General features: G+C 49.9%; 2 protein-coding genes and 2 pseudogenes across 14 annotated transcripts; 2 read left to right on the top strand and 2 right to left on the bottom strand.

The window, feature by feature from the left end:
• Positions 1–24,686: 24,686 nt before the first annotated feature.
• On the bottom strand, positions 24,687–25,973 carry LOC121171246 (annotated as a pseudogene).
• A 21,916-nt stretch (positions 25,974–47,889) lies between these two features.
• Positions 47,890–74,285, top strand: TFRC (transferrin receptor). Of its 2 annotated transcripts, XM_041003120.1 has the most exons (19): positions 47,891–47,925; positions 53,220–53,278; positions 53,677–53,878; positions 54,313–54,517; positions 55,295–55,444; positions 55,653–55,755; positions 58,416–58,529; positions 59,204–59,302; positions 59,613–59,752; positions 62,035–62,192; positions 63,302–63,421; positions 64,862–64,947; positions 65,198–65,261; positions 66,466–66,533; positions 67,337–67,395; positions 67,604–67,685; positions 69,006–69,227; positions 70,091–70,231; positions 71,479–74,285. In XM_041003120.1, exons 2-19 carry the CDS (start codon positions 53,243–53,245, stop codon positions 71,719–71,721), a joined length of 2,292 nt encoding a protein of 763 aa, XP_040859054.1. In that variant the 5' UTR covers positions 47,891–47,925; positions 53,220–53,242; the 3' UTR covers positions 71,722–74,285. The 2 variants fall into 2 exon arrangements, with proteins under 2 accessions (XP_040859055.1, XP_040859054.1); XM_041003121.1 differs by lacking the exon at positions 58,416–58,529 and having other exon boundaries at positions 47,890–47,925.
• Positions 74,286–79,578: 5,293 nt separating this feature from the next.
• TNK2 (tyrosine kinase non receptor 2) lies at positions 79,579–117,259 on the top strand. 12 transcript variants are annotated; one of them, XM_041002631.1, is made up of 16 exons: positions 79,579–80,149; positions 99,690–99,870; positions 100,412–100,482; positions 101,949–102,170; positions 102,900–103,052; positions 104,446–104,723; positions 105,945–106,071; positions 106,329–106,475; positions 106,553–106,647; positions 110,736–110,930; positions 112,841–112,932; positions 113,623–113,667; positions 114,231–115,606; positions 115,689–115,784; positions 115,917–116,044; positions 116,426–117,259. In XM_041002631.1, the coding sequence occupies exons 2-16, from the start codon at positions 99,708–99,710 to the stop codon at positions 116,430–116,432; spliced, it is 3,195 nt and encodes a 1,064-aa protein (XP_040858565.1). In that variant the 5' UTR covers positions 79,579–80,149; positions 99,690–99,707; the 3' UTR covers positions 116,433–117,259. The 12 variants fall into 12 exon arrangements, with proteins under 12 accessions (XP_040858565.1, XP_040858567.1, XP_040858563.1 ...); XM_041002633.1 differs by lacking the exon at positions 116,426–117,259 and adding an exon at positions 90,758–90,766 and having other exon boundaries at positions 80,102–80,115; positions 115,917–116,048; XM_041002629.1 differs by lacking the exons at positions 113,623–113,667; positions 116,426–117,259 and adding exons at positions 90,758–90,766; positions 101,423–101,563 and having other exon boundaries at positions 80,102–80,115; positions 115,917–116,048.
• A 7,511-nt stretch (positions 117,260–124,770) lies between these two features.
• Positions 124,771–126,145, bottom strand: LOC121171084 (annotated as a pseudogene).
• Positions 126,146–140,881: the final 14,736 nt, after the last annotated feature.

The raw sequence follows: 140,881 nt of genomic DNA, 5'->3' as shown, positions 1-140,881 counted from the left end.
ACTTCCTTGGGACCAGCCCTGGGATATAACCATTTAAGCTGCTGCCTGTGGTGCTGGATCTTATATGGGCATGAGTTCTAGTCCTGGCTGCTTCACTTCCCATCCAAACCCCTGCTAATGAATTTGGGAGTCCAGTTAGGATGCCCCAAGTCCTTGAGCCTCCGGTTGAAGTCAATGGTTCCCAGCTTTGTCCTGGCCCAGCTCTTGCTGTTGCAGCCACTTGGGGAGTGACCCAGTGGATGAAAGATCTCCTCTCTCTGTACATGTCTCTCTGTAACTCTGCCTTTCAGATAAATAAGACATATCTAATAAAAAGTACCTGCCTGCAGTTGGTTTTGAGACAGGTTAGTAAGCTCTATGCTAACTGGCAACATATACTGATTACAATTTTTAAAAAGATTTATTTTATTTTGTTTTTTATTGGAAAGTCAAATATACAGAGAGGAGGAAAGACAGAGAGGAAGATCTTCCATCTGATGATTCACTCCCCAAGTGGCGACAATGGCCGGAGCTGAGCTGATCCAAAGCCAGGAGTCAGGAGCTTCTTCTGGGTCTCCCATATGGGTGCAGGGTCCCAAGGCTTTGGACCATTCTCAACTGCTTTCTCAGGCCACAGGCAGGGAGCTGGATGGGAAGCAGGGCTGCCAAGATTAGAACTGGCGCCCATATGGGATCCTGGTGTGTGCAAGACAAGGATATTAGCTGCTAGGCTACTGTGCCAGGCCCTGATTACAATATGTGGTGCTTTTATAACTTAAATTTAAATTATTTATTTATTTATTTATTTATTTATTTATTTATTTACAGAGGAAAACTAAGAAACCGACAGCAGCTGTGTGGCTCACAGAGCCAGGGTTTGACTACCCCCACCCCAGGGAGCCAGGCAACAGTGAAGTTTCATCAGAAGTTGTCTCTCGGGCTGGGCACAATGGCTTGATAGCTAAATCCTCACCTTGTAAGTTCCGGCATTCCATATGGTTGCTGGTTCATGTCCCAGCTGCTCTAGTTGCTATCCAACAACCTGCTTGTGGCCTGGGAAAGCAAAGCCTTGGGACCCTGAATCCACGTGGGAGACCCAGAAGAAGCTCTTGGCTCCTGCCTTCAGATTGGCTTAGCTCTGGCCATTGTGACCATTTGGGGAGTGAACCAGTGGGTGGAAGATCTTTCTCTCTGTCTCTCCTGCTTTCTGTAAGCCTGATCTGCTTTTCTAATATAAATGAATACATCTTAAAAAAATAGAAGAAGAAAAAGAAGGAAGTGGAAGAAGAAGAGGAGGAGAGGGAGTTGTCTCTCAAGCCCACAGGCTGGAAACAGGTAGATGCAGCTTAGGAAATATGTGGCTTTGAGCGACCTGCAAATATGGCTGGAACCAGTCCTGGCTCAAGGGAGCACATGCAACTGTCTGAAGTTCAGCCAGAAATGAGCCCCACCCCAGGAGCAGCCTGAGCTTTATTCCGATTTAGTGTGATGTACATTTGAGTATGTTTCTTTTTGTGTGTAGGCAAAAGATGACCACCAGCCTCTGCCCCAGAAACCAGGACCCTGGATAGAAATTCTAGCAACTCCTATTTGCTGCCCATAAATAACTTTGTGTGACAGCTACTTGTGCTGCGCACCAAAGCTGACTCAAGCCTTGACTGGGTAACAATTCCCCAACTGTCCACAAAGGCTCAGGCTGGGCCAGGCTGAAGCTGGGAGCCAGGAACTCCACCCGTGTCTCCCATGTGCACAGGCAACAGGAATTTGCCTATGGGAACCACCACCTGCTTTCTCCTCTGGACCCAGGCATGAGGAGGAAGCTACTGGAGTCAAGAGTGCAGCCAGGACTTGAACCCAGGCAATCTCATCCAACTCAGGCATCCCAACCAGAATCTTTACCAAGATCCAAATGCCGCATCCCTGCTTCTATAACATTTTCAAACAATAACTTTGAACAACAAAGAGATAAGACAGGCTGGAGAATAAGCTGACAGCAGCAGCCTCAACAAAGGATAAGCAGTTAACCAAGGATGATTATGAGCCAAAATAGAAATTTCATCCAATTTTACTCAAGAAACTTTGAAAAGATGTATCTACTTATTTGCAAGACAGAGAAGCAGAGAGAAAGAGAGAGAGAGAAAGAGAGAGAGAGAGAGAGAGATTTCCATCTGCTGGTTCACTCACAACTCAAGGTAGGCCAGGCCAAAGGCAGGAGCCAGCAACCAGGAGCCAAGTCTTTGGGCCATCTTCCACCACCTTCCCACACACATTAGCAGGGGACTGGATTGGAAGCAGATCAGCTGGCACCCAAACTGGTGTTGCCATATTGGGTGTCAAACTGTAAGCAGCAGTTTAACATGCTGAGCCACAACACCAACCCCAGGAACATTCCAGTACTGATGAACGCCAGACTAGTCTGATAAAGCCAAGACGCTGTCACATTATCAACAAGGTTGAAACTTTGCAGACTTGCTGGGAAATGTGCTCGTGTGTGCCTGTAAAGGGGTGATCTTTCCACTCTGGGGAGGACCATCATCCAAGTGAAATGCCAGTGTCATAGGTGGGACGCCAAGAAAGAAAAAGAAATGCATGTTTCTTTTTCACAGAAAAAAAAAAGAGCGAGAGAAAGAAACAAAGTAATGGATAATGAATAAACTATACAATCGCAGGTGACGGCTGATCAGGATGCTTATAAAAATACTGTTTACAGAAACTTCAGGATTATGGATGGGCATGTATGATAAACACACTGTGCGACATGTAGAACGTTCCATGGGTTCCTCTGACTCGACTACATCAAGTAGGCACGCGTCTGAACAAACAGGCAGGCCTGAACAGAGGGCAGCCTCGCTGGGCTGGAATGCTGGGATCACAGGTGATTTATTTTTCTTTTAAACATTCCTCTCAAGCCCATTTTGTGTTTATAAAAGTTCTTTGCAGGGAGAAGTCAGGACGTGGATAAGCCCTGGGAGCTGCCTCCCTCTCGCCAAGCCCTCCCTGCCTACACCCTGGGGGAGTGGGAGGAGCCGGTGAGGTCAAAGTTATGCAGGGCTGGCCATGCCAGTCTCCACTACTTTGTCCAGACCTCAGCTTCCTGGCATGCTGGCTTTATCTCCCCAGTGAATTCACAACAGCTCAGGGGGGTGGAGAGTGGGGGTGGCCGCCATTATCGGCAATTTCCAGATCTGAGAGTTGCCTAACTCGCCCAAGACCGCACCCGTGGGTGCATAGAGAGCAGAAGCAAACGCAAGCCTCTGCCCTTAACCCTGGGGCCCCCCGCTGCCAGCGGTGGGTGGCTGCATCACCGGGGGAGTGAACCAGTAGATGGAAGATCTCTCTGTCCCTCCCTCTCTCTATTGCTCCTTCAAATAAATAAATAAATGAACACTACTGTCAAGAGCAAGAACTTCTTCCAGGCCTCCCACATGAGTGCAGGGGCCCAAGCATTGGCGCTATCTCCCACTGCTTTCCCAGATACGTTAGCAGGGAGCTGGATCAGAAGTGGAGCAGCCAGGACTCAAACTGGCACCCATACAGGATACCAGCATCAGAGGTGGCATCTTTACCTGCTATGCCACAACACCAGACCCCTTGAATGTTTTCTGCCACGCTTTTCCTTCTAGACTTCACCTTAGCTACACTCACACATTAATGACAGGGACTTACTGTGGAAGATGTGCAGGCCTTTTGAGCACTATGTGACGTTAGGATGCGCTCACTTAAACCTATGCTGTTACACTACCCCTCACCTAGGCTACGTGAGACCTGGGATAGCCTGTAGCTCCTGGCTATAGACCTGTTTGCATGTCCCTGTATTGAATACTGCAGGCAACTGTAACACAGTTCTAAGTCTTTGCTCATCTAAACACAGTACAGACGGGTGTGACAGTGCCAAGCCCTGTGGTACTGTGAGTTAAGCCTCCTCTGGTGCTGTTTATATCTTGTATTGAGTGCCTGAGATTAGTCCCACCTTTGCCTCCCATCCAGCCTCCTGCCAATGCTGGCAGGCAGCGCCTGATGATGCCGCTACTGAATCTCTACGTGGGCACCACATGCAGCTCTTGGCACTGATCTTGCCCAGCCCGGGGGTTGTAGCCATCGGGGCAGTGAACCAACAGGGACGATATATCTTGCCCTCTCATTGTGTTTTTCAAATTTAAAAAAAAATGAAAAAATTTAAAAAGACTAAACATTACAATAAAGCGTTGATATTTTAAAGATTAAAAATGGGAGCTGGCATTATGGCACAGTGAGTTAAGATGAAGCCTGCAAAGCCAGCATCCCTTTATGAGTGCTGCTTTGAGTCCCAGCTGCTCCAGTTCTCTTCTAGCTCCCTGCTAATTCACCCAGAAAGGCAGCAAAGGATGGCTCGAAATGTTGGAGCCCCTGCAAATCGTCTTAGAAGCCAGAAGAAGATCCTGGCTCCTGGCTTCGTCCTGGACCAGCCAGCACCAGCCATTGTGGCCATTTGGGGTATGAACCAGTAGATCAAAGACCCCCACTCCTCTCTGCAGTTCTGCTTTTCAAATAAATAAATAAATAATCTTAAAAAAAAAAAGGCATTTCCCATGAAGGGAGCTTGGAGGACTGGAAGTTACCGTGGTGTCAGTGAGCGACTCACCTGAAGGCCTGGGACAGTCTGCACACCACGGGACAACATCGTGCAGCTAGCTTAAAACAACAACTCCCACCGCTGTGCAAATGGCTTTTGTTGTTGCTATGTGTGTATATAATTTAGCATGTATGTATGTAATGTACACATATCTATATAAGAGACATACATTTATCAGGCAGAGAAAAAGAAAGATAAAGAGAGACGGAGGACAGGCGTATCACTCCTTCAAGCAGCTGCTCCTGTTTCCTTTCCTTATATCCATATTCTTCAGTTTTTTTCTTCCTCAGTTGAAAAGCTTTAGGCACCACGCAAAAGTGCCCATGCTATATTTCCTTTTTTTAAAAAGATTTATTTATTTTTAGTGGAAAGGCAGATATACAGAGGAGGAGAACAGAGAGCAAGATCTTTTGTCCGATGATTCACCCCCAAGTGGCCGCAATGGCTGGAGCTGAGCCGATCTGAAGCCAGGAACCAGGAACTTCTTCCGGGTCTCCCACACGGGTGCAGGATCCCAAAGCATCGGGCCGTCCTCGATTGCTTTCCCAGGCCACAAGCAGGGAGCTGGATGGGAAGCGGGGCTGCCAAGATTAGAACCAGTGCCCATATGGGACCCTAGCACATCCAAGCAAGGACTTTAACCACTATGTTATTGCACTGGGCCCACCTGTGCTATATTTCTATCTGACTGGCAGTACGGTAGGTTTCTTTGTGCCACCAGTACCTCCTCAAACACAGGAATGCTGGCTTGCTCTCGGATGTTGAGCATCACATGGCAAGATAGTCTCTGCTCCAGCCAGCATAGCTTTATGAGACCATTGTCATGCACGTGGTGCATGGGGGACTGGATTGCCATCACAAAGACAACATGATGGGCACCATTCACTTACTCCCTTTGGAATTCTGGTCAAGAAGTCTCCAGTAACCAGCCTCATCTCTTCCCCAGATCTGGTTCCTTGCTCCCAGACAGGGCTTGCCCCCCACATTCCTAGACTCCTGAATGGGGCAGCTGCCCAATCGGGGCGCAGGGACCCATACCCACAGCGTGCCCTGTGCTGAAGACCATCCAGGAAGAAGAGATTCTCTGCAGAGCACAACTCTTATGGGGAAGAACATTGGGGCTAATGCTCTGGACTCCCGTTCTCTGCTCATGAACACACTCAAGGCACCTGTTTGCACCGAGGGAGGCAACAGCAATGGCACTGGGCCATTTCCATGCCCTGGAGTTACTCACACAGACATACACATAGACACATAGACACACACACCCCAGCATCTCCCTCACTTGATATTCCCAAGGGACAATAGTGCAGCTTCGCTCTTGATAGTAACTCAAGTCCTGCCTCCAGGTCCTCTGCTGGAGAACCTTCCCGACTCTCTGCTCCCAGAGTGTGACATGTTGTTCATTCTCCAGTGAGTTCCTGGGCCTTCCAGCTGCTGGCTTGGATGCTGGAATGCTTATGGGACTGAGACCTTGGGGAGTCTCTATCCTGTCTTCTTGAAATGCAGCTGGACAGGCCTCTCCAGCCCAGGTCCCCTGCACAGGCCTGGCAGCCGTGCTCTTATCCCACTGAGCTGACCTGAGGTCAGGGACCATGTTCCTCAGCTTCCCACACGTCTCCCCGGGCCACACTGCCTACAAGCCCTGCTCTGGTGCAGCTGTTTGCCTTGTCTCTGGTTTAGCATCACAGACACTGGAGCCTGCACTTTCTACCCACTCTGTGCAGCAATGTTCAGGGGGAAACCCACAGCCTATTCTGATGGCTTCCTGTTGCCTGCAAGGTGTGTGTCTCAAGGCCCCTTTGTGGCTCAGGTCCTCTGCTTGCCCCTCGGCTCCGCCCACAGTGCTCTTTGCTTGGGGATCAGCTTGACTCTGCCTCTCATTTCTGCAAGTCTTGGTTTAACCTCAGCTTCCTGCTGACCCCTGCATGGGCCCCATGCTCAGCACTGCCGACTGCATTCTCTCCCTGTTTCTCACCTCCCTGCTGTTCACAACCTACACAGAGTTAGCTTGGTCTCTTCTCTGCTCGCTGCTCTCTATCCCCTGTAAAGAATAGAGGCTCAGGGCCTTGCATAGCAGGTGGTCTGGATTGGGCATGACAGCCCCACTTCCCTAGTCAAGGATTGCAGTTGGTGGATGGGTGAGTCCTTGACCAAGTGCTGCCCACAAGTAAATTCCTGTAGGAGTTTTTGGGAAGGAGTTTCTGAGTACAAGGCCCTTGTCTTCCACCTCTTTAGACCCAGAAGAAGCTCCTGGCTTTAGCCTGGCCCAGCTCCTGCTCTTGTGGCCATTTAGGGAGTGAACCAGCCGATGGAAGCTCCCTCTGTCTCTCCTCTCTCTGTAACTTTGCCTTTCAAACATAAATAAATAAATAGATATTTAAAGAGGAGAAGAGACAGAGAGAAAGATCTTCTGTCTGATGATTCACTCCCCAGGTAGCCGCAATGGCAGACTCTGCACCAATCCGAAGCCAGGAGTCAGGGTCTCTTCTTCCGGGTCTCCCATACTGGTGCAGGGTTCCAGGACTTTGGGCTGTCTTCGACTGCTTTCCCGGGGAGTTGGAAGGGAAGTGGAGTAGACAGGACACGAACCAGTGCCCATATGGGATCCCAGTGTGTGCAAGGTGAGGTCTTTAGCCACTAGGCTACTGCGTTGGGCCCTGAATAAATATTTCAAAATATATTTTTGAAAATTAATTTTAAATGATTCGAATGGCAGAGAGATAAAACAGGTGCAGGGAGCCAAGCACTTGGGCCAGAAGTAGAGCAGCTGGGATTTGAACTGGTAGCCATATAGGATGCTGGGGCAGGTGGTAGCTTTACCTACTATATCACAATGCTACATCACATGCCCTTAATGTGATTTTAGGATGCTAAATTTGTGTTGTTACAAGAATAACTAAAGAAAATGTTCTCTATGAGCCTTGGGTTTGCAGCTCCAAGAGTCTATGATGACTGGCAGGCTTGCTATAGCCACTCAGTGAAACATTCCAAACTGCTCCCTTCAGCGGCAGACTATTCTAGAGTACAGTGGTTGGCTCTGCAGTGCTCACAGGCCTCTACTGGCTGGGGTTGGGGGTGGGGTAGCTGAGAAAACTCAGCCAAGCTGCAGCTTGAGCCAGGGTCCCTTAAGCGTAGTAGGGGCTGCCTTGATGCCTGGAGCTTCAGACCGTGACCCAGAGCTTGGGGCAAAGGGCAGAGACCGGCCTCACCAGGGTCCTGGAGAGCCACGCTGCCCACCCCCCCCACCCCCCTGGGGCCTGTGAAGGTAGGGAGGTAGAATCTGCTCTCAAAGCTCTTCACTTCTTTTTTTTTTTTTAATTTATTTTATTTTTATTGGAAAGGCAGATACACAGAGAGGAGGAGAGACAGAGAGGAAGATCTTCCGTCCAATGATTCACTCCTCAAGTGAGCCCAACAGTCGATGCTATGCCAATCCGAAGCTAGGAGCCTGTTCTGGATCTCCCACGAGTGTGCAGGGTCCCAAAGCTTTGGGCCGTCCTCGACTGCTTTCCCAGGCCACAGGCAGGGAGCTGGATGGGAAGCTGGGCTGCCGGGATTAGAACCAGTGCCCATATAGGATCCCGGGCGTGCAAGGTGAGGACCTTAATCACTGCGCCATTGCGCCGGGCCCAGCTCTTCACTTCTTACTTCACTCACCAGCCTGGCACTGCGGGCCAAGGCTCTAACGCAAAAGGGAGAGATCCTGGACCTCCCCGCGGCACGACTGCTGCCCTCTCTTGCCTTAAGAGCCCCTGAAGGTCCCTGGCACCGCATCCGTTCTCTCCTTTGCTATCCTGCTCTGTCCTGGCTGAGGCTGTACCCAGGTGGACAGCACCAAGTTCAGTGGGTTGGGGAGCGTGTGGCTGAGTACCCCTGCCCCAGAAGAGAGTAGTCTCAAGGTGGAGAGGCCCACTGGAGGGACAGCAGTGAATCCTCATCCCAGCTCCTGTGGCAAGGCCAAGGCCATTGTGGTTAAAGGGAAACTGGTCAGGGCCCGGCGCGGTAGCCTAGCGGCTTAAGTTCTCGCCTTGCATATGCCAGGATCCCATATGGGTGCTGGTTCTAATCCCAGCAGCCCAGCTTCCCACCCAGCTCCCTGCTTGTGGCATGGGAAAGCAGTTGAGAATGGCCCAAAGCCTTGGGACCCTGTACTCGCGTGGGAGATCCAGAAGAGGTTCCTGGCTCCTGGCTTCGAATCAGCCCAGTACTGGCCGTTGCAGCCACTTGGGGAGTGAATCATCAGACAGACAATCTTCCTCTCTGTCTCTTCTCCTCTTTATATATCTACCTTTCAATAACAACAAATAAATCTCATTTAAAAAAAGAAGGAAAGTAGTCAGTGGCAGTAGGTGCCAGGTCCCTGTGGCCCCTGACTGAAGCACTTTCTGTTTACCCCCCTCCCCGACACTGGCACATCCACCAAGGGCCTTTGAGGCCATAAACCCGAAATGGGGCTGTACTCCTGGAGGCTGCTTCCAAACTCACCAAACAAGCAGTGTGGAAAAGCAAGCAAGATCATATCCCCACCCCCTATCTCACCAAGGCCCATCTTCTTGATGGAACTGCAGGCTTTCGTGCACTGGACAGGGGCCAGGCCATCCTGTTGATTTCCGGTCCATGGACCCTTATCACACAGGGTACCACATTGTTCCGGAGTTAAACAAAAGAGAGCACACTTCCAGAAATTCACTCACCTGCTTATTGTTGACACCACGCCTATTTCCAAAAGTGTCTCTCATGAAAGCCACCTGCACAGCAGAACTCTTCAAAGCCAAGTCAAAACCTACCCTCCTTCTAAACCGAGGTGGGAGGAATTCTGGTTTTTTTAAGAACCAAAGGCGCCTTGATCTGAGCCACTTGAGAAGGTCAGATCTTGAGTGTGGCTGTTTCATGGGGCTGGGAAAACCAAGTAGTTAAAACTGGAGTGCTTGAGTGCAGGCAGGAAGACCAAAAGCAGGAAAAGAGGTCAAGAGTTAGGACAGGAGTCCAGTCCGGGAAACGGTCACTGTGTGTGTATTACTGCTTCCTGCCACTACAACAAGACCCCAGGGGCTGGCGTGGAGGTGCAGCAGGTTAAGTCTTCATCTGTGATGCCCACAAGAGCATCAGTTCAAATCCCAGCTACTCCATTTCTAATCCAGCTCCCTGTTGAATCACCTAGGAAAGCACTGACAATGGTCCAAGCTTGAGCCCTCCAACTCCCACACCTGCACCTACATGAGCACCTAGATAGGAGTTCCAAGGCTCCAGCATCCACCAGGCCCAGCCCTGGCTGGTCCATCCATGGACCTCACTTTGACTCACAATTAACGAAGCTCAAGGGCAGTACAGATGGGACACTTGCCACTCGCGCCCCTTCTTGTTTCCCTACAATAGAGCTCCATACCTAGCATAGCAGGTGGCCAGGATTGGGCATGACAGCCCCATTTCCCTAGTCAAGGATTGCAGTTGGTGAATGAGTGTGTCCTTGACCAAGTGCTGCCCAGTGAGACTCTAATGAAATCCTGTTCTGGGAAGGAGATCCTGAGTGCAAAGTCCCTGTCCTCCATCTCTTTTCCTCTTTCTGGATGCCGAGGTATGAAGATGTGATGCTTGGAGCTATAACCACTGTCTTGTGGCCATGAAGCAAAGCACAGCCAATACACACCGAAGCTGACAGATCAAAAGGGGCCTGCGTACTTGAAGACGTAGCTGTACTTGGCACATCAGGCACTTCCCAGCACACACACACACACGGAAACTGAGAGCCAACTAAGGCTTGTTACCTAATCAGGTTCCACAGCCACCTGGAGACAGAGTGGGACCCCCTTCCTCAAGCACTCAGCCCCACCACCCCTAGATTGCATAGAAAAAAAAAAAAAAAAAACTTGGGCTAACACTGCTCTGTCCCAGCCCAAGCCAAGAGTGGCCAGATCAACAGCTTTCAGAGCTTAAGGATGCAGCCTGTCCCCAGGGTGAGGAAGTTAGAGATAAAATTCCTGAAGCCCTTACTGATGATTACTTTTAATATCCTTTACAATCCCTCAGAAACAAAACTTTGAAAAACAAATAAATACAGATGAGCTTTGAAGTCGTTTGAAGATGAAAGGTGTTTCAGGGGCTGAGCTGGCAAGGGGAGGGGGTCTTGGCAGGTGTCTGCAAACAATGGTTTGAAAGGACCCTCACAGTGGTCAGTCACCACCTTGCTGAGATGCTGTCCCAGCTGGGGTCTCCACAGATGTTACCCACCACATGGTCCCAGCAGCATACAGGACCCTCGGCTCCAGAGCCTGAATGCCATACTGGGGGTAGACATTTGTTGCTTGGGACACTTGCATTTTATCTCAGAGGGCCTGGGTTCCAGTCCCATCTTCATTCTCCATTTCAGCTTCTTGTGAATGTGCATCCTGGCAGGCCGCAGGTGGTCGCTCCCAATGTGGAGATGTGGATTGTGTCAGGCTCCTGGCTTCAGCCTGGCTCCGCTCCAACTGCTGTGGCCAGTTGGAGAATGACCCAGTAGGTAGATGCTCTCTCCCAATCTTTCTTTCTTTTTTTCTTTTTTTTCTTCTTTGCTTCTTTCTTTCTTTTTTCTTTCTTTCTTTCTTTCTTTCTTTCTTTCTCTCTCTCTCTTTCTTTCGTTCTCTCTCTTAAAGATTTATTTTATATTTTATTTCATTTTTAACATTTATTTTTATTGCAAATTCAGATATACAGAAACAAGAACAGACAGAGAGGAAAATTTTCCATCCATTGGGCCCAGTGCGGTGGCCTAGTGGCTAAAACTCCTCACCTTGAATGCACTGGGATCCCATATGGGCTCCGGTTCTAATCCTGGCAGCTCCACTTTCCATCCAGCTCCCTGCTTGTGGCCTGGAAAAGCAGTCGAGGACGGCTCAAGGCCTTGGGACTCTGCACCTATGTGGGAGACCTGGAAAGAAGTTCCTGGCTCTTGGCTTTGGATTGGCATAGCACCGGCCATTGCGGTCACTTGGGGAGTGAATCATCAGATGGAAGATCTTTCTCTCTGTCTCTCCTCCTCTCTGTATATCTGACTTTCCAATAAAAATAAATAAATCTTAAAAAAAAAAAAAAAGATTTCCCATCCATTGATTCACCCCTCCAGCAGCCACAACAGCTGGAGCTGAGCCAATCTGAAGGCAGGAGCCTGGAGCCTTTTCTGGGTCTCCCACGCGGGTGCAGGGTCCAAGGATCTGGGCCGTCCTCCACTGCTTTCCCAGGCCACAAGCAGGGAGCTGGATGGGAAGTGGAGCGGCCGGGACACAAACACTCATATGGGATCCTGGTACATACAAGGCAAGGACTTCAAATCCCAGGCTAGTTACATAGCAGCTGAATCAAGCTCCTCAATCTTGCAATCCTCATCTGGAATTAGCATCGTAAGTCATCTGCTCAGGAGCTGTAGTGCAGATAGAATGAGTTAGTATAAAAAGGCTGGAGGAGTTGTGCACGAGCATGTCATGTGAGCACCGGTCCATGTCCCAGCGGCTGCACTCCCAATCCAGTTCTCTGTTAATGTGCCTGGGAAAGCACTGGAAGATAGGTCCAGGGCTTGGGCCCCTGCACCCATGTGGGAGACCTGGAAAAAGAGTCCTGACTCCTGGCATTGGCCTGGCCCAACCCTGGCTATTGCGGTCATTTGGAAGTGAACCAGCAAATAGAAAAGCTCTTTCTTTCTCTCTTCCTCTCTCTATAACTTTCAAATAAATAAATAAACATTATTAAAATAAATTTAAAAAGGTGTTGCCTTTCAAATAAATAAATCTTTAAAAGTAGGGGAAGGGGCAGGTCTGGAGCCATGGCCATCTTTGCTGCAGTGATCTTGATTAGCTCTGTCAATTTGGGCGAGGAAAAGCATTCCAGGTATGTCCATCTTACTGACCTCTGCAGTCACTGGCCACTGCCCTGCAATGGATGGCGTGGGCCCTGGCTACCAAACATGACCCCGCGACCTGCGGTACTCGTCACCTGCCAGACAGGAAGTGCAGGTCTGAGACTGCACTTTCACGCTACGGAAGCTCACTGTGAAGAGCTCCGCAGGCATTCAAGTCAATAATCGGGGATTGAGGTGCTCAGGAAAAAGCCACAGAAATAGGACCCACAAGCATCTCTGAGGGAGTGGCATTGGTCCCCCTGCAGCCAGTGTCCCTTTGGCCACAGGGACTGCCCATCCTGACCTGGGGTTTCTGTGGGACCCAGGACTGGGTGTCACTTCCCCTTCCAAATCAGTGGTCTGGCGCTGATGGATGGGGGCACGTGGGGAACTCTGATCTTACGCTAAGTCAGTTGGGAATAGCGAGTTGCTGCTGTGTCTGTGGAACCTCGAGCTTATCTCCACCCCCTCTGCCCTGGAGCCATGCAGAACGAGAGTCAACTTTCCCAATAGTCATCTGAAGGCCAGCTGCAGAGTCACGGGGCTGGCCTAGGCGATGACTTATCTTCAGCACAAGATTCTGGGAAGTTGGGGTCATCAAGAAGCCCTAAGCAGACAGAGGAGGATTAATTAATTCTCTTATTAATTAATTCCCTTATTAATTCTCTCCAATAATAATTTGCTGGAACTGGGATGGGGAGGAACCGGCACTATGTCACAATGGGTTAAGACACTGCCTGTGGAACCAGCATCCCATATGGGTACCGGCTCCACTTCTGATCCAGCTCCCTGCTAATGCACTTGTGGAAGCACCAAAGGATGGTCCAAGTGCTTGGATCCCTGCAGTCATGTGGGAGATCCGAATGCAGATCCTGGCTCCTGGCTTTGGATCAGCCCAGCTCTGACTGTTGTGGCAGTGAAGATGGAAGATCTCTCCTTCTCTCTAAATGTAACTCTTTCAAATAAATAAATCTTTTTTAAAAATTGCTGATAGGTGACAGCACTTAACTGGATCAAAATGTTCTGCCTGTTTAGATGTCAGGGAAGCTTTGGTGCTGCCACTATATGTGTGATCTCAAGCTAATCACTTGCTCTCTGATCAGGAGCAAGGATCAATATGCCTGAATCAGTAAATGGAGGTCAAGTTGAAGATAAGCTGGCACTCTAAACCTGTTCTCACCTCCGGCCCCATGAGCACTTCAAATGTGATTGCTCTGAGAGTTGAGCTGTGCTGCTAATTGCAAAATACATGCCAAGTTCTAAAGACTGCATTTGATTAAAAAGAATGCAAAAAAACATGTGACCATTATGTTGATGGGTGGGCATTTGGCATAGCAATTCAGACAATGTCTTGGGACACCTGTATCCCATAGCCGTGTGCCTAGAAACAAGGGCTGGCTCTACTTAGGAGCCCAGCTCCTTGCTAATATGTACCTCAGATGACACCAGCTGCTGACTCATGTTCTTGGGTCCCTGTCACCCAACATGGGAGCCCTCAGTTGAGCTCCTGGCTCCTGGTTTTGAGTGACTGTCGCAGGCACTTGAGGAGAGAGCCAGAGGTTGGGAGATCTGCCTGCGTCCCTCTACCTTTCAAATAAATAATATGTAGGTTGCCTACTGAAGTGATATGCTGGGTGCAGTAACATCCTTTACTCTGATTCATTTCTCCTGTTTGCTCTTGCTGCTTTAGTTTAAATGTAGCTTCTAGAAGAATTACAAGCACACACAAGGCTTAGATTAGGCACTTGTTGAACAGCACAGTTCTAGAGCTGCTTAACTGGTTTGTTCTGTGAAACCCACTCTCAGACTTAACCATCAAGGAAAGAATCCTCTGGGGGGCAGGGGTGAGGAAGAGAGAGAGAGAGAGGAAATTCTATAGATACTGTTCTTTCAAGAATTTGAGACAGAGAGCCCCCATCTACTGATTCACTGTTCAAATGCTTGCAGCTGGTTGGGGTGGGAGTAGGGCTGGGCCAGAACACAAAATTCAGTGTGCATCTCCTGTGTGGGTGGCAGAGACCCATATACTTGTGCCATTATGGTCACCTTCCAGAATCTTCACTGACAGAACTGTAGTCTGGAGCCAGAACTGGAAATTGAACTGAGGCTCACAGGTATCTTATCAGCCAAGACCAAAGGCCCACCCCCATTCCACAGATACCATAATGAAGTTTCCTGATTCGGTCCATGCTAGCCCTTTTGAAGTGTCAGCCTTTTGTGGTGTAACCCACTTCTCTGTGCCACTACTGACTCGGTGATTGCTTTGTGCCTCGCTGGCTGGTTGGCTGGCTGAGAACCAGGCGCGGGTGGGTGGTTCTTCAGGTCCTTCTTTAGCCACCTGACAGGAAGATAAACAAAGCTCTAAAGTAAACGGACATGTTAATCCTGAGAATGATGTTGCAACACAGAACTCCTGATGCAGCGAATTCTTCCCCTGGCACTGAAGGGAAAGTTTGTGTGGTTTAGATAAAGACTGGGCAAGGGAGGACACTGGTAGGGGCTCACGGCATTACAGGCACCTGTACACACTTCTATTGATCCACTTCCTGCATGAAATTCCACCACGAAAGTCCTGCAGTCCCTGGCCATGTAAATATGGAGTAACTGGGGCAATCTCTCCTTGCTGTGCAGGCTTGGCTCCCTGTCGGGTGCCATTCTGGGAGACCCGGCCTGGGGAGGCCCTTGTCTTGTGGCCAGGTCAGATCTTTGCTTTGGCTCAGTGCCTGCCTGGGCTAGTAGCAAAGGTGGTGGTTTAAATGCAAAGAGGGGCTATTGGCTGGGACTTGGCCTCTGGGCTCCTGTGGCGTTCAGCTGCAGCCCTTCACCAGCTGACAGCCCTTGCAGGCCCTGAGGAGCCCCACTCCCAGGTTCTACTGAGTCCTGCTCAGCCCTCTGAGCCCTTCGCTGTAAGAGGGCCACTGGTCTCACCTGCGGAGGTCCATGCTGGGTGACCTACGAGTCACAAGGGTCCCCTACAATAAGCTTACACTTTGGAGTGAAACCAAACTCCTCTATCTTTAGCTTGCAGGACACAGTCAGATCATTAGAGTCCTAGAATAAAAGGACATGAAGACTTTATTTGGGGACACACACACACACAAAGATGGAGGTCAGTGTTGTGACACAGCACCTTAATCTCCTGGCTATGATGCTGGCATCCCATTTGGGCTCCAGTTGGAATCCTGGTTGCTCCATTTGCAATCCAGCTCTCTGTTAATGTGCCTGGGAAAGTTGCAGATAATGGCTTAAATCCTTGGGTCCCTGCACTTCTGTGAGAGACCCAGAAGAAGCTTCTGGCTTCTGCCTTCAGGCTGGCTCAGCTCTGGCCACGGTGGCCATTTTTGGGGGGTGAATCAACAAATGGAAGATCCTTTCTTTCTCTCCCTGTCTTACTCTCTCTGTAATTCTGCCTTTCAAATAAATAAATTAAGTAACTCTTTAAAACAAATGAAGACACAGGATGAGATGAGAACTAAGCTGCTTTATCCTATGAGCAGGGCTCTCCCCTTCCCGTGGGTGGTCCAGTGTCCACATGTCTCATCCTACCTCCACTCCAGCCACCAAACACTGACCCTCATGGAAGACCCCTGGTGTCACCGTCCAGTAGGGTGGAGATGTCCGATTCAGTCCGAGGTGATGGGGCCCCAGGGCGCTAGACCTTCTTCTATGACCTGGGCCTGTGTATCTTGGATGTCAGGAATGAATTCAGCCTCCTTTTCATCATCATTCGCCTTCTTCTTCTTCTTTTTTTTTTTCCTAAAAAGTTTTACTTGTTTTTATTGGAAAGACAGATTCACAGAGAGAAACGAAGATTGAGACAAAGAACTGAGCTGAAGCCAGGAGTGAGGAATCTCTTTCGGGTCTCCTATGTGGGTGCAGGGTCCCAAGGAGAGGTCTTGCTTTCCCAGGCAAAAGGCAGGGAGCTGGATGAGAAGTGGAATAGCTGGGATTAGAACTGGTGCTCATATGGGGTGCTGGCTCTTGCAGGTGGAGGATTAATTAGCTGAGTCATCGTGACCTCCTCCAACCCCAAATATTTCTTTACTTTTACTCCAGTCTATCCCTTGCTTTTACCTTGATATTTGTGTCCTAATTAACATCGTTAGTGTGCTCACCAGAGTCACCTGGGGGAAATCTCGCAGTGCAGAGCCTGTCTGGGAAGAGCTTCCAGTGGCAGTGCAGCTGCGTTCCAGACCCTTCGTTGGCCTCTCCCTGTGGCCTGTCCTCCTGTTCAAGTAGGGAAGTTGGCCATCCACCGCTAAGGAGTATTTCTGCATCCAAGAGAGGAACTTGTCTGAGCTGAGCTGGTTTCTCCACCCGCAGTGGCCACCCTGCAATCCCACCAGCTGAGAACCACCACCCCACCCCACCCCACCCCCATCCTCACCGCACGGACTGGCTGGGGGAGGGGTTTGAGTCAACAGCTGCTGTCCCAGAGCCAGTGTGGGAAGAAGGCTTGGGAACTGGGGAAGGGGCTCCAGCCCCATGCTGCCTGCTCTCCTCCTCGCTCCATAGCCAGGGCACTGCACCCCAGCCACGAAATATTGGGACAGTCCAGAGAGGTCAGTGAGGGTGCTAGGAACTGCATCAGGTCTGCAGCCTGCTCTGTCATTGTGACTCCTCAACAGCCACCCACAGAGCCTCTTTGCAGCGCTGTCTCTCACTGCTGAACTTGCAACCAGGGGCCTCTGGGCCAGGTGCACAACAGCCCCAAATCCACACTTTGTCATGTTTTGCTTCACTATAAAGCATACTTTCAAAACAATATGGAGGACATATGCAAATTGTTAATTATTTTCTATATACGCATCATCTGTATGTTTATGTGTTAGAAACGTGTTTATAGTGTCCAGTGCGGTGGCCTAGCGGCTGATGTCCTTGCCTTGAATGCACTGGGATCCCATATGAGCGCCGGTTCTAATCCTGACAGCTTCACTTCCCATCCAGCTCCCTGCTTGTGGCCTGGGAAAACAGTGGAGGACGGCTCAAATCCTTGGGACTCTGCACCCGCCTGGGGAGACTTGGAAGAAGTTCCTGGATCCTGGCTTTGGATTTTCACAGAGCCAGGCATTGCAGTCACTTGGGGACTGAATCATCAGATGGAAGATCTTCCTCTCTTCCTCTCCTCCTCTCTGTATATCTGACTTTCCAATAAAAATAAATAAATCTTAAAAAAAAAAAAAGAAGGAAAGAAAGAAAGAGAGAAAGAGAGAAAGGAAGGAAGGAAGGAAGGAAGGAAGGAAGGAAGGAAGGAAGGAAGGAAGAAAGAAAGAAAGAAAGAAAGAAAGAAAGAAAGAAAGAAAGAAAGAAAGAAAGAAAGAAAGAAAGAAAGAAAGAAAGAAAGAAACGTGTTTATAGAGCAGGCATTGTGGCATAGCCAGTTAAGCTGCCAGTTGGGACACTCCGATCTCATGTTAGAATACAGGTTGGAATCCCGGATGCTGCACTTCAGATCCAGTTCCCTGCTAATGTGACTAGAAAGACAGTGGAAGATGGCCCAAGGGTAGGAGACCTGGATGGTCTGTCTGGCCCCTGGCTTCAGTCTGGCTCAGTCCGAGCTGTTGTGGTCTTGGGAGAGTGAATCAGCAGATGGAAGATCTCTCTCATTCCTCTCCATAAGTCACTCTGCCTTTTAAAATAATATGCTTGATATTAGCCAAAAAGCCAAGAAACAATGTCTTCCAACTAGCTGAAGCTTTTTTTGAAAAGAGATTTTTTTATTTTATTGGAAAGTCACATGTACAGAAAAGGAGAGACAGAGAGGAAGATATTCTGTCCGCTTATTCAATCTCCAAACGGCTGCAAAGGCCGGAGCTGAGCTGATCCAAAGCCAGGAGCTTCTTCCAGGTCTCCCACTCAGGTGCAGGGTTCCAAGGTTTTCGGCCATCCTTGACTGCTTTCCCAGGCTGAGGAAGGGAGCTGGATGGGAAGCAGGGCTGCTGGGATATGGACCAGCACCCATATGAGATCCTGGTGCTTTCAAGGTGAAGACTTTAGCCACTAGGCTACCATGTTGGGCCCAAACTAACTAAAGCTTTTTTTAAAAGAAATATATTTGTAGTGGGTCCATATGGCCACCGGTTCTAATCTCGGCCACATCGCTTCCCATCTAGCACTCTGCTTGTGGCCTGGGAAAGCAGTAGAGGACAGCCCAAAGCCTGGGGACCCTGTACTTATGTGGGAGACCTGGAAGAGGCTTCTGGCTCCTGGGTTCAAATTGGTTTGGTCTAGCTGTGGCAGCCCCTTGGGGAGTGAATCAGCGGACAGAAGATCTTGCTCTCTGTCTCTCCTCCTCTCTGTATATCTGACTTTCCAATAAAATTAAAAAAAAAAACTTTATTAAAAAAAAAGAAGATTGGTGGAAAAGACACATTCACATTGTAAGCAGATATAGCTATCAGCTGTTGTCAAGGCCCTTGGGGAATGTCTTTGAAAGTAAAAATAGTCTGCAGTCCTCTGAGGTGTAATGCTACCCAGCCCCTCTGCTGCACTGAACCACTACAAGTCTTCTTCCTATTCTGTAGAGCTGAGTCGATGGCCTCAGGGTCACTAAGGAAAATAAGTCTTAGTTCAGGCAACATTTTCTGCTTCATTTACCAGCTGGAATGTGCCACCTGTGTGTGGTCCTGGTGCTCAGACCCCCACAGGTATCGCTGCACAAGACAGCTCATTGTTCCCAACTCTGAAAATCTTGATGAGTCTCGAAGATTCTTGCAGCTTGTTACCCCACAGCAAACGTTGGGGTGCTGGAGTTCCGCTCCTTGCTTAACTGAAGACTTCAGGGGAAAGTGAAAAGCCCAGTTTTAACTGAAGTTTCTTTCATAATGAAACAAGTTCAATGCCAAGGACTTCTGAGAAATGTGATTTGGTTTGTTCCTCTTTAGTGGCTCATGGGATTATTTTTGCATCCCCCCCCCCCATTTCAGCAAGAGTGTAGTAGAACGGAAGGGTGGAAACCAAGGTAGGAAATCTTAGGAATCTGTGTATTCCCTCGCTAGGATGTCTGTATTTTCCCCCAGTCTCTCCAACTTTGATAGTTTCTGTTAATTACCAGGGGTGGATGCATTTTCTAGCGCCCTGTCAGGGGGACATGCCCACTGCAGCAATAACTACATCAGAATGTCAGGCGTGGGAACTGTGACATAATCCGACCTGACAGCTGTCACAGGTAGGGTGTCTGAGAAACAGACTGGGAGGGCAAGTTGCATACGGGACATGTATTAAAGATGCCCTTGGGATACGCATTTGCAGAGGAGGGAGGACAGCATTGTGTAAAGGGGTGGTCTGGGGTACAGCCTGCAGGTGCAGGGGAGCCTTCAAAGGAGAGGGGACTCTGGATGGATAGCTCTGGTGTGGACAGTTTCCTGGGTGTTGGCTCACCGCTGTGAGGACCTGACCTCGGGTGAGGCGGCTCCCTCCAGCCTCAGGTAACCCGAGAGGGACCTCATCCTACGATGCTCCTTCCTCATGACTTTAAATATACACGCACACATATGTACACATACATTAGTGATATATATGTATACACACACAATATTTACAGCTTTTATGAAGAGGGTATAGCTATTTTGCCAAAATGCACTCATCAGCATACAACCTTATTTCTCACCTAAAGTCCATGAGAATATATGAATATATTTGATACTAAATTGGACATTGAGGCAATCTGCCAAAAGTAAAGCACAACCCTAACGTTCTAATTTCACACTCTATATATATATATATAAAAAGCCAGTAAATTTCTCCAAATCATGAGAACATGCTGAACTAACCACACAAGAAAAATAAAGCTATGAAGTAATTTCCTTCTTTCTTGATGTCACATACCGAACACAGATGTACTTATAACTTCAGCCTACAGACAGCTGTGCACCTGCCCCTACCCTGTGTGTTGTTCCCTGACTGTTCGTGCAGGGCTGGTTCATTCCAATTCCTCTTTCATGGGATTTTTTTTAGGATTAACTGCTTGAGTTGCCACATAAATCCAAAACGTTGGATTTAAACTGTATGCATGGCCCGCCATGACAGCTTAGCGACTAACTCCCCCCTTTGCATTCAACAGGATCCCATATGGGTGCCAGTTCTTGTCCTGGCTACTCTATTTCCCAACCAGCTTCCTGTGCCTAGCCTGGAAAAGTAGAGGATGATGGCCCAAAGCCTTGGGATTCTGTACCCATGTGGGAGATCCGGAAGAAGCTCCTGGATTCTAGCTTTGAATTGCTTCAGCTCTGGCTATGATGGCCATTTGGGAAGTGATGTAAAATCTTTCTCTTGGGTCCAGCATGGTAGCCTAGTGGCTAAAGTCTTCACCTCACATGCACTGGGATCCCAGTGCCCCGCTTACCATCCAGCTCCCTGCTTGTGGCCTGAGAAAGCAATCAAGGATGACCCAAGGCTTTGGGACCCTGTGCCTAAGTGGGAGATACAGAGGAGACTCCATGCCCCTGGCTTCAGATCGGCTCAGCACTGGCTGTTGCAGTTACTTGGGGAATGAATCAATGGATGAAGTGTCTTCTTCTCTGTCTCTTCTCATCTTTGTATATCTGACTTTCCAATAAGAATAAATAAATCTTTTAAAAATATTTCTCTCTGTCCTTGCTGTAAATCTGCCTTTATGATTAAAAATAATAATAATAAAACAAAAAATAAAATGCAAACCTTGAAGTCCTGTTGAAATGGGTTGATGTCTGCACACAACATATATGTATTTTCTGGAGGAGCTCAAGCTAGTTGCATGGTTGGAAACCCTGGGTTCACCTGAGCTGCCTAAGCTTAAGTGGCCCCTTGGGACAGCCCCCCCATCCTGTCTCATCTCGCAGGCTGTGCCAGCAGCTCTGGGAGCACCACTCACAAACATGAATAGAGAGCATGACAGTGCCCTGGGCAGACATAACCTCATCTGCCCTAACTCTTCTGGCATGAAGGGGACTTACAGCTGAGGAGAGAAGGGAAAACTTCCTAGCCACTTTGAGGCCACAAGTGGTTGGGCCCTGGGGGAACCCGGAGTGCTGAGGGAGCCACGGCTGAGGCCCTGGGGGGCTGTTAACCCCCTTGGGCTGTCAGAATCAGGAATGAATCTGGGACTCAAACCCAGGCACTCAACTGAGATGTGGCTGTCCCAAGAGTGATTTCATTGCTGCGCCAAGTACCTGTCCACTGCAAGAATAATACAGAAAGCACTCAGATACCCACATCCAGCCTCCCCTGTCATTGTCTTAACATTGTTAGGTTAAATTTATCTCAATACAGGTGCCAATATTATGATGAGATAATCTTAAATAAAGTCCATACTTAAAGTGGATGAATTTAGTTTTTACCTAATGATCCACTTCTGTTCTGAATTTTCTTATTTTCATCTTCTTTTTAAAAACATTTATTTTTTATTTATTTGAAAGGAAGAATTATGCAGAGAGGAGGAGAGGCAGAAATATCCATCTGCTGCTTCACTCCCCAAATGACTGCCATGGCCAGGGCTGGGGCAGGCGGGAGCCAGGAGTCTGAAACTTCTTCCAGGTCTCCCCACATGGGTGTAGGGCCCAAGCACTTGGCTCACCCTCTGCTGCTTTCCCAGGTGCAGTAGGGAGCTGGATCAAAACTGAAGTAGCTGGGGCTTAAACTGGTGCTCACATGGGATGCCAGCATTGCAGGATTTTAAGATACCACATTCCGTTTAATTGCCACGCCTTTTTTTTTTTTTTTTTTTTTTTTTTGCCATGCCTTCTTAGGCTCTTCTAGAATGCAAGAGTCTCCAGATTTTTTGTGTGTATGAATTTGGCAGTTTTAAGGAATATTGGTTTAGCGTCTTATAGAATATCATCGAGTTAGGACTTATTATTATTATGCTGGGGTTTGGTGTTTTAGGGAATATCCACATTCCCCAAATAAATCAACCTGATTGATCACCGTTAATGCAGATTTTTAGCATTCAAGTGAGGTCCTACCTATTTGCAAAATTTGTAAAGTTACTTTTTCTGTTTTCCCTTATTCATGCACACTCTTCTTTTTTAAGGTTTATTTATTTTTATTGAAAAGCCAGATATACAGAGAGAAGGAGCGACAGAGAGGAAAATCTTCATCTGCTGATTCACTCCTTAAATCAGTGAGGAGCTAAAGCTGTGCCAATCTGAAGCCAGGAGCCAGGAAACTCTTTTAGGTCTCTCACTTGGGTGCAAGGTTCCCAGGCTTTGGGCTGTCCTTGACTGCTTTCCCAGGTCACAAGCAGGGAGCTGGATGGGAAGCAGAGCTGCTGGGAGTAGAATTGGTACCCATGTGGGATCCCGGCATGCATGAAAGCAAAGACTTTCTAGGCAACTGCACCGGGCCCCATTTTTATACACACTCTAAAAAAAATTATTTTATTTTTTTGGAAAGGCAGATTCACAGAGAGGAGATAAAGAAAGATCTTTCATCTGCTGCTTCACTCCCCAAGTGGCCACAATGGTTGGAGCTGAGCCAAACCAATGCTGGGAGCCAGGAGCTTCTTCCTGGTCTCCCACTTGGGTGCAGGGTCCCAAGGCTTTGGGCCATCTTCTGTTTTCCCAAGCCACAGGGAGGGAGCTGGATGGGAATTGGAGGAGCCAGGAGTAGAACTGGCGCCTACATGGGATTCTGGCATATGCAAAGGGGGGATTTAGCCACTAGGCTATCATGTTGGGTCCCATACTACTCTCTTAAAAGGAAAAGTCACAGGGATATTGAGTTAAGCTGCCTCCACAATGCCAGCATCCGAATATCAGGGCATGGTTTCTGGTTCTGATTAATCTACTTCCCATCCAGTTCCCTGCTAATGACATATCTGGAAAAGCAATAGAAGACAGCTTAGGTCCCTGCCACTCACAGCGGAGACTTTTGTGGAGCTACATGTTCATGGTTTTGGCTTGGCCCAGCCCCAGCTGTTGTGGCTATTTGGGGAGTTAACCAGAAAGTAAAAGGAAGTCCCAGCACACAGTATCCACTTTCACGGTTTAAAGCTATGCTCCACCTCCTTAATGGGAAACTAACTACATGTATTATATATAGAAGGTTCTATATAGGACACGAGTCTATTGTTTATTGATGCTATCTAACATTTATTTGCATCAGTAAGGGCTCATGGATCTTCATCTTTGTGTGATAATCTGGTATCATGCCATTTATTTTGTACTCAAATCATTCCAGCATTGCTTATTGCTTCTTCAGGTGGCCGTATCCGTAGATCACTCCCAACACACACACCCTTGTCATTTTGTTCTTTGAGAACTTTCTTACCTTCTGGTTCCAAATGTAAGATTCATCCTATATATCCCCTGATCCTGGCTTAACATTAGCCATTTCTCAAAGCAGTCTGGTTACTTTTTAGTAGAAAATGGGTTTAGAAGCCAAGCTTTAGAGGTATTGAGTTAAGCTGCTGTTTGGCATGCCCACATTCCATGTCGAAGAGCCTGGATCAAGTTCCAGCTACTTTGCCTTATTATTTTTTTTTCTTCTTAAAAATGTATGCATCTAAAAGGAAGAGTGACAGAGAGAGAAGCAAAGAAGAAGAAGGAGACAGAGAGAGAAATCTTTCATCCATTGCTGTACTCCATAGATGGTTGTATTGACAGGCCTGGCCCAGGCTGAAGCCATGATAGGAGCTGCATCCAGAACTCCTGCACGAGTGGCGGGGCCTGAGCTTGCACTATCTTCCACGGTTTTGATAGGCACAGTAACAAGGAGCTGGATGGGAAGTGGAGCAGCAAGGACTCAGAGACTCCCCTGTGGGATATCGGAGTTGCAGTTGGCAGCTTTACCAGCTGGGTCGCAACACCAACCCCCCAGACTTTTAATCACCGTATGTATTCCATTCTAGGACCCCTTGTCCTAATTAATCTTTTATTTTTTTTTTAAAGATTTATTTTATTTTTATTGGAAAGGCAGATATACAGAGAGGAGAGACAGAGAGGAAGATCTTCCGTCCGATGATTCACTCCCCAAGTGAGCGCAACGGGCCGATACTATGCCGATCCGAAGCCAGGAGCCTCTTCAGGGTCTCCCACACGGGTGAAGGGTCCCAAAGCTTTGGGCCGTCCTCGAATGCTTTCCCAGGCCACAGGCAGGGAGCTGGAAGGGAAGCAGGGCTGCCGGGATTAGAACCGGTGCCCATATGGGATCCCGGGTGTGCAAGGTGAGGACCTTAACCACTGCGCCACCACGCCGGGCCCTAATTAATCTTTTAAATTTACAAACATCAAGGTTGACTTTTTTTTTTTGATGTTGCCCTAATTTTTATTAGATTAAGGGGAAAATATCTTTAATTTCAAGGGACTAAACTTAAATACCAGATACCAGCCCATTATCTATATATCCTTCATCTTGGCCATAAGTTCTTCCAAGCTTTCAGCAGAATCTTCCACTGTTACTGCAGGTGCAGAATCTTCTTGCTTTTTGGGAACCGTGTATACCACTGTGATTCCTTCAGGTAGGTCAGGAACTGGGCCTGAAGAATCCCTCAGTTCTTCTTTGGAAATCTCCAATACCAGCTCGATCCCCCATTCATTATCTTCATGGATGATTTCGTCCTCTTCCTGAGCCACTTCCTGTCTGGGGAGTACTGCTTCCTTTCTCTTGTATTCCTCCTGCTGCTTCCGGCCGTGTCTGTCATCGCACTGGGGGTTTGGCTTCATGGACATGGTCGGAAAGAAGTCCTGCCTGGCATTGTAGCCCAGGTAGAAGCTAACTTTACCGAAATTTAACAGGAATTTTAACACATTTTGTACCAAGATCCCAGCCCCTGCTCCCATCATGGTGGGAAGTCTGGCTGGGTCTGGCACAGACACCTTCTCGTTTCAGAGTCTTCTTGTCAATGTTGGCTGCCACTACAAGAGGTGGGGCACACGCAACACAAGCTGACTCTCCAAGAACAATGAGCTGTACGTGCCCCAAAACTGCATTCTCACTGACTCCGGACTCCATCCACGTTTGTCCAAGTTCATGGCAAGCTGTATTTATTGCCATTCGAGCTTCAAAATTGTACACACAGCTAAGAACTAGATCGACAGGTTTTCCTTATTCTAATCCGCCTTTACTTATTCTATCCATGAAATGTTGGAAGTTGTCCACTGTGGTTATATTATAGTTGTGTAGTTCAAACAGAACATCAGGATTAATGTTCCTCAGAGTATGTTCTGCTGCTTGGACTTTACTTAATCCTGTTTGGTGAGGCTGTTCATGTTGGCCAGTTCCACCTTGTCGTAGTCAAAGAGTAGCAACTTGCCAATGCCACACTGCGTGAGCATCTCCGTGGTCCCACTGCCAACTCCACCAACACCTACTATTGCTACTGCAAATGTCCGGATTTTCAGATAGTCGCTGACAATTCCCATCCATTTCAATGCCATCAAGCCGGCTGTAAGGGTTGGAGTCCACTACCTCCAGGCTCATCTTGTCGATGCAGGTGTGGCCGCTGCCCTGCAAGCTCCAGCTCCTCTCCTGGGCCAGCTCCGGCTCCAGCTCCTGTACCCGCTGCCGTGGCTGCTCCACCGATTCAGTCATGGCTGAGTGCCTCTCGCACCTGCCCACCGCCGGCTGCTGTCCAGCTCGCCCGGGCCTGCAGAAATGTCCCGTCCAGCAGGACAGTCAACGGAGGTTGCAACCAACTTAGGAGAGGATGACTGGACAAGAGACACGAAGAATGGACAGCAAGACAGAATGTCTGATCAAGCTGTCGGTTTATTGGTTTTAATTGAAGGTTTTTATATTCTTCACTAAGGCTCAGGGAGGAAAGGAGAAACTGGGACACAAGCCATGGTCTCAAGACCAATTGTTCTTGAGCAGTCACCATATCAACCATAGTAACCACCATATTAACAATAGCATAGGTAATCAGTAACAAGATGTCGGCAGGTACAGCATAAATCACATTCTGAAACAGTTGCTAGAAACAATTGAGGCTAAGCATGTGATTAGTTTCATAACCTCTTTCCCAAGCATCTAGCCAGCCGGGGGTTTTCCACTGGCCCATAGTTTTATATTCAAAATGGCTTCAGTGTGGCTACAGTACACGGCTCCTGGCACAGATTGGCACATCTGCGAGCTTCCAGGGTGGTGTGGGCCTCGGGCCCGGGCTCGGCTTCCCGCCTGGCTGGCTCCGCGGAGCCAAGCAGCCGCAAGGCCGGGTTGCCAGTGGACGGTGATGGGGCTCCTACCGAAGGTTGACTCTTTATGTTCCTAGAATCTATGGGTTTTGTTAAGTGTATTTCACACGTGATCCAGAATATTTTCACTGTCATGAAGTATCACACACAGCTCACCTGCTCAGGCCAAAGCCAGGAGCCAGGAGTTTCTTCCGGGTCTGCCATGTAGGTGCAGAGATTCAAGGACTTGGGACATCTTCCATGGCTTTCCCAGACTGTAGACAGAGAGCTGGATCAGTGCAGGAGGGCGGCCTGAACCGATTGGCCTGCTGGCTGCTTGAAGCAAGAGGGGGCTGGCTAGCTCTGAGCTCCGGGGTAGCAGAGTTGGGGCCCGGTGGTCTGGGCCCCTAGGCCAGCCATTGGCTCAGAGCTGGGTATGTTGGTTTGTCCCTTGGATGCAGCTCGGGTCTGGAGAGAGGCCTGGGCCCATCGGTCCACCATTTGCTCAGAGCCAGCGAAACTCAACAGTGAATTTCTGGGCCAATGGAGACTCAGAGGTGAGCTATAACAGCCAATGGACCTCAGGAAGAGTTCCTCGTCCTTGGAGCAGTGGTATCAATAGCATCTCAGAACTATCGGAAACACATGAACAAAACCCTCAGAAAATGCTCCACAACGGGGAGCCGAGGACATCAGGTTCCCATCCCCCAGGTAATAAGTGGTTGGGAAGCTGGGTGTGGCTTTTCCTCGCGCCCCCCTCTCCACATAAACAGGAAGAAGAAAATGTGTAAACAAAGGTTTCACCCTCTATCCCCTGATCCTCGACCCTGCTCGACTATTTAAACATAATCAATGATAAAATGAAATTTTTAAAAAATCATGAAAAAAAATGTAGAACAGCCGGGACTCAAGCCGGGACCATAAGGAACGCCAGTGTTGGGGGTGAAAGATTGGCTTGTTAAGCCACTGTGCCAACCCCAATGTTTTATATTCTTATCGGCAATAAGTGAAAGTCCTTGTATGCTATGAAAAAAAAGTTCTCAGATACAATGACCCAGAATCTGCATTTATGGCCCCCTGCTAATCTTGCTCCTTACTATTCTGCTGAATCTGAGGCCATGGAAAACTGTAGGAAAGTAAGGGTGTGTCTAGAATTGTGAAATGGAGCCTTTCGTTAATTTTATCAGTCTCCTAGTTCTTGGCTCACCTTGTTTACACCAGCATTGAATTGAAAGCCAAGGACATCCCATTCTAATAGAAGGCTGAAGTCATGTGAAGCAAGGAGTGTTTCCTCATTAAGCTCAGTCTCACTTCAAGTGCTCCCCAGTTCATATGTATTTTGCACTCCCTATGAAGAATCCAGGAGGTTACTATTCTACAGGACCTAAAAGCTATTATATTTCTTTTAAAAGTATGTATTTTAGCTATCTTTTTCAACTTTGTCATTTATAATAAGAAAAGTGTTTGGGTTGAAGTGACATAAAACATGCCAATTCCTTTCTGAATTTTTAAGTTAATATCTGTGGGTCCAGCATGGTAGCCTAGTGGCTAAAGTCATCGCCTTGCATGCTCCAGAATCCCATATGGGCACTGGTTCTAATCCCGGCAGCTCCACTTCTCAGCTCCCTGCTTGTGGCCTGGGAAAGCAGTTGAGAATGGCCCCATTCTATGAGGCCATCACTAATAGGCCTCACCTCTCCTGGAACCCCTGAAGAGTACACAAATCAGAAATAACACTGCTACATCCATTGTCCTATCTAAGCAGTACACAGGGACCATGCTCAGAGGATTACCTGTGCTGGGCCAGCCAAGAGTCGAGGTGCAAAAGCCATGGAAGCACACAACCAGAAAGAGAGCGAGCCCTGCCTCAGGGGCCTTTTAAAGGGGCTTGTGAGGGGAGTGGTTACAACAATGCAATACCGTCCTCTCTCAGTTGATAGGTGAGTCACGGGTGGGCAGGAGTGAATACCTGGTGGGGGAGGAGAGTGGCAGAGGATGGAATTAACATTCCATTGCTGTTAGGTCCCACCTTCAGGACAGAGGGTAGGGGACACAGCCACATTTCATTTGCCCACTGTCAGATAACACCTGTGATGGGACAAATAAAAACTTGTATTATCTTGAGGTGGTTGGCTATAAAGAGCTCTAAAAGGACTGTCAGGATGGGAAGATGTGGAGTAAGGTTTCAGGAAGTTGTGATCAGTGAAACCAAAAGAAGAACTCTGGAGACAAGAAGAGGAGCAGAAGGCTGGGATGGGAGATCCCATGGTGGAGATCCCCCTGGGCTCTGGGGGAGGGAGAGAGGAGATGGAAAACAGCAGAGGACTGCTTTGGAGGGGAACCAGTTTAGAGAAGCAGAAGCAGGCTAATGTGCCAGGGGGCTGAGAGGGAGATTGGGAAGGAGCACCACTGGCTTAGGAATCCTTCTGATAATCATTGCTTTCACCCTTGCTAGGTGTTAAGCACCTCACTACATATTTGACATGCAGTAGTTATTCCATGTTACAGAGGTAATCAACGACTTAGGGAGCAGTGTGTCTAAGATACTTGGAGAACTAGGGACTTGAATTGAGGCTTGCTTGGTTCCAAGGTTGCTCTGAATTACTGGAAGCTTCTATGCTCCAGTGAATGGAGCCAGGTGCTCTGGACCTGCCCTGGGCTTATACCTTCAGCACCACCCAGATCTGGTTTCTGGCAGTAGCCCCTGGAGCTCCAAGGTCACAATCTTTCCTCCCACCAGCCCTTATCTAATCACCCTCCAGCAAACTTATCTTGTGTTTCAGCTTTTGCATTTACTATACAACTCCCAAATAGTTAACAATTGGGTTTCTTGTTTTCTTTTCCTAATCCTGTTGTCCTTTTAAAGTAGACTTTACTCTGTAGAAAACTTTTGAAAAAGCAGTACAGTGTTCCGAGGCTCTCACGGCTGCATGGCTGCACCTTCCTTCTTGGTTGCCTTCTATGATTGACGCTGAGTTAGCGTACTTTCAGAAACAGTTGTGCTTGGTGTGCCTTAGCCTCCTGCTCAGAGTTTAACCTGGAGAGAAAAGCCATGGCTCAGCACAGGCCAAGGAATGAAGTCCTTAGATTCCTCCCATGCACCTCTCCCGCAGTGTTCTGCTCCATCAGCAACTAACTGCAAGGCAGCAGGTAGGGAGAAGTTATTTCATCACAGACGAATGGGTTTCAGCTGAGCTCAGACACTAATGATGCCTAATAAGCTCCATTCAGTAAGCACTTACAGAGCACCTACCAGGTGTCTGGCTATGGAGAAAGCCCCCTCAACTGTCAGGGCTGCCCCCCAGAAGCTGTAAACCATGGTGTTGTGGAGACTGGACACACAGGAACAGGTGCACCTGTTCTGGAAAGTGGGCACTGGGTTCTCTTCAAGATAAGTGGAATGTGAGTGAATCACCCAGATAGAATGTCCCCACCCAGCTCCCTGCTATGGCATAGAAAAGCAGCAGACAATGGCCCAAAGCCTTGGGACCCTGCACCCACGTGGGAGACCTGGCTCCTGGTTTCAAATAAGCTCAGTTCTGGCCATTGTGGCAACTTGGTGAGTTAATCAGTGGATGAAAGATCTTTGTCTCTTGTCCTCTACATAAATCTGATCTGCCTTTCCAATAAAAATGAATAAAATTTTTTTTAAAAATCTGGCATTTGATAGGAGAGAGAAAAAAATTGCTATTTGCCCAGTGTAAAGAAGAAAGAGTAACCTTGTGGAGATTCAAATGGGAGTGTGTGGTCCTGACCTGCAACTCACCATGGATTTTCCCTTGGATAACTCATGGTGTTTGCACATCCAACATCTAGTCTCTTAAAAACAAAATGAAACAAAACAAAACTCAGCAACAAATAATCATGGGGACATTTCATAATTCTGGCCTTGTGTCTGGACCCAAGGAGACTTGTCTTGATTCTCCATAGGCTTGTGACACTGCCCAGAGGACGTGGGTGTTTGTCCCATGGGGCGCCTGATGGGTGAATCATCAGGGAGTTTCCAAGCGGGGGGCCATTACTCAGACTCAACATGGTAGACATTTAGGGAATGTTCACCAAATAGATGCATGAGCAAGGTGGGAAGGATGGGACATGAGTCTGGAGGGGCTTACTGTGTACAGTATCAGTATACAAATGTGAGCTCAGCAAATGGCTCCAACCCAAGCCTGGGCTTTGAAACAGAAGGAGGCAATGGAGTCTCCCTGGCAGGTGCACCTGAGTCCATCATGCAGGCAAGCCCTGGACCTGGATGCAGGCATAGAGCTATGTATGACCAACTCCCAGGGAGAAATGGCTTATGAGCAAGGGCAGGTCTTCTATGAGCTGACTCTACAGGGATGCCTACCCAGGCTGGAACAGTGTCTACAGGCTCAGGCTCTAGGGAGGACTGGACACACCTTGAGTCTTGAGTCACCCATGAAAGGATCATCTTGGAAACTCATTCTCAGGCTGATGCCCCGTGCCAGCCCCAACCCTCCATGTCAAGATGTCCTTCCCTGCATAACTGGAAACCCATCTCCTGTTTCCAAACTCACAGAGCCAGAGAACAGAAAGCAGATCCCCAGCTGGGACCCATGCAAGCTGACTAGACCCTAGAATCAGGTTCCCAGAGGCACTCTGGGGTCTCTTGGTTTCCCTTCTGTGAAGTTGAGAGTGGGTGAGTCAAAAGAAGAGATAAATAGCAACTTAGCACTTGTTTGCCTGGTGAAGATCTCTGTATTTCTTCAAAGATGGAAGTGGGGTGGAATGGGATTGTTGGTGCTGTTTGACTGTGTTTGAAGAATCCCACCCTGACAGAACTCCATCGTTCTGGGCAGCCAAGGGCACGGGGTAACCTGCTACCTGAGGGCACTTGGCACTGATTCACAAGGGCTCACGATTCACTCGTATGGAGTGACTTGGCATTTCCCAAGGATTAGAATAAGTGCATTTTGGGGCAGTGGTGGAGTCCCAGTGATGGACTGCATGGTTGGTTTACAGAAGCCATGATATCCCTGGGAAGTGTCCTTGTCCACTGAAAAGCATGAGGGGATGAGAGGCTACTAAAGCCACATCAAAATAGCTGCCACGCAGAAACCACTCTGGAGCCAGCTGGCTATAAGTGTGTGTGTGTATGCCTTCTCTGTGGGGAGTGCTGGTGAAGCAGCTAAGAAAAATCTCCCTGCTCTCCAAAACCAACTCAAGAGTGTTCTGAAGATCTGCAACATTATCCAGCCTCGTGGATCCCCCACTCAACTTTCTGAATCTGAATCTGTATTTTAAAATCTATTTCTTTGAGATGAGAGAGCAAAAGTGAGCACACCAATCTATTTGGTTACTCCTCAAACATCTACAACAGCTGGGACTGGACAGAAGTCAAAGCTGGGAGCCAGCAAGTCAGCCCAGGTGGCCTGCGTGAGTGGCAGGGAGTGAAGTATTGGAGCCGTTGTCTGCTGCCTCTAGGGGTGCACATCAGCAGAAAGGTGGGGTGGGGAGCAGAGCCAGGACTAGAGCCCAGACACTTCAATATGAATTGCAGGCATCCCAACAAACACTAGCCAAATGCCTGACCCTAGTCATATTCATTTTACAAAGCCCTTCCCCACCCCAAGGACTTATGTGCATACTCAAATTTAAGCAACTCTGGGCTACAATCCAGGCTTCATGTGGCTCTCAAAACTAACTTCAGCTGGGTTCATCCCAACCACCTGCAGTAAAATTTTCTGCGTCTTAATACCATCCAGACTCGGTCCTTGATCTTGACCACATAGAGGGACAAGCTGCTGGAATGGAGGAGAGCACAGGCCGAGCAGAACTGACCACTCTTCCCAGGCTTTGCATGCCCTTTGAAGCTGTCTGTTACCACTACATACCCAGAAGTCAAGGGTATGATTTTGACATTGAAGTCAGCAGGTCTCTTTAAGTATTTCCCTTTCTCATGAGAATCCAGTTTTTAAAACAGTAATGTATATATTTTTAGATTTTAGACTTATTTATTTGAAAGACAAGTGACAGATCTTTCTGTCTCTCTGTCTCTCACTTGGGAGAGAAAGAAAGAGAGATATCTTCCCTCTGCTGGTTCATTTTCTAAATGGCCATGAAGGGTTTGGACCAGGATGAAGCCAGAAACTCCATCTGGGTCTCCCATGTGGGTCACAGGGATTCAAGAATTTCTGTTGATTTTCCAGGCACATCAGCAGGGTGCTGGATCAGAAGTGGAGCAGCCAGGACTTGAACCTATATTCCATTGTGGGATCCAGCATTGCAGTCCGTGACTTAACAATGCTGATGCTAAAAATAAATAGATAAGTAAAATAAAAATGCTGATGCTAGAAGCAGTAATCTTAAGCCAATCTGAAGATGGTTTATCACAATTACATTTTTGGTTGACTACTTTCTGATGACCCAGTTGGTGATTATAGATCAAACTGCAGTATGGTTCATGTTTAGGAATTCTAGCATGCGTTTCTGCCAGACACATTGACCTTGTGAACTTCTTTTATATTTGTATGCCTTTCCACCAAGGTCAATGTAAACTGGACTGAAACCTTCCTAAGATGGATGTAGTTAAGAGGTCCAGGCCAGAGCCCAGCAGTAAGACATTCTGCCTTGGGCACAGAACTTCAGCCAGCGGCCCACTAGAATAGCATTTCAACACCTGATATGCACTGAAAAGTGGTTTTAAGACAGAAGATCTCTAAGATCTGACATTAGACTCTGCTGCTTAAAAGCTATGTCATTTCTAACCATCTCATTTATAATCTTCTATAAAATGAGGATTTTTTTTAAGAAAAAGATTTATTTTTATTAGAAAGGCAGATTTACAGAGAGAAGGAGAGACAGAGGGAAAGAACTTCCATCTGCTGATTCACTCCCTGAGTAGCCACAACGGCTGGAGTTGAGCTGATCTGAAGCCAGGAGCTCTTCCTCCAGGTCTCCTTCGCAGGTGCAGGGTCCCAAGGCTTTGAGCTGTCCTCGACTGCTTTCCCAGGCCACAAGCAGGGAGTTGGATGGCAAGTGGAGCATCTGGGACACAAACCAATGCCCATATTGGAATCCAGCACATGCAATGCAAGGTGAGAATTTAGCCAGTAGGCTATCGCACTGGGCTCAAAATGAGGATTTTTTTTAAAGATTTATTTTTTACTTGAAAGGTAGACTTACAAGATAAGGAGATAAAGAGAGATCTTCTATATGCTGAGTTATTCACCAAATGACAATAATGACCAGAGTTGAGCTGATACTAAGCCAGAAGCCAGGGGAGCCTTTTCTAGGTCTCCCCATATGGGTGCAGGAGCCCAAGAACTTGAGCCATCCTTCCTTGCTTTCCAGGCCACAAGCAGGGAGCTGAATTGGAAGTGGAGCAGTCTGGACTAGAATCAGCATCTATATGAGATATCAGAATATGGAAAATGACCCTGTTGAGCCATTGTGCTAGGCCCTATAAAATAAGTAGAACACTTTTTTCCATATGCTGATTTAGTTATTGAGGGCCAGTGTGGAGAGCGGAGCTGCTGCCTCAAAGATGGCACTTGTTGATTATTGCTTCGTGGCACAAAGGTGGTAAACAGGTTTTGGGAAGTTACTGAGGATGGGGCCGAGCATGCAGGGAAGTTACGTGACCTAAGTCATGATTGGTGTGCTTACCGCATGATGTGAGGAGCTGTGTATGGATTGGTTTGTGTAATGTAAAAAGGTCTGGGTAAAAAATGGTTAAAAGGAGATTCTCCCAGGGCGCTGCTAGAGCTAAGGCTATCGCTTCAAGGCTATATTGTAGCTGCTATCACTAGTGCTAGGCTGTAGCTGCTTTCACTTTGCTGTAATAAATCTTACAACTGTTGTAACTGTCTTTTTCTTTGCTGCTACCCTTGAAGTCCGCAGAAATAAACTTTTCAAAGAATCTTTACCGTAGCGGGGTCTTGCTCGGGGGATGAGGGACCCCGATAGGCCAGTATTAGATGACACAAATTCTCAGCCCAGCTCCTCAACAACATAGGGGTTAGTAACTATCGACCCCTTTCGCCTGGGAACCCCAGCCCTGTTCTGGGACTTCTCCTGTCACTTAGGAGACAGCATGAGAAGAAGCAGGGGTGGGTGGCCCAGCCAGCTGGCAGATGTGTCCTTCATCCACTCGCCTCCCTGACCACATCTCCATGTACAAGAAAGAAAACTCTTGGCAGAGTCACTTTCCAAACCAGGGGAAAAAGAATCTGTCTACTGTGCAAATTAAGCCAAAGAAACCAAACATCTGACAATTTGGTATTTTTCTTGCACACCAAATTTGCTGACTTGGAATTTGCACCCCAAATTTGCTGACTTTTGATACATCTGTTCTTTTTGACCATTTACAGCAACAGTCACCCAGCACTTGGCAATAATCTTTTGAAAGCCAGTTCTTTAGTCTTATTTTTCTTTTAAAATTCTTTACTTGGGTGGTGTTTGGCCATATGGCATGTAGTTTGCCGAGAGTTTTAGTCTTTAAGATGCCATATATAAATCAGAGAGAAAAGGGAACAGGGACCCAGAAGCCAGTGTTACAAGCTCAGATGGCAAAAGAAGGAACAAGAAAATAATGAAATCCAAACCGACTCATTGACATTGTGGAAATAAAATTATGTAATTCCTTGAATAACTCCCTTATAAGCTGAGTATGCCTTTATTTCGAGGGGGAGGGATTTATTTATTTTTATTGGAAAGGCAGATATACAGATAGGAGGAGAGACAGAAAGAAAGATGTTCCATCCGTTGATGCACTCCCCAAGTGGCTGTAATGGCTGGAGATGCACTGATCTGAAGCCAGGTGCCCGGAGCCTCCTCCGGGTCACCCATATGGATGCAGAGTCCCAAGGCTCTGGGTTGTCCTCGACTGCTTTCCTAGGCTACAAGCAGGGAGCTGAATGGGAAGCGTGGCTGCAGGGATTAGAACAAGCACCCATATGGAAACCCAATGCGTGTAAGGCAAGGACTTTAGCCACTAAGCTATCGCGCCGGGCCCAGAGTCTTTCGAGAATTCAAAGAAATCAGCTGCTTCACAAGGACAGCTCGAGTACACGGCAGTCTTGTCAGATTCACACCTAGCTTTCTGGAGCATCAGTTCATCTCCCTGTCTTGTCTGTAGAATTTTCTGGAATCTCCTCTTAACATGAGTATGACCCTGAATTTTGAAATAAAATGAAATCTTAAGTGAAAAATGTGTGTCTCTTCCAGATGCGCAATCTTCTCAAATTGTCCCAACTGGATAGTTCCCGGATCCTGTTAGGAAATTGCACTCTGAGCAGTCTGCAAGGTCACATCCTTGTGCAAGTTAGTACATGTCACGATCGGATTCCTCAGGTGGCAGTAGCACACAGTGAAGTTGTTTAGGCCATGTTCAGAATCCAGATTGCTTGAGTTCTGGTTGTTGCTACTTACTCATGTGAACGGGGATAAATCACTTATCTCTTGTAGAATGTGACTTTCAATACTTATTAGAAGAAAATAATATTAATTTTTACTTTTAAGGATTGTTACAAAGATCTCATCAGCTAATATATTGAAAGGCCTAACACTGGCCCCTGGCACTTACTAGATGATGGGTAAATACTAGCTGTTGTGATTTATCCCTGACAGCAAGGATGCTCCCAGCCAGCTAGCTCAGGTTCTGTCTCGAGCTGAATGAGGCTGGTGGTACACTAAGACGGCCTCCACATAGTACCTCCTTGGAAAAGAGACACGTCTAGAACATTCAACTAGGTCATGACAAGTAACATGTCAAACCCAAAGGCCAAGTGGTTCCCATGAACTTAAACCCTGCTGAGAACTCCACAGGAGTTGGCAGTGCACCGTGGCTATTAAGGGACTGTGTGGCCACAGGTGGATGGCATTCACAGGGGCTGTAGCATCTGCTGCAGAGGAAAGGTGGCTCTGCTTCCCCTGGCTTGGTCAAAGCAGGCTTCCAAAAGTGACCAGGAAGTAAGGAGATCTGTGGTGGTCCTGCCAGGGAATTGGTGATATTTACAAATTACAGAGAATTGATAACAGGGAGAGGAATTCAGCTTGACACAGGTGAAAACTTTCTAGCAGTTCTAGGTGCCCAAGCTCTTGGTTTTGGGAGGTCACAGCTTTTTCTCAGTGGAGAGCTGACGGAGAAGCTCAACAGCCACCAGCTGGTAGGGTGAAGTAGCGGGTTTGGTGTTTTTATTGAGCACCAACCAGAGGCCAGGGAGAGCACCTGATCTTAAGCTCCTTCCATGCTTGAAACTCCGCTATGTGTGTCCAAGCGTGTCCAAATGGGATTTCACATCCTGCTTGAAAGCTCACTTTGTATCAGTATACTGGATGGCACACATTTTTTTTTTAAGATTTATGTTATTTTTATTGGAAAGTCAGATATACAGAGAGGAGGAGAGACAGAGAGGAAGATCTTCTGTCCATTGATTCACTCCCCAAGCAGCTGCAATAGCCAGAGCTGCACCGATCCGAAGACAGGAGTCTGGAGCCCGGAGCCTCCTCCAAGTCTCCATTACGGGTGCAGGCTCTCAAAGCTTTGGGCGTCCTTGACTGCTTTCCCAGGCCACAGGCAGGGAGCTGAATGGGAAGTGGGGCTGCAGGGATTAGAACTGGCACCCATATAGGATCTTGGCAAGGTAAGAACTTTAGCCACTAGGCTACTGTGCTGGGCTCCTAAACACATACTCTTAACGAAGACTAATTATTTTCCTTCCCTTTGCCCTGAGCAACCTTTGCCATTTACCATAAACGGGAGCAAACTCCTCCCTGGCAATCCAAATGTTGTTTCGGCTCTAGGTTCTTGAGTGAGCTTCTTTTAAACACTGGGAAAACAAAAATAATTTTGTCAGCAGGAGGAGGACAGGAAGCAGGTTTCCAAGTATATTTTAAGGAAAAATGCAAGATGAAGTGGAAACCTGTACCACTTTGCAGCCTGTAAATTGACAGCTCACCAGCCTTTCTCTGGAGTGCAACCTATCCCCCAAGTGGCAGAGTTCCATACTTTCTTTTATGACTGCCCTAGACTTAGGACTCCAAGGTAAACAAAGCATTTCATGCGCTAAATATGAGCTATGATCAGAGCTGACTGTAGAGCACAGAGGGACCTGTGCTGGGCGTTAGGAAGGTCTGCCATGTGGTGGGAAGGGATCTCCCATTGCTGACCAAAGTGTGTGTTGTTATTTCCATCGGATCCTTTATATTTTTCTGATTCCAGTTCCCATCTCAAAACCTTCATCAGTATTTGCTGAAGTATAGGGTGGCAAAAAGTTGAAACTGTGGCAAAGTAACAGGGAGAAAGCTTGAGAGGTGAAATTTAACTTAGAAACAGGTCATGTATTCTATTCACACAAGAAAGACTTGTGCTCCGAGAAATGTGGCCAGAGCTACCTCCATTTTCTATTTCTTTTAAACAATATTTAAAGAAATTTTTTTAAAGATTTATTTTTATTATTTTTTTATTGGAAAGGCGGATATACAGAGAGGAGAGACAGAGAGGAAGATCTTCCGTCCGATGATTCACTCCCCAAGTGAGCGCAACGGGCCGATGCTATGCCGATCCGAAGCCAGGAGCCTCTTCTGGGTCTCCCACACGGGCGCAGGGTCCCAAGGCTTTGGGCTGTCCTCGACTGCTTTCCCAGGCCACAGGCAGGGAGCTGGAAGGGAAGCGGGGCTGCCGGGATAGAACCGGCACCCATATGGGATCCCGGGGGTGCAAGGCGAGGACCTTTAACCACTTGCACCACCGCGCCGGGCCCAATATTTAAAAATTTTAAATATTTATTTGAGAGAGCATCTTCTATGTGCTGGTTCACTCCCCAAATGCCCACAATAGCAAGGCTGGGCCAGACCCAAACCAAAAGCCTGGAATTCGATCCAGGTCCTTCATGTGGTTGGTAAAGATCCACAGGCTAGAGGCATCACTTGCTGCTTCCCAGGGTGTGCGTAGCAGAAAGCTGGATTCAGAAGCAGACCTAGGACTCAGACCCAGGCACTCTCATATGGCTTGCACGCATCTGAACTGCTCTGCCAAATGCCCACCCCTCCTATGGTTTGTCATAGCCCATTGGTTAGTGAATTGAATGGGTTAAAATAGGCATTTTTACAACAAAATAGAACATTTCCAGAGTGCTTTGTATAAAGCAAGGGTGTTACTTCATGAAACTTTTATTTCTGTTTCATGTGAATGCACACATAGGATGTATGTGTGTAAGGTGGAAATTTTTCCACGGAGTGCAGAAAAAAATGATTGAGAAGAAACATTGATCTAGGACCCCAACTGCCATTTAGCTCACAGGTAGGATCTCAGGAAAAGCAAATGACCTGGGCCCGGTGCAGTGGCCTAGCAGCTAAAGTCCTTGCTTTGAATGCACCGGGATCCCATATGGGCGCTGGTTCTAATACTAGCATCCACGCTTCCCATCCAGTTCCTTGCTTGTGGCCTGGGAAAGCAGTAGGGGACGGCCCAAAGCCTTGGGACCCTACTCCTGCATAGAAGATCTGGGAAGAAGCTCCTGGCTCCTGGCTTTGAATTGGCTCAGCTCCTGCCACTGTGGCCACTTGGGGAGTGAATCAGCAGATGGAAGAGCTTTCTCTCTGTATCTCCTTTTCTTTGAATATCTGACTTTCCAATAAAAAAATTTAAAAATCTTTTTTTAAAAGATTTATTTGTTTTTATTACAAAGTAGGTTGCACATTAGCAGGAAGCTGGGATCAGAAATGGAGCTAGAACTGGAACCCAGGCAATCAAAAATGGGATGTGGATATCCCAAGCTATGCCTACAGGCTGCGTCAAACACCGCACCCCTCAATTATACTGTTACATTAAAAAACCCAAAAAAAACCAAAAACAGATGAGCATGAAGGGTTCATATAAATAGAAGAATAGAAAGAGAAATGTAGAGCATCACACACCTTGGTGAGCTCGCCAAAACCTTATCTCTCTCTGTTTTCAGACCTGAGCACTTGTCTGCCACAGACTTCTGACTTGCTTTTATTTTTGCTTGCATTTAACATGTACATTCTTATTATCCATACCTAAAAATTGCCTCCCCAGCTATATCGTTTGCATTTTCAGAAGTATAGAAATGTTATCTCTTTCCATGTCTTTGCCTAGCACACAATGATCCAACAAACAATGAATTACTTTTCATCTCAGCCATTACATATGCCCAAATCACTTTTTTTAAAGATTTTTTTCCTTTTTTTTGGAAAGGCAGATATACAGAGAGGAGAAGAGACAGAGAGGAAGATCTTCCGTCTGCTGATTCACTCTCCAAGTGGCTGTAAAGGCTGGAACTGAGCCCATACGAAGCCAGGAGCCCAGAGCTGCTTCTGGGTCTCCCACTCGGGTGCAGGGTCTCAAAGTCTTGGGCCACAAGCAGGGAGCTGGATGGGAAGCAGGGCCACCGGGACACGAACTGGTGCCCACATGGGATCCCGGTGCGTGTAAGGCAAGGACTTTAGCCACTACACTGCACTGGGCCTCCCAAATCACTTTCTCTGGACTAGGAGCCCTTGAAGACAACTTCTTTTTCCCCTTGTATTTATGAAGCAATACCTCACTGCTAGTTGCTCAGAACTTTTTGTTTCCAGACTTCTCCCCATCACCACCACATTGGCTCACTTAGATTGGGCAATGACCTCTACAAAAAGCAATGCTTAATATTTGTTTAATCCTGCAGCCTAGCCCCCAAGTATAAGGAGCTTTTCTTTTTTGTTTTGTAGATTTATTTATTTGAAAAGTAGAGGAACTGAGAGAACACACACACACACACACACACACACACACACACAAACTCACTCCGAAATAGAGACAGAGACAATCTTCCAAGTGTTGGTTCACTCCCCAAATGACTGAAATGGCCAGGGCTGGACCAGGCTGAGGCCAGAGCCAGGAGCTCCATTTGAGGCTCCCGTGTGGGTGGCCAGGGTCCAAACATCTGGGTAACTTGTATTGCTTTCCAAGGTGCATTAGCCGGGAGCTGGATCAGAGGTGGAGCAGCCAGGACTCCTACAGGTACCCACATAGGGTAACAGCATTAGTGGCAGTGGGTTAACCTGATATACTACAACACTGGTCCCTCTTTTCTGATTTTTAATTCACTCATGAATAGAATAGCGATTTTCTCTGCAAATGGCCAACAGGAAAACTGAGACAGGGAGCCACTAAATCCAAGGTTCTGCAGTACAGTAGGTGACACATCTGGGTTAGTTGGTAACTTCTAGACTGGGGCTCTTCCCACTAGGTAAGTCACCTCTCTGGTTTGCTTCACTGCTGTCACCAAACAGCAAGGTCCCTGATTTCATCTCACAGTGAAGAACACAGGAGGAAGGGGGAATTTTGTGGCAGCTGACCTCTGAACCCTTTCTCTCTCCCCTTCTTTCTCTCTCTTTTTAAAATATTTTATTTATTTTTATTAAAAAGTCAGATATACAGATGAGGGGAGACAGAGAGGAAGATCTTCCATCCAATGATTCACTCCTCAAGTGGCTGCAACAGCTGGAGTTGAGCCAATCTGAAGCCAGGAGCCAGGAACTTCTTCCAGGTTTCCCACGCAGGTGCAGGGTCCCAAGGCTTTGGGCCCACCTCCACTGCTTTCTCAGGCCTCAAGGAGGGAGCTGGATGGGAAGTGTGGCTGCCAGGATTAGAACCACCAGCACTCATATGGATCCTGGTGCGTGCAAGGCAAGAACTTTAGCCAGCAGGCTGCTGTACCGGGCCCAGACAGAAAGAGCTGCACACTGATTCACTCTGTAAGTAGCCACAACAACTGGAGCTGAGCTGAGCTCTTGAGCCAATCTGAAGCCGGGAGCTTCTTCCCGGATCTCTGATGCAGGTACACGGTCCCAAGGCTTTGGGTCATCCTCCACTACTTTCCCAGACTGCAAATAGGGAGCATGATGGGAAGTAGAGCAGCCGGGACATGAGCTGGCACCCATATGATATCCTGGCATGTGCAAGGCAAGGACTTTAGCCAGTAGGCTATAGCATCAGGCTCTCATAAGAGCTTCACTCATAGCCAGGGCCCCCCTGCTGGGCGTGAAACACAGCATCAGCCTGCTGGCGATATGAAAGGGATTAAGAGAGAAAGAGTCTTTAAGTTCAGGTAAAGTGTTTTATTCACCAGGGAAAAAATCTGACGGACTGCTTCCTGGTGGGAGACCACCTGAGACCACTTCCACAGGAATGGGGTGACCATGTGAGGGAAACGGGGTATACAGCACTGGGCTTTTGTATGTCTTAGGTGCGGGGTATGGGAGAAGGCAGTAGCTTCTCAGTTTGTGCATTCTTGTAACAGGTAGCGTGGGGTACTCACCAAGGCAGGTGTTGACCTTCTGTGCACAGCCAAGGTTAAGGTGATTCAGTCTTCCAAATATTCCTGAGTGGCAGTGTCTTCTTGACCTTGCTGGGGTTCCGGAGCCACTTCTGCTTGGACCAACCTAACATTCATTCTCCTTGCAAGCTTTCCAGAGAGCTGAGCCATTTTCTTCTGCTGAAATGCCTTGTTTCTTTGTTTCCCAAATCCCATCCATCTGCACTCCTCTGCCCCGCCTGACACCCTGCCTGTGTTGACCAGCCGTGGTTTCTTGGAGAAGCCCAGCCCAGACTCAGTGAAGCCACGAAAAACCTGCAAGTCAGGTGTTTCCAGTCTCATTTCAGAGCTCATATAGCACAGGCCCAAAAAGGCAAGGACTTCAGCGCCTCAACTCACCAGGTGTCCTGCTGCAGTCCCCGAACACTCCATGTTGTAGCTTTCCTGTGGCACGCCCTTCGCTGCTCACCACCTCCATGAGTTTACATGGCATACATGACTTTATGTCTATGTATCTTTGGGAAGAATTGCAAGAATGTTAGTGCCTGTGTAAGGTAAATTTTCTGTAACAGTTTGTGAAAGGCTGGAAATGGAACTGGAATCATACCCACTTCAGTTACTTGGAATTGTTTAAACAAAGGTTGCCCAAACCACATTTCATTGTGGGTATTTAAGTTGCCAGGTCTCCAGAAGTATAAGGTAACACTGTGCAAATAATAGCAATAGCAGGGGGCACAGCCCAATGGCTCAACAAGCTAACCTTCCACATACAAGTGCTGAGATCCCATATGGGTACCTCCACTTCTCTTCCAGCTCTCTCCCTGTGGCCTTGGAAAGCAGTAGAGGATTGCCCAAGACCTTGGGCCTCTGCACCCACTTGGGAGACCTGGAAGAAGCTCCAGGCTCCTGGTTTTGGGTCAGCTCAGCTCCAGCTGTTGTGGCCACCGAATGGAAGTGAACCAGTTAATGAAATATCTTTCTCTTTTTCCTTCTCTCTATAAATACGCCTTTCAAATAAAAAAATTTAAAAATTTAAAAACAGCAATAGCAGGGACTGGTGTGATGGAGTAGTAGATTAAACCTTCACCTCTGGCATTGGCATCTTGTCTGGGCACCAGTTTCCATCCTGGCTGTTCCACTTTGATCCAGTTTCCTGCTTGCGGCCTGCCAGAAGATGGCTCAAGTCCTTGGGCTCCTGTACCATGTGGGAGACCTGCAGAAAGCTCCTGGCTTTTGATTGGCTTAGCACCAGCTTTTGCAACCATTTGGAGAGTGAATCAGCAAGTGGAAGATCTCTCTTTCTCTGTCCCTCGTTCTCTCTGTAACTTTGTCTTTCAAGTAAAAATGAAATAAATCTTTTTTTTTTTTGAAAAAAAATTAGTAATAGCAGTGACAGCAATGAAAGTCTCATAACAGGGACCTGCATTTAGCATAGTGGTTAAGACACCTGTTAGGATTCTTCCATCTGATGTAGATGCTGGCAGGCAGCTCTCACGGGTTTTCTGAATTGAGTTCTGCATCCCCAGCTTTGGCTGGCCCCGAACCCAGGCCCTTTCCAGCTTTTGAAGAATCACCAGCAGTTGGCAGCATGCTTTTCCTCTCTTCCTTTTTCTCTCTATGTCTAACTGAAAAGATGTTTTCAGAAAAAAAGCTAGATAAAGATAAAATCTTCGAATGTTTGTATAAAATAGGAACCAAAGACAAATTGCCTCTCCAAGTTACACAGAGATGACCAGTAAATACATCATACACAGACTTTCACAAACCCAGCTGTTACATTCTCCTTGTAACTACTTAGTCACTGAAATCATTATTTTTTTCAAAGTTTTAGTTTTATTTGAAAGCTAGATTTATGGAGAGAAGGAGAAGACAGATTTTTTGTCCACTAGTTCACTCCCCAATGGCTGCAATGGCTAGAGCTGAGCTTGTCTGAAGCCAGGAGCCAGGAGCCTCTTCCAGGTTCCCATGCAGGTACATAATTCCAAGGTTTTGGGTCATCCTCTGCTAGCCATAAGCAGTTAAGTAGGCAGCTGGGAAGTAGAGCAGCCAGGACAAAACAGTGCCCCTATGTGCTGCTGGTGCTTGGAGATGGAGGATTATCCAGTTAGGCCATGGCGACAGCCCCTGAAATTTTTATTATTAGTATTAGTATATATATATATTTTTTTTGGTATATATAGTTTTTTCTTTTTCTTAAGAAACCAATTTAGTTTAAGTAATCTGTTTAGAAGGTTCTTGTAGATAAGTAAATCAAATAAATTAGAACATTGTAAAAACCCTGCAAAATAATTTAAAAGGTCTCTTTCTTCAAATGAAAGACAGAATTAGAGAAAGATGGAGAGAAGAGACGCCGAGCAATCGTCCATCTCTGGTGGTTCACTTCCCAGATAGTCGCAACAGCCAGACCTGGGCCTTCTGAAGCCATGCTCCCCCGTGGGCTCAGGGGCCAAAACACTTAGTAGGCCAACCTCCACTGCTTTCCCAGGCCATTTAGGAGAGAGCTGGAAAAGAAGCGGAGCCAACAGAATTGGAACCACCATCAGTAAGAGATGCTGGCACCTACTTGCTGTGTCACAGTGGCAGCTCCAACATTGCATATTTATTGGGTAACTTTCTTCTAATGCAGTCTGAGAAATGCTACTGAAGATTCAGAGCCATTTTTAAGGGCTCTGAGTTGCTGCTCTCCCTGGTGAAATTGGCTTTACTATTTTGACTTAACTCATCACAAGTGATGTGGAGGGAAACAAAAATTCTAGTGTTTCTTTTTTTAAAAAAATTGGTGTTGCTCATTTCAGAACACAAAATAATAATAATAATAAAAGATGAAACACTGGATGTGTTGGGTACACAGGACACAGATCATGAATAACTTGGTTCTGTGAAGTACCCATCTGTTTGTACTCTCTCTCTCTAACCTGGAAGCAACCAATCTCTTGTCTGAGTTTGGTTATAGGTTTTATGTTTCTCTTATACGACAGGTATTTGCACTGAATCAAATTTTTTAAAATAATTTTTTAAAAGATTTATTTATTTTTATTACAAAGTCGGATATACAGAGAGGAGGAGAGACAGACAGGAAGATCTTCCATCTGCTGGTTCACTCCCCAAGCAGCCACAAAGGCTGGAGCCGAGTCAATTCAGTCAGGAGCTTCTTCCAGGCCTCCCACCTGGATGCAGGGTCCCAAGGCTTTGGGCCCACCTCCACTGCTTTCTCAGGCCACAGGCAGGGAGCTGGATGGGAAGTGGAGCTGCCGGGATTAGAACCAGCACCCATATGGGATCCTGGCACTCTCAAGGTGAGGAGTTTTAGCCAATAGGCCATTGTGCTGGGCCCCAAATCAGACTTTTTTTTTTTTTAAGATTTATTTATTTTTATTGAAAAGGCAGATTTTTATAGACAGAAGGAAATATAGATCTTCCACTGGTTCACTTCCCCAAGTAGCTGCCACAGCCAGAACTGAACCAATGTGAATCTAGGAGTCAGGAGCTTCTTCTCTCATGTGGATGCAGGGTCCCAAGTTTTGGGCCATCCTCAACTGCTCTCCCAGGTCACAAGCAGGGAGCTGGATGGGAAGTGGAGCTGCCAGATATGAACCAGCGTCCAAATGGGATCCTGGCAATGCAAGATGAGGACTCCAGCCACGAGACTAACGTGCCATGAATTTTCTTTCTTTTTTCTGTTTAATATTTATGCATTTTATTGGAAAAGCAGATGTACGGAGAGGAGGAGAGACAGAGAGCAAGATCTTCCATCTGATGATTCACTCCCCAAGTGGCTGCAATGGCTGGTGCTGCGCCAATCTGAAGCCTGGAGCCAAGAACCTCTTCCAAATCTTGCATATGGGTGCAGTGTCCCAAAGCCCCAGGCCATCCTCGAATGCTTTCTCAGGCCACAAGCAGGGAGCTGGATGGGAAGTGAAGCTGCCTGGATAAAAACCAGCACCCATATGGGATACTGGTGCATTCAAGGTGAGGACCTTAACCATTAAGCTATCACACTGGGCCCAGTGCCATGAATTTTCATGAATGGTTAATCTCCCAAATTCCGTTTCCTCCTGGGCTATAAAAGCTTCACTTGGAAATGTAAAACACTGTTTGCTTCTTCTTCTCCTTTTTTTATTTTAAGATATCTGGGCCCAGAGCGGTGGCCTAGCAGCTAAAGTCCTTACCTTGCATGCACTGGGATCCCTTATGAACGCCAGTTCTAATCCTGGAAGCCCCACTTCCCACCTAGCTCCCTCCTTGTGCCCTGGGAAAGCCTTGGGACCCTGCACCCATGTGGGACCCTGTACCCATGTGGGACCCTGCACCCATGTGGGAGACCTGGAGGAAATTCCTGGCTCCTGGCTTTGGATTGGCTCAGCTCTGGCTGTTGCAGCCATTTGGGGAGTGAACCATCGGATGGAAGATCTTCCTCTCTGTCTCTGCTCCTCCTCGCTGTATATCTATCTGACTTTGTGATAAAAATAAATAAATCTTTGGGCCCGGCGCGGTGGCGCAGTGGCGCAGTGGTTAAGGTCCTTGCCTTGCACACCTGGGATCCCATATGGGCACCGGTTCTAATCCCGGTGGCCCTGCTTCCCATCCAGCTCCCTGCCTGTGGCCCGGGAAAGCAGCTGAGGACGGCCCAAAGCTTTGGGACCCTGCACCCGCGTGGGAGACTTGGAAAAGGCTCCTGGCTTCGGATTGGCTCAGTTCCAGGCTTTGAGGCTGCCTGGGGAGTGAATCATCAGACAGAAGATCTTCCTCTCTCTCTTCTCTGTATATCGGCCTTTCCAATAAAAATAAAATAAATCTTTAAAAAAAATAAAAATAAATAAATCTTTAAATAAAATCTTTTAGATCACCAGAAAGTGAAAGCAGAAGGGAACTTGGTCTTATTGTTTGAATTTAAGGTGTCGCCTCATTTGGCTCCTCAGGGAGGTCTGATTCTGTGCCTTCATCTTTCAAAGGGTGTATCTAGCACAGAGCATCATGCTCCTGCTTAATGACTTTTTTTTTTCAGGCCTAAATTGCTTTATTTTCCTTGTGCAGAAAACACAGCTGAGGCCTGGGTCCTTTGCACCAACATGTGGGTGTGAAATATTTCTCTTTGAGCAGAGAAAGATTTTAGGGAATGAGAAGCAAGCAAAGGAAGTGGGTAAATTCCAAGTCCTTGCCCTATTTGGGGAAGTAATTAGGAGAAAGTATAACCAGAGGCATGCAAACAGATTTGCATCTTAAAGCACCTCTCTTTAAACCTTCCTCTCTGATCCAGAAAATGCCTTATCTGCAACTACTTTTTGGTTGGGGCTTTCTCTCCTCTTATCTGCATCTCCACTCTCTGAATTACTGGCCAGAAGGGAAAGGTTAAAAAGTGACAGGAATCCGTTTTTAAGTTGTCCGTGCATTCCAGTAATCCTATAATGGCAACAATGGCAATGAATCTGAAAGCTAGTCTACAAGCCTGACAGCCTAATAAATATTACCATTTCAATATTACCTAATAAATATTTACCATTTCCCGTTGCTCAGGTTTTAGACAATGGGCTACGCATTGTGCCCGACCTGGTTTACAGGCAGTTAGTATTTCTAATGAACGGCTATTTGCATTTTGTTGTTAACTGCCTTTTTTCCCCTAAGGTATTTTTGGGGTTGTAGAAACATAGCATAGCATTCCAGTGGAACTGCTTCGGGGAGTCCACAGTAACACAGCTGACCTTGTCCTTGAGGGACTGTTAGGTCAGTCAAGGTTAGGCCCAGAACTCTCGGCGGCTGCGCCCGCGAAGAAGGACGCCGCGGCGGAAGCGGCCGCTCCAATCGGCCGCCTCCCTCCGTGCCACCTGCCGTTTTGGCGCCTTTTCTGGAGGCACTCGGTCCCCACCTCGCGCTCCCTCAGCGCAGGACACTCCGTCCGGGTGCGCACGCATCCCTCGCCCCCGGCGCTCTCCTTGCCGTAGGTAGAGATACGTGAGACGGAAGTGACGCAACTCCTGCCGAGAGGGCGGGTCCAGCGTATAAACCGCCCGTTTGGGTCGTGTGTACCTTCAGAGGGCGTCGGGATCGCCGGTGTTGGCCGCGCTGTCGGCGGACGGAGGAGGCGCCTGTGTGAGTGACGCGCCGCTTCCACAGCTCGGCGGGCTCGGAGCCGAGCCTTCCCCGGGGGTCGGCCCTCGCCCCGGTGCTGTCCAGCAGGCTTTGGGGAGCAGCGGGGAGGGAGGCCGGCGGGATGCAGCGGCGCCCCGCGTGCGGGAAGGCGGCTGGGGCGCCCGGGAGAGCGCGGGGCTGCAGGTGCAGTCGGGAAGCAGCGTCCCTCCCCGTTCGGGGATGAGGGGGAAGGCCAGTGGCTACTCCACGAGGTTCCGAGACCGAGATGATGTCCCTTAAGCGTCCTCGCGGCTCCCCGGAGCTCCATCTTGTCCTCACCCCCTCGCTCTCTCCCTTTGAACACCGCCAGACCTTCTGTCCGGGACGGGCCCCGCGTGGAGGGGTTCGCGAACGACCGCGGCCACGCAGGCCTGCTGCCCCGGGCGCACGTGGCTGCTCCAGGAAGTGGGCCCTGGGGTCCGTGGGTGACCTTGGACTCCTCACTAGACCCCGGTCTTGGCCTGCTGCCCTAGGGGACGGAGCTGTGCGGGATTGGGTTGCGAGTGTGTGTGTGTGTGTGTGTGTGTGTGTGTGTGCGCGCGCACACGTGTGGCGGTTGATCTCGGGGACAGCCTGCGCCCTGCGGTCCCGGGCGGCTGGAATTGCAGACTGAAGGCCGCAGGTGTTGTGGTTAGGGATCTGCTAGAGGCTGGAGGCGGCCTGGCCGCTGCGGCCTTGCGTATGTCCGCGCGCGCGTGTGTGTACGTGTTGGGAAGTGAAGGGGCGATGCAAGGGGCCTGCCCCGGGCCTATTGTGTGTGGCTGTGGCTGTTGGACAGCTCTCAAAGGTGGTGACGGGGAGGCTGGCTGAGGAAATAAGATTTGATGAAGATTGCTCTCCCTGGCCGCACTCCCCTTGCGGTGGGTCACCTTGAGTGCGTCTCCTATTCCGGGGACTTGCCAGCAGCTGCTGGGGGGTGTGTGTGTGTGTGTGTGTGTGTGTGTGTGTGTGTGTGTGTGTGTGTGTGTGTGTGTGTGTGTGTGTGTGTGTGTGTGTGTGTGTGTGTGTGTGTGTGTGTGTGTGTGTGTGTGTGTGTGTGTGTGTGTGTGTGTGTGTGTGTGTGTGTGTGTGTGTAGAGGATAGGAGCTGCTGGGGTGTGTGTGTGTGTGTGTGTGTGTGTGTGTGTGTAGAGGATTGAAGTAGGAAATAGTTGTCCTGTTACAGAAGTGTTTGGCTACTTGATACCCTTTATTCCAGACTAAGGTATGAGGCTGGAAATCCTAGCTGCTGATTCAGTCCTCCGGCTGGGGAGTTGAACCTCATCCACAGGGTGACATAGGAGCAAATTTCCAGAATTGACCCCCTCCTGAGAGAGCCTTGGGGCCCTGCTGGTTTTGTCTACAAAGTATGTCTCCCAAAGACAATTCCATTGTAAAAGAAGTTTCTTGGAGATCGATGTCACGCCCTTTATTGTTTCTTTGATGAGATGTCCTTGTCTGGCAAAGGTGGCAGTGCAGCTAAGGCTGGGTGGAGGAGCTGTGTGGGGAACACAGTCCTCTAGCCAGAGGCAGTTACTGACAGCGTGACTTTTTAAACCTTGAGCTGACCTCTATAAAATGAGTCTCTGAGCCTTCCACCTGGTCTCCAGTGGGGCGCTCAATACAGAGATTGCAGTGACTTGAAGTGATCCCCACCTTCCAACTGTGCAATACCTGTGTTCTGAAATTTCTTCCTCAGCCCTTTCCCTTTAGACACCTAAAGTTAGACTTGGGACTTGGCTGTCAGCAAGTTCTGGGTCAATACATGTTTGTGGGTATATTTTTTATATCACTTAGAATCTCCCATGTATCAAGGAATTCTCCAGTGTTGTTAATCTATTGTTCATTAATTGCCACATAGTTCAGTATTAACAGTAGAGGGAAATGGGAGAATGCTTCTTAGATAGATGGTTCTTGAGCTGCCCCTGGAAGACATGAGTAGGACTCAAAGAGCAGGAAGAATGTTAGTGGGTAAAAAAGGATTAAAGTCGTCTTGTTTAAAAAAAAAAAAAAGATAGTTACTGGGCTGAGAAGGCCTCCAAAACAGGTGGTGAGGGCATATTTGGTGCAGGCGTTAACACACCTGCACGTCGTCCGGAGGACAGGGTCCAGGCCCCTCCTTGCTCTGCTTCCAATCCCAGCTTTCTGCTAACGCACGTCCTGGGGGACCTGGCCGTTAAGGGCAGTTGGGCAGATGGAAGATCTCTGTTCTTTCTCTCCCTCTTTACTTTTCAAGTAAATAACACATCTAAAAGCAAACAGCAGCTTCATCTCATACGAGCTCTGTTTTCTAAACTGAAATAGGCTCCTCAGTAATAACAAGGAAATGGCTTGTTCTTAAGAAAAATGGGGCAGCATCTTAGGTGCATTATGCAAGTGCCTTGCTGAATAATCCCCCTTTGGCTATATGTATTATTTGCAGATCTCTGGTTTTGAGACACCCCAAAATAGTTAAAGATAATGCTGTATTGCCAGAAAGCATCAATGAGGTAGTTGAGGTTTTTTTTTTTTAAGATTTATTTATTTTTATTACAAAGTCAGATATACAGAGAAGAGGAGAGATAAAGAGAGGAAGATCTTCCATCTGATGATTCACTCCCCAAGAGAGCACAACGGCCCATGCTATGCCAACCCAAAGCCAGGAGCCAGGAACTTCTTCCAGGCCTCCCACACCGGTGCAGGGTCCCAAAGCCTTGGGCTGTCCTCAACTGCCTTCCCAGGCCACAAGCAGGGAGCTGGATGGGAAGTGGAGCTGCCAGGATTAGAACCCGGCGCCCATATGGGATCCCAGCGCGTTCAAGGCGAGGACTTTAACCACTATGCCATGCCGCCGGGCCTGAAGTAGTTGAGTTTTAAAGAAGCTGTTATTTTTGCTGTTAGTAGTGTTTCGGAATCTCCTCCTGTCTCATGAGGGGCTATGTATTGCTGGCTTAACCGTCACTATTAGTGTGACAAGTTGGGAATTTTGGATCACCAGAGATGGGTCACTAATGAGTGACTATCCCAGTGATGATAGCCCATCCAGAAGAATGTTTGGTCTTGTTGCATATGGTCTTTTAGCAATGCAATCTATTTAAATAGGAAGCTTTTTGACTGTCTGTTAAGGTCATTTTGGAAGAGTGACTTTGCTATAAAGGAGATTTGTGTAGGTCATAGTTTCTGCCTGCCTCCCCAATGATTTCTTTTATGCCATAATTTTTTAAAAAGGTTTATTTTTATGGACAGTCAGGCATGCAGAAAGGAGGAATGACAGAAAGATTTTCCATCTGCTGGTTCACTCCCAAGTGGCCACAACAGCCAGAGATTAGCCTATCTGAAGCCAGGAGCCAGGAGCTTCTTCCAGGTCTCCCATGCAGGTGCAGGGTCCCAAGGTTTTAGGCCGTCCTCTACTGTTTTCCCAGGCCACAAGCAGGGAGCTGGAAAGGAAGTAGAGCAGCCCGGATATAAACCGGCATCCATATAGGATTCCAGCGTATTCAAGGCCAGAACTTTAGCTACTAAGCTACTGTACCTGGCCCAGTTGTATGTTTTAATATCTATCAGTTTCTGCAGATCCTCAGTCTTGCTATAATTGATTACTTTTTTGCTAACTTATTTTAAAGGTAGAGAGGTCTTCCAGCTGCTAGTTCACACCCCAAATGCCTGTAACGGCCAGGACAAAGGGCTGGCCCAAACGAGGAACGAAAAGCCTATCACTCAGTTTAGGTCTGCCACACTGATGGCAGGGACCCACGTATTTGAGTCATTGCTTCATACCTCCCAGGAGGCACAGCAGCAAAGAGCTCAAGCAGAAAGGCCAGCACCAAATGCCTATTTATTTGAAACTAGAACACTTGAAAAAGGCTGGTTTAGATGAGGGCTAAACTGGCAAGCTGTTTTTTTCCCAGAAAAGGCTGATTAAAATTGCCTCAGGGTGGGGCCCTGTGGTTCTGGCCCTGCTGATTGGGTCTGTGCAGCGGTAATGATAAGCTTTTTCCACCAGCAGGGGCTAAAGATTGTGCCTGTGAGAATAGTTCTAATGCGTCTGGTGCTGGTCTTTAATGCTTGGTGATTTAAAAAAATTGGGGGGGGGTGGTTAATACAGGTTTTAGAAAGAATTTTTCAAATGCCAGCTTATATAGTATCTTACATTTCACAATTTTGATATCCCTTACAGCTTGCTTTGTGCTAAGTGGGAATTTAATGTGCTATTAGTTTTACTGATGTACTTGCAAATAGACACAATCTTTGTACAATGAATGTAATGAATGTTCAACTTGCAAATTTCATCATCATATCACCTTCAAGCATCTAGGTTTACACAAGCTAAATTAATTAGAGGGAGCAAGTATGTGGAGCATCCTCCACTGCTTTCCATGACAGATTGTTGAGCACCTGGGGTTTGAACTAGTGCTCGGATAAGGAATGCCAGCCCTGCAGGCAGCGGCTTAACCCACAAATCAGCCTGGTCACACACCTCCACCCATCCGCAGTGACAGAGTTTGTGTCAAGGTTTTAACAGCACCTTTTCTTGTTTGCAAGGTATATTTTGCTTTGATTAGTTTCCTTAGTTTCTAGAGATGAGAACATACTTTCTGTAATCCATTGAACATCAGCTAGGTAGTCAGTTCCTACTTTGACCAGTTATTTAACCTCTCATAATTGGCTGCTCCATCTGTAAAATTGCAGCATTCTGTGTGTGCTGTTTTTGTTCCAAAGATGTCAGATCTTCTAAGGCCTGTTCATTTAAGCGGAAGGATCTTACTGCTTTTCTTAGGCTCTGTTATCTTTGTAGCCATAAGCCATTTTAAATTCTGCGTGTGTGTGTGTGTGTGTGTGTGTGTGTGTGTGTGTGTGTGTGTGTGTGTTCAGGTCATTTACTGTCTTTTTTAATTTCTCCAGCCACTGAATTTGATTACTCAATTTTGCTTATTAAGGGAGGCATTCTAACCAGTTTTCTCTACATTTTGATTTTGAAATTTGAAACCTGCTAGAAAAATGAGAACAGTACATTGACTGTCATTTAGCTGGATTTACCAATAGCTGGTTGGCTGTTGTTGTTGCTTTGTCATATACTTTTTAAAAAGGAACCCTCTTAAAGTAAGCTGCAGGCATCATGGTCATTTATCTTTAAATACTTCAGCATCTTCCTCTCCTCCAGAACAATACCATTGCCGTGCTCCTAGACTCTATAGTAGCATTAAAAAGTGCCTTTAATAATTAATGTAACCTAGTAATGGAAGGCCCTAACCTGGTACATTGGTGTCTATCTCATTGACTTTCCTTTCCATTTACCAGGTTCCTCTGCGGGGCAGCTCAGCATGATGGATCAAGCCAGATCAGCATTTTCCAATTTGGTAAGCTTCTTTCTCTTTTATTTCTGCATCTACAAGAAAGTGAAGTACAGTAGCATGCATTTCACTTGGTCACCATGAAGTAGTACCTAAAGTGATCATCAAGTATTTCAACTGGTGATCTTGAGCATAACTGATGCCACAAAGAAGGGCTAGATTCGGTGCTGGAAGAGGTTAATTATGAGAAATTGAGCTTCAGGATGAAGGAGAATTCAGGGAGTTAGAAACGTGAGAGACAGATACGCAAGAGCTGAGCCCTGAGCTAGCCCCCTGACAGGACGAATGCTGGTTCAAAGGAAAACTTCTCTTACAAGAATAGTACATGACTAGACTTTATTGTAAATATAACTGTCCCTTTGTCTCCTTCATAATATGCTTCTTTTTCAAAAAAACCTTCCCAGTTCGGTGGAGAACCATTGTCATATACCCGGTTTAGTCTGGCCCGGCAAGTAGATGGCGATAACAGTCGTGTGGAGATGAAGTTGGCTATGGAAGAAGAGGAGAATCCTGACCCCAGCGTGAAAACCACCGTCACAAAACCGAAAAGGCGCACTGGGACACTGTGCTGTGCGGTCATCGCGCTACTCATTTTTTTCATAGTTGGTAAGAATGGCCATTCGAAACTTCAGTGTTCCTTAGAACAAGCTGAGGGTAGTCCATTATTATAGCTCTGCATCTGTGTATCTTGTGCCTTTTAAATGCCACTATTCTGGGCATTTAGTCTGGTGGGAAAGAGACAGATGATTCATTTCAATATAATGTGCACATGTACACATGAATATGGGATGTTTGTGACAGAGAAATTCAGCCTGAGGTTGGTTCAAAGGAAGCTTTTGGAATGAAAAGATACCTACCTACCTGTAGGGGATTAAATGGTTCCAATAGGCAAACCTAACAAGGATGATAACTTGCATACCACTTAGAATTTTATTAAAACTGGTATTTTTCAGGCTTAACAGAACTAGTACTGCCAACAGGGATAGATTATAAAATGATAATTGGCAGAGTTCGGCTCTGAAATGTCTTTTGATCCTTAGGGTTCATGATTGGCTACTTGGGCAATTGCAAACGCGCAGAACAGAAAGCTGAGTGTGGCAGCTCGACGGAAACAGAGGTGCTAGAGTCAGAAGATGCAGAGCCAGCCGAGGAGTTGCCAGTGATACCACCTCAGCTGTATTGGGAAGACCTTAAGACACTGTTGTCCAAGAAACTGGATAGCACGGAGTTCACCAACACCATCAGGTCAGCCTGAGCTGCGTCCCATTCTGCAGAACTGCCTCAGCAGACTCTGCGTGCTTCCTGGGAGCACTGGAACAAAACAAGGGTGATGGTCTGGGTGACGTTCAACGGCAAGCTGGTGGGTGTGTGAAGAATCGGAACTGTGCTAGTCTGGGCAAAAGTTAACAACTTCTGAGGACCTGGCAGGTCTTTGGTCCTTGCAGCTTGCTTGCTCTCATTTTTTTCATTTTCACCTCTTGTAAAGCCAGGACATCAGTAGCTTTCATCTAGACCATGTAGTAACTGCATATGTTTGCTTTTTTTTTTTTTTTTAAGATTTATAATTTTCCTTTAAAGTCAGAGTTGGAGCGCTTCTGTTCTATGGTTCATTCCTCAAATGGCCAAAAGGGCCAGAGCTGAGGCATCCGAAGCACAGTGCCAAGAGCTTCTGGGTCTCCCACACGGGTGCAGAGTCCCAAGGACTTGAGCCCTCTCTTGCTTTCTCAGTCCGTTAGCAGGGAGCTGGATCAGCAGTGGAACAGCCAAGCCGGTGTCCATATGAGACACCAGTGCCACAGTGGAAGATTAGCTTGCTCCTCTCCCCCCCCCCCCCCCCCCCGCTGCTACCTCCTTAAATTTTTAGTGTCTTCTTGAGACATACAGTTCACCGTTACCATTTTTGTTAGCTTACTGTAGCTTTCAAGACTCTCATACCTCTGCCTTGATGATTCTTGAATGAAAAACATTTTTTTTTCCCTTTTTAAAGTAAACTCTATTGGACACTTTTATTTTCCTTCCCAGGAAACTGAATGAAAATTCTTATATCCCTCGTGATGCTGGATCTCAGAATGATGAAAACCTTGCCTATTTTATTGAAAATCAGTTTCATGACTTTAAACTTAACAAAGTCTGGCGTGATGAACATTTTGTGAAGATTCAGGTCAAAGACAGGTATGTTGAAACATGGCATACTGACTCTAGTAGTAGCTGCTTTTAAGTTTGCTTTTTAAAAAAAGTGATACTTAAAAAGGCTAAGAATCATAGCTGTATTTCTTTAGACCAGGTAATGCAAGTCATGTGCTTAAATATATTAAAGCTACTAATTATTTTTCTTAGCAAGCCGTTAGCTTCATTTTAATTAAAAATCTTCTCTCAACAGTATGCAAAACTCAGTGACCCTCCAGAATAAGAACAATGAGGCACCCTACCTGGTGGAGAATCCTGTGGGTTATGTGGCATACAGTAAGGCTACCACAGTTACGGTAAGTAAGTGAGTCCCTTTGTCCTGCCTAATAATTCAAAGCTTAATATCTTCATGAGAATAGGAGTTCTAGTATAAGTTTACTTGTAAGATATACTGATCTGGAGGTTCACAGATCTGTGGTGACACAGTCATGATAGAATTCAGAATTCTTATTAAAGTCTGCACAGCCTTCAGTGGTCTTGCATTCGCTGCTCTGGCTCCTTAACTTCCTTGCTGCTCTTGAACACTCCCGCCCAAGCATGCTCCCATCTTTTTCCCTTACCTGATCCAGTCTTCCAGAGCATTGACATTGAAAATAATTTCCTTACTTGGATAACTTGTACTTTTGGGAAGGGCATTTTCTTGGTTATTTTGTTAAAAATGCCCTCTTGCCAATCACTTCCCCCTTATTCTATTTTTCTTCTTAATACTTATGGTACCTGATATTATTCATTCCATTTGTTTCCATAAGGCATTAGGAGTTAGGTGTATTTTATTGCCATTTCCCAGATCCTGGGAGAGTGCCTGATAAATGCTAAATGCATGAATGTACTAGAGTCTCCCTTGTGTGGAAGGATACGCATCATGGCTTAATATTTTAGGGCTTGATGTTGTGGCGTAGCCTGTTAAATTGCCACCCGCAGAAATGTGCCTGGGAAAGCACTGGGCTATTGCACTAATATGGGAGACCCAGAAGAAACTCCTGACCCCTGGCTTTAGCCTGGTCCAGCACAGGCCATTGAGGCCATTTGGAGTGTGAACCAATATATTGAAGACCTCTCTGTCTATCCCTTCCTCTGTAACTCTACCTTTCAAATACGTAAGATAAATCTTTTAAAAAATTCGTTTGTTTGAAAGGCAGAGTAATAACAGGAGGAAGAGACAGATCTACTGGTTCATCCCCAAATGGCTTCAGCATCCAGGGCTAGGCTTGGCCAAAGCCAGAAACTTGACTCCCTTGATTCACCCATGTGGGTGACAGGGCCCGGGCACTTAGGCCATCTTCTGCTGCTTTCCTAGGTGCATTAGCAGGGAGCTGAATGTAAAGTGGAACAGCTGAGACGCAAGTCAATACTCACATGGGATGTTGGTGTCGCAGATGTCTGCTTAGCATACTGCACACCAGAGTTCACATCAGCCAAATTTTTTTTAAAAAGATCTATTTATGTTTATTGGGTAGTCAGATATACAGAGAGGAGGAGAGACAGAGAAGATCATCTTCCATCCGATGGTTCACTCCCCAAGCGGCCACAATGGCTAGAGCTGAGCCAGTCTGAAGCCAGGAGCCAGGAGTTTCTACTTGGATCTCTCACGTGGGTGCAGGGTCCAAAGGCATTGGGCCAATCCTCCACTGCTTTCCCAGGCCACAAGCAAGGAGCTGGATGGGAAGTAGAGCTTCAGGGATTAGAACTGGCTACCATATGAGATCCTGGTGAGTGCAAGGCGAGGACTTTAACCACTACACTATTGTGCCAACCACTAAGCCAAATTCTGTAATACTTCATCTTTGTGGCTTTAGGCATATATGACCAAACTAATACAGAATTGGAAAATAGGCAGATTATTTTTGGCTTAAAAATGTTTTATGGCAGGGTATATCTGGTGGTCACCTTCTTTCATTTTTTAGATAGATTTATTTATTTAATTCATTGGAAAGTCAGATTTACAGAGAGATGTATCTTCCATCTTCTGGTTCACTCCCCAAGTGGCCAGCATGACCAGAGCGGAGCCCATCTGAAGCTAGGAGCTTCTTGCAGGTTGAAGAGTCCCAAGGCTTTGGGCTGTCCTCAACTGGATTTTGAGGATACAAGCAGGGAGCTGGATGAGAAGTGGGGCTTCTGGGATTAGAACTGGCACCCATATGGGATACCGGTGCATGCAAGGCAAGGATTTAGCACTAGACTATTGCACCAAGCCTAGGTGGTTACCTTCTGAGTCAGATCAAGCTTGACAGTTCTCTACCTTCCTGGTCATATGTTCCTTATCACTTTCCCTGGACTTTGGGTAGGTAGATGGCTCATTGAAGGATTTTATTCACCTGTAGGCTTTCCGTAATTAGATAATTTGATTGTTAACTTCAGTTTATAGCTGCTCATCTAAACCTGAGTTTAGTAACATTCTGATGACAGCTTGTATGAGAGTTCTTCAGAAAGTTTGTGGGAAAATGAAATTACAAGATAAATTTAGTTTGGTGCAAAAATTCTTGCCATCTGCATCATCTTTTCACAACATACATTATTCATGATGTTTTTATAGATCATCAATCAAGTATGATGCTTAATAGATTTATTAATTCGAGTTTTCAATTCAAACCATTGCTGGTATGTCCCAAGCCGTGTGAGACTTGGGTGTAGGGCTTGATGTAATTGGTTCTCCCTAGCAAAGCTTTACATGTACATCCTGCTACCCCTTTCTGCTGCCCAACACGGAAAAAGTGTGAAGTGTAAGATACCCTTTAGATTGAGATTTTGGCAGCATGGGTTAGCGAGTGCAAGGCAGCAGGAATCCTGACTGCATTCGAGATAGCTCTTGCACGTTCTCACTTTAGATGCCTCATACATCATCTTAAGACCTTGACCCTTTTTCCCTACTTGAGACTTTTGAGCTTTCCCTTCTCTGTTAGATTCTGTGTTTGTTCTTACACTGTAATGCTCATGGGATATAATGTCCTTGTTTTAGGGCAAGCTAATCCATGCTAATTTTGGCACCAAAGAAGACTTTGAGAATTTGAAGTCTCCTGTGAATGGATCCTTAGTGATTGTAAGAGCAGGGAAAATTACTTTTGCTGAAAAGGTAACTATTGACCATGAAAAAAATTGATATCCTACTATTAAGCAAAATGTTGTTTCTTGTTCATTTTCCTACATTCTGATAACTTATTAATAATAAAGTGCTGAACAATCAAGTAAGTTTTAACCACATAAAGTCATAGCATATTTCAAAACTGTGACCTTTCTATTTGAATTTTTTTTTTAAAGATTTATTGTTATTGAAAGCGCAGATTTACAGAGAGGAGATGCAGAGGAAGATCTTCCATCCACTGGTTCACTCCCCGAGTCGTTGTACCGGCCACTAGGCTGTTGTGCCAGGGGCTGACAGTTGTTTTTAAGTGAAAAGAATCAGTATTGCCTGGTGACACAGTGTGCATCATGTGTGTCATCTATTTTAGTATGCCAGCAGAGCTCAGTTGCAATTGCGTTTTACATAAAGGAAGACCAGAAGGCAAACTGCCAAGGGACTAGACTGGGACATATCCTAAGTCAGTAGTTCTGTTGGATAGGTTTTCATTTTTTTTCTAGACTCTTCGTAATTTAATGGAATGTTTCCCCTAAATACCATTTAACTATTGGAGAGTGTAAATTTGATTCTCTGTTATCATTAGGCTTTTATAATTAAATTTAATCAGTATGTTATTTGTGCAGTAAGATCTTAGTTTTCTGAGCTGTATGGGTGTTTTTTTCCCTTAGGTTGCAAATGCTGAACGCTTAAATGCAGTTGGTGTCTTGATATACATGGATCAGGCGAGATTTCCCATTGTGAAGGCAGACCTTCCACTCTTTGGACATGTAAGTTCTTACATCTTGAGAAAATGAGGGTTAGGGTTCTTTAAATAATTAATTGGAACTGTACCTTCCATATCAGGCGCTATTCTGGGAAAATTTTAGCATGAAGCAAGAAGATAGATTACTACTTAGAGATTTTATTATTTTTGTTTGAATTCCAAATTTGACATCTGTTGCCATATACAAAGGAGAGTCGCAGATATTTTAAAGTCATTCAGCCTTTGAGAACTTAAACTGCTAGGCTAAGCTTAGGCTGTAGCTTCAGTACCAAGTCTCAGTAAGTGCCTGATGGAGCTCCTTCTTGTCTTACCAGGCTCACCTGGGAACCGGTGACCCTTACACACCTGGCTTTCCTTCTTTCAACCACACTCAGTTTCCCCCGTCTCAGTCATCAGGATTGCCTAATATCCCAGTCCAAACGATTTCCAGAGAGGCTGCAGAGAAACTGTTTGGGTAAGTTCTTCTTTTGCAGTTTTGTCCTATAGAATGATATTTTATGAATAGTGAAGAATGATAGTTTTCTTTGATAATGTGGTCTTAACCATGGACATCAGATTTATAAATTCTCAAGCCCTCGCCTAGATTATCCAGTGTAGGATTCCTGACATAGTTCCTGCTTGAGTATTTTCTATGGTTATGCAATTTGCTGCCATTCCAGTATTAGGGAAAATCTGAGTTTATGTTGAAATTTCATTTCCTGGTAGGCTCATTAGCTCTGGACTTGTTTTCTTCTTAGCAGCACGATTTTCCTGTCTGCTGACTCAATATTTTTGGGATTTAGATGCTTTGTGATCGCGAATGCTTTTTCTGGATATCCTCCCTATGTGTTAGTATCTATCTTTTAGATTTATTTATTTTATTGGAATTCAGATTTACATACAGAAGAGACAGAGGGAAATATATTCCATCCACTGGTTCACTCCCCAAGTGGCTGCAGTGGCAGAAAGTAAGTGGATCTGAAGCTAGGATTCAGGAGCTTCTGGGTCTAGGTGCAGGAGCCCAAGGACTTGGGCCATCTTTTTATTGCTTTCCCAGGCACTTTTAGCATGGAGCTGGATCGGAAGTAGATGAGCTGGGACCCAAATGGGATGCCAGCACTGCAGGTAGATGCTTTACTTTACATCATGGTGCTGGCTCTTAGACTTTTAAGATTTTTAAATTGGAAGTCAGATATGCAGAGAGGAGGGGAGACAGAGGAAGATTTTCCATCCGTTGATTCACTCTGTAAGTCAGGAACCAGGAGCTTCTTCCAGGGTCTCTCTTGCAGGTACAGGGTCCCAAGGTCTTGGGCCATCCTCAACTGCTTTTCCAGGCCACAGGTAGGGAGTTGGATAGGAAACAGGGCCACCAGGATTAGAATTGGTGCCCATTTGGGATCCTGGAGTGTGCAAGACAAGGACATTAGCTGCTAGGCTACAGCAACAGGCCCCTCAGTTTAATGGTGTAGTCTTTCATAAAGAATCATAATTCTATCAGTCTCTTATTTAAGTGAACCCCAACATTGTTGGTACAGATAATGTCAGACAATCCAGCATCCCATTGTCTACACATGTCTAACAGTTTCATTGGGGATCCATCTTTCATCTGGAAGCAGGAATGCATGTTCCATTCTGCCCCCACATCTGTATATGATAGACCCCAGTACTCTAACACTATACATTTCCATAATGGAGAAGCCATGAAACGAGGTCAACAACTGGTATGAGTTAGAACAGCTACAACATCAACATCAACAAATTACAGCAACGTGAAGAAATGCGCCACTGAGTAACCAACACATGAGTGACAAAAAAGAAACACAAATGTCTCTTGGGGAAAAATGATGCCATGAGCCAATGATGAATTCAACAAGAAAAGAGACATTTGGAATAAACAAAACTGAAATAAAAAACATCAAGACACATGGGATGCTGCCCCTTCCCCCTCTCCCCCCCCAAAAAACAGTATGGATTGGGTTATTAAAGCTACTTTCCGTGATGGTTTCCTTATATTAGAGAGAACATATGGTATTTATTCTTTTATGATTGACTCATTTAACTGAGCATAATGGTGTCTAGTTGGGACCACCTAGTTGTAAATGGCATAATTCATTCTTCTTAATAGCTGAATAATATTCCATGGAGTAGATGTACCACAGTTTCTTTAACCACTCTTCTTTGGAAGCACATCTGGATTGTTTCCATGTCTTTGCTCTTGTAGATTGTGCTGCTGCAAATATAGGATTACGTATCCCCTTCTCATATGCAGATTTCATTTCTATTGGGTATATTCCTAAGAGCAGGATAGCTGGATCATATGGCAAACTTATTGGCAATTCTCTAAGCACTCTCCATATTGATTCCCACAGTGGTTGTATTAGCCCAAACTCCCACCAGCGGTGGAGGAGGGTGCCTTTCTCCCCACATCCACGTCAGCAGGTGGTGTTAATTCTGAATGAAGGCCAGTCTCACTGGAGCTAGGTGGTACTACATGGTTTTCATTTGGGATCCCGGAGTGGGCAAGGTAAAGACTTTAGCTGCTGGACATTGCTTGTAAAAGTAGGAAGTTAACAGGTTTTAGTTGACTGCCCACATATTGGAGGAAAACCCAAGTAAGTGGTTTATGGCTAGAAAACAAATTTTATATGTTCTTTTGTTCTGTTAGCCCAGAATTTCACTGCATACAGGGTAGGATGAATTTATCAACCTGAGAAAAGTAACAAGATGAAAACTCTAACGGTCTTTTCCTACTTGCAGAAATATGGAAGGAAACTGTCCTTCAGAGTGGCAAATAGATGCTTCCTGTAAGCTGCAGTTATCCCAGGATAAGACTGTGAAGCTCAGTGTCAACAATGTGCTGAAAGAGATTCGAATTCTCAACATCTTTGGAGTCATTAAAGGCTTTGAGGAACCAGGTGACACCTTTGGTTTGGCTTTGTTGTTCTGTTTTCTGTGACCAGGGGAGGAAAGGGGGCTGGCTTGTCTGTCCTCAAGTGACCTATTTTGGGAATCACTTTTATTGAGAGATATCAAAGCTCCAGAAAAATGGCTTAAAAACTGGTTGAGATGGTAAAATTATTTAAAGTTGTGAACTGGCAGGGAGTGAGGCTTATTTTCTATTTGTTTATTTGAAAGGGAGAGAGCGAATCTTCCATCCATTGGTTTACTTCCTAGGTGGTACAGAGCGGGACTAGGCCAGAGTTAGGAGCCAAGAACTGCACTAGAGTCTCCACACGGGTCCGAGTACTTGGGCCATTGTCACTACTTTCCCGGGCACAGTATCAGGGAGCTGCTTTGAAGCAGAACACACAGACTCGGACCAGCACTCTACTGTGGGAAGTTGGCATCACAAACAGTGGCTTAACTTCTGTGTTAAAACACCAGCCCCACAATATTTTTCCTAAGGAGACAGATAATAAACATTACATGTAATCATATCATTTGTAATCTGCTAAACATATCATTTGATTGAGCATTTAGTAAGGAAAGTAATGTAATGTAATTTTTAAAGGAGGGGTGGGTGTTTAGCCTAGCTGTTGATATGCTTGATATTTGAGTTCCAGCTCTGCTTCCGAGTTCTCCTTCCTGCTAAGGCGCACTCTGGGAGGCTGGGAGACAGCAGCTCAAGGAGCCGTGGATTGAAGAAGCCTGCGCTGAAATCCTGGCTTTCAGCTTGAGCTGGGGCCCTCTACCTCTGTAGGCATGTGGAGGAAGGATAGGAGCTCTCTTCAGATAGTTCTTGAAAAGAAAACAACAACAAAACCCAATTTTTTAAAAAAAGAATAGAGCATTATTTATTACTTATTAAGCAATTAAGTGAACACAAGGAATTAGTAAACTTCATTGGTAAGGAGGAAAAAAGTAGTAATGTTATCAAGGACAGGAAGAGATCTAAAGTCAGGCTCTTATCCTTAATGCATGTGTTAGAATTGTGCCCCTCTATTGGTGCCTATTCTAGATTTCAGTGTTAGAAAAAGGCTTCAAAGCTCATTATGCGGGTTACCTTTTCTGTTTTGTGTTTTAGATCGCTATATTGTAGTAGGGGCCCAAAGAGACTCCTGGGGACCAGGAGCAGCAAAGGCCAGTGTAGGAACGGCTCTCCTATTGGAACTGGCCCGGATATTCTCGGATATGGTCTTAAAAGGTAGAGTACGAATGTTGGTAGCTTTGAATACTTTACATGCTGCATATAGCTATATACTTTGCTCTGTTTTGCCTGTAGTCTGGCTGATTTGTGCTATATTTGTAACCTTCAGAACTTTGTTGAAGGCCTATTGTCTTTTTTTGGAGCCACCTTTACCTTCTAACAGCTGTCCAAAACCTATCTTGATGGCAGCAGGAATTCAATGTATGATGTAATATAACAACATTGAAAAAATATTATATTGATGCCTAATTCTTAGTTTAAAACATCCAGAATGATGTATTAGCTCGTAAACGATCAGAAAGCTGTGGAATACCTTTATACTCATGACCCAAGGCCTATCAGCAGTTAAAATTTTGTTCTGCTTACTTTTTTTTTTAAAGATTTATTCCCATCTTCATTACAAAGTTAGATATACAGAGAGGAGGAGAGACAGAGGAAGATCCTCTGTCCGATGATTCACTCCCCAAGTGAGTGCAATGGCCAGTTCTGTGCCAATCCAAAGCCAGGAGCCAGGAGCTCCTCCAGGCCTCCCACACAGGTGCAGGCTCCCAAGGCTTTGGGCCGTCCTTGACTGCTTTCCCAGGCCACAAGCAGGGAGCTGCATGGGAAGTGGAGCCACTGGGATTAGAACCGGTACCCACATGGGATCCCGGCATGTTCAAGGCGAGAATTTTAGCCATGAGGCCACTGTCCCGGGCCCCCATCCTGGTTCTCAAATGTTCATATCCTAGATAGGCAATTGAAGTGGGTGGGATGGAGCTGCCACAGATAAAAATTCAAGAATTTTTATTCTATTTCATGATTTTGCAATAATCCAGGATCCTTTTTAAGATTTATTATTACAAAGTCATACATAGAGAGAGGAGGAGAGACGGAGAGGAAGGTCTTCCGTCTGATAATTCACTGCCCAAGTGTGTGCAATGGCTGGAGCTGTGCTGATCAAAAGCTAGTAGCTCTTCTATGTCTCCCACATGAGTCCCCAAGGGTCCCCAAGGCCTTGGCCCATCCTCAACTGCTTTCCCAGGCCTCAAGGAGAGAGCTGGATGGGAAGCAGGGTCACCAGAATTAGAACTGGCACTTATATGGGATGCCGGTGCATTCAAGGTAAGGATTTCAGCTGCTAGGCTGCTGCACTGGGTCTAGTAATCTAGGATCTTAAATGACTTTTCTCTAAACGGAACTTTTTTTTTGCAAAGATGATATACATCTTACTGAGTGGCTTCAATTTGGAGCTGGAAGGGTTACTTCTGTTAAGTTCTTTACTGTTGCATACTTGAAATCCTGTTTGCAGATGAGCTCCTGTTAGGTTAGTTTTATTTATTCCTATTTATCTGTAAGTGTGCTATCTTGAATTAGAAGCTTTTGATTCATCTTATGTCAGCTGCCTGACTGTAATCTTTCCCAAATGTAAGGCTAATTTTTTCCCCATTCTTTCAGGTGGATTTAAACCCAGTAGAAGCATCATCTTTGCCAGCTGGAGTGCTGGAGACTTCGGAGCTGTTGGTGCCACGGAATGGCTAGAGGTATTATTTATAGGTCTGCCTTGCCTGGAATGGGCACCTGAGCTGGTCTGAAGCTAAAGCTGTTCTCCAGAATCCAGGCTCTTTTTTATTTGATTGTCCTGTTTTGTCTTCATATTCTTCGGCTCAATAGATTCTAGAGTTCAGAGTAAATCCCTAGTATCTATTGTAAGTGATAAATGTATTAATTAGCATGAATTAATTAACAAATAGTTAAAAGCACATTATAGTAGTGTTTTCCCTTCCCTTCTAGGGATACCTTGCGTCTTTGCATTTAAAGGCTTTCGCTTACATTAACCTGGATAAAGTTGTCCTTGGTAAGTATCATGTTTGCTAGCTAGTGATGGATTCATGTAGATGACTTAGAAAACAGCAGAGGGAGAGAGAGACAGGAGTGTGGTTTAGTGGTTGGATGCCTATGTCCTACTTGAGTTCAATTTCCAGCTCCAGCTTCTGATTTCGGCCTATTTGTAATACACACTGTGGAAGGCCATGATTGTGGCTCAGGTAGTTGGGATTCTGTCACCCACATGGAAGAGTTGGATTAATTTAACCATCCTCGGTGCTCTGCTTTGGCCCTGGGGCATTCCTGCCTGGGTGGCCCCCAGGTAGCATCAATATCACCTGGGCACTTTGAATAAGAATTTAGTCAATCTGGAGCATGAATCCAACCTACTGTTTTAACAAGCATTCCAGGTGAATGCTTGAAGATGCACTGAAGATTTAGAATGTCTGGGCTGGACCATGTTGTAGACCAGAAGAAACTGATTTTACATCCTGCTGGAACACAGCATCACTGAAAGTAATCAGAACTGAGAGTAGCAAAGTGATTACATTGAAGAAAAGGGAATTGGTTAGAAAAAAAACTTCATAATAGATTGGTCATTGCTTTCCCATACTGTAATTAGCAGATGACTGAAATACTTTAAAAGCAGTCAAGGTATTGATACCAGAAGAGATAGTACAGTGTGTCAGGGCAGGAGATACATGGGAAATTTTTAATTTTACTATGGACCTAAACTGCCTTTAAAAAATTAAATCCTTATTGCATTAAGCATTTGCAGTGTATGAACTATAGCATCACATGGGTACCTGTTTGAGTCCTGCCTGTTCCACTTCTGATTCAGTTCTCAGCTGGTGCAGCTGGGGAGGCAGCACAAGATGGCCCAAGTATTTGGTTCTGGTGCCACCCTTCCAGGCTTCTGGTTTCCAGCCTGACCCAGCTCTGGCCACCGTGGTCATTTGGGGAATGAACCAGCAATGGAAGATCTCTCATTCCTTCTATGTAATTTTACTTTTCAAATAAATATTTTAACAACTTAAACTATGCAAATTCAAGGAATGGGAGCCGCCGTTGAATCAGGTTGATCTAAGTTGCTGAAGAATTTGACTCCTGAATTTTAACTAATTGTGGCAGGCCATTGACATTAGGTAAAGTCATGCTGTTTAGATGTATAAATGTAATTTTGAAAACTGCTCAACTAGAAAAGTGGCAATGCCACTAAAATAATTTCTTTGCAGGCACCAGAAACTTCAAGGTTTCTGCCAGTCCACTGTTGTATACACTTATTGAGAAAACAATGCAAGATGTGAGTATATACCTAATAATAACGTATCACGTTACTGGAACCATGACCAGTAGCAAGAATTTGGAGTAAATTCTGTAGCAATATTACTTATGGCATACTTTGGGTTTTTTGGCTCCCTGGCTGTTGGACTATGTAAGGTGAAACAGTTGGTGTGTGATGGGATCTCATCTCAAAGAATAGATGGCATGTATTTGTTGGAACATCCAATAAAGTGCTGTGAGGCCTGAACTGTGTTAAAGGTCCCCCCAGGGTACTGTCTGTAAAGTCAGATTTTCAAGAAGGTTTTAATGGACTTGAATTATACCTAAAACTTAAATATGGCCTAGAAATATTCATTGCATAAAGACAGATTCGCGAGCTGCCACAGTTTGAAATGATAGAAGAACGTACGAAAAGAGGGTATCTGCCGAATGGAGCCGGACGCTGTATGTATATTAACACGTTATAAGTTGGAGAGCAATAAAGGTCAGATAGAAGAACTCTGTCTTGGTCTCGTGGGAAATTAGAATTTCTAGAGGGTCTCAAATGAGGCAGTAATATCCCTGGGCGTCGGGTTTGAAGTATAAAATGTGCTAAACACAAGGCAAACCATGAAGGATAGAACGGGAATGTTGATTGAGAAGGAAGACACTTTCCCTCTCCCTGAAAAAACCAACGGAGAAACTAAAGGGAATAACTTAAGTTTGAGAGTGTTTTGATTTTTCTGAAGTTTAAGAAGATATGATTAAAATTTGATGTTTTATAGATGTTTATAGGGAAAATGCTAGATTAATTTTAATGTGAAATTTATTTTTTGCCTTCAGGTGAAGCATCCACTTACTGGACAGTATCTTTATCAGGATAGCAACTGGATCAGCAAAGTGTAAGTTGAGAAAAATGAATGAACAAGCCAGTAGACCAGTAGCATGTTTGAAAGTAGAGATTTAAATGAACCTGGCTGTGGGTTTACTTTTACCTTGTGAGATTCAATTTTAAATGTATTTGGGGTAGAGTATTTTTGTTTTTGTTTTTTGTTTTTTGTCTTTTTGTCTCTTAAACTTTCTGAAGACAATTTTCACTTTTCCTTGCAGTGAGAAATTTTCTTTGGATGATGCTGCTTTCCCTTTCCTTGCTTATTCTGGAATCCCATCGGTTTCTTTCTGGTTTTGTGAGGTAAGTGAAGTATCATCTGTTAGAGCTTCTTATATTTACTTTCTCATTGAGTTTATTAACAATCTGTGTTATAAAGTCTTGTTTATCTCAGCCTAATTCACATTTGAGTTTATTGCTAAAATTTCGTCATTGAAGTACGAGTTTTAGTAAGGCTTTTTTTTGAGTGACAGCCAGGGACTCTGTTGGACAACATAGGCATAGAATGTTTCCATCAGGCAGTCAGATTGGACAGTGCTGCTCTAGATGTTCTTGAAAAGGCAGTGCTTGAAGTTTGTCCAGAGATGATTTTGGTCTCTTAGCCAAGGCCCTGGGCAGAAGTGCAAACCCCAAGCATGTTAGGTTGCCATGAGTTCTAACTCAACAGGTTTAGAGCAAAGGGACTGGATTTATTACAACCCAGTCAGGAGGGACTACAGACCAGGCAGAATAACCAGAATGCTGAAGGCTTCTGTATGGAAATGCTGGAGTTGGAAAGCTAGCTCTGAGGGTAAAGAGAGCCTTCATTTTCCCTGAGACTGTGGAAGCTCCTGACTCTAGCTTTGCCAATTCAGTAGAAGCTAGGTCTCTACTGGGCTTTTCCCTCCCAGTATTTTTAGCGGTGACCAAGTGGAAAAAGTCTGAAATGAGGGAAAAGTGGAAAATCTAGAGTTAGCATAGCTAAGAAATCTCTTAGCCTGAACAATAGCAGGATGACTGTTGTGGAGCTCTGGTTATGATGACTTTTCAGTACACTGAGAATGAAGTATCAGGTCTTATGGCTGAAGAATTTATGGATGATTTCTCTTTGATCTTTTGAAGTCATGTTTTTTGTAAGTTTCAAATGTGGCTTGAGCTGCTGGAAGCTAGCAGTGCTGAGTAAGGTGCAGTAGTAAAGGTGCTTGAGGTGAAAACCAGAGGCATCGGTGAGGTTATCGCCAAGGACACTGGTTAGAGGGAACATTTGAAAAAGGAGGTGAGGTTGCCTAGAAAAGTCTATGATTTAGGATTGTATGAATAGAAAGAAGGTAATTTTGCCTCATTAGTCACACTCTATACTGAAAATACATTTGTGCACACTTTTCTTTCCGCATTAACATGGATCAGACTTCCTAAAGGCATACATACAACCTCAAGGGATTTGACCATACATCTGTTCAGGTGTATGAAATGGAATAGAATTCTGTGGAGCCTAGAAGAAACAGACATTTTAGGGATAAAATAAGTCAGATTCACAGGAAGTAGCAAAAGTGATTTTTTCAAACAGAAGAGGCACTTGGGTTGGGAACGGGTGAGCTAAGGGAGCTTGAATGGGCAGCTTCAGTGTGAGCCGTTGCCTTGCAGGACACAGATTATCCTTTCCTGGGTACCACCATGGATACCTACGATATACTGATTGGGAAGGTCCCTCAGCTGGACAAGATGGTTCGCACAGCAGCAGAGGTAGCCGGTCACTTCATTATTAAACTCACCCACGACATTGAGTTGAACCTAGATTATGAGATGTACAACAACAAAATCCTCTCATTTCTGAGGGAACTGAACCAATACAGAGCGGATATCAAGGTAAGCACTGACCAAAATAGGGTTCTTATTGTACAAGTATCAAACTGTTTAATGTTTTGCTGTTCCTTGGGGAGGGATAGAATTGGTAGCCAAGGTACGTTTTAAAAGTAAGCTAAGGTATGATTTTGCTTAGAATCCATAACCCATTTGGAAAAAAGTTGAAGGCTGTGGAAGTTTTTCTGGGTAGAACACAGCAAAGATTTCAGAATCCAGAGTTGTGTTTTCTGTGATTCATGTATTCCAGGCGACCCATAAACAGCTAGAAGCTAGAGAACTCCACAATTGAATTTGGGCTGTGCCTTTTGGACCTGACATGGTTGGAAAAAGAACATACATAGCTAATAATTAGTCTTAATGTTGACCCTGTGTGTCTGGTATTCAAACATTAATGTTAGTGAGTAATTTCTACTTGGTTCTATGGCACTAGCATCTTTGTTACAGGTGCCTTAATTGAAGTAAATTGTTGACAATCACATCTCATTGTCTCTCTGAAAGTAATTGTAACTGTTCAAAAATTATAAAAAAAATACTGGATTCTGAATTCCATTTAACCAAGATGCTTAATGTTTTCCATCATAGAGAAATTAAGCCAGAAACAATATAGCACTTTTACAAAGTAGACTATGTTCAGTAAATTTCTTGTTGAGAATGTTCTAAAGTTAATTATGCTGGGCTTTACGAGGAGAGCATGCCACAGCCTGTGGAGCTCGGAGTATGTTGTACTAGGTGCTTGACTCCCTATGTCTTGAGCTTTCCCGAGCTGCTTCCTTTGATCAGAAGCTTCTCATCTGCCACACCTAAATTAGAAATCAAATGTATTAGAAATACAGCATCTAACGGTGAATCTTGAACTCCTGTCGCAGGAGCTGGGCCTGAGCTTCCAGTGGCTGTATTCTGCTCGTGGAGACTTTTTCCGTGCTACTACTAGGCTAACGACGGATTTCAAAAATGCAGAAAAAACCAACAGATTTACCATCAGGGAAATCAATGACCGTATCATGAAAGTAAGTTAAAATCTTCTCAATTTTTTTTTAAAGATTTGGTTTATTTTTATTAGAAAGTCAGATATACAGAGATGAGGAGAGGCAGAAAGAGGTTCCATTGATGGTTCACTCCCCAAGCGGCCACAACAGCCTGAGCTGCGCTGATCCAAACACAGGAACCAGGCGTTTCCTCTGGGTCTCCCACGTGGGTGCAGGGTTCCCAAGGCTTTGGGCTGTCCTCGACTGCTTTCCCAGGCCACAAGCAGGGAGCTGGATGGGAAGTGGGGCTGCTGGGATTAGAACCAATGCAAAAATGGGATCCTGGCGCGTTCAAGGTAAGGACTTGAGCTGTTAGGCTACTGCGCTGGGCCTGGCTATCAAAAATATTAAAATTTTTAAATAGTTATTTATTTGAAAAGCAGAGTTGCACTCCTTAAATGGCTGCAGCAGCCTGGATTGGACCAGACTGAAACCAGGAGTTTCTTCTGTGTCTTCCACACGGGTGTAGGGGCTCAAGTCCTTGGACCATCTTCTGTTCCTTTCCTATATTCACTATCAGAAAGCTAGATTGGAACTGGAGTAGTGAGGACTTGGAGTGGCAGCCCTGCTGGTGGTACAGATGGCAGCTTAATATACTACTACTGCAAGAGCCCCTCCACCATAATTTTCTTTTCTCTGGTCTAGATTAGGCTTTCTTTAAGCCTTAATTACTTTAATCCAGTCTACATGAAAAAAAGACTTGTCAATTTTTTATATATATGAGGGAGTTTCAAAAAGCTGCTGAGAGGGCCTGCACAGCACTCTGGTTAAATCTTCACCTTGGAACTGCCTGGATTTCATATGGGTGCCGGTTTGTATCCTGTCTGCTTGTGGCCAGGGAGAGCAGCAGAGGATGGCCTAAGCAACCATGTAGGAGACCCAGAAGCAGCTCCTGTTGCAGCCACTTAGGGATTGAACCAGTGGATGGAAGATCTTTGTTTCTCCTCTGTAAATCTGGTTTCACAGTAAAAATAATTAATCTTTTAATTCTGTTTTCCATGAACTGTTTAAAGCATCTTGTATATACCCACTAAAGCCCTGGAAATCTCAATATTTAACAGTTTCATTGGGGAGTCCATCTTTTATTCAGGAGTAGAGATGCATACTGCAATGTATTTTCTTGATGTGCTAGTTTCCACTTTATAGCATTTGAAGTAAGTGTGACAGCGATTTTTCTCACCAGACAGAACAACACTGGATGAGCTGTGATATGTATTCTCTTTTCCTAGGTGGAATATCACTTCCTGTCACCCTATGTGTCTCCAAGGGACTCTCCTTTCCGACATATCTTCTATGGCTCTGGCTCTCACACCCTGTCGGCTCTGCTGGAGAACCTGAGCCTGCGTCATCAAAATAACGGTGCTTTTAATGAAACACTGTTGAGAAACCAGTTGGGTCTAGCTACTTGGACCATTCAGGGAGCTGCAAATGCCCTCTCTGGCGACATCTGGGACATTGACAATGAGTTTTAAATGTGATACTCGTAATTTACGTTAGGAACAGCAGGGTAATCTGGTGAGCTAAATTTTTAGTAGGGCTACAAAACTTAATGTTAAAAATCCACCCGAGTATCTTTACTACTAGATGTCTTTAGGCAGCAACTTTTTTAATACAGGGTAGGTACCTGCACTTCAAGTTAAACTGAATAACCACTTAAAAATGTCCTCGATAGAAGATTTTCTCCGATTATCTATAGAATTTTAAGTGCTTTATAATGGTCACTGCCTCTTTCCTGTTGCAGTTACAGAAATGTCAGAACCAGTTACAAAAACTATTGCTCTAAATCCTAAGGACATGAGCTGGTATCTTTTGAGGTAGGAGCTGAAGTGACTGCATGAGATGATCCTCTGTTGTAGGATCATATTCCCCCGCGAGATATATGTCTTTCCATAAGGATTAGCTGGTTTCCACATCCCTGTATGAAACAGTTAACTTTCAGAAGAGTCGGGACTTGTTTTCTTGCAGGGAGATCTGAAGTGGAGGTGCCTGAGCTGGATAAAATGAGGTTCAACTGTTCATTGCAGGAGTGAGGCCTTCATGTGTTCACCTCAATATTATTTATGACAAAGGAGACCAGAAGCCAAAGACTTAATGGGTTTTCTTTTCCTCCGTCCCCTGCTCCCGTGAGTCTGTTTGGTTATTTGTTATTTTTGTTTTTTTGTTTTTTTTTTTTTTCTTCCAAAGTATTTTGAAAGAGAACCAGTTTTAGGTGTTCCGACTCAGTTTGTCAGACTTTAAAGAACACACTGCCAGATTTTGGCCAAAGTGTCTATATTTTGGGAAAGCTTTCTATCATTTTGGCACTGAGATATTTATTGTTTATTTATCAGTGACAGAGTTCACTATAAATGGTGTTTTTTTTATAGAAGATAATTATCGGAAGCAGTGCCTTCCATAATTATGACAGTTATACTGTCGTTTTTTTTGAATAAAAGCAGCATCTGCTAATAAAACCCAATAGATACTGGAAGTTTTGCATTTATGAACAACACTAGAGGGTTTTAGAAAACAGCCTCAAGCTTCCCCCCTGCCAAAATAAATAAATAAATAAATAAAGCTAAGGATTGGAAAATAATTAGGGATAGCCAGTCAAGGTAGACTTGTATTTAGCTGACCAGCTAAACACGATAGTTCTCCTAAATGTCATAAACTATGACCGGGTTCTAAACATATGTCACCTGAAGGCTGTGGGCAGTACTCATACCCATGACTTAACAGCTCAACTTCTCCAGGCTTGCAAAATTTCCAGTACCTTTGTCAGAATCCTAACTCACATTATCGGGGGCAGTGTCTTCCATAATGTATAAAGAACAAGGTAGTTTTTGCCTACCACAGTGTCTATATCGGAGACAGTGATCTCCATATGTTACACTAAGGGTGTACGTGATTATCGGGAACAGTGTTTCCCATAATTTTCTTCATGCAATGACGTCTTCAAAGCTTGAAGATCGTTAGTATCTAACATGTATTCCCAACCCCCTGTAATTGTCTTTTAGTTGTAGTAGTCATTAAGCATTTGGTGGGTGAATTCACTTGCTATAAAATTATTACTTTTTTTTAAACTTGATGTGGGTGTTGTCCTGTTTGTGGCTTCTCCTAAGTCTTCTGTTTAGCAGGATAGTAGCATACATTTATAATGTTTGCTGTTGACAAATGAATTTAACTTTGTCCCAGTATTTGCATGTTAACTCCTGTAGACCTAGTTCAGACAAGTTTAAATCCAGAATTGACCTTTTGGCTTAAACTGGGAGCAACTTCTGCAGGAGATGTGGTGGAGGAAGTAAAGGTTACAGGAGGCAAAGCTGATAAAGGGGTCTTTGTTCATGTCTACCTACCTACCTACCTATTGATATGTTGAGTGGAAATTAGGTGTAGACATGAAAGTAAGTTGGAGGCAATGTGAGCAAAGACCAGCCATCACCATAAACCTAGAATCCTTGGAATCACTTAGGGGTTTAGTGGCACTGACCTTAACCTAAGCTACAATAGACTTAGGTTATTGAGAACCTCAATGAATCATTTTTTTAATTGTCACAATGTTTTATCAGTAAATAAATAAAATAGCCATAGCTGGGGTTCCAGGTTTGGACATCATCTATCCATGCTTGAAGGTAAGCTCATTGACTTCATGAAGTTATGTGAACACAGGGCCTATATTTGACAGAAGTAAATCTTCCAAAAACCTTCTGTGTGCTTAGACCTATTTCCAGTCAAGTAAACCAGTGACAAGAGACTGTTTTTTAAGGAACTATATATATATATCTGACTAGTGACAACTTGTAGTCAGTTTTTCTTCTGGTTAAAGATAACTTTGCATTTTAAAGATAAAGGCCAAGTTGAGTGAGTTTCATCATGATTCACTGTTCTAGAACTTGCATGACATTTTACTGTGTTTATTTGAATGTTCTTCAAATGTTAGACTTGCCATCCTACTGTTGAGCTGTATCTTTGTGAACAAGTGATATGCCCTTATACAAACCAGTATGCAACAACTTGGAGACTCCTTATCTGATTTAATAAAATGCTAGAACACTGAGCTGTCATTTTTTCAAATGGATTCTTCCCAAGTGAGGAAGTGAGTCAGGAGAGGAGGTGGTGAGATGGAAGCCTGCAGTACTTGGGGCCTGAGTGGGTAGCAGGCAACAGGAGAACCAGGGAAAAAGAAGGGGAAGGAGGGCTGCATGGGATTGGGCGGGGTGGGGGGAGCTTGGATTCCATTGCTGATTGAGAGCTGGTACCAAGGAGGGCAGGGAGCACTGTACATCTGGGTCTAATTAACTCAGATTTGGTGGTGGAAGGGAGTGAAAAATGGGCTCACCCAACTGGAGAGGGTGGCCAGAAAAGCTGCAGGTTGCATCAGTGCAGCAGGAGGAAGACCTAGCCAGCCAGGGATTGTGCGCCACCTACCAAGGGGGAGTTTGAAGCAGAGGAGGCACAAGAGCAACAGAAAAGGACGGAAGTGAGAAAAGCACTTCACCATCCAGTGGTGAGTCAACCACTACTCATTTCCCTTCAGTGTGAGTTGACTTCAAAGATTATTTTAAAACTATTTTGTATTTGAAAGGCACACACATGGATCTCATGCCAGCAGCCTGTGGGACTAAGCTAGTAACTCGGAACTCTCACGTGGGTGTGACAGGAACCCCCAAGCTCCCTCCCAGAGTGCATCAGCAGTCAGGAGCATGCAGCTTCTCAACCATTAGGTCAGACATCCACTTCTCGTTTTTTAAGTACAGTGGTTTTCAGCGAGTTTAGCAGGTGAATGATAGAAACCAGACTTTCAAATCATTAGTCTTGACCCTTACGCTAGAAGTTTGATGTGTGTACTGGACCACAACTCAAAAGGTCACAAGTTATTTATTCCCTGGGCCATAGTTACTAACTCTCCAGGTTGTCCACCAGGGGCCGTCACTGCAGGACTCTGTGACCTGAGGATTTGTAACCTTTTGGCTGGCTCATTTGGCTCTTGGCCCTAGCTGGGCAGAGGCCACAGGTGTGTGGGAAAGGCTGGCAGCACCTCCTCTTAATTCCCTAGTAAGGTATTTGAAAACAACTGCTTGGGGGCCAAGTGTGTGCTGGGGAGTCCTTAGCAGCTCTGAGGGGCTCTGATTAGGGGGATGGCAGGGAGCAGGCAAAGCCTTTTCCAGAACCTGGGAGGAAGTGGTCAGCACACAAACCACCCTGTACCTGAGAATTCTTTCAGAAGTCTCCATTTTCACTGAGAAACAGAAACCTGATTCCTTACTCTAATACCTTTTTGGTCAAATCAAGACTTGCCCTAGCGAGCAGTTGCCCTTCCTCTGGCCTCAGCTAAGGGTTTTGCTAGGCATGGAGAAAGGAAAGATCTGCATCTCTGGTCCCTCTACCTCCATGTCCAAGTGTCCCTTCTAGCCAAGCACCGCCCATTTCTGACACATTGGAACAAACTAGCAAACTTTTTAAAAAGGCAGAGGCTTAACCCCATCCCAAATTCCCATTTGTTTGGGGGTGGTGCTGGGCATCTGCATTCGGAAAGCTTTCCATGGAATTCTTACACAAGAGGTGATGTGTGGACCTGCACCTGGATGCTTAGGAAGCTGGATCTCCTAGGCTTCCTCTTCAACTTGTCTGGTTAGAATCTGCATCACAATAGGATCTCATCCCCACCCCATGTCTTTAGTCTGATCCTACAACCTGCGCCAAGCTGTAGCAGAGGGCTTCAGAATGTTTGACTATGATCTACACCAAGAGGTCACATGCATATCTCTGCATATAACGAAACAAAACTTGCCATGTGATGCCCTCTCAGTCCACAGATGTTTGGCACTTACTTTGTGCTGGGCATTGTTGTGGTTGCCTGTGCTTTGAACAAAAACCCTGTTGTGGGGTTTCTGGATATGTGGTGGAGGCAGGAGGAAATCAGTTAAACCATGAGTAGTGAGGACCTGCTAGAAGACCAGTTTCTTTTCGGAATTGTACTTTGGAAGTCTTCCAGGGTGCTGCTATGCTCCATATCTTGGTTTGGGAACTGGGTATATTCACTCTGTAAACATGCAAGTTGCTGGACTCCTTTGTGTGTGCACCTTGGTAAAGTTCAGAAACTTGGGATGGATGTGACAGTGGGAGACCACGCCTTCTCCTGGATTGCTGGTGCATGTCCTAGCTGCTTGGCCTCTAGAGACCTGCCTCGCTTCCTGGGAGGCAAGGAGTGATGATGCAAGTGCCTGAGTCCCTGCTACCCACATGGGCGACCTGGAGACCTGGAACTCCAGGCTACGACTTTGGGCTCTGACCTGGTCCAGCATTGGCTGCATCCGACACTGGGGAAGGAAACCAGAGGATGGGAGATCTGACTCTTGCACTCCCTGTCCCTTTTCAGTAGATGAAAATAAACATTTCTAAAGGTGCAAAAAATGACATTTCCAGTCATTAAAAAAGTCCAAATTCACCAGATTCAGTTTAACCTCCCGCGAAACAGTTCAACAATCCCACAAGGGATTGTGAAAATAATTTTTAATTTTTTAAGATTTATTTATTTTATTACAAAGTTAAATACGTAGAAAGGAGAGACAGGAAGATCTTCTGTCCAATGATTCACTCCCCAAATGACTGTAATGGCCGGTGCTGCGCTGATCCAAAGCCAGGAGCCAGGAATCTCTAGGTCTCCTATGTGGGTGCAGAGTCCCAAGGCTTTGGGCCGTCCTCTACTGCTTTCCCAGGCCACAAGCTGGATGGGAAGTGGAACTGCTGGGATTAGAACCGGCACCAATATGGGATCCTGGTGAGTTCAAGGTGAGGATTTAGCTGCTAGGCCATGGTGCCGGGCCCTAATGGTTTCTATTTTAAAAGGCAAAACAGCTATAACAACAAAAACATCACCTAGTCACCCAGCCATGTCCACCTTTTGATGGGAACACCTGCTTGGGGGTGTGAGCCATACTGCCCAGGGACCCCAGCAATGCCTTCCTTGCCCCCTTGCTTCCCTCACGCCAGCTCACCACCAAAGGCCTCCCTCAAGCAGCTTGGCTCCCCTTTGCCTAGAACTAGCCCTGACAAGCCCTGCTTCTTGCAGAGTCACTCTCCCCTGGACAGCTCTCCTCCCGGGCCAGATCTGGGAGGAGGCTGGCTCAGGCATATCATGTCACAGCACTGGGGTTATCCCCGCAGCCACCTCGCCATCTCCTGCAGCCTCTTGCTTCTATCACCCAGTTGGCTCTCTAGCTACAGGGTAGTCTGTCAGTCCTGGATTCACAGGACAGTGTGGAGATGAGACAACTAGTGCCTGATCCAGCCTAGCGCTCCAGAGGACCCTGCAGAGAGGATCAATAAAGGGAGCCAGACAGAGGGGCAGTGTGGAGCTTTGATTTGCAGCTGGATCGCCTGGCAGGCAGGTTTGCTGCAATCCATTGTTGGCAGCTGTTGACCGCTGAAATCCATTAAGCCAGGCTCACGCGGTCTCAAGAGGCTACAGAGCGCAACCCCAGGAGTTACCACGTGGGCTGGCAGTGCTCACTTCACCCCCAGTTCTGAACCAGCCACTTAGCCACGGGCAGCTTCAAGAAGTGCTATCTGCTGCAACAGGGGGATGATGACAGACTTTGCCCAGTTGTCGTGGGGACTGGACAAAAAAGGAAATGAAAGGTGCAGGGTGTTCCCCCATCACCAAGGTGCTAGTGTGAGGGAGCGTGGAGAGTGGACGTTTCAGAGTCCCCAGTGTCTCCCTTGAGGCCAGATCCCTGGGCTGGCCGTGGGACAGTGACAGGATTCTGTAGGTGGCTCCTTAGGGGGAGTGGCAGGCTTCACACCCAATGGTGTCTTGATATAGTAGCAAATTGCAAAGCACTGTGACCCGAGATCCATTCTAAGCTCTGTTTTGGAGGCATCTACAACTCCTTTCCCATAGTCCTCTTCCCTATGGCCATGGCCTGGAGGCCCAGTGCCAATGGGGCAGATGGGACAATCTTCACAGGACCCTGATGGATGGTGCTTCTAACTCCCTCTGCCTGGGGCTGCCTCCCAGGTGGGTGCAGATCTGGGGCTGCAGGGGTGTGGTCACTGGGAGTCGGAACTCACAGGAGAGCTCAAGAGGGCAGGGCCTAAGAGGGGCTGTGCAGGAAGAAGGTCCCTCTGCCCAGAGCGCACAATGCTTCAGCGACAAGCGTCCACAGGGCTCAATTGGGAGACCTACCTCGCTGAGGGTGGGAGTCAAGGTCCCCGCCCTGGAGCTGCTCCAGAGAAGATGCTAGTTCCACCCTGGCTGCAGGTAACCTTGGATACACCTGCCGAGACAGTCGCTAAGTTCCAGATGCAAAGCAACAGGAGGCCAGGCGGGAAGCAATTTAGGATGGGAGACACACGGGGGGCTCCTCCGCGTGGCCCCACGGATTCCCGGGGACCTTCCGACCCAGCCGCTGCTCTGCCTCACCTCCCTCTGACATCGCAGAGCGGAGGCCCCCAGACCCGCCCGGGGGCGACGCGGAAATAGAGGATGGGCCCGGGGAACTGTGGACACCCTAAAAGGGGAGGAGTAACGGGCCCGGGGCCTTTTAAGAGGGCGGATGGTCGCCGCCGGGCACGCCCCATCCGGGGCGGCGCAGGCGCAGGCGGGCTCCGGGAACCCAGTGCGGGAGGGCGCTCGCTCGCAGGCTGGGCTGGGCTGCGCGCGGGGCCGCAGCACCTGCGGGGGGCCGGCGCCCGGCGGGCGGACGCGGACGCCCGCAGGCGAGGGCGGGGAGGCGGGCCCGGGACGGGTGGCCACCCGGGGGGCGGGTGCCGCGGGCTCGCGAGGAAGGGGGACGCGGCGGAAGGAGCCGGGCCAGGGGGGCCCCGGGCGTGAGCGGGCGCCGAGGGCCGCACCATCTGGAGGGGCGGGACCGCGCGGCCTCTGGGGGGCAAGCGAGTGCGCTGGGCGGTGGGAGCGGGCGGCCCCCGGCGGGGAGCGCAGGAGGAGCGCGGCGGGCTGAGCCCCGCGCTGCCGGAGCAGCAGCCGCAGCGGGTCGGGGTGCTCAGCTGGGGCCCGCAGCAGCTCCGCGGGCTGAAGCTCGGCGTGGAGGAGCGGGGCGGGGTGGGTCCGGTCGTGCAGGAGGAGGGCGGGGTGGGCCCGGGGGTGCAGGAGCGGGGCGGCCGCGGCCACGAGCCCAGCCTGGGGGTGGTGTGGGGGTCGTCGGACGGCGCGGACCGGAGGCGCCCGGCGCCGTGGACGGGTTCGGCGGGCTGGCCTGTGGCGCAGGAGGAGGGCTTGGGGCCCCGCAGACAGCACCAGGAGAAGGGGGGAGGCAGCCCCGCAGTGCAGGAGCGGGGCGAGGCCCGCGCCGGGGTGCAGGAGCGGGGGGAGGGGAGCCCGCGGCGGCTGCTGCAGCAGCCCGAGCCCGAGCGGCTGCCGGAGTTGGGGGAGCGCGAGCGCGAACCGGGGATCGAAAGTTACGGCGAGCCGGGGGAGCGCGATTGGGAGAGCAGGGAGGCGGTGGTCCTGGGGGCGACTCCCACGCCACCCAGAGACCGCCCGGAACTTTTGGGGAGGGCCCGGCTCGTGGGGCCCCAGGGGCCTGAAGGGGAGGGGCGCCCCGGGGTGCAGGAAGCAAATTGGCGCCCCGGGGTGCAGGAGGGACAGGCGGTGCAGGCTGTCCAGGAAACGCAGCTGAACGGGAAGGAAGCCCAGGCGGGAGAGGGTCCTGCCGAGGTGCACAGGACCCGGCGGCGCAGACGGAGGAGGCGGTGGTGACCCTCCCCTAGGCCGCTCCAGCCTGGCACTCGGCTCGCCCTTCGGGCTTGGGGGCGCGCACGGGATGTAGGCGTTGGAGGAGTGAGCTGGCAAAGTTATTGCCCGAGAGCAGGAGGTGGCCGGTGAGGTCCTATTCTGCGACCTCCTCTGGGGCAGCGGCCGAGCTGTGTCTGCAGGGAGGCGGCGGCGGCCAGTGTCAGGTAAGGACCCCAGGTTCTGTTCTTTTCCAGGGGGAGGTGTTGGAAGTGTCTTTCAGCTGCCTTGGGCGGGGAGGAGGCAGGCCCGCTCCCCCGCCTCCTGGCACTGTCTGTCTGGCATCTCCTTGAGTCTGGACCAGAGGTGAGATTGTCGGGGAGCCCGCGAGGTCTGGGTAGAGGCGGTGAAGAGTATCTCTTGCCCTCCCCCACACACACCACGCACACGCAAGTGGGGGTGAGCTCTCCACCTGTCAACCTGTGGGGCTCAGGGTATCCGTACTGGAGGCTGGGGATTTCAGTTGTTCCAGGCGTTCCAAAGAAGGGAAGAGGACACTTTATAACCCTGGTTGCCCTGGGAGCCGAGATGCTTGTATGCTAGCCAGTGGCTTGAGCAACAGCCTGGCCTGCTCCCGCCACCGCGCGATGTTGTCACAGCTGATTTATACCCAGGGCGCCTAGCCAGCCAAGATGAACAGGAGCAGCTTGCATTGCGTGTTTCCCCGCTGGGACCCCAGGACTGTGCCCCGAAAGGGGTGTGATTGGAAGGTGCACCTGCACTGTTGCATTCTGCACTGCTTTATGGTTGGTTGGTGGTCGGGCTGGCAGCCTCGAGGTGGGGTTGCAGGTCAGCCCCTGCCCCTGGCGGGGTGGGGCTAGGACTAGATTTGGCTGGTTGTGCGTTCCCTCCTGGCCTGCTTGCTCCTCTGTCCAGCCTAACAGGGCTCCTTCTACGCGTTGTGTTCCCCGTCGCTGCTCACATCTCTCCCCCGCCCAAGGTGTGACCCCTGATGGCCACTAGACCCCCGACCCCTGACCCAAAGAATGGGCGGAACTAATGTTCTCCACGGGAGGCCGCAAGGGTGCTGGAGGAGCCGGTTCGCCTGCTCCCCGGGCAGAGCCAAACCTGTCTGTCAGCTTCATCCCGTGCCTGTCACACTGCCACGCCAGACACTCATGCACCACGCCGGAAGTTCAGCTGCCTCATCCAGACAGCGGCGCCTGGCTCTCCTGGGATGGCCCCAGTGGTGCTGGCTTCCCAGCTTCCATGGACAGCCTGGTTTGGGCTGACTGCATGCACTTGGCCTTACGTCCTTTTCTACTGGTGCAGGTGGACTTTGTTGAATTTGGGAACAATGAAGAGAGGAGGAGGGCTTAGGCATTGGATGAGTCTGGTCATGCCGTTTAACCAGCAGTGGCACCTCCTTGGACAAGACAGTGTTGGGCTGGAGTCTCTGCATGATTGTTGAAGGCTTTGCCAACAGAGTCCTGAGAGCAGACTCCCCCTTTCCCCTGCCCAGCGTCCACCTGCGCGGGAGCTCTGGCTGGCAGGTGTTGAGGTTGCTTTGTTCTCAGACCTTTTCCTCTGGCCTCTTCCCAGGCCCCTCCACCCCCCCCAAACGTGAGGTCATCACCCCCACTTTGTGCTCCTCCTAGAAGGAGGTGATTTTGTTTTGTTTAATAATACCTTTGAAGTCTAATGGCATATGACAAATGAAACATTTTTAAAGCATACCATTTTATAAGCTTTAACATGGTGCACCTTATTCCTCAAACCCCCAAAGGTCTTGCATTTCTTGGGGAGCCCCCTCTCCCACCCTTTCTCTGCCTGTCCCCTCTCTGCAGGTAACAGGTTGCTACACTTTCTGTCACCACCTGTGTGTCTGCAATAAATGGAATAAAATAGCAGGTGGTCTTTTATTGCCTGTTTCTTTCATTTGGTGGGATTATTTTGAAACTGGTCCATGATGCTGCCTTTAGCAGTTGCTCATTCCTTTTATGACTGAGTAGTCTGTTGCGTGTGTATGCCCCATCTGTTTACCCATTTCCTGTTGATGGGTTGTTTTCAATTTTCGGTTATTACCAATTAAATTGCTGTGAATGTTAATCTTCGTGTGGACACACACTTGTGTAAATCCCACGGACTGGGGTGACTGAATTGTTTGGTAGCTGAACTTTTTTTTAGATTTATTTAATTAATTTGTTTTTATTGGAAAGGCAGATAAACGGAAAGAAGGAGAGACAGGGAGAAAGATCTGTTGCTGGTTCACATTCTAAGTGGCTACAATGTCTGGAGCTGAGCTGATCCGAAGTCAGGAGCCAGGAACCTCTTTTAGGTCTCCCACAAGGGTGCAAGGTCCCAAGGCTTTGGGCCATACTTTGTTGCTTTCTCAGGCCACAAGGATGGGAAGTGGTGCAGTTGGGGTGCAAACCGACACCCACAGGGGACCCTGGCGTTTACAAGAGGAGGATTTAGCTACTGAGCCATTGCCCCAGGCCCTGGTTGCACAATTCCCCACACGCAGTAGCTGTGTGAGTGTTGTTTGTCCGCAGCGCTGGGCGTCTTCAGGCGTCTGTGGTGGTGTCTCCTTAGCACTTTAATTTGCGTTTCCTTTGTGACTGATGCTGTTGAGCATCTCCGTGCGGTGGGCTCCGCCGTGTCCTGGGTGACACAGCTGCTCAGATTGGTTGTCCTTTCTTAATTGTGGGAGGGATTTCTTCATATTGGGTTTTGAAGAGTTCTTTATGTATTTTGTGTGTAAATCCTTCACCAGATACATGATTTGCAAATCTTTTCCTGCCATCTGGCCTGCATTTCAGTTCTCTGAACAGTGTCTGTTAAAGGGGAGTTTTAAATTTTCATGAGCTACAATTTGCCACTTGTTCTCGCCAGGGTTATACTTTTGATGTCAGAAATCTTGGATGCTATATCTCAACAGTTTTCTCCTGTGGTTTGTTCTAGAAATTTCATGGTTTGGTGCCTCAGGTGTGTGATGTTCTTGTGTTAATTTTTGTTTATGGGGGTAAGGTGTGAGCCACAGGTTTTTACATGTTGGGGTTTAATTGTTCCAGCACTATTGGTGAAAAGGCTTCTCTCCCTCCACTGAATTGCTTTTGAATGTTTGTCAAAATGGATAGGCCTGGTGCAGTAGCTTAGCGGCTAAAGTCCTCACCTTGCGTATGCCAGGGATCCCATATGGGCACCGGTTCTAATCCCGGCAGCTCCACTTCCCATCCAGCTGCCTGCTTGTGGCCTGGGAAAGCAAGGACGACCCAAAGCCTTGGGACCCTGCACTCATATGGGAGACTCAGAAGCAGCTCCTGACTTCGGATTGGCTTGGCTCTGGCTATTGCAGCCACATGGGGAGTGAATCCTCTTGTCTTTATATGTGCCTTTGCAACAATAACAAAACATAAATCTTAAAAACAATGAATTGGATATGTGTGGGTTTAATTATGGACTCTGTTGTTTTGATCTCTGTTGATCTTTATCTTAATATCCTATTCTGAATTATTCTGAGTTTAACTCCTGAAATGAAGGTAAGATCTCAAACTTGGTTTGGTCTTTTTTTTTTTTTTGTAAGATTTTTTTATTTTTAGTGGAAAGGCAGATTTACAGAGAGAAGGCTCTTCCATTCTCTCTTTTACTCCTTAAATGATTACAACAACCAGTGCTGAGCTGATCTGAAGCCAGGAGCCAAGATCTTCATCTGTGTTTCTCACACAAGTGCAGAATCCCAAGGCTTTAGACAGTCCTCCACTGCTTTCTCAGGCCACAGGCAGGGAGCTGGATGGGAAGTGGAGCAGCAGAATATGAACCAATGCCCATATGGGTTGCTGGAGTTTGCAGGTGGAAGACTGAACCATCATGCCAACCCCTTTTACCTGTTCAAAATGGCTTTAGTTACTCTAGTTCTTTGTACTTCCATCTGTGTTTCAGATTGGTTTCTTTTTTTTTTTTTTATTGATTACATTGCATTATGTGACACAGTTTTATAGGCACTGGAATTCCCCCCACCCCTCCCCAAACCCCCCCATGGGTGGATTCCTTCACCTTGTTGCATTACCACAGTTCAAATTCAGTTGAGATTCTTTCATTGCAAGCATGTACCATGCATAAAGTCCAGCATCTTATAGTCCAGATAAGTTCAACGGTTTCTTGGGGAGACCATCTCTGGTCTGAAGGTAGAGCCGGCACAGTATTATCCAGATCAATTAAAAGCACGAATAAAACATCTACTGGAGTTTTTGCTATCAGTATGGGTAAGATGAACACCTTAAGTTCTGATTCCTGCACCTTATGTTTCCATGCTTAAGTTTTCTATGATTTCTTTCAATGACATTTTTTTTTTCAGATTTATTTTCATCAGAAAGTCAGATATACAGAGAGGAAGATCTTCTGTCCATTCATTCATTCCCCACGTGGCCACAAAGGTTGCAGCTAAGCCTATTTGAAGTCAGGAGTTTCTACCGAGTCTCCCACACGGTGCAGGATCCCAAGGCTTTGGGCCATTCTCATCTGCTTTCCCAGGCCACAAGCAGGGAGCTGGATGGGAAGCAGGGCTGCTGGGATTAGAACTGGTGCCCATATGTATTCTGGGTGCGGGCAAGGTGAGGACTTTAACCACTAGGCTACTGTGCTGGGCCCTGTCAGCAGCATTTTGTGTATGTGTGTGTGTGTGTGTGTGTTTTAAGTTTAGGTCTTCTGTTATCTGTTGTCACACATATCCTTAAATATTGGATATTCTTGATGTTACTTTAAATGGTATTAGTTTTTGTTTTCTTTTGGACAATATGGTTTTTAATATCGATTTTTATTTTATTTGAAAAACAGAGAGAGTAGGGGGTATCTTCCATTTGCTGGTTCATCCCATAAATGTCCCGAACAACTGGACTGTGCCAGGCCCAAACAAGGTAGTCTGAAAGTTAGTCTGAGTCTCCCAACTACTTGAACTATCACTTCCTGCTTCCCAGGATGTGCGTTAATAGTAGCTGGAATTGAGGGTGGAGCTTGGACTTGAACCTGACATGGGATGTGGGCTTCCCAAGCAGCATCTCCATCACTGTGCCAAGGCCATCCTCAGTTGGTTTATTTAAGGGCCCGGCGCGGTGGCGCAGTGGTTAAAGTCCTTGCCATGCACGTCTAGAATCCGATATGGGAGCCGGTTCTAATCCCGGCAGCCCTGCTTCCTATCCAGCTCCCTGCCTGTGGCCTGGGAAAGCAGTAAAGGACGGCCCAAAGCTTTGGGACCCTGCCACCGTGTGGGAGACCCGGAAGAGGCTCCTGGCTTCGGATCAGCGCAGCTCCAGCCATTGTGGCCGCTTTGGGAATGAGTCAGCAGATGAAAGATCTTCCTCTCTGTCTCTCCTCCTCTCTGTATATCTGACTTTGCAATAAAAATAAATCTTTAGAAAAATGCTATTTATATATATATGGAAAAAACCTTGGCTAGCATATAGATAACAAAATTTATCATTTTATGATGTACAGTTCAGAGGCATTAAATCTGTTTACCGTGTTGTGCAGCCACCGTCACCAACCCCAAAGCTTTTCTTACAGAACTGAAACTCTTTATCATTAACAGTGACTTCCTACTCCTTCTTCAGCCCTACTGGCAGGTTTCTGGTTCTAACTGCGTCTGATGACTTCAGGTGCCTCATAGGAGTTGAGTCATGTAATGCTTGTCATTCTATCACTGGCTTATTTCACTTAACAGAATGCATTTAGAATTCATCTATGGTATAGCGGGTGTTAGAATGTTGTGCTGTTTTTCTCCCGAGTTTTTTCATTTATTTAAAAAGAACTGGAGATAGGGAGGAAGGAGAGAAAATCTTCATTCACTGGTTCCTTGCCCAGTGGTTGTAACAGCTGGGGCTGAGCCCAAGCCAAAGCCAGGATCCTATAGGTCCATCAGGGTCTTCCTTGAGAGCACAGGGGCCCAACCACTTGGGCCATTCTCTTCTACTTTTCCAGTTGCCATAGCAGGAAGGCGAGCAGGAGCAGAGCAGCTGGGGTTTGCAGCAACACAGGGCGTGGTTTAACATGCTGAGCCACAATGCTGACCTTTCTTTTAACAGACTGAGTGGTATTTCATCTTATGAATATGCTGTAGTTAAAAAATCCATTCATGGGCACTTGGATTACTGCCACCCTTTGGCTGTCGTCAGTTAAAGCTGTTATAAGATGGAAATTGTCTCCTAATGTCCAATGTCCAGTTGTTGCTAGAGTATCTAAGTACTGTTTTGAAATGTGTCTCTAGCTATAAATTGTGGGCTATAGGTTAAGCCTCTCAGAGCAGAGGCTTGGAATACCATTGTGCAGCCTTTGAAGACTCCTGCACAGGCACATACCTCAGTCTAATACCTGGCCCTCCATCCAAGGTTGGCTAATGCTAGAAGTGCCATCGATTTTTGCATCCTGAACTAAATCCGATAGCTGTGCTGACCCTAAATTGGATCTTTGTCATCTGCCAATAAGAACAGGTTTACTTCCTCTTTGCTGAACTTTGTGCTTGCGTGATGGCCCTGGCTGGGATCCCCTGGGATTCTGTGGAATACAAGAATAGGTAACTTGTTTCTGACTTGAAGGGGAAAGCCCTCTGTGTTTGCCCGTTAAGCATGGAGGGAACTGTGGGTTTCTCCCAAATGGACTTTATCAAGCTGAGACGCTTCACTGCTGTTCCTCCTTTTCTGTTGGATGTTGCTAGATTGTTTTTTTTCCTGTGGCTATTCAAATGATTATTTGTTAAAATGTTAAATTACCTTGATTGCTATTGCTTTTCAGATATTAAAACTACCTCATATTCTTGGCACAAACTCCGCTTGGTTAGGATGTGTTATTTCTGTGCATGTATGTTGTTGGAATTTAAGAATTTTTGCTTCTTTCTTTGTGAGGGTACTTCCTTCCTTTACATGTTTACGGGATCATAGTACACATAATCATGTTTGTATAAGAATCTTAAAATGGTATATTTTCATTTCTTTCCTCTCTAGAGTCTATTATTAACAAGTTACATGTAACCAACGCCATACTACATTGCTCTTATTTAATCAGCATATCTTAATGTAATTTAAGTAATTAAAAAATACTCAAGTAGCTTATGTTTATTGTAGTGCATGTTTGCTGGTAGTGAATTATCTTATTTTTAATGTATTTTGAATATTGATTTTACCTTCATTTAGCTATTTTCATTGGCAAAGCATTCTAGGTTGTCAATTGCTCTGACTGCTTAAATGATGCTGTGCCACTGTCCTCTCGCTTCTGTTGTTTCTGCAAAAATCTTTTTTTTATTATTATTCTTTTATTTTTATTTGGAATGCTGAAAGAGAGGGAGGTACAGAAATACAGAAATTGTCCATCTGCTGGCTTACACCCCAGACACCCGCCAACAGTCAGGGCAGGCCCAGGCTGGAGTCAGGAGCCTGGAGCTCTGCCTGTTCCTGGTACCTGCTGCCTCCTGAATGTGCATTAGCAGGATGCTGGAAGCAAAAGAAGAGCAAGGCAGGGCTCAAACCCAGGCACTGGGGTGTAGTTCTCACCTGTCTGGACCCATCGAGAGACATCTAGACAGAATGCCAGTCTCTTGGACCAGGCTGACGAGACCCTCTGAGGCTGGGAGCCGCACTTGCCAAGCTCCCGCGGAATCTGAGTGTACAACTCCTGAGTGTGGAGGAGACCTTTGCTTCTAAGAAGGTGGTCGGTGGGCCTGAGGCACGAACTCCACTCAAGGCAGAGTTCTCTCGGGGAGCCGTGCAGTTGTGTGACACCCGAATCCCAGCTTTGCTTTATTTCTGGGTGACCCTGGACCCTTCTCCCGAGCCTCCCAGTGCTTAGCTGTGACCTGTAGAGTAAGATCATTCTTCAGTCCACACAGCTTGCACCCTTTGCACAGGGACACCTGGTGGATGGCTCAAAAAAAGGAGAGCTGGCTGGCCCCTTTGTCCAACAGCTGTATCCTCTTGGGCAGCCCATGGTGGGTGAGACAGTACCATGCTCTTGCCACCTCTGTGTCTCCTAGTGAGGCAGTGCCCCTCCAAGCCATGTGTGTGTGTCTTCTCTCCCCTCCACCTTAAGCAGCTTCCTGATACCTTGGGCCAGACAAGCTTCTTTTAGAGGCTCGACCAGCGCAGTAGGCATCAGAATTTTGTGAGGATTAAACTGGCTGGAAACCCCTGATGCTTTTCACTTGCATCCTCTCCAGGGGCATCAGCCTGCCCTGGATGGCGAGCTCCTCTGGTTTGGGTGACATGGGTGAGCATCAGCATCTTGAAGCAGAGACATCCCCCAGCCCTGGGCTTCTCCTCACTCTGATCCTCTGCCCACCCCACCTCCATGGCCCAACAATAGGCCCCTTCAGCTCTGGGCTCTTGCTGAGGGGGAGGGTGGAGGCCTGAGCCAGCAGAGGGCAGGCTGATGGGCCAACCCTGGGAGAGCTCTGAGGGATGGCAGGCCTCTGGGAACCATCCACCTTGCCCAGGAGTCCCTGTGGGGCCTGCCAGGATGATCAGGAACAGCTGGCTCTTGGCAGAACTCAGCCTCCTAGCCCTGGTGCCAGGCGTGTGGGGGGGGGGGCGCGGTGAGCCTGGGCTACAGGAATGCTGCTCCTGGTGGCTGAGGGGGCGATGCTCGAGGCACGCGGTGAGGCTCTGGGCAGTGAGGCTTGGCTGGCAGAACAGCTTCATGACCCCTGTGAGATGCACTTGGTGGGAAGGCCGAGTACAGGCTGTGTCACATGGAGTGTCATGTCCTTTCCTGCTCCGACCAGCAGAGCCAGTAACATGGACAGGGAGAATGGGGATGAAGCACCGACAGGAGACCAGTGATGGTAGAAGTCTCTGGGAAGTCTGGCTTTATTGCTCCTCCACCTCTCCTTATATACTCTTACCCCCCACATCCCCATTTAGCAGGATGTTGGGTACCGATGAGTCCAATTAGTCTAGGTGTTTTTAGCCACAAGCCCAGTTCCTGTTCCTGCCCAGGCCAACGAGCACTAATCAACTTCTTAGCCCACAACACTTTCCCATCCTGCATTGGGCCTGCAGGAGATGAGGTACGGGAGGGTCCCCGTGTCGGGTGTGCCATGTCTGCTTCTGTGTCCTCCTTCTCAGCCAGACTCTGTCCTGGCTCCCTGCCTCCCTCCCTCCCATGGAGGCCAGAATAGCCCAGTCTGCCTTGTGAGCAGTTCCTGCACTGCCTGCTGAGGGGTTCCTGACTCCAGGGGCCAGCACTTGCAGGGTTGTAGTTAGGTCTGGATTGGCCTTGTGGGAGAGTAGGGTAGCTTTAGTAGGAACAAGGAGACTGAGAGCCCCTCTTCTATGAGGGTAGCAGCATCCGTTGGGATGGGGAGGTAGAGGGCAGAACTGCAGAGTGAGGTGGTCAGTCAGATGGGAAGTGAGTGGCAGCTTCTCCCAGCAGAGAGGCCCCTACCTGCCCCCTTCCTTCCTTCGGGGTCACTAAGGCTGAAATCCTTTTGATGTGTGTACTGTGCAGGTGTGAGCTCCTGTAGGTTTTTTGTTTTTTTAACCTTTGGTAGAACTACAGAGAGAGCAGGAAAGACAGAGATCTCCCATCCCTGGCTTCAGTCCCCAGACAGCTCTAACAGTCAGAGCTACACTGAGGCAAAGCCAGGAGCCAGGAATTTCTTTTGGGTCTCATGAAGATGCTAGAGTCTAAGCTTGGGTCATCCTCCGCCACTTTCCCCAGCTGCAATAGCAGGGAGCTGGATTAGAAGTGGAGCAGCCAGGACTCAAACCGAAGCCCATATGGGATGCCAGTGCTGCAGGTAAAGGATTAACCTGCTCTGCCATGGCACTGGCCCTTGTAGGAGCATTCTGTGGAAATAACAGTTACAGTGTGATGATTGAATCATGATGGATACAAAATTGTTTATGTTTGGCTGCCTTATTTTTTACATGTACTATTGTGTGTTCATACTATCTTTTTTTTTTTTAAAGATTTATTTATTTTTATTGGAGAGTCAGATATACAGAGAGAAGGAGAGACAGAGAGGAAGATCTTCCATCTGATGATTCACTCCCCAAGTGGCCGCAATGGCTGGAGCTCAGCCAATCTGAAGCCAAGAGCCTGGAGCTTCCTCCAGGTCTCCCACGCGGGTGCAGGGTCCCAGAGCTTTGGGCCGTCCTCAGCTGCTTTCCCAAGCCGCAAACAGGGAGCTGGATGGAAAGTGAGGCCACCGGGATTAGAACAGGCATCCATATGGAATCCCAGTGCATGCAAAGCGAGGACTTTAGCCATCAGGCTATCGTACTGGGTCCTATACTATCGTTTTCAAGCATTCCTTCAACAAAACAACATGGGAGCATCACAAAAATAACCTTTTGGGAGTAGGAAATGGAGTTGATAGAAGAGATGGTATTTGGGGGCTTGAGGGTTGTATAGGAAGGTGTTTCAGGCGAAGAGACAATGTGGTACAAAGAATGGCTCATAAATACTGAGAAGGACCTGGTAGGGGTGGGAGGCAGGTGTTTGACCAGCCATTACAAGCAGTGAGAAGGGAAGATGTGGAGAAATAGTAGGGGTGGGTCGCAGAGAACCTCACAGCCAAGGGCTGGGCTCAGCTCAGGGGGCCACCCATGTACCTGCCTGCTGGGCTCAGTGGCCTGGTCCTTGTCCAGCTGAGGCCTCATAACCGCCCAAACATCGTATTTATCCCGCACAGATGAGGAAGTTGAGGCTTAGAGGTTATGCGACTTGCTCAAACATTGCCCAGCTGGAGAATGTGGAGCTGGGCTCAGGTCTGCCTGGCTTCTGATAGCTGTTGAGGGTTTCAGGGCATGCTTGGGGGTGATGAGTAGGCAGAGGTGGGTTGGGAGGCGGGGCATGTAGTGTGTGAGTCGCCTGGGACGCCTCCAGTCAGAACACAGGCAGGATTAGCAGGCCACAGGCGTGGTGGTGGTCATCTGTTGAGATTCACAGGCCATGGCGCTGGGCAGCCACCTTCCTGGTGGGATGGCCCAGTGACTCTGCAGGAGAGAAAGCAGCCCTGGGAACAGGGAGAAGGAAGCTCCTAGAGAATCCAGCAGTCGAGTGTGGGAGCTTCAGGCTGGCCTTGATCTTTAGGTCAGGCACCTCCTGTGGGCAGACACAGCCAGTCTCAGCCGTGCCCAGCTGCCAGCCCCCCTGGGGAGAAGGGGGTTGGGGAGTGGACCCTGGTGTCCCGGAGCAGCAGAGGGTGTGGATAGCCATGCCCTGTCTCTGAATCACTCTCTTCTTTTCCTTGGTCCCCAGCCAGCTAGCCTCCTGACTGAGCCAGTGTGATGTCAGATCAGGCTGACCTCAAAGTGCAGGCTAGCTGGTGCAGTTCCTTCTGGGATAAGATAAGGGGAGCCAGCCTGGCCTTCCAGGACACGGAGGGGTGAGTTGGCCAGACTGAGGGGTCCCCAAGAGGGGGACTGCTGTGTGGAGGAGACAAGATAATCCTCTGGCTGAGGGTGAAGTAAGTAGCTATCAGCTGCCCTTGTCCTCCCCCACGGTATTCGTTCCCCAAACCCTCTCAGGGCTTGGAGAAGAGGGAGGTAGAAGCGGGAGAGAGGGCGCCAGCTTGGAGGTGTAGAGGTGGCACGTATTCCCAAGAATACGGTAGACTGTTTTGGAAAGAGCTGCTGCTTTGCCGGAAATGACATGTCTTGTCTGCTCCTTGGTGTGGATTTGTCACTTCACTGATGCTGTTGGGGAGGCTGGGGAAGGTGGGTGGACAGTGAAGCAGGCTGGTGCCCAGCCACTGCTGGCTGCCTTCGGGCCAGGTGAAGGCCACATGTAGAGGGCACTCCCCATAAGCTAGACGCAGTGCTGGGAGCTGGGTGTGCAGGAGGCGAGGTGGGGAGCAGTGGCTTTGGGGTCAGAGCCTTGGGCCAGCAGGAAGACCTTTCAGCCCTGCTTTCTCCTCGGCCTGTGGCCTTCAGTGAGGGCCTGTAGCTACTCCTGAGATGTTTCTGCTGTAGCTACCTTCCCTGGCCCCTCCATTTTGTGCCCCCTGAAGGGTTGGACTGAGCCAGAGGGAGCCCTTTGGGAAGGCATCCAGCGTCTTTCTGGGATCTCTTGCGTGCACCATGAACCTGAGTTGGGGGAGAGGAACCTCCCTCCCCTCTCCTCTGCCTCTACCTAGGGAAGGTGCCCTGAGCTCAGCCCTAAATACCTGGGACTCAGGAGTCAGTGGATACTTCAGATGCCATCCCGATGAGAGGATGTGTGAGAGGCGCCCAGGGGCAGGAGGGAGGGGAGGAGCCTGGGCTGGTGGGCTCCCCAGTGTGCCGGGTGAGGCACCTTGCGTGGGCACAGCCTGGGGCAGCTCGGCCAGCGGCCTCCTCCTGAGGTCGAGCAGTCTGACCACCCCAGGACCCAGGCGCAGCTGCAGTCTGACTTGTGGGGCGGGGGAAATGTCAAGACCGGGCTGGGGGCGGAGCGGGCTGGGTCTGCGCCTGCCCGCACTGGCGTGGGAGTGTGTGGGTGAGGGCTGGGCTCCCGGAGGCGCACACACTGGAGCGCTGCAGCGCGGAGCTGGGCAGGTGGGTGCTGCGGTGGGGTAACACATTCTCGTATTCTCTCCGAGCTTAGAGGAAGCTGCTGCGGCAGGTGGAGGGCTGGGCTTCGGGCGCTGGGAAGCCTAGAGGGTCGGGTCTGATGCAGTGGCAGCGACGCGGGGGAAGGGGATGGCTTTCCTTCTGGGCTTCCCTGGACTTCATGGCATCCCAGGTGGCTATGATGGAGCCCTGTGGGCTTGTGCGCGGGGCCAAGGCCAGGGGATGCTATGGTCCAGGGGCGGCCTTGGAGCAGACCCCGGCACCCCTGCGCCCCAGCCCTTGGCATGGCCCATTGCAGTAGGGCCTGGGAGGTGAGGCCGGGATGGACCCTCCTGGGCGGGCGAGGCGCTGCGACCGCCCTGCTCTCCTCCTGGAGGATGCTCGAAGCCCAGCCCCTCAGGACGCAGGGCAGTGACGCCGCCAACGCCGCTGCCCGCCCCGCCGGCTTGGGCTGCAGGAGGGGCGGGAGCTACCGCTGGCAGGCTCCAGGACATTGGCAGTTGAGCCATGGGGGATAGACCTGCTTACCAACGCCTGGCCTCCTCTGCCGTTGCCGCGGAGAGCGAGAAAGTGCGGCAGGTAATGCGGGAGGCTGGGGGAGGGGGCAGTGGCCAGGTAACTGGCGCTCAGACCCCACCATCTTCCTTGGCGTCCCTTCCCCCTGCAGAGCTTCCCAGGAACAAGCAACCTGCACCCCCAGGCCTGCTCCCAGAGAGCTGGGCCGCGGTGGGGGTGCGGTGGGGGTGGTCTGAGTTCCTGAGGCTGGCATCCACCTGCGTGCGTGTGAGCCCCCTGGCATGCCAGTCAGCTGCCCGTTGGACTCCAGGGCCTTAGGGTTTGTGTTAAGTCTTGTATGGGAACTGGTTCAGCGTCATAGACATTCCCGTGTGAATATGCCTGTGAAGCCCAGTAGCCTTGTTTGCTCTGGGAAATACGGTCACCGGATTTATTTATGGGGCGCCAGCTTCCCTTCCCCTGGGAGAACCCGCGCTTTCTCTCCTGGCCAGCAGGGGGCAGTGGCGGACAGGAGAAAGGGGGAGCTGAGTCGAGAAGGTGGGGGAACTGTTTGCCAGGGCTGGCTGGGGCTTGTTTTTTTTTTTTTTTTTAATTTTTTGAAGATTTATCTATTATTTTTATTGGAAAGACAGATATACAAAGAGGAGGCGAGACAGAGAGGAAGATCTTCTGTCCGATGGTTCACTCCCCAAGTGGCTGCAGTGGGGCTGGAGCTGAGCAATCTGAAGCCAGGAGCTTCTTCCAGGTCTCCCATGCGGGTACAGGGTCCGAAGGCTTTGGGCTGTCCTCGACTGCTTTCCCAGGCCACAAGCAAGGAGCTGGATGGGAAGTAGAGCTGTGGGATTAGAACCGGCGTCCATATGAGATCCCAGCGTGTCCAAGGCAAGGACTTTAACCGCTAGGCTATCGTGCTGGGCCCAGGGTTTGTTCTTAGCAAACATCCAAGGGAAGGGTCAGGTCTAGGGGTCTGGGGACTTGGAGCCCATCCTTGTGTGAATGGCTGGAGACTTTTTTTGAAATTTGCGTATTTGAGAGGCAGAGATCTCTCTTCTGTTGACTGGTTCTTTCCCCAGGGGCCACATTGGGTGGATCTTGGCCAGTCAGAAGCCAGGGGCGAGAACTCCAGGTCTCCCACATACATACAGAGCCCCCAAGGACTTTTAGCCACCATCTGCTGTTTTTCCAGACTTATTAGCAGGGAGCTGGATGGGAAATGGAGCACCGGAGACTTGAACCAGTTCCCGCATGATACCAGCATTGCAGGCAGTGGTTTTCTTTGCTAAACCACAATGTGCCAATCCCTGTAACTGGACAGTTTTTTTTTTTTTTTTTTTTAAAAGATTTATTTTTATTATTTTTTCATTGGAAAGGCGGATATACAGAGAGGAGAGACAGAGAGGAAGATCTTCCGTCCGATGATTCACTCCCCAAGTGAGCGCAACGGGCCGATACTATGCTGATCCGAAGCCAGGAGCCTCTTCCGGGTCTCCCGCGCGGGTGCAGGTTCCCAAAGCTTTGGGCCGTCCTCGACTGCTTTCCCAGGCCACAGGCAGGGAGCTGGAAGGGAAGCGGGGCTGCCGGGATTAGAACCGGCGCCCATATGGGATCCCGGGCGTGCTAGGCGAGGACTTAGCCACTTGCGCCACCGCGCCGGGCCCTGGACAGTTTTTTTAAATTAATTTTTAATTTTTAGAAGTATTTTTGATGGTGTTTACATAGTTGATAGGGTGGGAGGGGTGGAGGACTAGGGAAAAGCAGGTGAGACCACTGTATAGACACCTCCTTCTTGCTGTGTCTGGGGGGAGGGACAGACAAGGGGAGAAGCCACATCTAGCCTCCCAGCCGTCTCAGTACCCAGGGATGGGGAACAGCCACCCGCTGTCATCCCAGGGTCTCCAGTGTGGAATATATCCTAAGGGTTCTTCTGTTCAAGGGTTTTTGATAGCTCTGACATGCTGTCGATCTCACAGATCCAAGGATGAGGAAATCTTTCCAAAGTCCATTGGCTGACACAGTCCACCCTAGAGTCTCCATTTGCCCAGAAACTTGCTGTCAAGCTTCACTGGGGTAGTTGACCAATTTGTTCTGCCCTCCTTCCTCTGCTGTGGTACCAGATGTCCTCCGCAGGTTCCAAGGCAGATGTACAGAGAGGAGAGACAGATCTTCAATCCAGTGGTTCACTCCCCAGATGACCACAATGGCCAGATCTGAATCAGATAAGCCAGGAGCCTCCTCCAGGTCTCCCACATGAGTACAGGGGCCCATGGACTTAAGCCAGCATTTGCTGCTTTTTCAGACACATTAACAGGGAACTGTATTGAAAGTGGAGCAGCAGGGACTTGAACCAGTGTCCATATGGGATGCTGGCATGGCAAGGTGGGAGATTAGCTTGTGGGCCACTGTCCTGTCCCCATGGCTTGAGTTTTTAACTTGTCTGCATTGACCCATGGCCGCTTGTTGGAGTAGGGGGAGTTACTTCTCCAGGGTGTAGGGCCTGGTCAAGAGTTGGCTTCAGTGCAATGTCAGTCTGACCTCATCTTGTCCCTTAGCTGTGACCTCAGCCTGGTTACTCACTTGCTCTGAGAGGAGGCTGCACCTGGCTCTGGCCACAAGCTTAGGGTCATGGGGGTGATGGGGTGGAGGTGAAGAGGGATTGACTACTGAGAGTGTTCCTCTGCCTGCCCCTGTGGTCAGAGCCAACCTTGGGAGAGGCCCCAGAAAAGACAGCCTGGACTGCTGCCCCCACCCCCCGCCAGCCAGCTGGGGCTCCCTGAGCTTGCAGCCAGCTGGCTGGATGGGGACAAGAGAGCAGTGTGTAAGAAACAGGGGCGCCCTGGGCACAGCTGGGGGGAGCTAGGGGAGCCAGAGACGACTTCCTGCAGCTGTCAGGTGTGTGTCTGGGGGCCGCAGCAAGGGGGTGTGAGAGCAGCTGGTACCCTCTGAGGGGGGGCAGAGGGAGCATTTGTTAACTCCAGGAACGTGGGGGCCAGTGTGCTGGAGCCTCTGCAGTCCCTCATCCTCCTGGGGGGTGGGGTATGATCTGAGAGATGCCCTACAGCCTGGGGTCCTGAAGCTTTCTCCGGACAGTAGGCAGGCAGATGGGTGAGTGGGCGGGAGATGGCCTAGCAGGGGTCTTGTGACATATTTGAGGGGCTTTGGGCCTTGGCCAGCTGGTCTGGGGAGGAGGCCCCCTGGGTGTTGTGGGCAGCAGACAAGGCAATCCCCAGGGAGGGGGCGGAGCTCCTCACTCCTACCCCACCCTTGCCTCTTGGCTGGACCGCCCCACCCTGGCAGGCTGCCGGCCTCCTATTTCCGTCGGGCACCAGGGTAACAGGGCCACAATCAGGGTCTGAGCCAAGACTGGGGGTTAGGGGAGGGGGTGGGTCTCAAATCTGCCTGCAGGGTCTGCAGTCTATACCCCCTAGAACCCCAGACAATCCCAAACGGGGTATATGTATGGGACGGGGGACTGCAGCCCTTCCCTAGGCATGCTGTGGGGTTCACATTTCCCCCAGCCCCCAAATCTCTGGAGTTGCCTGCAAACTGTGAGGTCTGCAGTATGAGCCAGAGACAGGGGCCTTGTGTCCAGGGAGGCAGGGGGGCAACTGGTAGGAAGAGCCCCCCCATTCCTGCCACCCTCTTGGCAGGGATTCAGAAAGGTCCTTTTCCAGCCAGTGTCAGAGCTGTTTGGCTGGGAAGGGAGGGAGGGAGGGAGGGAGGGAGGGAGGACGAACAGACAGTCGGGTGGGGGAGCCAGGGAGTAGGACTGGAGCTGTGACCACTGCACTCGGGAGAAGACAGCAGCGAGAGCCAGGGCGCTGGGTGAGGCTGGCCAGTTGCAGTGGACACCTAGCGGGCTCCTCTGTCCTGTTGCCCATCTGCTAGTGTGGGATTTGGGAGCCAGACCCCTGGCCACCTTCCCCATTTAGCAGCAGAGCCCATTTCCTCGGTCTGGTCCAAACTGCAGGGACCTGCTTAGGGTATCCGGTTTGTGTCACGGAGATGCCGGCTGCTCGGCGGTTCCCTGGCCTAGAGTTCTCCTTCCCTCTCTTGGCCAGGCTGCGACGACGCCTGTACACAGTGAGTGGGGACTGAGGCTGGGTGGGCTCCTGGGGGCCAACGCTTTCTGGAAGGGCAGAGGCCCTGGGCTACCAGTGGCTTAGACACAGATGTGCAGGCACTATAGGGGGCCAGGCATAGGCGCTGGCCTGCAGGCTGAGCTAGGGTGCGGGGGTGTGGGAGCTGGTGCCGGGAGGTCAGGGGAGGAGACCTCTGGGAGACACAGGACTGGAGCCCTGCCTCCTTTCTCCCACAGCAGGCTGGGGATCATAGTGTTCCTGCTGGGGAGAGGGCTAGGGAAGGAGCAGGGTTGGGATGACTGGCTTAGCAGGGGAGGTTGTTAGCTGGGAAGGGACAGGGAACTGCTGGTGGTGTAGTGCTGGGGAGGAGGGCGGTGCAGGCAGGTGGAAGAAAAGGAATGCTTGCCCTGGTGGTGCTGGAAGCCCTTGACTTGGAGCTGAGCCTGGCAGCAATGGGGTCGCTTTGCCACAGGGCCGGCGATGGTCAGGCTGTGCAGAGCAAGGCAGCCGGACTGGTGATGTTACAGCGCACTTGTGGGCTTGCCCTGGGCAGGCAACAGTGCTCCCCAACTCACCTCCTCTTGCACTTGCATCCCACTTACCGACCTTTGAAAACAGGTGATCCTGGTTGAGAGTTAGCAAGTCAGTACAGCTGATTGTTCAGAGTCTGGCCTGGCTGACAGTGGGAGTGTCAGAGGTTACCCTTCTGAAATGAAGCGAGTACTGACAGAGCAGTCATGCAGTGTGATGCCAACCACGATCCCGGGGGGTGGGAAATGCTCATGTTGGGCTTATTCTCATGTGAATGATGGAGGGAAAAGGTGCCGACTGCTACCTGGGGTTCTGAAATGGGTTAGCATGTGTGTCAGATGGAGCTGGAGTCTGAGTTATTGACAACAAGCTCTCCACCTCATCGAATTCAGTGGTGGGAGACTGGGCCCTGCAGGATGGCCCATGGTGCTCCCTGTCTTCCATCCCCATCCCCACCCCCACTCCAGCGCTGGGCCAGCCAGAATCTCCCAGGGAAGCGTGCAAACAAAGGATGACAGCTTTCAGTTGAAGCCACTGCCAGGCCCAGCTGCCTGTCTTGGCTGCTGCCGCCTTGGGGAACACACCAGGGTTTGAAGCCGAGGGCTTCTGCTTCCCATTTGTCACTCCCTGTGCTGTTCTGAGCGGCCTGGCAAAGTCTGAGCTCCCAACCCGGGGTTGGCGGGACCACTGGGAGTGGGGGTTGGGGTTGCTGCTTTCCATGCCTTGTGCTGAGAGCTGGGGGCACAGGCCAGGGAGCCCCCTGGCTCTCTCCTCCTCGCCTGTCTTCCTCACAGGGGTTGAGCCTGGCCAAACCCATTGCCTAGAGATGTCCCACTGCCCACCTCCTGCTCTGGGCCTGAGAGGTTGTAGGTCAGAGGTCATTCCCTGGTACTCCTGGGCTGACCATGGCCTGCAGTTGTGCTTTGTTTGGCCTGTAGTGTGTGTGTGTGTGTGTGTGTGTGTGTGTGTGTGTGTTTTAGACTGGAACCAGTTGATGTTTAAAACTCAGCAGAGGAGTTGGCATGGTGGCATGGTGGACTGGTCCTCAGCCTGTGGCAGTGATGTCCCATATGGATACGGGTTTGAGTCCCAGCTGCCCCACTTCTGATTCAGCTCTCTGCTAATGCACGTGGAGAAGCAGTGGAGGATGGCCCAAGTCCTTAGGCTCCTCTACCCATGTGGGAGACCATGAAGAATTTCCTGGCTCCTGGCTTCGGATTAATTCAGTTCTGGCTGTTGTAGGCATTTGGGGAGTGAACCAGTGGATGGAAGACCTTTGTCTCCCCACCTGTAACTCTGACTTTCAAGTAAAATTAATAAATCTTTTTTAAGAAAGTGCTCTATTTCTAAAACATAAGTACAAGTTAGATGAAAGGCACGATTGTTAAGTGAACACGAGGACAGGAGAATGGACCAAGTGGGCCTGGAGTGACATGGCTGGCAGCTGACTTTGCGGATGGGAGCAAGGTGGCTGTACAGTGGGGAGGGGATGACACCTGTGATTCTATGTGCTCTCCCATATGCTGGGCTGTATTCTTCCATATGCTGGAGTGTGGGTATTTCTCCAAGAGGCTGGAAGTGTTGGCAACACTGCACCGTATCATGTCCCGGAAGCTGTGGGCAAGAGCTGAGCTCCCCACTGACTAGGGCATCTGTGGGCCCACCTCTTGTGTGCGCCACACATCTGTGGCACTCAGGTAGTGGCTGTGGCAGGGTTTGACTTGTTATCACTGAGAGATCCCGGTGATAACAGGTGTTGGAGGAGCTTAGCCAGGACTCCTGTGGTCCCAGCGTCTCTGCCTGAAGTCCATCAGATGGAGCCCACATCAGAGGGTTCTTAGGAGACATTGGACACCATTTCCTGGAAAGGTGTTGGATGGGAGGAGCAGTGTGGAGCCTGAACCCTGAGAGTCTGACCTCAGATCTCTGGTCTGGGGACAAGGGGGACCCCGATTCCAGGGTCAGAGTTGTGTCTGCCCTACTTCTATCCTTTGCACTAGCAGGGACATGGGGTTTGGGGGAGCAAGAAGGTGGTGTGGGTCCTTGCAAGCTATACTGTGGTTACTGAACTACTCTCGCCTCCTCCCTGCCATCCACAGAGGTTGGGGAGCAGCAGCATGCAGCCGGAGGAGGGTACAGGCTGGCTACTAGAGCTGCTGTCTGAGGTGCAGCTGCAACAGTACTTCCTGCGCCTGCGCGACGACCTCAACGTCACTCGCCTGTCCCACTTTGAGTATGTCAAGAACGAGGACCTGGAGAAGATCGGCATGGGCCGGCCTGGTGGGTGGCACGTCGTTGTGGGCCTGGCTTGTTTCTCTCCCTGCAGCCTGCAGTGGGTGCTGAACATTCTAGGGCTGGAGGTGGGGTGCAGCCTCAGGCAGAGTGCCAGCCTATCCGGATGGTCCCTGGGTCCTGTATGGAATTTGGTGCTTTCTTCAGGATTTATCCTCAAATAGTGGTTGTGGTGCCCAGAAACCGTGGTGTTCTCCCTTGAACATTAGACTCTGAGACCAGTGCATCTAGCCTGAAATAGCTAAATATGGGCGGGTAGGGAGCGGCTGCGGCACCAGTGCCTTCGTAGTGCCTGTCTGCACCCCCTTTTCTCCTCTCCCTCCCCCCGGAGATCGGGAGGACCATTACTGTTGCACATTTGTGAGCAAACCACCCAATCCATCTCAAGGATCACCACCTGGGAGTAAAGGCGATGATGCTGGTCAGGGCACCTGGTGGGCTGGGCAGTTACTGAGTGGTGGGTGAGGAGGCAGCCGCTGCAGGTGCCATGGAGCACCTCAGGAAAGTGGTCCCCTTCCCCTCCTTGCAGGCCAGCGGCGGCTGTGGGAGGCCGTGAAGAGAAGGAAGGCCCTGTGCAAGCGCAAGTCGTGGATGAGCAAGGTGGGCGTCCTCACTCTGCTGCCCATGTGCGGCCCCCGCTTCCCTGGCAAGTGTAATCTCCCCATGCTCCCTGACACTTTGTATAAGCCACCCTCCCGTCCAGCGCTTATCAGGCAGGCCACTTGCAGAGCTGCCCCGCTAAGTGTCTGTCTCCGCCGAGACAGACACGTGAGCAGCCTTTGTGTGGTGAGGGCCTCACGGCTCCCTCTCAGCACAGGGGCAGGGATTCTTGACACGTGCACCCTCACTTGAGCCTGGTGCTGTCTGAGGCCCTTGGCCAGCCGGCGGCAGGTGATAGGGGCGCCGGAGAGGAGGCCTGTCTGGGCCCAGGGTATCTGCAAGCTGCTTTGCTTCCTGCCCTTCTCTGGTCATCCGGTCCTTCTGGCAACTTCCTTTCCCACAGCTGCCCTCACCCCTTGCCTCCTCCCGATTTGGGTCTGGTCTGTCCCTCTTGAGTGAGTCCCTGTTCTGACTCAGTGCAACTTTGCCCATTGTCTAGAAGACAATGAGAGAGGAAGTGAGCCAGCAGCGGCTGGCCTCCAGGCTGGGGTAGAGAGAGGGCAGGGTGGAACAGCTGGACTAGGATTGGGCACCAGAGCCTTCTTGGCTGTCTCCTGGGATCCCATGGCCTTTCCTGGGGACACTGTCCTGGGGCCTTGCCCAGGTGCTGGGGTGGATATAGGCAGCAGAGGAGCTGAGTGGGGTGTAAGGCAAGTCATAACACCCTCCCCCCTACCCCAGTGGTGCCTTCAGTAAGATGGTGCTGGTCTCATGGCTCAGCTCTAGAGTTTGGTGCCCAGCTCTAGGCACCCCTTTCAGAGGCCCCGCTGGCCACAGCCCAGGCTGCTCCGGCCAGCTCAGGCTCCCTCTTGCACTACACATACACACACACTGTGCCTCAGCCCGACCTCAGACTAAAATTATCCTCTCCCCTGGACAGGATGAAGGGCAGCCGGCTCTCTGGGGAGGGTGGAGACAGACAGCGCCAAATGGGCAACCCAGAGAAGGGGCCAGGGCTAAAAATGGACAGGGCGGCATTCGTTCATGGAGGGCCCCGCAGGCTCCTGCACCATCTTTGTGGGTTGGGGTGGTGGGGAAGAAAGGGGGCAGAGGAGAGCCCTAGGAGGAGACCCAGGCCACGGGAATGGGTGGGTGGGTTCCGTATGGCTCTGGCCTGCTCCTAACCTGGCAGCAGGGTATGGGGCTGCTTTCCTGTCCTCCTGGTTCTAGTCTGCTCCCTGATCCCACTCGGAGGCCATGGGAGTCCTGCTTCAGGGTGTGGGTCTGGAGAGAGTGTGGTCTCTAGCCAGGTTGTCCACCCACCTATCCTCACCTCCTTGCCCCCTCCCCCTCTGGCAGTGGTGATGATCCGGCAAGACGATGAGGACCAGCAGATGGACCAGTGGGGTGGGACTGAGTGACCAGGGGCCTACGGTCCCATCTGGCCCCTGGCTGTCTCCTGGCAGGTGTTCAGTGGGAAGCGGCTGGAGGCTGAATTCACTGCAGCTCAAGCCCAGAGCACCTTCTGCAAGACCTTGCCCACCTCAGGGGGCCCCGCTGGGGAGGGCCCCCTGCAGAGCCTCACCTGCCTCATTGGGGAGAAGGACCTGCGGCTGCTGGAGAAGCTGGGGGACGGCTCCTTTGGTGTGGTGCGCCGAGGAGAGTGGGATGCTCCTTCAGGCAAGACGGTGAGTCCAGGTGCGGGCCCTGGCGGAGGGCTCAACCCAGTCTCCTCACCATATCTGCTTCTCTTTCCAGTTATAGTAATAATTGACTTGTCATGACAGCTTGGAAAGTGGGCATAAAGAAAACACATTGATTGCCATGCTACCTCTGAGAGCAAGCAGTTAGTGCCTCTGCCTCCCTCATCCCTACCCCACCCTACAGGTCTTTTTGCTGGACCCAGGCAAGATTTTAAATACAATTTTATCCGTCCTTTCCCTTTTCTGAGGGACACCAAGTGTCCACTAAAGTTGTAGATCCTTAAGTGAGGTTTGTAGCCCCCTCTTAGACCACTGAACCCTCCAGTCCAGGTCCTGTACAGGGGCCTGACCTTTCTCAGCTCCCCTTTCTCCCAAGGGGGGGGCACTCTTCTGACTTCCATCACCATAGATGAGTTTTCTTGTCACATGTGAAGTGCCTTTCTCCTTCCACACAAAATAACCTACTACATTGCCTAATATTAGAACATCTTAATGGCTCTTGCCCAAATGGTTGACCAAGGCTTTGGCAGGTGAGCCCTGGGGTTGGCTGTCAGCCAGCTGTCCTTGCTCAGTCTGGCTGCAGGTGGAGTATATAGTGCCAACCCTGGGGACGGACGGACACACACACACAACCTACTTTGGGCTGTGTAGTCTTGGAGCAATGTGAGCCTGCCAAGTACCTAATCACTGTGACTCCTCCACTGTCCCGAGCAGGTGAGTGTGGCTGTGAAATGCCTGAAGCCTGATGTGCTGAGCCAGCCAGAGGCCATGGACGACTTCATCCGCGAGGTCAACGCCATGCACTCGCTCGACCACCGCAACCTCATCCGTCTCTACGGCGTGGTGCTCACACCACCCATGAAGATGGTGAGCCCCCAGGCACCAGAAGGCAGGGGCAGAGAGAGGCCTGTGGGTGGACCTTGGACCCACCCATTTACTTGTGTTGGGGTTGCTGTCTCAGAGTTTCCCCCTACTTCTACTAAGGGAGCTTGTGGTTGAGGCTGATGCTATGGCATAGCAGGCTAAACTTCCAAGTCTCGGCTGCTCAGCTTCCAGTCCAGCTCCCTGCTAACTGCTCCTGGGAAAGCAAGAGGAAATGGTCTAAATGCTTGGCCTCTGTAACTATGGGGCAGACCAGGAATAAGCTCTTAGCTCCTGGCTTTGGACTGGCCTAGCTCTGGCCATTGCAGATATTTGATGAGCAAATCAGTGGACGAAAGATCTTACTCTGGGGCCTGGCACTGTGGCCTAGCGACTAAAATCCTCGCCTTGAACGTGCTGGGATCCCACATGGGCACCGGTTCTAATCCCGGCAGCCCCACATCCCATCCAGCTCCCTGCTTGTGGCCTGGGAAAGCAGTCAAGGACGGCCCAAAGCCTTGGGACCCTGCGCCCACGTGGGAGAACTGGAGGAGGTTCCTGGTTCCCGGCTTCAGATCGGCGCAGCACTGGTAGTTGTAGTCACTTGGGGAGTGAATCATCGCACAGAAGATCTTCCTCTCTGTCTCTCCTCTCTGTATATCTGACTTTGTAATAAAAATAAATAAATTTTTAAAAACTCACTCTGTTTCTCATTCTCCCTAACAGTGCCTTTCAAATAAAAATAAATCTTACCAAAAAAAAAAAAAAAGTGGTGGTGCTCATAGGCCCAGCCCAGTCCTGCCAGGCTTTGTGCCAGCATGCATGGGCAGAGTTGCACCCATGGGAAAGCTGGTCCTTGAGCCAGATTTTTGGAATTAAAAAAAAAATTGTTTTTCCTTCTTAGCTGTATTTATTTATTTGAAAGGCAGAGTGAGAGGGAGAAATGGAGATCTCCCATCTGCTGGCTTACTCCCCAAACAACTGCAACAGTTGGAGCTGAGCCAAGCTGAAGTCAGGAGCTAGGAGCTTCTTCTGGGTCTCCCACATGGGTGTAGGGGCCCAGGGACTTTGGCTATCCTTTTCTGCTTTCCCAGGTGCATAATCAGAACTGAATAACAAATAGAGCAGCCAGGACTTGAACCTGCAGTTGTCTATGCCACAGGGCCAGCCCAAGCTCTTAGTTTCTAACCTGAGTCTTCCTAAGTTCCTGCACTGTGTAGAGGCAGAGATGTGGGAACCTGTAGGGCTCCCAGAGGTCCCCAAAGGACAGACTGTGGAGCAGCGCTGCTCATGGCTCTGACAGGCCTTCAGGGGAGGCCCCGGAGACCCAGCATCAGGGGTGGGGCTGTGGACTGGGGCTTACCTGGGTTTCTTCTTCCCACCATCCCCCTGGCCACAGGTGACAGAGCTGGCACCTCTGGGCTCGTTGCTGGACCGGCTGCGTAAGCACCAGGGTCACTTCCTCCTGGGGACCTTGAGCCGCTACGCTGTGCAGGTGGCCGAGGGCATGGGCTACCTGGAGTCCAAGCGCTTTATTCACCGGGACCTGGCTGCCCGCAACCTGCTATTGGCCACCCGAGATCTGGTCAAGATTGGAGACTTTGGGCTGATGCGAGCGCTGCCCCAGAACGATGACCACTACGTCATGCAGGAACACCGCAAGGTGCCCTTTGCCTGGTGAGGGGGCAGGTGCTGCCGGCTCGCAGGGTCTCCACCCACCCTTGATCCCTGCAGACCTGGGGCCTTCCAGACCCACTGCTGTATGGGCCCAGGGCTCCCCTTGCTGCACAGCCATTGCTTCACCATCTACAGAGTAAATTCTTGAGGTTCCTGTGTCAGTGTCTGGGTCGTGGAGATGGTGGGGAGGGGGTAGTGTAGGAAGACGCCTTCCCACAGAACTCAATATGAAGTGATCCAGGTGGCTGCAAGGATGGGCCCCACACCTACATCCTGGGGTGGTTACTGGCATGCTGCCCTGTCTCCTATGAGCTGAGAGACTGTGGTCCTTCTGGACCAGAGCAGAGCCATAGCCTCCCTGCTTTGGAACATAAAGCTCAGTCCATTTCTGCCTGTCCAAGCCAGGCTGCACCCATTCCTTATGAGCCAGAATGTGTGATATGTCTCATTGGGATCTAGCTCCATCCCCTGTGTGATGCCATGTTGACCTGTGGTCATTAACAGCAGGCATGCTGGCTTGGCATGGGAACTGCAGGGGCACCTCGCTTCTCTAGGTGGACCCCTCAACCCTTGTGATGTGAGCAAGTTGATATACCCCTTCCACAGCTGAGCAAGATGCGCCCTGTGTGGAGATCTTGGAGGACCCTGTGTCCCCTCTTGTCTAAGTGGTAGGGCCACACTCAGCCCGGGGCTCTGCCTACTTGTTCTGTCCCTTGCTACTCCTCTGGACTGCCCTGTCCCTAACTCTGTGCGGTGGCAGTTCTCCTCCCTTACTCCAGAGAGACGCCCCGGAGCAGCATGGGGTATGTGTGGGTGAACCCAGGCGGAGTCTCTGCACCCATCTGGTTGCTTCCCCAGGCCCTATTGGACTTTCCCACGCCCACTTTCCTGCTGAGATGGCCCAAATCCCAGGATTCTGATCCCATATCTGGATATGGTCATGTTCCTGCTAGTTAGAAAGCTTGAGATCTTACCCAGCTATCCCTTCCCTGCTTTCCCCATTGGGCACTTCACCCTTCACCTCCTGTGCCGAGCCACACACAAGCAAGGACCCTCATGTAGGTGAGGTTAAGGAAGTGATTCCCGTCCAGACCCTACCAGTTCTGAACTGGCCCCTCGGCAGCCATAGCCAAAGCTTGTGAGATGAGTGGCTTCTGTCCATCCAGGCTGGTGCAGGTGGAGTGCTCAAGTGGCCTTCTTTTTGACTCTTATTTCTGCCAGGTGTGCCCCGGAGAGCCTGAAGACGCGCACCTTCTCCCATGCCAGTGACACCTGGATGTTTGGGGTGACCTTGTGGGAGATGTTCACCTATGGCCAGGAGCCCTGGATCGGCCTCAATGGCAGTCAGGTGAGGGGACCTTGTTCCCTGTGGCTGGCTTGCTGGCCACATGGAGGTTGACATCAGTTTGGTTCTGTTGGAGCTGATGCTTGCCCCATGGGCTGCTTTCTGCTCCTGCCCCATATCTGTATGACCTCTTAGGAGGGGCTGACAGGGGCTTGGTGGTGGGGAGAACCTCCCATCATGTGCCGTGTGGAGGGCAGGCCCAGCAGCCAGTGGCTGTAGGGACAGTGGGATTTGAGTGTTGTGCCTGTGTCCCTGGGCAGATCCTGCACAAGATCGACAAGGAGGGGGAGCGCCTGCCACGGCCCGAGGACTGTCCCCAGGACATTTACAATGTCATGGTCCAGTGCTGGGCTCACAAGCCTGAGGACAGGCCCACATTTGTGGCCCTACGGGACTTCCTGCTGGAGGTGAGGAGCTGGGAGCTGGGACCAGGGGCTCCCCAGAGGTCAGTCCCCGGCGGGCAATGACGTGTGTCTGCCCCCAGGCCCAGCCCACCGACATGCGGGCCCTGCAGGATTTTGAGGAACCCGACAAGCTGCACATCCAGATAAATGATGTCATCACTGTCATCGAGGGAAGGTAGGGCTGGGCGCCCGGCCAGGAGCCCTTTGAGGGTGCTGGGGGGCTGGCAGGGCGTGTGCACAGAGGGCATCTCTGAGCTTCCCATAGCCACATGGGCTGGGCTGAAGACAATGGCAGAGGGTGATGACAGACCTGGGTTAGGGTGGGTGCTTGGGGCCCAGGACTTGGGTGCCACCACCAGCGCTGCCACAGCTCTGCCTCCAGGACCCTCCCTTCCCTGGGCTGTGGTCCTGCTGGGTGCATTGTGGCTAAGCTGCTAGGAAGTGTGACCCAGTCTGGCCCCAGGGCCACAGTCAGGCTTGAGAGGCGCCCCACATCCCCACCACCTCCTCCAGTATGAGGACTGCTGATGTGCACCTGAGTACCCCTCAGCATCCAAAGCAGCTCTCCTTGCCAGGCACCCCTTCTTTCTGCCCTTCCCTGTAGCTCCCCCTAAGGTTCTGTGCATCCCTGGAGCTTCTCCCACCCCTGCCAGCTTGTGCCCGGGGCTTCTACCTTTGCCCTTATGTTGCTAGTCTTGTCGCAAGGCCCTCTCTGTGCCTGACCCCTTCCCTCTCCGCCTCCACCCCCGGTACCTGGAAGCTGTTTGTACTTCTGACAGGCAGGCAGCAGCATCTCCGAGTCACAGCTGCTACCTGCAGCCATCCTGCCCCTGCCTTTCCCCGGCACTGCTAACACCTGTCTTCAGAGGCCCCGCCCATGCTGCCCCACCTTCTGCTATCTGATCCCCTGAGCCTCCGAGGAACTGGTCAGGGCAGGGCCAGCTGTGGAAGGGGCTGAGCAGGGAAGAGCAGTGAGGCCCAGGAAATCCCCATGCTCCCTGTTGCTCCTCTGACTCAGCCAGGTGAGGATGGAGACAGGAGCTGCTGCCTGGGGATCCCCTGTCTGCATGGGGCAGGGGACGCCTGTGGACCTTGGCTGGAGGATTGCTCCCTGTTAGCCCTCTTTCCCAGACACAGTGTTGAGGAACAGAAACAGCTAACAGGCTGCGGGAGGTGAGATTGATTTTAGGGATTCATTGGTAGCAGAGGAAAGCAGAAAGTAACTAAGAGGAAGGAGACTTACGGGGCAGGAAGGAACAGCTGTGAATTGGGAGCTGAAAGGCTAGGGAAGTAGGTTTCAGTGTGACCCACTGGGGTAATGCTGGACCCGGGGCGGTGGCCATGGGAGGAGCCCTTTCGGAAGTGGGGGGCAAGCAGGACCTTGGGCCCAAGGTGTAGGCCTGTAACTGTTCCTGTCCCTTGCTCATGGTGACAGCCTATGTTCCCCAAAGAGGGTGACTCAGGAGCTTCATGTGTTTGTGGGGCGTGTGTCTCTGGAGCTGGCGCCCTAGGTCAGTCACCAAAAGGAGGCAGGCTGCAGGCGGGCCGAGGGAGTGGCTGTTTCTGGGAGGCTGTGATGGGCGCGCCCATGCCTTGGCCCTGCCCTCCTAGTCATAGGCTCTGGTTGACCCTGGCCACCGGCTCCGCTGCCACCAGCTGCTGCCACCCGATGCTTGGGCTCCAGGGGCTCCTTGTCCTGGCCACCTGGTGTCCTAACTCTTGGACCACGGTGCTTGCTGCCCATGCCTGAAGCTGCTCAGGAGGTGGGGGGCGAGGGGCAGGAGGCCACAGCAGCTGGTGAGGCTTGGGAGTGGGCCGTGTCGGAATCTCTTTGGCTGCCTCTTGTCTCTTTGTCTGCAGGTGGACGGGCTCTATGGAGGGTGTGTGTGTTTAGGAGGGCTGTTCGCTTGGTCTCCCTCTTGGCTAGCCTTTGGTGTTCTCCTCCTTGCCAAAGCAGCCTCCTGGTTCAGAGACGGGGTAGCCCCCCTGGCTTCAGCTCCCACTGATTCTGATCTGGGTGGTTTCTGAGCTTAGGGGGCTTTGTGGGCTCAGAGGGAAGAGGGTGGCAGGTGGGGGCTTCCCGCACAGGGTTTGGTCAGGAAGCCAAGGCAGCCAGCAGTCCTTGCCTTGTGCTTTGCTATAAGCTGACTGAGGCAGGGGCTTTGCTATTTCCCTGGGAGGAGGCTCTGGCCTGGCCTCAGAGCCCCTGTGTCCTGCAGATCAGGAGCTGTCCCTGAGATCAGAGACCAGGACCTCATTATCCCCCAAGGCTGGGGACATAGAGGAGGAGGAGGAGGAGAAGGGTAGCAGGGACTAGGGTGTTGGCGTTCAGACTATTTCCAGACTACCTCAGGCCAGGAGGGGAGCGAGAAGCTGGGGCTTCCGCCTCCCCCAGTTCTCAGCCTGGGGCTGCAGTCTTCCAGGCTTGTCTGCCCTAGAACACTGCTGTCGGGACTCCTCACATGCCGGGAGGTGCTTGGCACTGGGGACGGGGTGGCAGGCCAGGGTCCTTCCAGCACCATGGGGGTCCCTGGCTTGTGCAGGGCAGGAAAAGGGAGTGTGGCTGAGCAGACTGGGCAGGGATGGGTGACAGCTATCCCCACTGGCCATTTGGGGCTGTTAGCTTCTGAGTGGCGGGGATGCAGTCCCAAGGGGACCTCTGTGTCTCTAGACAAGACTCTGTATTCCAACTCCCCCAACCCCAGGAACGAACAGGTATTTGGGAAGTGATGCTGGGACTAACCTCCAGCAGCCCCTGGCATAGGGCACAGACAGGAGGCTGTGTCTTCTTTCACTCCCCAGTGGGTCTGTGTCAGGAGTAGGGGTGGAGGGAGTGACCTCATGCAGACCTGACCTTGGACGCAAGTCCACTCTGCTTGGAGCAGCGGCCCCACCTCAGCTGCGGTTCTCACCCGAGTTAATGAGCACCCGTGCGGGGGTGTAGGGAGCAGAGTCCAGCGTCCGGCCCTGGGGTGGCAGAGGCCTTTGTGTGGAGGGTGTTAACAGGCAGGGCAGCCGTTGGGGTCTCTAGGGCCAGCTGTTCCTCCTGCAGTGCCCGACCCTGGTTGACCATGCACTCCAAGAGGAGCCTTTTGTCTCCTTGAAATGGCCCTGCTATTTTTGAATGGGCCTTGTCCCTTTTTGGGGTGGCATCCTCCCTTCCTTCCTCTCCCTGCCCTTTCCACCCTGAAGGGACCATGGTAATGGCAGGGTCTGATGTTTACAAAGAGGCCAGGCCATGGACAGTGAGTGTCACCCCACTCCACCCCACCCACCCCTCCCTAACGACCCTGTGCGTGTGGTGGCCTTGGGTATTTGGTCTCTGAGAGGTCACACTGCCCTGGCCGTGGCTTCAGCCCCTAGCGCCCTGCAAGCCTTATGCTCTGGTCTGGCTGCTTTTCAGAGCCTGTCTTTATACTTCTGGCTCTGCGCCGGGTGAAGTAGGGACTGGAGTGGTGGAGAAGGGCAGACAGCCTGAGGCCACGCGTGTCCCAGCAGTGTGGGGCCGTTCCCATCTGTGCCTTTGGTGAGACTTTGCTCCTTGGCAGGCAGGAGCCTCACCGCCAGATGGGAAGGGCGGGTCCCAGCGTCACGTCTGAGTGAGGTCCTCCTGGGAGGATGCCCCCTTCTGCCACCACTTACTGTAAGATGAGTAGACGGGCTCCCTCCACCCTCGAGGAGTGGAGTAAGGGTGGCGAGGACAGATCCCAAAGCCCTGCCATGAAGGAGGCCAGGGCTGCACTGGCTGCTTGCGTGTGCTGTGTGCAGATGGGAGAGCTTGGCTCCAAGCCCGGTGCTGCGGTCCCTGGTGTTGCTTTGAGCCGCATGTCCCTGAAAACTGCTGTGGAGTCCTAGCTGAGGAATGAAACCCTGGGGCCCAGGGAGAAGGAGGAAGGCCAAGACCCACCCACTGGGTTTGAATCCTGGGTCTGCTGGGAACTTTCTGGGGTAACTGTAGGCATGTTGTGTAACTTGTTAGAACCTGTTTTCTTGTTTATAAACCATAGGAAGGGCTGCCTGTCCCACCTAGGGAGCTTGGGTTACTCTGTACAGCATGCAGCCAGGCCCCAGGAAGGGGAGTTTTGGGGGCAAGTGCACCCATGCTGGCCACCTGGTCCAGAGGCTAGCCTAGTCCCTCAAGCCACCCAACATCTAAGAGAGCTGGGAGGCCCCTGGTTAGAGAGCGTGGCCTGAGAAGGGCCCCACTGCTGCTGGGCCCAGCTCCCCACCGCATGTATTAACTACAGCCTCTCTGTTGGGCAGGGCTGAGAACTACTGGTGGCGCGGGCAGAACACGCGGACACTGTGTGTGGGGCCCTTCCCCCGCAACGTGGTGACCTCCGTGGCCGGCCTGTCAGCCCAGGACATCAGCCAGCCCCTACAGAACAGCTTCATTCACACGGGGCATGGCGACAGCGACCCCCGCCACTGCTGGGGCTTCCCCGACAGGATCGATGAGTGAGTATCTGGGCAGTGTCCCCTGCCTTTTCCTCTCCTGGCCCAGCTGCTCGCATCCCCAGCCTTGCTTTTGGAAGCCCCCTGCTCCTCATCCCATGCACCTAGGAATCAGGAGTCCTGCTCAAAAAGTGTACCATGGTGTTTGTGACTGCACAGGCAAGTGTCCCAACTCCCAGGTGCAGTTGGCCTCCTGCATCTGCCCACCAGCTCAGCAGCTGCAGTTGTGCTGTTGAGGTCACCAGACACTCTCTTGCCAAGCTGCAGCCCAGAGGCGGCCCCTCAGCCCACGTGCTGGGGCCAGTGGCTCTGGTTGCCTCTCCCCCAACTGAGACCCTGGGTCCAGCCTACAGCAAGGGACACTGCTGGGCAGCAAGAGGCCTGTGCTCCCCTTGCCCATGGCAAGGGTGTCTCACAGTCCCCTGTAACAGGCATCCGGGCATGCCACCCTAATGTTCTTGAATGCCTTCTGCCCCTGCAGCCCCAGGCACATGCCCTTGGCATCCTGTGGTCCTGCAAGACATGGGTGGCTCATGCCTTGTGCTTGGAGATCCTCTCTCCTGGCTGGCCATGGGGGCAGCTCCAGTGCCCGTGTGTTTCTGCTCTCGCATTGTCGTCCTCTGACCTCCCTCAGAGGTTTCCTAGTGTTGGCATGGGTGGGCACACTGCAGTCTGCACTGCCGAGGGGACAGCTGTGCTCAAGGATGGAGCTGTAGGCATCTCTGAGACCTTGCTGTGCTTCCTGTCCCTCCCGGCTGCCCTCAGAGTCCGCTGGGGTTCTGCGCCTCCCTGCAGCCCTGGGCCCCAGGCATGCTGCCTGTGAGTCCTCAGTAGGATATAGAGGCAGAGCAGCGTGGAGTGAGGGTGCAGGGAGTCAGTACTGTGTGGAGGTAGGGGTGAGGAGGCGTCTCCTGCTGGGCCTGTGGGAGCCTCTTCTCCCTGGCACAGCAATAGGGCATGGCTCTCAAGGCCCTTTAGCTTCTCACCATAGGTACAGCTGGGCATCAGGGGCTTCCAAGCATGGGCCCACAGTCCAGCATGGTGCAGGCCACAGCCTGAACCCTCCTGGCACACCAGCCCTAGGAAGTGGACTTGACAAAAGCTTGCCATTTGGAAGTAGTTATGTGGTCAGGGATGCAACCACAGCCCATGCCTCCCGTTTCCTTCTGCTGCCAAGGTTGGTCCGGGATGCCAGGACGGAGCCACCCTGCATGTCTCTGCATTACTTGTCGGACCTCCTCATCACCTGAAATGGGGTTCACTGGCTCCTCGGAGTAAAAGGGGTGGGTGGAAGATTTGTATAAGGTGGACATTGAGAAGGCCCACCCCACACAGCCCCCACCCCCCCGGCAGCTCCTTCTGCCAGCCCACACACCTCCAGGCCACCTTGTGTCCATCCTCCCACTGCACACATGCCCCACGCACCACAACTCCAGGCTCCAGGGAGGGACGGGCCAGGCCAGGGCAGTCAGGGAGTCAGGGCAGGCGCTGGGAGCCCTGCGGGATCGGGCAGGTGCCCTCTGGCCCAGTCCCAGTGTGCATGCCGTGGCCAGCCCGGCCCCATTCCTCCGGGCTTGACTCAGCGGCTATGACTGAGTCCCAGAAACTAGCAGCCAGCACAGGGGTGGAGGGGTGCACTGAGTGAGGCAGGTGGCCCAGCCTTTGCTTTGCTCCTGGTGGGCCACCTGCTGCCCCTGGCCCTCTCCAGGAGACCCACTGGCCAGCTGCCACTGGAGCCCCGGAGTCTGTTCCTCCCCAAAGCTGCCTGTGCTTATGGCTTAGATCCATGGCAGGGCTCCCCAAGTTGCAGCTGTGGCCTGGGGAGCCCCCTGCTGTCAGTGTTGGCTGGGACTGGTGTCTCTGCTGCAGCTTTCCTTGTCGCCCCAACCCCTGACCCTGTTCTCCTCCCACAGGCTGTATCTGGGGAACCCCATGGACCCCCCCGACCTGCTGAGTGTGGAGCTGAGTGCCTCCCGGCCCCCACAGCCTCTAGGAAGGGGGAAAAGTAAGAGCCTCCTGCCCCTCCGCAGCTCGGTTCCCTGGCAGCCCAGTGTGAGGGTGCTGCTCTGCCTGCTGCTCCCACCGCCACCCTTCTGGCCTGCTGCTCTGGCTCCATGGGCGGCGGGTGGGGCAGCTGTGTCCTGGCCCTGGCTGGGCGTGGGGTAGGGAGGAGAGGCAGCTGCATCCGCCGAGGTGGGTACCCTCGGCTTGGTCCTGCGTCAGCCCTGCCTGCCTCGGCTTCCCCTCCCTCCTCCCTCCTTCCTTGCCAGCCCTGCTCGCTCTCATCCTGCCTTTTCCTCACTGCCCCTAATCCTGCTATCTCCTGAGCCAAAACCACCCCCTGGCCTCCATTGCCCAGATCCTCTGCCTCTCGTTCCGGAACATGTAATGGGATCATCTCCATCCTGCCGCTGCCGCGTTGCCTCCCATTTGCTGGGTTGCTTGTGCCTTCACTGGCTCCTGTTCACTGTGTACTCTCTCTCTCTCCTTCCTGTCTTCCTCCCGGTCTCTGCCCTGCTCTTCCCCCGCAACCTGATTGTGTTTCCCTACCTTCCCACCTCCGTCCTGTCCTGTCCTGTCCCCCACTACGCTGTCTCCTTACCCCTCAAATCCTATCCTCTGTTTGCTCCGTCTTTCCCCAACCGTGTCCTGCTCCGTCCCCTCCCCCCCGCCCCCCGCATGGCCCTTCTTGCAGGGGAGCGTCCGCCTCGCCCACCTCAGCCTTCCATCTACGCTCAGAGTAAGTGGGGCTGCTCTGGATGCCTTGGCCCCAGCCCCCGCCCCCTCTCTCCTCTCACTCCTCTCCTCCTGGAAGGTACAGAGTCCTGGTGGCTGGCCGGCTGGCGGGAGGGGACGAAGGAGTGTGCCATGAGCTTTTGGGTTTGGCTGGGCTCAGCATGCTTCCCACTATACCCCACCTCCCCATGCCTGGACCTCGGGAGCAGGTTTCCCACCAGCCCCCTTCCCCACCCCATTCCATCATAGCCGGGCCCTGCCCCACTCCCCTGGCTCCAGCAGAGATGGTCAATCATTGTCGCCTGACCGTGGGAGACTGCTTGTAGCCCCTGTCTGCATTAACGATGGCTGTCTTGGGGTCAGGGGAGGTTTGCTAACCTGGGCCCAGGAGCAGGGCCCTCTGGGCTCTTGCGTAGATGGGAGGGAACCTCTGAGGCAGCCAAGTATGGGGCAGCTTGCCATGGCCCACATGGGGGGGCCAGCAGCTGGCAATGAGCAGGGAACACTCAGCTCTCCTGCCTCTAACACTGCCCCCCAACCCCACTGGGGTCTCCTTGTTCATCACAGAGCCCACCTATGACCCTGTGGCTGAGGAGCAGGACACCCTGCCCAACGATTTCAAGAGGCTAGGCCTGCGGAAGCCAGTCCAGTCCCGAGGCTTGTGGCTGGCAAAGCCATCGGCCCGGGTGCCGGGCACCAAGGCGAGCCGTGCCGCTGGTGGTGGCAGCAGCAGCACAGGCGAGGCCCCGCTCATCGACTTTGGCGAGGAGCCTGCTGCACCTGCCCCGCGGCCCTGCGCACCTTCCCTGGCCCAGCTGGCCCTGGACGCCTGCTCCCTGCTGGACAAGACTCCCCCGCAGAGTCCCACGCGGGCACTGCCCCGACCACTGCACCCTACGCCCGTCGTGGACTGGGATGCCCGCCCTCTGCCCCTGCCCCCCGCCTACGACGACGTGGCCCAGGACGAGGACGACTTTGAGGTGTGCTCCATCAATAGCACCCTGATGGGCCCCGGGGAGGCCTCCACCGGACCTGGCCTGGGCAAGACCAATTACGCCTTTGTGCCTGAGCAGGCACAGCTGCCCCCACCCTTGGAGGACAACCTGTTCCTCCCGCCCCAAGGGGCCAGCAGGCCGCTAGCCAGCTCTGCCCAGACTGCAGAGATTTTCCAGGCACTGCAGCAGGAGTGCATGCGGCAGCTGCAGGTGCCGGTCACCTCCCTGACTCCTTCACCGGGTCCCGCGGGCGAGGACAAGCCCCAGGTACCACCTCGGGTACCCATCCCACCCCGGCCTACACGCCCACGAGTAGAGCTGTCCCCGGCTCCGGCAGGTGGCGAGGATGTTGGCCGGTGGCCTGGGCCCACCTCCCCTCCCCGAGTGCCTCCCCGTGAGCCCCTGTCCCCTCCAGGCTCAAGGACCCCCAGTCCCCTGGTGCCACCCGGGAGCTCTCCCCTGTCACCCCGGCTCTCAAGCTCACCTGGGGGGAAGGCCATGCCCACCACCCAGAGCTTCGCCTCCGACCCAAAGTACGCCACGCCCCAGGTGATCCAGGCACCCGGCCCCCGGGCTGGCCCCTGTATCCTGCCCATCGTCCGCGATGGCAAGAAAGTCAGCAGCACCCACTACTACCTGCTGCCTGAGCGCCCACCCTACCTGGAACGCTACCAGCGTTTCCTACGCGAGGCCCAGAGCCCCGAGGAGCCGGCGCCCCTGCCTGAGCCCCTCCTGTTGCCCCCACCCAGTACCCCTGCTCCCGCTGCCCCCACCGCCACCGTCCGGCCCATGCCCCAGGCCGCCCCAGACCCCAAGGCCAACTTCTCCACCAACAACAGCAACCCAGGCACCCGGACGGCAGCCCCAAGGACCACTTCTCGGTTGCCACCGAGGGGCTGCCCTACGGATGGGCCAGAGGCCGGGCGGCCAGCTGACAAGGTCCAGATGGTGAGCCATGGGGCTGGGCTTCAGGGGTGGAGAAGGGTGGGGAGGGCCCACATGGTGCTGACGGGTGGGTGGGTGTGCCCAGCTGCAGGCCATGGTGCATGGGGTGACCACAGAGGAGTGCCAGGCGGCCCTGCAGAGCCACAGTTGGAGCGTGCAGCGGGCTGCCCAGTATCTGAAGGTACCACCAACCCCTGCCCACTTGGGCACCCAGGGACCCTGCTGTTGCTCCTGATCCACACTCCCACCCAGCCATACCCCAGTAAGTCTGGCAATACCACCCTGTGTGCCTTGCCCCCTCTCGCGCCCCCAGGTGGAGCAGCTCTTTGGGCTGGGTCTGCGGCCCCGGGGGGAGTGCCACAAGGTGCTGGAGATGTTCGACTGGAACCTGGAGCAGGCTGGCTGCCACCTCCTGGGCTCCTGTGGTCCTGCCCACCACAAGTGAGTCCGTCCGTGCCCCACCCCGGGAGGGAGTGGGGAGGACTGACCTGGTGCTGGTGAGGCTAGGCAGTGCAGGGGATACAGGGCTCCCCAGCCTATGAAAGAGGGCAAGATCAGCACTGGGCCCAGAAAACAGGCAGTTTATCTCCTAAATGAACTCATTCATTCTTTTTAGCCACTGGATTTTCAAAGAAGCTGGTGGTAGGGGGAAGCAGGATGGTACATTGCAAACTTGGTGCCCAATGCTGCTACCTCTCTAGCGAGCTTGTCCAGCACCAGGAGGCCCTGCCTATAGTACTCCCTGCCCCTCAGGAAGTCCCACAGCCCCTGTCACCGGGCCCTGTGGGCAGATGAACTGTCAGGCTGCTTCTTGTCTTTTAGGCGGTGAGATTCGTCTGCAGAGCCAGAGTCTGACCTGAAAGAATCACTGGAACCTGTCCATCTGATGGGGTGGGGCGGGGCTGTGGCCTGACCCCAAGATCTGGAGGCCTTGTCTGCTCCCAGCAGCTGGAGTGAGGACCCATGGTGGGGAAGGAGGCCATGGGCCGTGCCTCACTCCCCACTCCCCTGCCCCTCGCTGTCTCTGCACACGTTGGCTTGGCCCTGCGTGCCCCAGCTGAGAGAGATGGGGAGGAAGCCCTGCAGGGCCCCTCAGTAGAAGGGGCTGCTTCACCAAGGTCCTGTGGCCTGATCTGCTGCTGGGACCGGTCCTTAGCTGGTCTTGTGGGGACCAGATGGAGAAGGCCAGGCTTGACCCGGCCAGGGAGGGTGGGGCAACTGCACAGAAAATTGGGCTGGCCCCTGTCAGCCCTCCCCACCACACCACCCCATCCCAAGGGCTGGGCCCTTGCCCTAGCAGTCACTGGCAGATGGCTGGGCTATCGGACAGAAGGTGACTTTGCAGCCTCACCATGGACATACTACGGGACTTGGCTGGCCCTGGGGTCTTGTGCCTGGAAATAGCCTGAGGTGGCTCAGGAGCAGAGTAGAGGTGCCAGTTGTTTCTCTGGTGTGGAACCAGGGCCCCGAGGCCCTCCAGGAGTTGGAGGAGACCATGGAGAGATGTGGGGGGCAGCTACCCTGGAGGAGCCGGTGCTTTCTCTGAGACCCCCAGCTCTTCCCCCTGCACCGTTCTGTTGTTTTCCCATGGCTGCCATCCCAGCTACCAGTTCCTGCTTCTTCCAGAGAAATAAAGTTAGTTTCTATTTTACGCTACCGCCCTGTGCCCGCCTGTTTCTTTGCCTGTTGGTCAGCAGCTTGAGCGCCCAGGTTCTGTGAGGTCAGCCGGCCATGCAGCGCTCCCTGTGGGCAGAGGGAGGGAGTGCAGGCCGTGGGGCCAGAGGACTTGGTGCTCCTTTGTCTAGAAAATGGTGTCCTGGACTGCCCTGGGGTTGCTGCCTGGATTGCTATAAGGGAGAAACGGGCAGGAGGGAGCTGAGTCAGGAACTTCAGGGACAAGGAGGGCACCTGGGTGATATGGTCATGTGGTCCAGAATGCAGAAGGTGCTGCAGGGTGCGCGGCCAGGCGTGCTGTCAGCCGCCCCGTCCCGTCGTAGTTATCAGTGTCTCTTGCACATTCCCCGTTCGTTTTGTTTGGCGGGGTCCTCTCACTGGTCCTCAGTAACCAGTGAGTTAACCGTGGTGTGTCTAGCCAGGCTCCCTCTGGGGAAGGGATATTCTGATGGTTTCTAAGTCTTTGCAGTTGCTGAGATAAATCACGAATGTCAAATTTTAGCTCGACAGCAGCACTTCAGGGTCAGTGTGTAGGCCACTTCGCCCAGGAGGTGGCCCCTACTGTCACAGCAGCCGCGTGTCGGAGGCTTTCTCACTGTCATCAGGCTGTGGTGGGAAAGGCCGCTTCTGCAGTTTTAATCAGCAACTATTTCTCTGATGAATGGATATTCTCTGTTAAGATTTACTTTATTACTATTTGAAAGGCAGAGATGTCTTCCATCCATTGAGCTCCACAAAAGGGTCCTGATGGCCAAGGCTAGGCCAGGCCAAAGCCAGAAGCATGGAATTCCATCCAGGTTCCCTATGTGGGTAGCAGGGACCCAAACACTTGGGCCATCCTCTGCTGCTCTCCCAGGTGCAGTAGCAGGGAGCTGGCAGTGGCTTATCCTGCTTGGCCATAACACTGGCTACTTGATTTACTTAAAAAATTAAAGCCATTTGTATTTTCTTTTCTCTGCATTGCCTGTGAATCTGTTTGGCCAATGAAACAATCTTTAATTGCTTTCTTACTGGGATTACTAGGGCCAAGGACCGGTGCCAGCAGCAGGTCAGCCCTCAGATGTTTTTGGATAGCCCAGCGGCTTCCGGCTCTCCTCAGGCCCAGAGGACAGGTGAAGATGCTCTCTGCCCTGCACACCTCCAGGGATGGAGTCTGTTTCAGCACACACAGCCTGAGCCAGCAGCTCTGGGATTTTTCACTGATTAAGGACTCAGGGAATCAAACCTCGTGCTGCAATGCTGCACTTTGTCAGTAGGTGGTGCTACCAACGAGTCCAGCAGCAGCCCTGGTGGTCTGTGAGCACAGTTCTCCCTGCCAAGGGCTGCAGGATCAGCCAGGGGTTCCAACGCCCTCCCCACAACCCCCAAAGTGTCATGGGAGCCACCTCCAGCCCACTCCTTAAACCGCAAAGGACTGGGCTCCTTGAACCACAACCCGCTGCACCATGGGGCACCAGCCCAGCAGACGCCCCCCACCTGCCACTCACCACTCACCTTCCCCCTCCCAGCAGTGGGCTGTTCTTCCCAGATCAGTGCAGCCATGCCTCCCCTGCTTTCAGGGCGCCTGGGCCATTACCTGGAGAGCTCTTGCTTTCTTCTTGTGACTTCACAGCCCATCCATCCCCCAAAGCCCGCCTTGCCCTCACCCCAGGGGATACCCGTGGGCTGTCTTTTCAGCTTGTGTCCCCTCATCAGGAGACACAATAGACAGAATGGAGAGGAGTCGGGAGCTCTGGCTGGGCGCAGGCCCATCAGCGTCTCCACCATTCTACCTTCAGGTCTGTCAAGAAACCAGGACAAAACGCTGGCAGGCTGTTCAGAAGCAAACAGCAGGGCCCAGCGCCATGGCATAGCATGTGGGACACCAGTTCCAGTCCCAGAGGCCCCATTTCCCATCCACAAAAGGGTGAGGATGACCCAAAGCCTTAGGACCCTGCAAGCACTGGGAGACCCGGAGGAAGCTCCTGGCTTTAGATGACCCCAGCTCCAGCTGTTGTAGCCATTTAGGGAGTAAACCAACAGATGGAAGCTCTCTTTGTCTCTCCTTCTCTCCGTAAATCTGCCTTTCAGATGAAGAGAAAATGGGTCAGGACTTTGGGCTTTTGGTACTTGGAATAGGAGCTGATGAGAGCCAGGTTTGTTAACACGAGCTGCTCCGTGTCCGTATGCTGGGCCTGTGAGGTTTGAAGCTACAGATCCTACCCTGCCCTGCGCACACACACTGTTTGCTGGAGCCTCAGTTAAAGTATTTTTAGCTACAATTTTATAAATTGATTTTACACACAGAGAGGTCTTCCACTGGTTCACCCCCCAAACAGCCACAATGACCAGAGCTGAGCCCATCAGAAGCTAGGAGCCAAGAGCCTAATCTGTGTCTCCACATGTGTGCAGGATCCCAAGAACTTGAGCCATTCTCTGCTGCTTTTCCCAGGTCACAAGCAGGGAGCTCAGAAGTGGAGCAGCTGGGACAGGATCCAGCACTTCCATGGGGTGCCAGAGCTACAGGACAGAAGATGTTTTGCAACCATCGTGGCTCCTTTTTGCTGCATTTTTTTTCTTAAGTTCACATTTAGTAACAGTAAACATCACTGTTAAGCCTAGAGTCCCTTCCTAGCCCCCTTGTGTCTTGGAGAAGCTTCTTGGCCTTGCTGAGTCCGCTGAGGGATGGGTTTGGGAAGGAGCAGCTCCTTCCCTCGGGGAGGCCCTTGAGCACTGAGACCGGGCTGAAGGGCTGAGGGCTACCCAGCGAGAGCCAGCGCTGTGGCTTCCTGCCCCTGCCCAGCAGCCGGGAGCTTCCATCACACCTCAGACACGCTTCGGGCATGAAACCGGGTTCCCTTTTCCCCTTAATGCCTTTTCTGATTCAGTTTGTTCTCTGGCTGCACACAGGCATCTATTTATAGATGGTCGGCATTTTGGACTTGGTTTGAAAAAACACGTCATTTTTGCATAAACATCGCAGTCTTGTGTGCCTTACCAGCAGCATGTAAGAATCTGCCACCCAGTTCAGGCGAGTTCAGTAAGATGTTTTGCCAGGCCTTGTGATGAGGAGACACTGAGGCGGTTAGCAATTTCCTGAAATCAGGACACTAAGTCCTCTGACCCTAGAGTTTCCTGCATTTTTTAAAGGTTTGTTTTACAGATTTACGGAGAGAAGAAGAGACAAAGAGAGCTTCCATCTGTTGGTTTACTCCCTAAATGGCTACAACAGCTGGAGCTGGGGTCATCTAAAGCCAGGAGCTTCCTCCGGGTCTCCCACGTGCTTGCAGGGTCCTAAGGCTTTGGGTCATCCTCACCCTTTTGTGGATGGGAAATGGGGCCTCTGGGACTGGAACTGGTGTCCCACATGCTATGCCATGGCGCTGGGCCCTGCTGTTTGCTTCTGAACAGCCTGCCAGCGTTTTGTCCTGGTTTCTTGACAGACCTGAAGGTAGAATGGTGGAGACGCTGATGGGCCTGCGCCCAGCCAGAGCTCCCGACTCCTCTCCATTCTGTCTACTGTGTCTCCTGATGAGGGGACTCAAGCTGAAAAGACAGCCCACGGGTATCCCCTGGGGTGAGGGCAAGGCGGGCTTTGGGGGATAGATGGGCTGTGAAGTCACAAGAAGAAAGCAAGAGCTCTCCAGGTAATGGCCCAGGCGCCCTGAAAGCAGGGGAAGCATGGCTGCACTGATCTGGGAAGAACAGCCCACTGCTGGGAGGGGGAAGGTGAGTGGTGAGTGGCAGGTGGGGGGCGTCTGCTGGGCTGGTGCCCCATGGTGCAGCGGGTTGTGGTTCAAGGAGCCCAGTCCTTTGCGGTTTAAGGAGTGGGCTGGAGGTGGCTCCCACGACACTTTGGGGGTTGTGGGGAGGGCGTTGGAACCCCTGGCTGATCCTGCAGCCCTTGGCAGGGAGAACTGCTCACAGACCACCAGGGCTGCTGCTGGACTCGTTGGTAGCACCACCTACTGACAAAGTGCAGCATTGCAGCACGAGGTTTGATTCCCTGAGTCCTTAATCAGTGAAAAATCCCAGAGCTGCTGGCTCAGGCTGTGTGTGCTGAAACAGACTCCATCCCTGGAGGTGTGCAGGGCAGAGAGCATCTTCACCTGTCCTCTGGGCCTGAGGAGAGCCGGAAGCCGCTGGGCTATCCAAAAACATCTGAGGGCTGACCTGCCCATAGTCCTCCCTGCTGGCAAGACCAGTCCATTTAGTGTCTCCCTGCCAGAATGAAAGACTGGATTCTCTTCTTTAAAGATGTCTGTTTGAAAGAGTTACAGAGGGAGGAGGGAGTAGAGAGGGAGGTCCTCTGTGCACTGGTTCACAGCCCAAATGGCCACAGCAGCCAGAGGAGGGCCAGGCCTAAGGCAGGGGCTTCATCCTGGCGTCCAAAACCTAGGCCCTCTTTCACTGCCTTCCCAGACCATTAACAGGGAGCTGGATTGGAAATGGAGCAGCCGAAACTCGAACCCATAACCCTTTGGGATAATACAGGTGTCACAGATGGCAGATGAAGTCACTATCCCATAATTCTAGCCCCTGTCCTCAGGGATATTTCTTTTAGAAAAGAATATTATTATAGCAACTCTCGCATACAGAAAAATAGAATCTTTAGTTTATTCGTAGTTGTTAGGAATATTTGTTTATTCGGAAGGCAGCGTAACAGGATAGTTAGAGATTTCTCCACCCCCTGCCCTGCTTCCTAAATTATCACAATGATGAGGACTGCACCAGGCTGAAGCCAGGAGCCTGAAACTTCAGGTTCTCCCACGGGCAGGGGCCTGGGAGCTGGATTGGAGGTGGGAAAGCCTCATCTGGGACTGCTTCCTATGTCGGATGCCGGTGTGATGCAACAGCCACTGCACTGCTTCACCTGCACGTCACTCATACTTCCAGCTCTTGAATGCAGCCACTGTTGAACATCGCGGCAGTCCTATCCTTTTGTGCTTTTATCTGAAAAGCAGGCAGAGATCTTAGATCTACTGGTTCACACTCCAGATGCCTGGAACAGCTGCATCCTGACCAGCAGAAACCAGGAACCTAGGGCTCCATCTGGGTCTCTCTTGTGGATTGGCAGAGATCTGAGTCCTTGGGCCAGCACCTGCTGCCTCCTAGGGGGTGCATGAGTCAAAACTGAGACGGGAAACAGAGCCAGGGCTTGAACCCAGGCATTCCAACACAGGGTGCTGGCATTCAGACACACCTGCCCCTCGTGCCCCTCCTCTCCGCCTTGTTACAGGTGCAGAGGCATTGGGTGCAGATGCCACAGCATGCTTGGTCATCCTCTGTGACTAAACTCCCATTTGTCTTTTCTTGGAAAAATATATTTTTATTTGAAAGGCAGATTTTACAGAGAAGCAGAAGCAGAGAGAGGGATCTTTCCTCTGTTGGTTCACTTCTTAAATGGCTGCAATGGCCAGTGCTGAGCCGATCTGAAGCTAAGAGCCAAGAGCTTCTTTTTCTGGGTCTCCCATGTGGGTGCAGGGTCCCAAGGTTTTGGGCCGTCCTCTCAGGCCACAAGGAAGGAGCGAGCTAGAAGGGAAGTGGAACAGTGGGACCCTGCCATTGCCTGTAACTACAATGTCAGGGTACACTTAAATAGCAGAATGAAGGGCTTGTAACTGTTGAAGGACTTACAATAGAAAGCAATGGGGGATGGCCCAAAGCCTTGGGACCTTACACCCATGTTGGAGACCTGGAAGAAGTTCCTGGATCCTGACTTCAGGTTGGCACAACTCCAGCTGTTGCGGCCACTTGGGGAATGAATCAGTGAATGGTAGATCTTCCTCTCTTATCTCTCCTCCTCTCTGTATTTCTGACTTTGCAATAAAAATAAATAAATCTTTTAAAAATGGCTTAAATATGGAAAGATTAGGAAAACATGCATTTCTGCCGCTGGTTGTTTGACCTTAAACAAATCCCTTCCTGGGGCCTGGGGTTTTACCGACTGGGGACAAGGGTGAGTTTGGTCCAGCCCTACCAACCTTGTTATTTTGCGCCCCATGGAAGAGCAAAGTCTGATGGAGATGGTGATGTTGAGCTCTGCACGTCTCTCTCCTCTCTCCTGTCTGGTGGCCTTGGGCTCTAGGCACAGCATTTGGCTTGCATCCCAACTCTGTGTGGTCTCCAGCCAAGTGTTGACATCTCGTCGGAGAGTCAGTTTCCTCAACTTCAGTATTACGAGGGTGACAGCGTGCTTGCGTTGGTGCAGGTCAAGATCTCATGCCCTCTTCGTCCTGGCTTCATCCCTACTAGCCCAGGTAGAGGTGAGGCTGTGCCTTTTGCAGTGTGCAGAGTCCTAGGAAGAGAAAAGGAGAAAGACTGTCTCCCCTTCCTGCGGCTTAAACCTGGATCGAGGCGCTCCCTAGCAGAGCCGTTAGAAAATGCACAGAGGTGGCAGCAGGGCTGAGTTAGCCAGACCTGGGCAGAGTGGGCATGTGTGGGCCCGGCATCACAGCATCAGGGCTTCTGAGACCCAGGTCTCATTCTGGAGTTTGTGCCCTTGCAGGAGCTTGCAGGGCTCTTTGTAGCCTATTCTGATCCTGTGCCCATCTGGGGAGGTTTTTTATTTTGCTTATTTTTTTTCCCAGTTCTACTATCTCCATTAGTTTGTTTTTCATATTTGGTTCCTCTGCGGAGATGGCCTTATTCACTTGGACAGAGTTTGTTCTTTGCTCGCAGTGCATGGCTGTCTTGCTCCCGATCCAGGCTCTGGTCTTAGGTACAGAAAGTTTCATGGAAATGTTTAGGTTTGTCTTAGCAGGTCAGTGTCTCAGGTTCAGGCGGTGGTTTCAAAGTCAGTTTAGTTTCCACCTTGGCATTGCTAAAATGAATCTTCAGAAAGTAGGTGGGAAATGTATATTATGTTAACAAAAATGATTGGGGGGCCCAGTGCAGTAGCTTAGTGGTTAAAGTCCTTGCCTTGCATTCACTGGGATCCCATATGGGTGCTGGTTCATGTCCTAGCTGCTCCACTTCCCATCCAGCTCCCTGCCTGTAATCTGGAAAAGCAGTCAAGGACTGCCCAAAGCCTTGGGACCTGCACCCACATGGGAGACCCAGAAGAAGCTCCAGGCTCCTGGCTTTGAATTGCGCTGGTCATTATGGTCATTTGGAAGATGGCCCAGGTTGATGGAAAATCTGTCTCTTTCTGTCTGCAAATCTGCCTTTCCAATAAAAATAAATAAATCTTTGAAAAATTTGTGCATGTACTTAAGAAATCAGCATCAAAATAATCCTTTGTTTACGTCTTTACAGATGCTTTTAAGGGGGAGGTGAAGTAGTTTTATTTCACAGTTGTCTTTGGGACTGTAAATGCACATTAGTATAGGAATCTACCCTGTCTACAAAATGATTATATAGACCCTCTTAAACAAAAATGCACCCGTTATGGCTTCCTTGAGGTTGTTTGGAAAAAACTCACACGTGGGTTGATTCTAAAACGTAGCATCCTACCACTTTCATCTTTCTGTTCAGAGTATAGATTGCTGTCGTCAGCTCCGGTTCACGTTTCCTTAGAGATCTGACAACACAAACTGCCTTTTCACCCAGTGTCCCATTGGCTCATCAGCCTTTTCTGCAGGTTCATCAGGCTGAGCAGGCTGTGCCTTTCTCTGTGGTCTTTCTTCAAGACCTTCCGGGAATGGAGACACATCATCATCATCAATTGTGAACTCCAAGTCTTTGCCAACATTTCCGATGGAAACTTTCTTTGTAGTTAGGTCCTGCTCTGCAGGGAGTGTCTCTTTCAATGTGTGCAGGCCATATATAACCAGTTCATTTAAATTGCATTCCATAAACTCAGACTTATGTCTTTCCAAGTAAGTGTGAGCTGACTGAGAATGGGCTCCGGTGGACATAACTCTGCAGTCAAAGTAGTTAGCAGATGGACAGGTCTGGAAAACATGCGGTCCCGTATCATCATATCCAGCAATAAGCAGCCCTGTGCCTTAGGGTCTCCAAATAACAAATCTGGAATTCCTGGCGCATAAAATTACGTAACAGTCGAGCATCAGCAGTAAGTCCCCCAGTTGAGATACCAACGTGGTTGTCAACACGCAGAATTCTTTTGTGATGAGCTGCAAGCTCTGTGCCCTCTTCAGTGCAACCAACACTGCATGGCTGTTTGATTTCGGACCAACTGTGGCTGAACCTTGTTTAACAGCTTCCATTGCATATTCAGTTTGATGAGTCTTGCCCTGAGGGCTCCGGACACTGACATCATTGTCACACTGGTTGCAAACACGGCTCCAAGCCCGCCTGGCTGCGGGACTCGGGTGAAGAAGGTGCGAACAAGGGAACAAGCACTGAAACTCTACAGACCTTTTTGGAGTATAGGTCTATTTGGGTCTCTCCCATGCGTGTGCCGCCTGGTGGCCAGCTTGAGAGCCAGGCAGTAGTAGTCTTTCCCTGGGTGGGTTATCACAACCTTTGGTGTGCGGGTGAGGGTGGGATTCGCGCATGTGCAGGTCACGGATGAGTATAGGAGTTTATGCAACACTTCGTAAGATTGAGGTCACGGGCCACCCTCTCCTCTTCAATCTCTTTGACCCACCGGTGCCCCTGCTCCACCTGCCCTTCCCTGTTTTGTGGAACACATCTTTCCCCTTGGCTGCTACTGGCTCTGGAGCCAAACGAAGAGAAATGCATAGAGAAAAAGGACCACCCTTGTACAGCAGGAGCCCCAGTTCCCTCAGCAGGAAGGAGGTCCCTCCTGTCCTCCGCTGGGGGGCAGTATTTGCTGTGAGATCCCCGTTGGCCTGGGGTGCATGCAAGCCGTGTGGAGGGGACAGGGGGCAAGTCTGAGCAGACAGCTGTGGTCACACTCTGGGACCCTGCCGCCTGCTGGGACGTTACCTCCACCGCGGGTGGGGGAGTGGATTTAGTCATCGATGTATCTGCCAGGTGCCTCGGACAGTGCCTGGTGCAAGGTGTGGCATTTGAGGAGTTTGGTGAACAAGTCTCCACTTTGTAAAATGTTCAGAGTTCTCAGTCTATCAAACTCAGTGCTCTCTTCCTGTGCCAAAACATTTTGAAATAATTCTCCTAGACTGAAATTATATAACAATCTGCACACACCTTAAAATGTTTTTTTGTTGTTGTTATTTTTGGGCCCGGCCCGATAGCGTAGTGGTTAAAGTCCTTGCCTTGAACTCACCAGGATCCCATATGGGTGCTGGTTCTAAATCTGGCGGCCCTGCTTCCCATCCAGCTTCCTGCCTGTGGCCCGGGACAGCAGTGGAGGACGGCCCAAAGCCTTGGGACCCTGCACCCGCGTGGGAGACCTGGAGAGGCTGCTGGCTTTGGATCGGCTCAGCTCCAGCCGTTGCGGCTGCTTGGGGAGTGAATCATCAGACGAGGATCTACCTCTCTGTCTCTCCTCCTCTCTCTATATCTGCCTTTCCAATAAAAATAAGTAAATCTTTTTAAAAATGATGTGCTACTAATAAAACTGTTAGCTGTATCTTGACGATAGGATACTGGACACTGCCATTGTCCATGCCCGCAGCGTGAACATGTGACTGCTTATGAAGATCTATGAGTAATAAATAGGCGAATTCGGTGGGTGGAGGGGATTTGAGGAGGAGGTAAGGGAAATCCCAGAGCCTATGGAACTGTATCATAGAATGATGATAATAATTTAAAAAGAAGTAAAATTATAATTTAAAAAACTGGCACCTATATGGCTTCCTGGCGCATGCAAGGTGAGGACTTTAGCCACTAGGCTACCATGCCGGGCCCACTTTTTAAAAAGTTTTGTTTATTTAAAAGAGTGACAGGGAAGGAGAGAAAGAGAGACCTTCCAGCTGCTCATTCACTCCCCAAATGGTCATAATACCGTAATAGCCAGGATAGGGCCATGTCGAGCCAAAACTAGGGCCTGAGAACTGCACGCAGGTCTCCCACCTGGGTGCCAACATTTAGTACCTTTCCAACTGGAATAGCAGGAAACCGGATCAGAAGTGGAGCAACTGGGACATAGGTAACTCTGATATGGGATTCCCGCATTGCAGGCTATGGCTTAGCGTGCTGTGCCACAACACTCCCACCCCAATTGTCAAAACCAGAGTACTGCCTGGAGTGGATATTGGTGTGTAACAAATCCTTCCAGCCAGCACTGAACACTCCTTCTCCAGCTGCACAGCTCACAGCTGAGGCCAGAACTGAACCTGTATGCCTAGTGGCACTGCCATGCTTATCCAGTGACTTGTCACTGGCATGCCTCACTGCTTCAATCGGAGACATCTCAGAACAGCGGGTGCTGTGGCATAGTAAGCAAAGCAACAGCCTGTGATGTTGGCATTCCCATATAGGCACCTGTTGGATTCTTGGCTGCTTTAGTTTCAATGCAACTCCCTGCTATTGTGCCTGTCAAGCAGTGGAGGACGGCTCAAGTCCCTGGACTGCTGCACCCATGTGGGACACCTGGAAGAAGCTCCAGACTCTGGGCTTTGGCCTGGCACAGCCCCAGCCATGGAGGCCATCTGGAGGGTGAACCCTTAAACAGAAGACTGTCACAGCGCTTCACCTGCCTCTGCCCACGCTCACATCATCAGCTCACGGTGTGTCTAAGAGCAGGCCTCTCTCTCGTCCACCCCTTCTGGGGCGCTCCATCCAGCACCATGTCCTGTCCTGAGCGTCGCCTGCTCTCCAGGCCACTGGGTAGGGGGCCACTGTGCCTGAACCTCACACCTCCTGGGTGAGAAGCCACACTTGACAAGGTCTCTGGGGACCCAAGTACAAACCAAAGGGCAAGGAGCTGTCCCAGGTGGCAGATGCTCCACCCCAGGGGCTGACAGTCCCCTGGCCGCCGGAGCTCAGCAATGCTGTCCGTAATGACATTTTCCAAATCTGTGAGCAAGCCTTTGGGGAAGAGCCCAACAAGGCAGGCCGAAATGCCCATGATGTCCACACTAGCTGAATTGCTGGAAAATTCCAGGCATCTTGAAATTGTGCAGGAGGCTGGCTCTTGCGCCTTACCGCTCAGTGGGTTTGCAGGAGGTCCTTGGGTCAGCTGCCTCCCGCCAAGATCCCAGAAGTTCCTACCTTGTCCGCTAGAGGTCAGCACCGCCCTTGCTAAGAGGAGCAAATGGCAGACTTCAAAAGTGAGTGCTCTCAGGGCCTCTTTATCTCAGAAAATCAGATTAGGAGATGTGAAGCAACCTGTCCAAGGTTACACAGCAAGCTTTGGGCCCAAGTGGCACCTCCTTCCTGTCGTTGCAACCCACGTTTGCCCTGGTGTGCTGCTGACAGGTGTCTGTGGTCTCTTGGAAGCTCCTGGTCAAGAACCGATAGCCGGTTTTGTTACTAACAGGAAAGGCTAAACTGTCTAGAACACAACACCCTGTTGAACTCAGGGCAACTATGGCAACTCGGGGCCTCCCTTGGAAGCCCCTGACTTAACTGTCCTGTGCCCTCAGAGCCTGGGTTAGCAGACAGAACCAGAGCCCCAGGCCACCCTTTCTCAAGAGGCACCCCCAAGTGACTGTCCACCCCCCCCCCCAGAGACCCACAGTGAGGCCAGCAGACCCAGGCCTGGAGACGTGGGAGGGGACATGTCCCACGCACGAGGCTGGAATTGAGCTCCTGGCATCTGGCCAAGCCCTAGCTGTTGTGGACATATGAGAAGTTCATAGAAAATTCTGCCTTGTTGTCTTTCAAATACATATACACATAAATACTATTAAATCCCGAGACACAGAGTCCCTTTGCTGTGTGAGCCCCTAGGGCACAGAGGATGGGTCTAATGCCTCAGCACCCATCCATACCCACACCTTCAGTGCCACCCCCAGGTGTGATGCCCAGTGACCCCAGGACCGTGAGCCGAGATCTGCTCTGCAATGGACCTCAGTCAGCTCGCACCACCCACCGCAGGCTGAGGTCATTGCTGCATCTTTGAACGATGCTGAAGAGGCACTGCAATAGGCCCATTTGAAAGATGGGAAGCTGAGGTTGGGAGAATTGATGGTGACTTCCTAAGGCAGGCTTAGCGGTCGAGATCGGGCTCAGCTGAGTGGACCTGGGCTGCTTTCCCTGGTCCCAGTAGTTCCCAACCCTGGGGCCTGCTGCCTGGAACCACCTTTGGAGGTTCAAACAGCTCTCACACCTGGACCTCCCAGGTTCTGACTTAATTAGTCTGGGGCAAACATTTTATTAAAACAAACAAAAAACCCCTCTCCGTGTAGAGTGAAGGAGGGAGGAAGAGAGTGTTATTATTATGTTCGTAGAATTGTAACTACTAGTGTCAGTATTGTGGCCTAACAGGTTCAACTGCAGGTTGCAGTGCCCTTGTTGGTTCCGGTTCGAATCCTGATTCCTCCACTTCCAATCCACCTTCCTGATAATGCACCTGGAAAAGCCACAAAAGAGAGTTCAGGGTCCTGGGTTCTTGCACATGGGTGGGAATGCTGGAGAAGGTCCTTTGGTCTGGCCCAGCTCTGACCGTGTGGCCATTTGGGGAGTGAACCAGTGGGAGGAAGATCTCTCTCTTTCTTACTCTCTGCCTGCCCCTATAATTCTATCTTTCAAATAAATAAAATAAACTTAAAAAAAAGACTGTATCTATGGATTTTATTGATTCTGCTAAAAGATAATTACAAATTTAAAGATATATTTAGGGAAAATTTTCTACTTACTATATACAGTCACATAAATTCATATATATCCATTGGTCTCCTTCCCTTTTAGACACCGCACACACCATACCTATTCTTTTTTCAATATTTATTTTTTTATTGGAAAGTCAGATTTACAGAGAGGAGATCTACAAATTTGCAGATTTACAGAGAGAAGGAGAGACAGAGAGGAGGAGAGACACAGAGAAGGATCTTACAGCTGCTGGTTCACTCCCCAAGTGGCCACAACAGCTGCAGCTGAGCTAATCTGAAGCCAGGAACTTCTTCCGGGTCTCCCACGTGGGTGCAGGGTCCCAAGGCTTTGGGCCATCCTCGACTGCTTTCCCAGGCCACAAGCAGGGAACTGGATGGGAAGTGGAGCTGCCGGGATTAGAACCAGCACCCATATGTGATCCCAGTGCATGCAAGGACTTTAGCCGCTAGGCCTCTGCATCAGGCCCCATACCTAGTCTTACAACAACTTTGTTTCTATAATACAGGAATATATCTATATTTGCATCTATCATCACTACTTCTTATTTATGATTCTCTCCAGTATTTTTGTAATTCTCCGAAGTTGTTCTTTATTATCAAATCTGTTTTTGCTGTGCTAGGTCCTTTGCATTTCCATATAGATTTGAGTCAGTTTATCAGTGTCCACGCACACACACACACACACACACACACACACACACACACAGCCAAACGCCTCACAGGTTTTTTTTCATTGTAACTGCACTGAGCTTATAGATTAGTTTTGAGGACACTTGACCCATTTTCTTTTCCAAGCCATGAAACTATTTTGTCTTCACTTTTAATCTTTTAGTTCTTTCAGTAAGTTTTATAGTGCTAAGTGTACAGCTTTGCATTCATTTTATCATGTGTAGCCTTAATTCACATGCTGTTATTGTAAATAGTCTTGCTTTTTAGAATTCAGTGTGTGGGGGGCCCGGCGCGGTGGCGCAGTGGTTAAGGTCCTCGCCTTGCACGCCCGGGATCCCATATGGGCACCGGTTCTGATCCCGGCAGCCCTGCTTCCCTTCCAGCTCCCTGCCTGTGGCCCGGGAAGGCAGTCAAGGATGGCCCAAAGCTTTGGGACCCTGCACCTGTGTGGGAGACCCGGAAGAGGCTCCTGGCTTCGGATGGGCTCAGCTCCAGCCGTTGCGGCCGCCTAGGGGGTGAATCATCAGACGGAAGATCTTTCTCTCTGTCTCTCCTCTCTGTATATCCGCCTTTCCAATAAAAATAAAATAAATCGTAAAAAAAAAAAAAAGAAGTCAGTGTATGACTACTCACTCATCCTGTATAGAAGCAGCTCATTTTGACCAAGTTTTCTGTAACGTTCATTGGCTTATTAGGTCTAGCAGTGTGATGAGATTTTTATAATATTATACATAGACAATTATCATGTCTAAAAGGTAGCTAACATTTTTCCTGTTTAATTTGTTGAAATGACTTTTGAAGTCGATTTTCAAAAATAATATTTCACTAGCAATCCAGCCTTGCATTTCCAAGATATGCCGGATTGGTCACGCTGTGTTGTCCTTTTCACAGAATTTCAGAATTTCATTCCCTTTGCTACACGTTTAAGGATATTTATATTTGTAATGCACATTGGTCTGTGGTTTTCTTCTGATTCCTTTGGTTTTGGCATTCGTGGTCTCAATGAAATGAGTCAGAAAATATTCCTTCCTCTTCAATATTCTCTATTTTTTTCAACAGTAAATGTTTTGTAAAGTTTATCAGTGAAACAAAAACACCCACACCCTTCCACGCTGTTTTAATGAGCAGCCAGGCTTGGGCACAATGCACTTGACTTTGTGTTAACTTGACATTGAGCAAGGCTTTGAAGGATAGCTCTGTGTGGCAGGTGTGGGAAGAGGAGTCAAGAGTCGGGGAGATAAGAGCCGAGGTGGGAGGCAGGTGAAGGTCTCTGCAAACCAAACCTGGCAGAGGTGGGCTCCGTGGGGCCAACTCCTGTGGGGTGGTAGTAGTGGATATGAGGGGAGCAGAGCCACGCAGTCCCGGGCTCCCAGGGGGCGGGCCAATGCCTCAATGCTTTTTTTAGGGGAGAGGCTTCCCCTTGCAAAGCCTGAGGGAAGGCAGCACCAGAATGCTGGGCCTGCCTGGGCACACCCGGGAGGCCTTAGATGCTCATGGCTAGGGGCCTCGAGTCCCTGCTGGTGGGCCTTGAACCACATCCACTGCATGTTCTCAGGGCTGCCAGCCCAGTGCTTATGAGGCCTGGGGTTTCCCCCGTGTGGGTTCCCTGCTGCAGGGACAGTGTCGACCTCGAGGCACTGGGGTGCTGAAAAGTGCAGAGGCGTTCCTAGCTACAGCTGTCTTGTGTGGAACAGTGGATAGATGACATAGTTGTGGACACCCAAGGGTCCACTGCAGAGGCCCACGCTACCTCACGGTTGGGGGCCAGGGAAAGAGGGTCCCTCTGCTCAAACGCTCCACTCCCTGCCCTCCCTTCTCCCTGTGGGGGCTTCAGGCTCTCCCACTTCTCTCACCCTAACCCATGGGACTTGGCTGTGTCCCAGTTGCCCCATTCCGAGAGCTGGGGAGACTCCTGGGGCAGTGGGAAGAGGGGCAGGCTCTGAAAGGAGCCACCACACATGCAGCTGCCTTCCTTTCTGGTGTCCCTGACAGCCACACTGCCTAAGGGGTGGGGGGAATACCGCATTATGCTAAGCATGTCTGCATTTCCTCCTGCTCCTCTGTTTACCTACAGTGGAGAATTTGGTGGAGTGAGTCCCCGTTGGTGGGGGATCAGTAGCAGAAATATCTGGGAGTGACCAATCTGGCAAGGTGTAGGCTGCAGGCAGCTTTAGGAGGCCGAAGGCGAGGAGTGGATGCTCCTTGTGCACACACAGGCGGCTCTGGAAGGCTGGGTTAGTGAGTGCTGTCTCTAGCTTGTTTGTATTGTCTCCTGCTACCTGCCTCCCAGGATGCATGCTGGCAGGAGTGGAACTGGCTCAAACCCAAGCCACTCTGGGCATCCTAGTGTCCCAACTCCTGCACCGAATGGCCACCCTCTACCTCCTCCCCTATATCTGCCACTCTGGCCTAGAGGCTGTGTCTTGTCCCCTGGGAAGCAACCCCATTTTCATTATGCTATGTGTGGCACCTGTCCTTGAGTTCTACATCCAAGTGTCTGCCTGTCACAATGGTTCTATGAGGGCTTGCTCTGAGCCTGTTCCCTGGTCCCACGGGCATCACATAACCTTGCTTCCACCCCCACGAAGCTTCCGGTCAATGACAAGCGCGTCCCCAGCCCCCCTGCACCCTCTCGCTCAGCCCACTCCCCTCCTGACCCTTGCTCCTCCCCCTTCCAGGACTTCACATCTGCGTCTCTGGCCACCTGCACTGTAGGACTGACGGATGGCTGCTCAGGTTCTCAACTATACCCCCTTGGGTCTCGGTTTCCGTTTTAGAGTTTGGCCCAGTTTCTGCTCACATGCGCGTGCACACACACACCCTGCCACCACTGCCCCAAATAGTATCTGGCTTGCATGTTGTCAGTTTCTACTACAAGGTTAGGCACAGAACCTACCCTTTCAAAATAATGATTATCAATCAAGCAATCATTTGGAAAAACAGGCGGGTGGTCCTTTGAGAAGTCAGAACAGGGTGAAGGGCAGGGTGTGTTCTTCAGGAGGGTTCCTGGGCTTGGGGTGCGCCACCAATGTCCCCCCTCTCCCCAGGGAGCATCCAGTGGGGAAAGGCAGCAGAGCCTATGGAACAAGTGTTCCTGGTTGCGTACTCCGCAGTCCTTTCTGGCCACGGGCCTCCTATTTGCAGCCATCCCAGGGGCCCCTGCAGTGTGATGGCTGGGAGCCACGAGTGGCTGTTGACACTTGAAATTTGTGCAGTAAGAAGACCGGCATTGTGGTGCAGTCACATCACCACCTGTGCCACCAGCAACCCGTGTGGCACTGGTAAGAGTCCTGTTTGCTCCATTTCTGATCCAAGTCCCTGCTAATGCTCCTGAGAAAGCAACAGAAGATGAGCCAGGTGCTGGGATCTCTGCCATCCTTGTTGGAGACCCTGATGGAATCCCAGGCTCCAGGCTTCATCTTGGCCTGGCCCTGGCGATCTTCTGGGGTGTGAACTCGCAGATGGAAAATTTCTCATTGTTTCTCTCCACCTCCCTCTCTAACTCTACCTTTCAACTAAATAAATCTTAAGATATATGTACAGTAAGTACAAAACACTCCTGCAGTTTAAAGCTTTGGACGAGAAAAGATGTGAAATATCTTACTCAGTTTTTTGGACTGATATGTCAAAAATGAAATGTGTTAAATGTATTGGGTTAAATAAACTTAGCAAAACCAATTTAATTCCACCTGTATCTTTTAGATTTTAGTTTTACCGTGGTTGATAGGGCATTTAAAGTTACACGCATGGTTTATACTTTATTTCTGCTAGAAAGAACAGCCCTGCCCTGTGCAGTTATGCACTTGCTATTTTTTTAAACTTAAAGTGGCCATGTTCCCCGTCAGTATGTGTGGCACTGTCTCACTCTCTTCAGTGGCTACATGGGATACAATTGCACAAAGATGCTGAGGTTCCAACCCAGTGCACTTGCTGTCATTCCAGAATCCAGTGTTGGGAGCAGGAAGACTTCTGGCTGGGACTCTAAGGGACCAGAAGCAATGTAAGCAGGTCCTTCCAGGCTGCAGGTCCTCGGGGACCTAGGGGCCAAGGTGTGGCTGGGTGAGCTGTGGCACAGGCCAGGCAGCTGTTGGCAGGAGTACATGTTAAATGCAGAGGGAACAAGCAAGGGAACGTTCCACAGTTGGGAGGGGGAGGAGGAAACAGGAAATCGACAAAGGGCTGGTCAGAAGTGATCGAAGAATCAGGAGAACGCAGGGCTGGAGGTCAAAAGATGAGGTTTACTGATGGAGGAGGAAGTCAAGGCCAGGCGGGCATCCATGGGATGGAGGCCTGTGACGTCAGCAGAGGCTCTTCAGATTTGTGAATTAAAAAAAAAAAAAATCAGGGTTGGTGCTGTGGCATTGCAAGTTAAGCACTGCACTGGTATCCCATCTGGACACCATCTAGTCCCAGCTGTTGCACCTGGGACTAGAGCAGAGGATGGCGCTTGTGCTTGGGCCCTGTCTCAACATGGGGAATCTGGAAGAGGCTCCCGGACAGGCTCAGCTACGCCATTGTGGCCATTTGGGTGCGGGGTGGACTGGCAAATGAAAGATCTTTCTTCTCTTTCTAACTCTGCTTTTCAAATAAATAAATATTTATGCAAAAGACTGCTCTTTTTCAAAGTTGTTAAGTAATTGGAAAATACTGTGTTTTGTTTTACACTAGATGTATGTGAGTCACTTGCCACACAGCTACTGAGTCCCTTCTATGTGCCAGCCCAGTCCTAGGGCTGGAGTGTAGAGGTCAACAGTGGGGTCCCAGATGCCACTCTTGGGGAGCTGTATTTTAGAGAAAGGAAATGGATATGAAGCACACAAATATGCCTGTAAGATTTTGGTGAGCTACAGATGCCAAAAATGAAATGTGGTGCAGTGGCGAGGGCAGGAAGTGATTTGGCATCAAGGGCAGCCTCTCTGTGCAGGTGACATTATGATGTTTGTGTGTGCAGACTTGGACAAGGAGCAAAGGGTAACCATGTCATTCCCACCCCCCAAGAGAGCATGCCACTACGTGTTTTAAGGAGCAGGGCATTCCTGGGGGCTCCAGGCCAGTCTGGACAGAGTTCAGTTCTCTGGAAGAGACCAAGAACTTCAGAGGGAAAACAGACCTGGTGGTGCGTACTGGGATGTGAGCTGGTTTGTCAATGAGAAGGGTCAGAGGCTGGTGTGTCCAGGGGGCTGCAGTGTGGAATGTAAGATGAGGGCTGGGATCCCAGACGATATGTGTCCTGTGGGGACTGATAAGCCCAGATGAGAATGGAAAACTCTGTCCCCCAGGAGACAGGCAGAACTCAGAGTTCTAAGGTGGATAGAGTGATGGGGGGGCAGGTCACTCTAACCACTACCCCAAAATGAGCTGCTTACCCACAGAGCCAACAGAGTGGCCCCTGCTCCCCGCTGTCCACTCCATTCAGGAGTCCTGCTGGCAGCATAAGATCTGTGCCCTGGCACCCCCTTCCCCACCCCGCCTGGCTCCCCAGGAAGAGAGCTGGGGAGAGCCAAGGCAAGCCCGGTGGTCATTCTTGCACAGCAGATTGACTATTTTCATGGGATGAGTGAGGGAGAAGCCGAGATGGAAGCGCCCCTCACTGACCGGTTTATAGCAACACAAAAAGCTAACAAAGGAGACCTGGTCCAGACTGCACAGCTTCCGGCCTGAGGGCAGTAAGGCCTGGGAAGTTTGGGATTTTTATTTTTCTTATTTTCATATTTAAACAATTAAAAAAAATTTATGGGAAAAACAAAACCAAACAAAAAAATTTTTGTGGGAAAGGCAGAGTTTCAAAGAGAAGGAAAGACAGAGACAAAAATCTTTGCTGGCTCACTCCACAAGTGGCTGCGACGGCCAGAGCTGAGCAACTGAGCCGAGCGATCTGCAGCCAGAAGCCAGGAGCCTCTTCTGGGTCTCCCAAGTGGATACAGGATCCCAAGGCTTTGGGCTGTCTTCCACTGCTCTCCCAGGCCACAAGCAGGGAGCTGGCTGGGAATTGGAGCAACCAGGACTTGAACAGGCACATATATGGGATCCTCGTGCATGCAAAGCAGAGGATTGTCCAATCCAGCCATTGCGCTGGGCCCAGGGAAGTCACTTGGCCTGGCTATGCCAAGGCAACTGTGGGCATAACTTGAAACTCAGCATATCCATAGCAGGCTTCCATTTCTGAGTTGATATTTTTGGATGGCGCCCAAAGGTGTTCTGTTAACATAATCTTCCCAGCTGTAGGCAACTATCTAGATTGCATTGTAGCTAGGCAAGTGTTACACTGCTGGGAAAAAAGAAGCCAATATTGGCAGGTATTCTGCACCTGGTTAATGTCAAATTTGTGTTAACTATACCAGTGTGCCAGCATAGTTGTCTATTCTGTTTTTTAAATTTTTAAAAAATATATATTGGGGAGCTGGTGTGACAGCGCAGTAGTTAAAGTTCTCGCTTTGAAAGTGCCGGGATCCCATATGGGCTCCAGTTTGTACCCTGGCAGCCCCGGTTCCCATCCGGCTCCCTGCTTGTGGCCTGGGAAAGCAGTCAAGGACAGCCCAAAGTCTTGGGACCCTGCACTCGCATGGGAGACTCGGAAGAGCTCTAGGTTCCTGGCTTCGGATCGGCTCAGCTCCAGCCATTGCGATCACTTAGAGAGAGTGAATCATCAGACGGAAGGTCTTCCTCTCTGTCTCTCCTCCTCTCTGTATGTCTGACTTTGCAATAAAAATAAAATAAAGTCTTAAAAAAGAAGAAGAAGAGGGAAACTAGAAGACATATCTGTGTCGGGCCAAGGCACCTGCCCTGTTGGGGACCTGGCCTGAGCTAAACAGCATTGCTCACTGCCTGCAGGCACACACAAAAGAGTCTGTCTCTCTTTCCCACTCTGTAACTTTGCCTTTCAAGTAAAATAGGATCTTTATTGAAAAAATGGAGGCAAAGAAATTGTACTTGCTGTTGTACTGCTGCTGTTAAGGTCATTTCCCATTGGGGATGAGGCTAACAGCTCTGCTAACCGGTACAAGGTTTTAACAGTTGACAGCTAAGTCCCTGGAGAGTGGGTCAGCCACTGTTGGAATGGAAGGCTACAGGCAAGCAAGCAGAGTAGGCTGGGCTGAACCATGTGGCAAAGCAGTAGCTTTATAGATATGAGCAGTATGAACTCTTGTTTAGCTTAATGTGTGAAGTGATGACTCCATGCAAATAATTTATAGATTCATGAGCATATGTATGAGTTAATCCACATGTAGGACAACACTTCCAAAAGCTCTTGGAAATATAATTATTTTTTTTAAAAGCACTTATTTTCAGTTGCAAGACAAAGAGATGAAAGATCGAGAGACACATAGAGATTTTCCATTTATTAGTAGGTTTCCGAATGCCTGCAACAGATGGAGTTATCATAGACTGAAGCCAGAAACTGGGGCCTCAGTCCAATCTCCCGCATGAATGGTAGCCAGCCAACCACTGAGTCATCTCTTGCAGCCTCCCAGGTTGTGCATTAGCAGGAAGCTGGATCAGCAATGGGGCCAGAACTGGGTGTCTTCACCATGGAGCCTAGGACTTGTCCCTGCATAATCTTTTTTTATTTTTCAAAGACTTACTTATTTTTACTGCAAAGTCAGATATACAGAGAAGAAGAGAGACAGAGAGGAAGATCTTCTGTCCAATGATTCACTCCCCAAGAGGCCGCAGTGACTGGAGTTGTTCTGATCCAAAGCCAGGAGCCTAGAGCTTCATCCAGGTCTCCCACACAGGTGCAGGGTCCCAAGGCTTTGGGCCGTCCTCCACTGCTTTCCCAGGCCACAGGTAGAGAGCTGGATCGGAAGTGAGGCCGCTGGGATTAAGGCTGTTTGGAGAAATGGCTAGTTATAAGGCTGGGACGGGTTGGAGTATCTTGTAGCAATGCAGAGAACAAGAAAATGTCCCCCCACCCCCCGATTTCTGTCAAAGGAACTGAAAGAATTCCCACTATCCGAAGATGGGACAGTTTTGCAACAACATAGTAGTATGGGCCACGTGCAGTAGCCTAATAGCTAAAGTCCTCACCTTGTATGCACCAGGATCCCATATGGACATCGGATCATGTCCCAGATGCTCTACTTCCCATCCAGCTCCCTGCTAGTGGCTTAGGAAAGCAGTCAAGGATGGCCCAAAGTCTTGGGACCCTGCACCCACAAGGGAGACCTGGAAGAATCTCCTGGCTCCTGGCTTCAGATCAGCTCAGCTCCAGCTGTTGCAGCCACTTTGGGAATGAACCAGCAGATGTAAGATCCTTCTCTCTGTCTCTCTTTCTCTGTGCAAATTTGAATTTCCAATAAAAATAAATAAAATTTTTTGAAAAGATATTAGTGTATTACAATCTAAAATGTATGATAAAATGCAGGATTTATCCTGATTTACATAACTGATTACATAAATACAAAACATGAAGGAGGGAAGGCAAATCCAGCAAGCCAAAACCCAGTTTTGTTTTGTTTTTGTTTGTTTTGTTTTTTAAAGAAAAACTTGTTTATTTTTTTAGTTGCAAAGTCAGATATACAGACAGGAGACTCTTCCATCCGATGATTCATTCCCTAAGAGGCCTCAACAGCTGGAGCTGAGCCAATCCAAAGCCAGGACCAGGAGCTTCTTCCGGGTCTCCCACTCGGGTATAGGGTCCCAAGGCTTTGGGCCGTATTTGACTGCTTCCCAGGCCACAAGCAGGACCGTGCCTGGCCCTCCCAATCAGTTTTTGTATGACACTTGCCTCCTGGCAAGGGATGCATAGTCCCCCGCCCCTCAGTGTGACCTGCACAGAGGAGTACACAGACCCAGGAGGAAAACAGAGCATGCGTGCAGCAGGGAGCCAGCCAGGTCATGTAGACGGCCTGCCACCAAGCTTGGCCACAACCCACAACTGCTGTCAGCCGAAGCAAATGCCAGGTCCCCAGTGGAGTGAGCAAACCCGGGCAGCATTCCCAGCCAGTGTCCCCCAGTCTGTCAAGGTCACCAGAAACAAGGGAGGTCTGAGAAACTGTCACAGCCAAGAGGAGGCTGGGGAACAGGACAGGTCAGTGCTGAGGTCTCAGAGCAGAAAAAGGGACATCAACGAAGGACACCTGAAGGAAGCAAAACTGAAGTGAACAAAGAAAACACCAGGTTGAGTTAGTAGTCATACATCGATACTGGTTCCCTAACGATGAAGAGGACGTGGCTACATGGACACCTGCAGACCCTCAGGTAGCTTCTTAGCAAAGCTAAAGAGGTTCTTACAATGATTTAAAAACCAATTACTGGTCCCGGCAGCAGGCGTGGCCTAGTGGCTAAAGTCCTCGCCTTGACCCCATATGGGCGCCGGTTCTAATCCTGGCAGCTCCACTTCCCATCCAGCTCCCTGCTTGTGGCCTGGGAAAGCAGTGGAGGACGGCCCAAAGCCTTGGGACCCTGCACCTGTGTGGGATACCTGGAAGAAGTTCCTGGCTCCTGGTTTTGGATCAGCACAGCACCAGCCGTTGTGGCTCACTTGGGGAGTGAATCATTGGATGGAAGATCTTCCTCTCCATTTCTCCTCCTCTCTGTATATCTGACTTTCCAATAAATAAATCTTTAAAAAGAAACCAATTACTAAGAACATAAGGCTGAAGACATTTAAATTACTAACTCCAAAATTACCTAAAGATTTATCTATCCTTATTTGAAAGGCAGAGTTACACAAATAGAAGGAGAGAGATAGAGATTCTATCCACTGGTAACTCCCCAAATGGCTTCAATGGCCAGAGCTGAGCTGATCTGGAGCTAGAGCCAGGAAGTTTCCTCTGAATCTCCCACGGGGGTTTAGGGGCCCAAGGACTTGGTCATCCACTGCCCTCCAAGGTCATTAGCAGGGAGTTGCATCAGGAGTGGAGCAGATAACACTGCAACTGGCACTCCTATGGGATTCTGGCATCCCAGGCAACGGCTTTACCTGCTGTGCTGTAATGCCAGCAAATGACAGTGATTACTTAGTCTTTTATTTGTCAAATTATAGGGTGTAATTGCAGCTATTTTGTGTTTGTAGTCATACATACTTAATGGTTAGAATATTTATTTACACAAACATAAATTATAGTGTAAGCAGATATCCTCTCACTTTTTTTAAAAAAAGATTTATTTATTTTTATTGCAAAGGCAGATATACAGAGAGGAGGAGAGACAGAGAGGAAGATCTTCCGTCCGTTGATTCACTCCCCAAGCAGCTACAACAGCTGGAGCCGAGCTGATCAGGAACCAGGAGCCTCTCCCAGGTCTCCCATGCGGGTACAGGGTCCCAAGGCTTTTCCCATTGCTCAACTGCTTTCCCAGGCCACAAGCAGGGAGCTGGGTGGGAAGTGAGACGTCCAGGATTAGA

The sequence above is a fragment of the Ochotona curzoniae genome, unplaced genomic scaffold, assembly GCF_017591425.1.
Source record: "Ochotona curzoniae isolate NIBS_2020 unplaced genomic scaffold, NIBS_Ocur_1.0 scaffold_2587, whole genome shotgun sequence".
Lineage (NCBI taxonomy): Eukaryota > Metazoa > Chordata > Mammalia > Lagomorpha > Ochotonidae > Ochotona > Ochotona curzoniae.
This window is presented reverse-complemented; position numbering and strand designations above follow the sequence as displayed.

Bases quoted from the DNA above. Each gene is read 5' to 3' on its own strand.
- TFRC (XM_041003120.1), top strand. From the start codon at position 53,243: ATGATGGATCAAGCCAGATCAGCATTTTCCAATTTG. The intron at 55,445-55,652 runs GTATGTTGAAAC...TTCTCTCAACAG, and splicing joins AAGATTCAGGTCAAAGACAG to TATGCAAAACTCAGTGACCC. The intron at 65,262-66,465 runs GTAAGTATCATG...ATTTCTTTGCAG, and splicing joins CCTGGATAAAGTTGTCCTTG to GCACCAGAAACTTCAAGGTT.
- TNK2 (XM_041002629.1), top strand. From the start codon at position 99,708: ATGCAGCCGGAGGAGGGTACAGGCTGGCTACTAGAGCTGCTGTCTGAG. The intron at 106,648-110,735 runs GTAGGGCTGGGC...TCTGTTGGGCAG, and splicing joins ATCACTGTCATCGAGGGAAG to GGCTGAGAACTACTGGTGGC. The intron at 115,785-115,916 runs GTACCACCAACC...TCGCGCCCCCAG, and splicing joins GGGCTGCCCAGTATCTGAAG to GTGGAGCAGCTCTTTGGGCT.